Genomic DNA, 119,989 nt, shown 5'->3' with positions numbered 1-119,989 from the left:
TTAGCTTTAACAATTGATCGCCAGGCCCTGTAGCTCTTTGAAAAGTTGACTATAAAGAGGAACTGCAGTCGGCTCACATGATTTGTAATAAAAATATCTTTGCCATTCTAAAGCTTCCCTCCAACCATTTTGCATATTATTTTATATATATATTGAGATTCTGTGCTTGGAAAATATGCTGCAGATATCTCTCTCCACTGAGTCTGGCTGTATCCATGTAAGCTGCTGTCTGTTGACTTCTTGGATTTACACAGAGGCACACCTCCAGCTCTCATTGTCCCTCTTATGACTCACCCCCCCCCTTTCCTTCCTGGGGGAGAGAGAGAGAGCGCTGTGCATGATGTCATAATCCTAGGCTTTTTTACCAGACAAGAAAGAGAAAGTGGGCTGTATAAGGTATTTACTGTGAGAATTTTTTTTTTTTTTTTACTATCCAAAGGTAAAACAAGTACAGAATATTTAAAAGATGAAAAAAATACTGAAGTTCTGTTTAATGAGCTCACGACGACAAATCATATATCTGGGTAAGTTAGCAGATCTTTAACTGCTTGCCAACTAGCCGCCACAGTTATACGGCGGCGCGAGATCACGTAGCTATACGTCATCTCGCGAATCAGCCACTAGGGGTGCTTGCCCCTGGTCCCGATGCGCGTGGCCAGCGGGCGCGATCACCGCCGGGCACCCGCGATCGCTCGTTACAGAGCGAGAACCAGGAGCTGTGTGTATAAACACACAGCTCCCGGTCCTGTTAGGGGAAGAAATTCCTGATCGTCTGTTCGTGCAATGTATGAACAGCGATCAGTCATTTCCCCAAGTCAGTCCCACCCCCCCTTTAGTTAGAACACGCACAGGGAACATAATTAACCACTTCCTCGCCCCCTAGTGTTAACCCCCTTCCCTGCCAGTGGCATTTTTACAGTAATCAATGTATTTTTATAGCACTGATCGCTATAAAAATGCCAATGGTCCCAAAAATGCCATAAAACTATGCCTTATTTTGTAGACGCTATAACTTTTGCGCAAACCAATCAATAAACGCCTATTGCGATTTTTTTCTTTTACGAAAAATATGTAGAATACGTATCGGCCTAAACTGAGGGAAAAAATGGCTTTTTTTTATATATTTTTGGGGATATTTATTACAGCAAAAAGTAAAAAATTGTCGCCCTATTCTGGTTTAGCGCAAAAAATAAAAACCGCAAAGGTGATCAAATATCATCAAAAGAAAGCTCTATTTGTGGGGAAAAAAGGACGCCAATCTTGTTTTTGAGCCACGTCGCACGACAATTGTCAGTTAAAGCGAAGCAGTGCCAAATCGCAAAAAGTGTCCGGGTCATTGACCAGCAATATGGTCTGGGGCTGAAGTGGTTAATCTGGGGTTTAGCCTCTGGCTTCTGTGGGCTGTAGCTTGAAATGCTTGTTGCTGGTGTGGCAATAGATTATTCTCGTGGTAGAATCGTTTCCAATATGTTGCGCTAGTCCAAACTATATTTTGGGGCATAGCAGCCCACTTTTATTAAATAAAACGGAAAGTTCACATAGACATCAGTTGCCCACACATTGGGTTCTTCCATATCCAAATGAACAAACTAAAATACTGAGCCACCTGGCTCCCTTGTTGGCAGCGCTATTGCTCTTCTTACCAGTCCCTCTGACTGTGTTGTCCAGCTCTACTGGTTCACTTGGCTCTCATAGCCTTTAGTCATAGCGCCCTGCTGCATGGCCCAATCCTGCCCTCAGGTTAGGGGGTTCTTTTGGCACCCTGATAGGAGCTGACCTGACTCTTGGAACAAGACCTCCTGGCTGATTACTCTGCGCCCCCCGCCCTCGTTTACTGGGGTGCTGGGCTGTGGAGGAGGTGGGAGCGGCTGGCTTTTGGTGGTGGAACAAGCTCCAGCACTGAACCCTGTCCTGTAGGCTCACCCAGTGCATGCGCCGTGAAGTAAATGTAATGTTCCCGACCATGCCTGCTGGACCATGGGTCAGCACTAATGCGAACCTTGTAGCTGACCACCCTGTCCAACGAGGCTATCAGTGCCAGCCACCTGTTAGTGCCCATCAGCTCCAGCTACCAGTCAGTGCCAATAAATGCCGCCTATCAGTGCCAGCCACCAGTACTAGCCACCAGTCAGTGCCCATAAGTGCTGCCTATCATTGCGTGCCACCTATCAGTCCCCATCTGTCAAACTGTCACATGACATTGAAAAAAAGTATCAGTAATCGGTATCAGCGAGTACTTGGGAAAAAAAAGTATCGTTAATTGTACTTGGTCTTAAAAAAGTGGTTTCGGAACAACCTTACAGCATACCATAAATAACTAACTAGTAAAACAACACAGACTATATACATAAATGCAATTACATTCCCATATACTGTAACTGCTGGAGGCTGCACATTGTACCTTGTTGAACATCCAAACCAAATAATTTCTGAACATTTTCAGGTGTGTAGAAGGTAGTTCACAATTATTTTAGATTTCCTAATTACGAGCACGTTCTGAGTTCTGACTACTTTCTAAATACTTGTATAGTAAGAGGTTGAAGAAACCATCTGTGAGAACCAAGCCTCAAATTATAACCATGATGTGTTACCAGATCTGGTCTCTTGACAGTAGCGATTACTAGTGATCTGTGTTTTACCCATGCAGGGCAAAGCAGAAGGTTTACATTAACACAAAGCACAGCTTTGATGTAAGGACAAGTTCTGGTCTACTTAAAGTGGAGTTCCGGCCACAATTTCACTTTTTAAATATAAATACCCCTGTAATACACAAGCTTAATGTATTCTAGTAAAGTTAGTCTGTAAACTAAGGTCCGTTTTGTTAGGTTGTTACAGCATTTAGACACTTTATAAAATAGAAATTGACTGGGGCCATCTTAAGTGTGTGCATCATGAAGCCAAACTGTATGACTTCCTGGATTTCAGCCTTGCAAATCTCGCACGTGCTCAGTGCTGCACAAGCAGTGTCAGATCAGGTTTCAGCACCTGTGCTGTCCAAGTCACATGATTCTTTGAGACTGGGGAATGCACAGACTCCAGGAAAGTTACACCCACTAAATTCCCAGGAGTCTGTGCGGTGTAGGTTAGGAAGCATTAAGCACCTAGGTACAGGAAGTGGGAAGATTAACTATTCTGCCTAGCAACAACACTTTGAAGGCATCTAAAAAAAAAAAATTTCTTCGTAAAGTACTAATGACATTTTTTTAAAACTACTGATGTAATGTTATATTTATGGGTGGAACTCCACTTTAAGCCAATGCTAATGCATCCCCAGCTTTCCTAATCTAAACTCAAAAGTCATTATCTCCATTACAAAGTCCAATGTTTACACTTTTGGTGATGAAATTGCCTTCATTGCTGGTCCTGTCTAGAGTTGAATGGGTCTGCCAAGTCAGCGGGCAGCCAGAGAATTTCATCACTGATCATGCAAACATCAGGCCACAGCTGTGTAATAGTTAGGCAAGAGTCTGGTGTGAGTGTCTGGGATTTAGTCTAGTTTCAATTAGAAGGGCTGGGATGTGGGTAGCATCATCTTGGGTAAACCAGGTCTTTTCCTTTAACCACTTCAGCCCCGGAAGAATTTACCCACTTCCTGACCAGGCCATTTTTTGCGATACGACACTGCAACGCTTTTACGGACAATTGCGCAGTCGTGCAATGCTGTACCTAAACAAAGTCAATGTCTGTTTTCCCCCCACAAATAGAGCTTTCTTTTGGTGGTATTTGATCACCTCTGCAGTTTCAAATTTTTGTGCTATAAACAAAAAAAAGCGTGAATTTTTTAATTTTTTTTTTACTTTACCATTCCCCCCCCCCCCCAAATGTAAAAAAACAAATGTATTCATCAGTTTAGGCCAATATGTATTCTGCTACATATTTTTGGTAGAAAAAAATAAATCGCAATAAGCGTTTATTGGTTGGTTTGCGTAAAAGTTATAGGGCCAGATTTAGGTACATTTACGTTACGCCGCGGCGGCGTAACATATCCCATTTACGTTACACCGCCGCAAGTTTACAGCGTAAGTGCCTGATTCACAAAGCTCTTACCTGTAAACTTGCGGCGGTGTAACGTAAATCGGCTCGGCGCAAGCCCGCCTAATTCAAATGGGGCGGGCAACATTTAAATTAGGCGCGTTCCCACGCCGAACGTTCTGCGCATGCTCCGTTAGGAAATTTCCCGACGTGCTTTGCGCAAAATTACGGCGCCCCAACGTTTTTTTGAACGGCAACGTGCGTTACGTCGTTTCGTATTCCCGGACGTCTTACGCAAAAAAATTTGAAATTCGACGCGGGAACGACGGCCATACTTTAACACAGCTGTTCTAAAGATAAGCCATGAAAAAGCAGGCCGAAGTTTGCGACGGGAAAAACAGACTAGCGACGACGTAAGAGATTGCGACGAACGCGCGTATCTTCGTGGATCGCCATAACTAGTCATTTGCATATTCTACGCAGACCACAATGGAATCGCCACCTAGCGGCCGGCCTAGAATTGCATCCTAAGATCCGACGGTGTAAGTCAATTACACCTGTCGGATCTTAGGGCTATCTATGCGTAACTGATTCTATGAATCAGCCGCATAGTTAGGACGGGCGGATCACAGAGATACAACGGCGTATTAGGAGATACGGCGTCATATCTCTTTTGTGAATCTGGCCCATAGTGTCTACAAAATAGGGAATAGATTTAAGGCATTTTCATTATTTATACATTTTTTTTTTTTTTTTTACTAGTAATGGTGGCGATTAGTGATTTTTAGCGGGATTGCGGCAGACAGATCGGACACCTAACTAACATTTTTTACACTTTTTTGGGAACCAGGGACATTATTACAATCAGTGCTAAAAATATGCACTGACATTGTACTAATGACACTGACAGGGAAGGGGTTAACATCAGGGGCGATCAAGGGGTTAAATGTGTTTTCTAACTGTATGGGGGACTATGTGCATAGCAGAAAGATGGGATCTGTGTGATCTCCCCTGTCATAACGGAGATTTGCCTTGTTTACACAGGCAGATCTCCATTCTGTCACTGCGGGGAACGATCATAGGTGGCCGGCGGACATCGAGTCTGCCGGACCAGCTCATTGGCTCCCCCATTGGTCAATGGGCACACGTGCCCACAAATCGATGTATATGAGCCGACGTATACCTTCGACAATTTGTAGGATCTAGCCACATTGCCGCAGTATAATGACGGCGGCTTTTTCCTTAAGTAGTTAAAGTGTATCTAAACCTAAAAGCAAAAATGTTATTTAATACAGCGTACCAATCCTTAAATGTGGTGTCAGGATTCGTTTATTTTTTTAGACATTTTTTTCCTTTATTTTCACCTGTCCCTTTAAGACTCCAGCCAACTTCATAAAAAAGCACTCAATAGTGTATTACCTTTAAAACCACATTTCACCATCATCTTGATTTCATTTGTTTAATTGCTTGATCGATCACATATCTACAAGTCCAGTATATGTATACACATTATTGGTGGCTGAAGATGCATAAGAAGCACTGATGAAGACACAGTGGGTATTTCTTTGATAGAGACGTTTATTAATTTTTTTTTTTATTTTGATTTTCTGTTTGATCGCTTACAAATATTTGTAATTTCATTTTTATTAATTTTCCTATGTATTTATTTATATATAATTAATGAAATATTGATTTGATAGTAAGTGAAGGCTTTTACACTAGAGGACTAATAGCGCCACATCGTGGGGTTTATTTACCAAAATTGGAGCTTGCAAAATCTGGTGCAGCATTGCATGGTAGCCAATCAGCTTCTAATGCTGGCCATACACTATACGAAAAATCGCCCAAAATTCGGTCATTTAGACAGTTTGGGCCAGATCCTCAAAAGGGATACGCCGGCGTATCTACTGATACGCTGTCGTATCCCTGTTTCTATCTCTGGAACTGATCCACAGAATCAGTTTCACATAGATAGGGAGAAGATCCGACATGTGTAAGGGACTTACACTGTCGGATCTTAGGATGCAGTACCACAGCCGCCGCTGGGGGCATTTCTCGTCGAAATGCTGCTTCGGGTATGCAAATTAGCACTTACGGAGATCCACAAAGCTTTTACGCTTCGTTTTTTCTCCATAAGTATTAGTTTGCCGTCGCAATATTAGGGCTGCTTTTACAAGGCCTAAACTGTTTAGGCCTTGTAAAAGTAGACCCTTCTATCCCGCGTCGCCGTCTTTTTTTTTTCAAATTTTTTTTTTCCCGCCGCAACTCGTATTTTTTTTTTACGCCCGTCGCGATTCACAAAACCCGGCGCAACGTAAAACCGCGCAAAGCACGTCAGGAAAATGACGTCGTGAGCATGCGCAGTACGGCCGGCGCGGGAGCGCGCCTAATTTAAATGGGACTCGCCCCATTAAATTAGGAACGCCTTGCGCCGGCCGGATTTAAGTTACACAGCCGAAAATTTCTAGGTAAGTGCTTTGTGGATCGGGCACTTAGGTAGAAATTTTCCGGCGGTGTAACTTAAATCCGAATATTTAAGTTACACCGGCTGGCTGTGGATCTGGCCCTTTGTTCTTTTCTCGGACAGTTAATGAGCACAAAATAGCCAGAAAAACGAAGGAGTTTGAAAATTTTCTGCCGCACGAATGATATATTGATAGGTTAATGTATTTCCAGTCCGTACTGTCTGCACTAGGTATATGTAAAAAAACAAACAAAAAAATTGATTCATTTATGTCCACGGGACGATTTATCGGTCATTAAATGATGGCACTATCATTTGGGTTCGGCAGATTTTTCATATATAGTGTATGGCCAGCATAAGAAATTTTCAGATCTTAGGAAGTTTATAATTATTCTTTACATGTGGCTAATGTCACTGTAACTTTGTATCTGAATGACATAAAGAACGAAGACTTATACTTATAGCACAGCTAAACCTAAAATCAAAAATGTCAAGTCTTGTGTAACCAGCTACCTGCTCATGAACTGACAACATGACTAGGAACTTTGATCAAACCTGATTTACTTGTTTGCTGTATTTTCCCAGGTAGCTTTTATAGGTTATGAAAGTACAAGAAAGATGTACAGTTTAGATACTTTTTATTGTAACTCTATATCAGTGTTTTTCAACCTTTTTCCAGTCAATGCACCTTTCAGAATTGCGCACAATCCCGCTGCACTCCAGTCTGAAGGCTCGCTCAAACAAGGAGGTGCATCCGAGCATGAGCTTTTTTTTGTGTGCGTGTTCCTGCATGTTGCATTTTTAATTAGGCTTCTCTATGCTAGTAAAATATGTAAAAAATGTGCTGGCATAATTTTTATATTGAGCCCCAAAAAAATACATTGTACTTTGGTACCATGCGTTTTAGTGGGCAAAAACATGCATGCAATTGGTGGATGTGTGAGGGTGCCATTAAGAATTATTAACACACAATTACCGCGTTACTGCACTGCATCTGGTGTAAAAAAGCCCTTAGTTTTAAAGCAGAGTTAAGCTGTCAATAGGTTGTAAGTCCCCCCCCCCCCCCCATACCTCAGCTAGCCCAAATCCCCCCTCCTACCACAAATCCCTGCTAAAAAATTCTGCCTCTAGCACAAATCCTGCCTTGATCCTAACCCCCCTCCCTCCACCCCTTTGCCTTTATCACAGAAATCTTATAGAAAGCCCTGATACAGTCCGATGACTAAAGGTTTCCTGTGTCAACTTCTGTTTATATGGTGCAGGGAGAGCACATCTTGTTCACATCTCAGGGCTCTCTCCCTCTCCCTGCTGCTATCTATTCTACTGCTGGCAAGACTGAAAGCCGTGTGCACTGCCTGACTATTCCTTAGCAACATTGGTTGGTAGGACACAGGCGGCTGGCTTGTACAGTTTTCAGTTTTGCCGGTGTTCTATCCATCTGTCGAAAAAGGCCTCTGATAGGTCTGCGCATGCGTAGTATGTAATGTCGCGCCAGCTGATATGTTGATCAGCTGGTGTGAACGCGGCACAGGCACAGATCGTTGAAGGCAGTAGCTGATGATCTGCTAAGCGCCGATGCAGAATGTAATTGTCAGATTCTGCCTTGCTTTTGCGGGACGGGTTGTGGGTGTGTTAAAGGGCGGGTTTTGTGTGTGTTTAACCCACCCTTAGACACAGACAAAACCAGCAATTTAACACACTTAAGCCGCCGTGCAACAGACAGAAAACACACCTTTCAAAACAGAAAACGCTGTTCAATACAGCCAAAACTCGCTCTGCAACAGTGAGGCAGAATCTGACAATTTCATTCTCTCTGCGCTTAGCAGATCATCAGATACTAAGTCCGACGATCTGCGCATGCGCCGTGTTGACATCACAACAGCTGATCAGCATATCAGCTGGAGTGATGTTGCGTACTGCGCATGTGCAGACCCATCAAAGGTATTTTTCAACGGAGGGTATTTCTCAATAGAACAACAGCAGTAGTATAAATAGCACCAGGGAGGGGGAAGAGAGCCCAGAGGAGGAGTGGGATGTGCTCACTCTGCTCCATATACACACAGGCCCGGATTTCCCACAAGGCCACCGAGGCCAGGCCTCGGGGCGGCAGGGCACAGAGGGGTGGCAGCGGCATGGAGACCCCCGACGGCCGGAACATACAGTTAAGGGCGGTAAGTTGCTTTCTAGCAGGGCTAAATGTAGTGTGGGCAAATCCACTCGTTCGTTAACAAGTGATTGTGGCGATGTCGCCGAAATCACTTGTAAAATGTGTGCTGTCGGACGTCCTCCCCTCCCCCCCCCCCCCCCACATACCTCTCTCTGCTGGCTCTGTCTTCGGGACTCCGTTCTCCCCCTAGCCGCCGAGTCCATCTCCTGTCCCTCCCCGATGTACACAGTGAGAGGTGCTCCTCCCATCTCAGCTGTGACAGGAGTTCTAGCACAGTGCTAGGACTCCTGTTTTGGAGGTGACAGGGTCAATAAAGAGAACCTGTCACCTCCAATTGCTATCACACAGGGAATTGTTTTCTCCTGTGTGATAGCAATAAAGTTAGGTGGAAAAAAAATAAGAAATAATAATTCAATTAATAAAATAAAAAAGTAATTAAAAAGTAAAGAATAAGAAAAATAATATATATATATATATATATATATATATATAAAAAAAAAAAAAAAAAGTATACAAAAAAAAGTAAACAACAAGATACAAATAAAAAAAAACAAAAAAAGTAATAAAAAAGTTAAAAAAAAAGAAACAAAAAATATTTGAACTGCCATCGGGTTACCATTCTCCGTGGATTTTGGGGGGGGGGGGTGTACATTGCGGAACCTGGCCTTGGGGCGGCAGGGAGAGCAAATCCGGCCCTGTATACACAGAAATTAACACAGGAACCTTTAATTATTGAACTGTATCTGGGTTTTCTGTAATTTTGCCATGGCACCCCAGGGTGCCGCAGCACTCAGGTTGAAAATCCCTGCTCTATATAATAGCTTAAATGATCATGACACAGTTTATATTGTAATAAATAGATGCTTCACAAAAATAACATACATTTTTTGTTTAATGAACCCTGACAAATCTGATGCCTTCTCTAAAGGTCCCACATGTTTGATTGTTCAATATATTTTGGGATAACTGTGAGGGTTCTGAACCTCAAAGGGGATTTCTGCTGCCGTTCCGAATTGTAAAGTGTAGATATGCGTGCACGCTGGGAGTAACACACTGACACGTCTGTGCAGTCCGACTACTTTCTTATCTATGATTTATTACAGACAGTGCCAAGCTCTCTTACACACAGCACGATAAAGCATACGTCACTATTATTTTATTGCGAGTCTAAAAAGGCATATCTGATTGGCTGAAATACAAGAAGAGTACAAAAACTTGATGGTCAAAGCTTGGTTGTCATCTGGTCCCTCTTGGTCTTCAGCATGCATGGGTAGTAGGGGGCAGACGCCATATTTTTCTACAGCCATCCGTGACTCGGTGGGAGGGGGTGTTCCTAGAGGCCATTTTTGAGTAAGGACTTTTAAAGCAGTTGTGTACATGCAAAAACAATATAGACTTTATAGTATAGAAAATATGCATAGAGAATAGGCATTTTTTGGTCATCATTATGCTCATCACATTCCTTCACATGGGGAGCTACACAGCAGCCACTGCAGACTCTACTAGCCAGACACTCACCCCTTTCATTTCTACTGAGAGGCTACCTATTGTAGTGGCACAAAATAGACAGCCTTTGCGTTTAATTTTTTGTGCAGCTTCAAAAGAAACAAGGGCCCCATTAGGAGAGTGCTAAAGGGCTATGCAGCTTCTTGTCTGTTAGGAGCATAGACAGGTGAATATACGAATTTGAGAGGTTGTGGGTAGTAAGGGGCAGTAGGGGCTGTAAGCGCCTAACTTAAACAATAAATATATAATGAATGAATGAATAATGAATATATTAATGAAGATACAACATTTAGCAACATATTGCTACACTTAGAGGCGCCTCTCTTCTCTTTTATACTCTGTAGCTCCTGCTGGATTTTGCTTCTAATCCCCTTGTGGATAGACATTTTACATCACATTGCTATAATCTTTTTATATGGACTATAAAACTGAAGGACCTATGAATAAATGGTTGTGGAACAAATCATTTGAGTTTCCAGTATTTCTTATGGGGAAATTGCTTTGATATACAAGTGCTTTGGATTACAAGCATGTTTCTGGAACTAATTATACTCGTAATTCAAGGTTTTACTGTGTATTTATCTTTGTTTAATCTTTTATTAAATTGAAATGAAATTGCAGTGCCATGTGTAGATTCACGTCTGTTACAGAAGATTCAAAACAATTTAAAGGGGAGGTTCACCCTAAAAACGACTTTCTCTTATTACATTTGCCCCCCACATTACAATACGATTATGCCTATTAGTTTTTTTTTGATGCTGTACATACCTTGATACAGCATATTCACCCGTGGCTTCCGGGTTGCCAGTCCCGCGGGAGTGGGCGTTCCTAACATGCTGGTGATTGACGTTTTGACAAAAAACGAGCTCCCCCCCCCGTCGCGTAAGCCGCGTCACGATTGCCGAAAGGAGCCGATGCGCAGGCGCAGTATAGCGCCGACTCGCCGTTCGGCTCCTTTCGCCCATCGTGACGAAATTTTTTCTGGATTGTTGGTTGCTATTCTGTCTCTATCATTTAAAGCGGTGGTTCACCCCGCAGAACAACTTTTTAGCATAAAATTAGGCATAGTAGCGCGAGCTACAGTATGCCTGTCTTAATTTTTTTATCCCCGTACTCACTGTGTAATCGTACATAGAAGATTCCGACTGCCCGTGGGGAATGGGCGTTTCTTTCAAGAGGGAGGGTGATTGATGGCCGGCTCTGGCACGTCACGCTCCCCGAAGACAGCCGGAGTAGGTCTCGGCTCTTCACGGCGCCTGCGCACAGACTATGCGCAGGCGCCGTGAAGAGCCAAGCCTATTTCGGCTATTTCCGGAGAAGCGTGACGCGCCAGAGCCGGCCGTCAATCACCTTCCGTCTGGATTGGAACGCCCATTCCCCGTGGGCAGTCGGAATCTTCTATGTACGATTACACAGTGAGTACGGGGATAAAAAAATGAAGACAGGCATACTGTAGCTTGCGCTACTATGCCTAATTTTATGCTAGAAGAATTTTTTTTTTTTTTTTTTTTTATAGGGTGAACCCCCGCTTTAAAATACCCCTATGATAAAAAAAAAGACCCTTAATTTCTTTGTAAGTGGGCTTCTCTTGTGAGCTACATAAGTGAGCAGTCTTTGGCCCTAGTTCTTCAGCTAGCTAGCGTGGGGGCCAGTCTTTACAGTGGTGCACATGAGTACAGCCCAAGTAAAGTCTGCATATAGAAAATAATGCTGCTTGTTAGATGGCCAGTGTCCTCTTACTGGCCCCACAATACAGCAACAGGGGTCATAATTTTCAGATGTCAGCTCATCTCCTGTCCCTCCCCGATGTACACAGTGAGAGGTGCTCCTCCCATCTCAGCTGTGACAGGAGTTCTAGCACAGTGCTAGGACTCCTGTTTTGGAGGTGACAGGGTCAATAAAGAGAACCTGTCACCTCCAATTGCTATCACACAGGGAATTGTTTTCTCCTGTGTGATAGCAATAAAGTTAGGTGGAAAAAAAATAAGAAATAATAATTCAATTAATAAAATAAAAAAGTAATTAAAAAGTAAAGAATAAGAAAAATAATATATATATATATATATATATATATATATATATATATATATAAAAAAAAAAAAAAAAAGTATACAAAAAAAAGTAAACAACAAGATACAAATAAAAAAAAACAAAAAAAGTAATAAAAAAGTTAAAAAAAAAGAAACAAAAAATATTTGAACTGCCATCGGGTTACCATTCTCCGTGGATTTTGGGGGGGGGGTGTACATTGCGGAACCTGGCCTTGGGGCGGCAGGGAGAGCAAATCCGGCCCTGTATACACAGAAATTAACACAGGAACCTTTAATTATTGAACTGTATCTGGGTTTTCTGTAATTTTGCCATGGCACCCCAGGGTGCCGCAGCACTCAGGTTGAAAATCCCTGCTCTATATAATAGCTTAAATGATCATGACACAGTTTATATTGTAATAAATAGATGCTTCACAAAAATAACATACATTTTTTGTTTAATGAACCCTGACAAATCTGATGCCTTCTCTAAAGGTCCCACATGTTTGATTGTTCAATATATTTTGGGATAACTGTGAGGGTTCTGAACCTCAAAGGGGATTTCTGCTGCCGTTCCGAATTGTAAAGTGTAGATATGCGTGCACGCTGGGAGTAACACACTGACACGTCTGTGCAGTCCGACTACTTTCTTATCTATGATTTATTACAGACAGTGCCAAGCTCTCTTACACACAGCACGATAAAGCATACGTCACTATTATTTTATTGCGAGTCTAAAAAGGCATATCTGATTGGCTGAAATACAAGAAGAGTACAAAAACTTGATGGTCAAAGCTTGGTTGTCATCTGGTCCCTCTTGGTCTTCAGCATGCATGGGTAGTAGGGGGCAGACGCCATATTTTTCTACAGCCATCCGTGACTCGGTGGGAGGGGGTGTTCCTAGAGGCCATTTTTGAGTAAGGACTTTTAAAGCAGTTGTGTACATGCAAAAACAATATAGACTTTATAGTATAGAAAATATGCATAGAGAATAGGCATTTTTTGGTCATCATTATGCTCATCACATTCCTTCACATGGGGAGCTACACAGCAGCCACTGCAGACTCTACTAGCCAGACACTCACCCCTTTCATTTCTACTGAGAGGCTACCTATTGTAGTGGCACAAAATAGACAGCCTTTGCGTTTAATTTTTTGTGCAGCTTCAAAAGAAACAAGGGCCCCATTAGGAGAGTGCTAAAGGGCTATGCAGCTTCTTGTCTGTTAGGAGCATAGACAGGTGAATATACGAATTTGAGAGGTTGTGGGTAGTAAGGGGCAGTAGGGGCTGTAAGCGCCTAACTTAAACAATAAATATATAATGAATGAATGAATAATGAATATATTAATGAAGATACAACATTTAGCAACATATTGCTACACTTAGAGGCGCCTCTCTTCTCTTTTATACTCTGTAGCTCCTGCTGGATTTTGCTTCTAATCCCCTTGTGGATAGACATTTTACATCACATTGCTATAATCTTTTTATATGGACTATAAAACTGAAGGACCTATGAATAAATGGTTGTGGAACAAATCATTTGAGTTTCCAGTATTTCTTATGGGGAAATTGCTTTGATATACAAGTGCTTTGGATTACAAGCATGTTTCTGGAACTAATTATACTCGTAATTCAAGGTTTTACTGTGTATTTATCTTTGTTTAATCTTTTATTAAATTGAAATGAAATTGCAGTGCCATGTGTAGATTCACGTCTGTTACAGAAGATTCAAAACAATTTAAAGGGGAGGTTCACCCTAAAAACGACTTTCTCTTATTACATTTGCCCCCCACATTACAATACGATTATGCCTATTAGTTTTTTTTTGATGCTGTACATACCTTGATACAGCATATTCACCCGTGGCTTCCGGGTTGCCAGTCCCGCGGGAGTGGGCGTTCCTAACATGCTGGTGATTGACGTTTTGACAAAAAACGAGCTCCCCCCCCCGTCGCGTAAGCCGCGTCACGATTGCCGAAAGGAGCCGATGCGCAGGCGCAGTATAGCGCCGACTCGCCGTTCGGCTCCTTTCGCCCATCGTGACGTGGCTTACGCGACGGAGGGAGCTCGTTTTTGGCAAAACGTCAATCACCAGCATGTTAGGAACGCCCACTCCCGCGGGACTCGCAACCCGGAAGCCACGGGTGAATATGCTGTATCAAGGTATGTACAGCATCAAAAAAAAACTAATAGGCATAATCGTATTGTAATGTGGGGGGCCAGTGTAATAAGAGAAAGTTGTTTTTAGGGTGAACCTCCCCTTTAATTTAAAGGGATATTATAGGCTCACCTTTTTTAAAATAAATAAACATATACTTACCTGCTCTCTGATTTTGCACAGAGCAGCCGATGTCCCTGGCCCCTCCCCCTTGCTAAGCGCCCCCATAGCAAGTTGTTTGCTATGGGGGCACTTGTACGTGCTCTTTTCAGAGCTGCTTCTGTGTGTCCATAAGACACAGAGCACAGCTCACCGCCGCTCCCTCTTCACTGCCTGTGATTGACAGGAGCAGGAGCCATTGCTGTGTCTCAGTCAATGAGGTTTGAGAGACCCGGGAGAACCACTGCTCTCCTGCACATCACTAAATCAAGATGGGGCTTGGGTAAATATTGGGGGTGGGGTGGCTGGGCGGTATACGGAAGGTTTTTTACCTTGATGTGTAAAATTCATCAATGTTTTTTTTTTACGAAACAGTGAGGGTGCAATATACAAACTGCATAGATTGTAATGATATACAGAATCTCTTGAAAGTTCTAAACAATCTGTTTTTTTCGATCAGCTCCCTCTGCCTTGCTTATTATGAAGAAGCATGATCTTTCTCCTTGATATATGAATCTGAGTCAATATGAAGAAGCATGATCTCTCTCCTCGACCCTTAAATCCCAGTCAATGTGAAGAAGCATGATCTTTCACCTTGATCCTTGAATCGCAGTCATTATCAACGTAGCGCTACCCCTGTAGGAGCTGCTTGGTAGATTGGGTTCTCTGTTCTTCTGCCTCGACTCTAAGAGCAACCTCAGTCCCATTGACACACAAGGTTAACCGATTCAGCCTGGACCATTTCGCTGGCCAAAGACCGTCCACTTTTTGCGATTCGGCACTGCATTGCTTTAACTGACAATTACGCGGTCATGTGATGTGGCTCCCAAACAAATTTGACGTCCTTTTTTCCCACAAATAGAGCTTTCTTTTGGTGGTATTTGATCACCTCTGCGGTTTTTATTTTTTACGCTTTAAACAAAAATAGAGCGACAATTTTGAAAAAAAAATAATATTTTTTACTTTTTGCTTTAATAAATATCCCCCAAAAATATTTTTGATAAATTGTAATAAGCGTTTTTTAAATGGTTTGCGCAAAAGTTATAGCATCTACAAATTAGGGGGTAGTTTTATGGCATTTTTATAAATATTTTTTTTTACTAGCAATGGCGGCGATCTGCGATTTTTATTGTGACTGCGACTTTATGGCGGACACATCGGACACTTTTGACACATTTTTGACACATTGTTGGGACCATTGTCATTTTTTCAGCGATCAGTGCTATAAAAATGCACTGATACTGTAAAAATGAACTGGCAGTGAAGGGGTTAACCACTAGGTGGCGATGAAGAGGTTAAGTCAGTACCAGGGAGTGATTCTTACTGTTAGGGGGCATGGCTACACGTGACACATCACTGATGACCGTTCCCAATCATGGGGAACAGTCATCAGTGACAGTGTCACTAGGCAGAATAGGGGAATGCCTTGTTTACAAAGTCATCCCCCTGTTCTGCCTTTGCTGACCGCAATCGCGGGCCGCCCGGGAACATCGAGTTCCCGGGGACCCACGGGCGCACTCACAAGGCACACGACAAGCAAATTTTAAGGGACGTACAGGTACGCCCAGTTGCCTGCCCATGCAATTCTGTCGACGTATATCATCTTGCGGCAGTCAGCAAGTGGTTAAGCAAATGAATACTGCACTGCTACTGGGAGTACAAATACAGATACCTTGCTCATAACTAAGGTTCAGTATCAAAAAGCAAACATCAGATTGGTGGTACAGTGGGTAAACAAATTTTTTGATCCCGTGCAGATTTTGTATGTTTGCCCACTTACAAAGAAATGAAGAGTCTATAATTTGTATCACAGGTTTATTTTAAATGATAGGGACAGAATATCAACCAATAATCCAGAAAAAACACGATGCAAAAGTTATAAACTGAGTTGCAGTTCAGTGATAAAAATAAGTATTTGATCTCCATGCAAAACATGACTTGGTACTTGGTGGAGAAACCCTTGTTGGCAAGCACAGAAGTGAAATGTTTCTTGTAGTTGGTTACCAGGTTTGCACACTCCATGACCTTAAAGTGGAGGTTCCACCTGAAATTTTTTTTTTCACCAAAAATCTTAAAAAAAAAAAAAAAAAAAAAAAAATTGACTTACCCTAAAAAACTGTTGCTATGCGGAAGTGCCGAATCTGCCTCTTCATCCTCAGCGGCGGATTCTCTTCCTCCTCCTACACTCGGTGTCTTCTTGTGAATGGGGCGCGCTGCATTCTGGGAACTGTGTGCGTCCCAGAAAGCAGCCGGCCCATTCACAAAGCGCCGCGCTGCTCGCGCATGCGCAGTAGGGAACGTGCAGTGAAGCCGTACGGCTTCACTGCCTGTTTCCCTTACTGTGGATGGCGGCGCTTGGAGCTGCCAGGATCGAGTATCGGCCTCGGCGGGGGCCGACATCGCTGGCGGCTAGGACAGGTAAGTGTCCTTATTAAAAGTCTTATTTTAATGGAACCTCCGCTTTAATGTGCTTCTTCTTGAGCTACTCCTTTGTTATCTTGGCGGTATGTTTTGGGCCATTGTCATGCTGGAAAACCCATCTTCAATGTTCTGGCTGAGAGAAGAAGGTTCTCATCGAATATTTTACAATACATGGCCCGTTCATTGGCTACTCAATGCGGCAAAGTCAGCTTGTACCTTTAGCAGAGAAACAGACCCAAAACATCAGGTTTTCACCTCAGTGCTTGACTGTAGGGATGCTGTTCTTAGGGCCATATAGCTGGATTCAGGTAGGCGGGCGCATAGTTGCGGCAGGGTAGCGTATGGCATTTACACTACGCCGCGGTAAGTTTGCAAGGCAAGTACTGTATTCACAAAGTACTTGCCTGCTAAGTTACGGCGGCGTAGCGTAAATGCGGCGGGCGTAAGCGCGCCTAATTCAAAATAGGCTGAGGGGGCGTGTTTTATGTTAATATGTGTTGACCTGACGTGATTGACGTATTTTACGAACAGCGCATGCGCCGTCCGTGTACATATCCCAGTGTGCATTGCGGCAAAGTACGCCGCACGGTCCTATTGGTTTCGACGTGGACGTAAATTACGTAAATCCCTATTCACGGACGACTTACGCAAACGACGTAAAATTTTCAAATTTCGACGCGGGAACGACGGCCATACTTAACATTACTATCTCAGCTATTTGATGGAATAACTTTAGGCCTGAAAGTGCGTTACGTAAACGGCGTATCTTTACTGCGTCGGGCAAGTGTACGTTCGTGAATCGGCGTATCTACTCATTTACATATTCTAGGCCGACCGCAATGGAAGCGCCACCTAGCGGTCAGCCTAAAAATTACACTTTAGGATACGACAGTGTAAGACACTTACGCCGCTCGTATCTGAGCCTAATTTAAGCGTATCTGGTTTCCAGAATACGCTTAAATTAGCGTCGGCGTAGATTCCGAGTTAGGTCGGCGTATCTACTGATACGCCGGCCTAACTCTCTGTGAATCACCCTCATAGTCAGCATTTTTCTTTCCTTACTTTACTCGTGATCATTCTTACCCCATGAGGTGAAATCTTGCATGGAGCTCCAGACCGAGGGGGATTGATGGCTATTTTGTATTTCTTCCATTTGCGAATTATCGCTCCAACGGTTGTCTCCTTCTCACCAAGCATCTTGCTGATGGTCTTGTAGCCCATTTCAGCCTTGTGCAGGTCTACAATCTTGTCCCTGATGTCCTTTGACAGCTCTTTGGTCTTGCCCATGATGGTGGGTTTTAATGTAAGAAAGAGATTCTGTGGACGGGTCTCTTTTATACACATAAAAAATTGTCGTTAGGAGCACCATCTTACATTGACACTACTAATCTGTGTATCACATGAGCACATACTATAGCCAGTCTGTGGGAGCCAGAAATATTGTTGGTCGGTGGGGGATAAAAAATACCTATTTTACTCACTGAACTGCAACTCAATTTATAACATTTATATTGTGTTTTTTTCTGGATTGTTGGTTGCTATTCTGTCTCTATCATTTAAAGCGGTGGTTCACCCCGCAGAACAACTTTTTAGCATAAAATTAGGCATAGTAGCGCGAGCTACAGTATGCCTGTCTTAATTTTTTTATCCCCGTACTCACTGTGTAATCGTACATAGAAGATTCCGACTGCCCGTGGGGAATGGGCGTTTCTTTCAAGAGGGAGGGTGATTGATGGCCGGCTCTGGCACGTCACGCTCCCCGAAGACAGCCGGAGTAGGTCTCGGCTCTTCACGGCGCCTGCGCACAGACTATGCGCAGGCGCCGTGAAGAGCCAAGCCTATTTCGGCTATTTCCGGAGAAGCGTGACGCGCCAGAGCCGGCCGTCAATCACCTTCCGTCTGGATTGGAACGCCCATTCCCCGTGGGCAGTCGGAATCTTCTATGTACGATTACACAGTGAGTACGGGGATAAAAAAATGAAGACAGGCATACTGTAGCTTGCGCTACTATGCCTAATTTTATGCTAGAAGAATTTTTTTTTTTTTTTTTTTTATAGGGTGAACCCCCGCTTTAAAATACCCCTATGATAAAAAAAAAGACCCTTAATTTCTTTGTAAGTGGGCTTCTCTTGTGAGCTACATAAGTGAGCAGTCTTTGGCCCTAGTTCTTCAGCTAGCTAGCGTGGGGGCCAGTCTTTACAGTGGTGCACATGAGTACAGCCCAAGTAAAGTCTGCATATAGAAAATAATGCTGCTTGTTAGATGGCCAGTGTCCTCTTACTGGCCCCACAATACAGCAACAGGGGTCATAATTTTCAGATGTCAGCTCATTTCTGAATTTTCCTGGAGTGACTGCGGTCTCCAGCACATGACCGCAGGCTTGTGGTAGGTTAATGTGCACAAAGGAGCAGCGATGTGCACTCCTCACAGCAAAAAAAGCATATTCTGACCCAAATTAGATAGAGGGTCACATTAACTCTGGTGAGTTGTTATCTAGGGGGAATAGGGCACAGCACGTGTTTGGAGCACTTTTGTTTGGAAAAATCAAGCACATGCACAGTGAAGAGCTCCCTATTGAGATTGGGACTGTCTCTCTCTATATATATATATATATATATATATATATATATATATATATATATATATATATATATATATATATATATATATAGCGCTACCCCCTCAGGAGCCGCTGGTTGTTTTTGGGATCTACTCTTTCTGGCTTGGCTCACCCCTATTCAACTAGCTCCAACCCTCCCTTGACACATCAGAACGTCTGGTGGGTAAAGTATTGTGACCTCTGCTTGGCTGAAGTCACAATAGCAGGCACACAAAATGCAGTGGTAATGTAACAATAGTATTTCCTGCTTTATGGATGATCCCTCCAGACAAGAAAATACACTTCACACAGTATATATATTTAAATCAGGATAGATAAGTTTACTTTATGTGAACTTAAAGAAATGAACATGGGTTTTAATCACAACAAACAACTGTTAGATAATGACTCACTATGATTCTGCAAGGGCCCTTGCAGGAATCAGCAGGTAATATCAGTAGATAAAGACCTGAACTAAAGAATGGTACCATTCACTTGAGCTAAGGTTGGAAGTCTATGCTCGCGAGCTCCCCCTAGTGGGAAATCCTGTAGAACAGTTAATGTCCACATTGCGGCCGGTTGGTGCACGTTAAATTTGTAATCCACAAGTGGCAATCAGTGAAAGAAGTTACACAACAAAGTATCTGGAACAACAAACGTTGGTGAACTGATCGCTCGTCAGCGTCAGTCACTTCTTTAAGGCACTAAACAGTTAATGGGGCCTCTAAATTTTGGTTAAGGCCCAAGCATGCGTCTCCGGCTTCTAGGGTGGCACTAAGTTGTTTGTCTAAGGGGAGAATTAAAGGTTGAGCATGTGCTCTCTCACCCGACAGGCCCGCTCCGCCTGAGTTCCTCTCAGAAAGCAAGTAGGGAAACACTGCTCCACAGCACAAGGATCCTGGGCGAGGGTTCTCCACTGTTTCAGTTGTCAGCTGGGTCGCCTCTCCGATCTTCCGGGAACAGGAGCTGGATACTGGAGTCTTGCTTCCTTCTGGATGGCTGGTCTCTCGGTGACTTTGGGCCCAGGCTTCTGGCCTAGCAACACGTTGTGCTGTCTTCAGCAGCTCCGCAGAGGAGAAGAATGCTGGTCCCGAGAGAGCGAGATCAGCCGCGCCCTTTCCTTAAATAACCTCCCACATAAGTCTGTGCGGAGGTATCACATGCTCCGATGCTGCAGGGCATTGTGGGATGTGTAGTCTGTTTCTCCTAAGAGTCAATGGAGTCCATATGTCCAGCTACTTGCAATCCCACAATGCATAACTCTTTAAAGGTAACTTACATATTTACAAACGTGAATAAAGTTCCAGCGAGGATGGCCTGTCATTAGACTCTGACAGGATGACCCCGCTACACATATATATATATATATATATATATCAGGGCCGATCCGCCCTATAGGCTCACTATGCAAGTCGCTTAGGGCCCAGCAAAGCTGCGGAGGGCCCCCCAAATTACTAGAGGCCCCGCCTGGTGAGAAGTAATTTTCGGCCCCTCACCCCGCTTCTCAACTCGCTGGCTGCATGGGAGAAGAGGTAAGAAGTCATCACCCCCAGCTTCTCACATTAAAGTAATATGTCATTTCTGACAGCAAAACACCCCCTCCCCCCGCTTCTCAACTTTAATGTGACATGTCACTGTCGGCAGCGCCCTCCCCCCCCAACTTTAATGTGACATGTCATTTTGCTTAGGGCCCCAGGGAGGTCAGGATCGGCACTGATATATATATATATATATATATATATATATATATATATATATATATATTCATATTTTTCTGTGTTTACAGCATATGCTTTGAGTGAATGGTCGACGGATGGAATTATGTGGATAAAAATAAGGCATATTACACAGAGGTTAAAGGATCACTAAAGGAAGTTTTTTTTTTAGCTAAATAGCTTCCTTTACCTTACTGCAGTACTGGTTTAATGTCCTTATTGTTCGTTTTTGCTTTGAAGTTGCTGTAATTCTGCTGTGATCTCCACACTTCCTGGTTGCCTGTTTCCTTATAACCATCGTACTGGGAGCTTTTCACGGTGGTCTAAGCTGTCAATAATGTATTTATTATTGTTGGCAGGTAAATCCCACCTGCAATGTTTTTTGAATAGAGTATGTACAATATGTTCTCCAAATGGTAATGTGAGTTTCCTCCCAAAAAACAAAAAAACTTGCTGACAGGTTACTTGGCTTTCTAAAATCGGGCACTACTGTGCAAATAAGAACAGCGGTAGGACATGAAAAAAAATAAGCTGCATTAAAAACCAAAAATGTTAGTGATAGTGTTAAAAGTAATAAATACATATGTTCCACAATCAGTCTTTCCTTCAGAAACTGGTAAATGTCTTATAAAAAGACATTCTTGTGTTTCTATTAACTATGGCAATGTTCTGGGAGTCACACTGGGACCAGCGACAGACTTTAGACAAGATTAAAGTATAAAACTTTCACTGGAGATGGAAAATTCGAATTGTGCATAGAATAAGTATTGTTATCTTATTTATTTATGATGCCATAAACCTTCCATGTGAGTAAGAAAAATAACTAACACATGTATAATGTCCTGAGGGGAATGTATTACAACTGGCTGAATTGAAGTACAGACATCCCAACCTGCAAAAACTAATTTATTGAAAAGCATATATAGTATAATAACAGTACTGAAAAATTAAAAATCATATAAAATGATGGTTTGTACAGTGAGCCCTTGTGCATCTACGCGTTTCCCCTGTGAGGCTTCTTCAGGATGATCACGTTTTAGAAAGATAACAAGTAAGGAGAACGATTCTCACTGTCTGGAATGAGATATATTTAAATTATAAATCAAACCAAGAGATATAACAAATATACATTACATTCTAATAGTTAAAAAGCATATGCTCAACTGTCTTAAGGGGTAACCAGCAGACCTCAAGGTATCAGCTGGTGATTCCCATAGGACGTGCTGACGTCACACTGACGCGTTTCAACAGCCAATGAGCGCTGTTTTCCTCAGAGGCTCTGTTGTGTGTGGTGACTGGGCAATGCATGTGTGATGCGCAGCTGCGATTCCCCTGATTTTTAATCTACTTGACAACGTTATCTTTTTTAATTGTGTAACCACTCTATTTATCTGCCATTTCTTTTTCAAGCTTTTTGCTGCATGTTGTTTTTCTGTTCAATAAAATTCATTGTTCCTTTCAGAGTGTTCTTGTTTTGGTCTTCTTTGAGAGAACTTTATTAGTGTCATTGGTGATGTCAGTGGCAGTTGGTGTCACCATTACAGTTCACTAGAAGTCACTGATGGCCGCTATTACTAATATATAAAAACAAATTATGCCAGTATACCGCATCATTTAGTAGATGCTATAGCTCTCACACAAACCAATTAATATACACTTATTTTTTTTTTAACAAAGACATGTAGCAGAATGCATTTTGGTCAAAATTTATGAAGTATTCTATTTTTTTAATTAATATTTTATTGAATATGTTTTATAGCAGAAAGTAAAAACCTAATTAAACCTAATTTGATTTGTCTTGTTTTAGTTATTTTCTTGTTCTGAAATGACACTGACTCTTTCTTTGCACCCGGGGGTGGGGGGCACAGTCAGCCCACTGCGCTCTGGGCACCGGACGACCTTGTCCCGACACTGCAGGTAGTTTTGTAATCATATAGTTCATATAGTTCATTTAATCTAGTACAGATGTTGAAAGAATCGTCGGGTTGGAAGTGATCCTGTGTATGAACTTTGGCATGACTTTATATCAGTAATTGCTACTGACAGGTGATCGTGAGGCCACAATGGAGAAACACATCACCACATGAAGATAAGGAAAGCTGTTATAGAACCCATTCCTCATTGCGCAATGTATGGCGATATATATATATAAATATATAACGTTCAGCATTACCTATTTCTTCCAGTCCAAGGTTTCCAGTCTATTTCCTAACTGCAATATCCGGAACAAAGTTAATCTGTGCAACATTTTGTTCCCTTGTCTTATGAGTGTAGTATTTTGCTTTTCATTCATTTTAACTTAGAGTCTTATAATAAAATTAAATCTGATTTATTGAACATCTAGCACCTCTATCTATACATGGTACAGTTAACAGTGACAGGACATCAGATTTCCATAGTTCATAGCACAGCATACACATTAAAGAACCATATATGAACTGAACAAGGTTTAGGAAATTTGTGAGGTGGTGTGTTACATGCTGTGATGTTGGGGGTTATTTAGCGTTTGTGTAGAGAGCATAGGTGTGCGCAGCCTATTGCATTAGGGTGTGCACCCCAAAGCCCAAACACACACTACCTATCGCTCACTGTGTTCATTTAGAAAGGGAAGGTGGTTGGTAAATTACATATTTATTGGCCCCTTCCCCACTCCTAAAACATCCCAGGAGCAACAGCCAATAGAAGAGGAGGGAAGCTGTCAACGCTGCAGGGGGAAAGATGGGAGCCAGGGCAGTAGGGGAAATCTGTGCTGCATAGGGTGATTAGGGTGTGCCTGGGCACACCTGGCACACCCTGTGCGCACGCCTATGGTAGAGAGCATACTAGTGAGCAGAGTCCACGCCAGTTGTGCTTTTGAAGGGCTTGTTGACCCACTTTTATTAAAAGAAAGAAAAACGTCCATCCAGAATTCCCACGCAGGGGGTTTCAAGTTGCTACAGCAATAAAGTAATCAACCGAAAATGCAGAGCCACCTGGCTCTCTTTAGAAATACAGGCGCTTAAGCTTTACACTTCAACCCTCTTGGCCATGTACCAAAGTTACTGTACAATCACTGTACCTTCTCTCAGCTTCTGTGCTGCTCAGCCCACAGCTTTGGGCCCTCTGTCTATACAATGCAGACATGCATGCTTCTCCCTTGCTTGCCTGGACTCCTCGGGAGGGTGGAGCCCAGAACACTGGTCCTGACTCTACTATAAGCCCAGGAACCACCTGTTAAATCAACCAGCCAGACTCCTGGCTGTTTCCAAAACCCAGTCCCAGGATTGGAGATTCCATCCCACCCATATCACTATGGAATCTCCGGGCTCCAGGTCCCCAAGTGGATTTTACAAACTTTGGAGGAGACTGATCAAACAGATTCCTCCACATTAAATAACCCTGGAGCCCCTCAACCTGCCTATTTGAGAATCCTGGGCGACCATTACCAGGACAGGGAACTGTACTATCACAGTGCATTAACTGATTTCTTTGCCATTCATTTTGAATGCCACTCCAATGCACCAAGGCAATACACACGTTAATGTGTAACACAATGCGTAATAACACACATGTTAAAGTGGATGTAAACCCGATTTTTTGTTTGTTTTTGATGTCACAATGTACAGTATAATATTTCCTATCATCTGTGCCCAGTCTTGCCACACATAGTTAATCCAGCTCTGAGCAATCCTCTTTTATTGTGTAGTGAAATAAAACAGACTTACAGAAAAAAAACCTTAGTCCGTTCCGCCCCCTTGCTGTGAGTGACAGGTTATTTACATATCTCATGCAATAGCCTGGAGACAGGCATTATTTTTTAATTCCCACCTCCACTCATTTTCTGAAGTGATGTGGTTACTTTTCTGGATTTTGACTGGATGTTAGTGATCATAGCAGAATTTAGTGTAAGGAATACACAGGAGAAAATGCATGTTGACAAGGGGAGTGTAGAGGAGGGTGGGGAGTCTACTGACATCACGACTCCACCCACAGAGCTCCAGACAACAGATCCACCCACAGAATCTGCAGTTTTTCAGTTCTCATAACAGACAGAGGGGACACATTTGACAGGTAAGGATACATGCAGGAGGCATGTATATCCTTATAGATCAGCACTATGGCAGTAGTTCAGAAATGATGAGAGTGGGTTTACATCCACTTTAATGCCACCTTCAAAAATGGACAGGTCTGAATGGGACTGTCACTAACATTGAAAAAAATCTGCTGTCAGAAATAAATTAAAGGCACGTAGAGGTTTCTGCACTTATGCCCAACCTCTGGGATGTTCTGATGGTCAAGGTTTTGTAACTTCATGTTAGTGTTCAGGCTTGTCTGTTCAGCAAATTCTACCCTCCCACAGGTTTCTATTGGCCCATTAGTATGATGGACTGTCTCACTGGCCAATGGGAATGGGTAGAAGAAGGAAAGGAGCAGGCAAGCTTCAAAACAAAATGGCTGGCACTCAAGTACAACAGTGGGGACTTGGAGGCACATCTATGTGTCTTCCCTTTTTAGTTATCAACAGTTGTTATCTTATTTTACTCACAGCTTTATATGTGGATGTTTAACATATTTCATGATTATATCCTGTACACGTGCAGTGAGTTTCTTAAAGACAAGCTATGTTTTTAGGTGATTTTTTTATTTTTATGTTTTATTAGCTTTTGACCTGATGTTTCATATATTTACTTTGTGCTATTAATACACTGAGCAAAATTATAAACACAACACTTTTGTGTTTGCCCCTATTTATCATGAGCTGAACTTAAAGAACCACAACTTTTTCTATGTAAACAAAAGGCCTATTTCTCTCAAACATTGTTCACAAATCTGTCTAAATCTGTGTTAGTGAGCACTTCTCCTTTGCCGATATAATCCATCCACCTCCCAGGTGTGGCATATCAAGATGCTGATTAGACAGCATGATTATTGCACAGGTGTGCCTTAGGCTGGTCACAATAAAAGGCCACTCTAAAATCTTGTGTGACCACCATTTGCCTCACGCAGTGCAGCACATCTCCATCAAATAGAGTCGATCAGGTTGTTGATTGTGGCCTGTGGAATTTTGGTCCATGCCTCTGCAATGGCTGTGCGAAGCTGCTAGATATTGACAGGAACTGGAACATGCTGTCGTATACGCTGATCCAAAGAATCCCAAACATGCTCAATGGGTGACATGTCCAGTGAGTATGCTGGCCATGCAAGAACTCGGATGTTTTCAACTTCCAGAAATTGTGTACAGATCCTTGCAACATGAGGCCGGTGCATTATCATGCTGCAACATGAGATGATGTTTGTGGATGAATGGCACAACAATGGGCCTCAGGATCTCGTTGCGGTATCTCTGTGCATTCAAAATGCCATCAATAAAATGCACCTGTGTTAATTGTCCATAGCATATGCCTGCCCATACCATAACCCCACCGCCAACATGGGCCACTCAATCCACAGCGCTGACATCAGCAAACCACTCACCCTCACTACACCATAGATACTGTCTGCTATCTGCCCTGTACAGTGAAAACTGGGATTCATCCTTGAAGAGAACACCTCTACACAGGGATGGACTGGTCATTGGGACTACAGGGACTTTCCCGGTGGGTCGATGGCTCAGTGGGCCGGCTTCAGTGACAGCAGACCGCCGCCCCCCTCCACTCCTCTGTCTCTCCCTCCCCGCAGAGCTCACCTCCTCTCCCTCCCTGCAGCGCTCACCTGGGGGGAACAGAGAATCAGAGGGAGGACCAGAGGAGCAGGGGGGATGACAGAGGAGCATGGGGGAGGGGACAGACAGCTGACTCAACAGCTATGGCCTGGGAGTTTCTCACTTCTGCCTAAACTTGTCCCGGGAGCACCAAACTGATTCTTTGCCCCGGGTGAAATAATGTCTAGCTTCCCCACTGGTACTGCCTATAAGAGTACCAGTACCAACTGTTCTATTCTAATAAAGTAGAACGGCTAGTGAAGGGGAAGAGGGGTCTTGGGTGGCCAGGGGGGGGGGGTGCGGGAGTTGTCCGGCCGCCATAGGAGAGACATGTCAAAGTGGGCCAGTCTGGATGAAGTCCAGGGCCAAATTTTTGCCCCAGTCCAGCCCTGCCTCTACAAAGTGACAGACACCATCGAATGTGAGCATTTTCCCTCTCAAGTCGGTTTACGATGACGAACTGTAATCAGGTCGAGACCCCAATGAGGACAATGAGCATGCAGATGTGCTTCCCTGAGAAGGTTTCTGACAGTTTGTGCAGAAATTCTTTGATTATGCAAACCGATTGTTGCAGCAGCTGAGGTGAAGATGCTGGATGTGGAGGTCATGGGCTAGTGTCGTTACACGTGAACTGCAGTTGTGAGGCCAGTACATTCAGTACTGCCAAATTCTCTGAAACGCCTTTGGAGGCGGCTTATGGTAGAGAAATGAACATTCAGTTCAAGGGACATTCCTGCAGTCAGCATTGATGGATTCCCCAACTACTGGGACTGAAGTAGAGAAATTCAAAGCATGTATTGCCAGCTTTACAGCAAATTATCACTTTTTTTAGAGAGACAAAACACAGCACAGACTTCAAGCTCCTCCACTCTGAAACATTGTAGAGAGCTGTCTGGAGAATAAATGAAGGAGAAGGAAAGGCGGAGATTAGTAAAACATGTGAAAAGGAGTCTGAGGCTCCACCTGCTGGCTACAAATCAAAATATAAAATATTCACATGCAATGTTTCTGTATAAAAAAAAAGAATCTGTTTCTTATCGCTGGCCATAAAACATATGATAAAACACATACTTTCTTTTTTACAGTCAAATCATATTTTAGGTTCAGATAGTGTTGAATAGTTAATAACAGCCTAATATAAGTTCTGTTGTTTCCCTGTTGGGGAAATGTCTTGGTGGCAAGGGACAGGGAGTAAGGAAAACCTCTAAAATGAAGACATGGACCATGATGAAAATGCTTTAAATCTACCAATATGTTTTTGCATTGTGGGAAGATATCTGATGTCCCCATGCAGACATGGGGGACATGTACAAGCTCCATGCAGAGTGTTCTGTGTCGGGATTAAACCCAGTACTTCTGTTTTATTGAAGTGTCAAGAAACAGGTTTTACATAACTTTGGTTAGCTAACAGGTCTGAGTGCTGAGGACATATGTATGGCGAAACACAAAGGCACTCAACCTCCTCTGCCTAATGCAAAATGAAGGCTCCTGTCAGCCCTCAATGGAAGTCCTTCAATAAGTAGAATTGGCCTAAGGTCATAGATTCATGGAAAAAAGTATGATTGAAATGCAGCCTGTGGCAATAAATGTCTTTTATGGATCCATGACTGTGCCAATTATACTTATCACTGGAGACGTGTTCTAAAATGATCATAGTAATGAAGGTTGATCTGTATACTTTCACATTAGGGGGATTTTTATAGTGTTTATGAGAAATTTGTTACCCCCATTCTGAACAGAATTAGTGTAATCAGCATACAATATTTTTCCCTTTCGACTTATCCATGTGGGAACAATACATGTGGCAGTTACAGTTCTTACTATGGACTTTTTACTACTGTTGTATCAGTGCGCGTGAGCTTCCAGACATGAGATTAGATATGCGATGGAAGTTTATCTGTGTAATTCTGCAGCTAATCTAGAGCCCCATTACATAGGTGGATAGTTGTACATATACTGTATTGATGACCTATTCCTTACAATAGAGATAATAAAAGAAGAGGGATTTGATCAAATTGGTAAGGTTAGGCCAGAATAAAAGTATTGAGTACTGGAGTTTGAACTGGAACAATTGTATGCAAATAACATCATTTATAATGCTGGTATTTAACCACTAGCCGACCAGCCGCCGTCATTCTACGGCAGCAGGTTGGCTCTCCTGGGCGAGACCACGTCATTCTACGTCGGCTCTACGTCGGCTCTACGTCGCCCCCGACTCCCGTGCGTGTGCCCGGCGGGCGCGATCGCCGCCGGGCACACGCGATCGCTCGTTACAGAGCGGGGACCGGGAGCTGTGTGTAAACACACAGCTCTCGGTCCTGTCAGCGGGGGAAACGCTGATCTTCTGTTCATACAATGTATGAACAGAGGATCAGTGTTTCCCCTAGTGAGGCCACCCCCCCCCCCACAGTAAGAACACACAAGGGACATACTTAACCCCTTCCCCACCCCCTAGTGTTAACCCCTTCACTGCCAGTGGCATTTTTATAGTAATCCAATGCATTTTTATAGCACTGATCGCTATAAAAATGCCAATGGTCCCAAAAATGTGTCAAAAGTGTCCGAAGTGTCTGCCATAACGTCGCAGTACCGAAAAAAAAACGCTGATCACCGCCATTACTAGTAAAAAAAATATATTAATAAAAATGACATAAAAATACCCCCTATTTTGTAAACGCTATAACTTTTGCGCAAACCAATCAATAAACGCTTATTGCGATTTTTTTTTACGAAAAATAGGTAGAAGAATACGTATCGGCCTAAACTGAGGAAAAAAAATGTTTTTTTATATATTTTTGGGGGATATTTATTATGGCAAAAAGTAAAAAATATTCATTTTTTTCAAAATTTTCGCTCTTTTTTTGTTTATAGCGCAAAAAATAAAAACCGCAGAGGTGATCAAATACCACCAAAAGAAAGCTCTATTTGTGGGAAAAAAAGGACGGAAAATTTTGTTTGGGAGCCACGTCGCACGACCGCGCAATTGTCTGTTAAAGCGACGCAGTCCCGAATCGCAAAAAGTACTCTGGTCTTTGGGCAGCAATATGGTCCGGGGGGTAAGTGGTTAATTAATGCCTAACTGAGCTAAATTGAATTTATATATCTGAATAAAGTAAAAAATAATATAAAGTTCAGTGAGTCCATGGGTCAATAATGTGACACTCTAACAATATAAAAATGTACAGTGTCTTGAACATTGCAGCCACCAACAAAGTCCTCCACCTTGTGAATACCACCACCAATCAATGAATGTGCTCTTACCAGAGAGCGTTGACCACCTATTATGGGGGGGGGGGGGGTTAAAAAAAGGCTCATGTATCTCAAATACTTGACGAAGGAGATCACTCCAAATACCCAATAGGTAAATCGACAATCCTCTTGTGTCACACCATGTTACCAGATGGTCTACCCCAACAAAGAGATACGATGCCAAACAGTGTAAAATCCTTACAATTGATCTTTACTAAAAGTAATGCACTTACATGTCAGCAGAATAAAAGGGAATAGGTGGGAACCCAGATGAATATCCTCCGTTGCAGACAACTCAGGTGCAGGCAATGCACTTAGCAAAGCAGGAACAAAGATCTGGACAGCCGCACTCTGAACAAATTGTAGCCTTTTATTAAAAGGACAGCACTACAAGTCACAGCAAAATAAAACCTGACTTCTGACACGTTTCACACTGAAACTAGTGCTTAGTCATAGTGTCTCAGTAGCCCACACAGTACACAGCTCCTTCTCACAAGCTGTGTCCTGCTCCACACCACACCACATCTCATGGACACCTGCTGACTTCTTCCTGCCATTTTTAGCTCTCTTTTACAGGCAACTTAACCCTTTCAGGATCACAGTACCCGTAGTCAGGGTTGGAGGCTCTTCAATACCCAAAATCTCTCTGAGTTTCTGAATTCTGGGACCCAGATGAGTACTTAACAATCCTGGGCAAACTGTAAATCAGGTTTCCCTCTACCAAATCACCCCAAAACCAGTGGCGGTTGGTGCTCAAAATTTTTGGGGGGACGCAAACAAACAAAAAAAACTCCCCATCAATTGCAGCCTCATGCCGCGTACACGCGATCGGTTAAACCGATGAGAATGGTCTGATGGACCGTTTTCATCGGTCCAAACCGATCGTGTGTGGGCGCCATCGGTTATTTAACCATCGGTTAAAAAAAGCCAACTTGTTTTAAAATGAACCGATGGATTCCTAACCGATAGTTAAAAAACGATCGTTAGTAGCCACAACCATCGGTTAAAAATCCATGCATGCTCAGAATCAAGTCGACGCATTCTTGGAAGCATTGGGCCAGATCCACAAAGAGCCGGCGTAACGTAAATTTTTCCATTTAAGTTACACTGCCTTAAAATTTCTACCTAAGTGCCCGATCCACAAAGCACTTACCTAGAAATTTTCGGCTGTGTAACTTAAATTTCGCCGGCGCAAGGCGTTCCTCTTCAAATGGGGGCGATTCCCATTTAAATTAGGCGCGCTCCTGCGCCGGCCGTACTGCGCATGCTCATGACGTCATTTTCCCGACGTGCATAGCGCGAAATTACGTTACGCCAAGCTTTGTGGATCGCGTCGGGTCAATAAAGTTGCGTCGGGAAAAAAAAAAGATACGGCGAAAAAAAAAAAATTTAAAACAAAAAAAAAAAAAACGCGTCAATGGACAGAAGGGTCTACTTTTACAAGGTGTAATCAGTTTACACTTTGTAAAAGCAGCCCTAATTTTACACATGCAACTTAATACTTATGGAGAAAAAACGAAGCGTAAAAGCTTCGTGGATCTCCGTAAGTGCTAATTTGCATACCCGAAGCGGCATTTCAACGCGAAATGCCCCCAGCGGCGGATGCGGTACTGCATCCTAAGATCCGGCAGTGTAAGTCTCTTACACATGCCGGATCTTCTGTCTATCTCTTGGAAACTGATTCTGTGGATCAGTTCCAAAGATAGAAACAGGGATACGACGGCGTATCAGTAGATACGCCGGCGTATCCCTTTTGAGGATCTGGCCCATTGAACTTAGTTTTTTTCAGCACGTCGTTGTGTTTTACGTCACCACATTCTGACACGTTCGTTTTTTTTACCGATGGTGTGTAGGCGCGACGGACCATCAGTCAGCTTCATCGGTTAACCGATGAAAACGGTCCATCGGTCCGTTCTCATCGGATGGACAGATCGTGTGTATGCGGCATCATTGTGCCCATCAATTGCCACCAATGTGCCCATCAATTGCCACCACTGTGCCCATCAATTGCTGCCAATTGCTGACATATTAGGTAACTATTTACTTGGGGTAACATCATCTTTCACATGATACAAACAAATTGATGTCATATGACGTCCTGGACTTTCAGTGGGGATATCTGAATGATGGGTGCAGCTACAGGCAGCATTCAAATATCACTATTTTCAGCAGGCAATTCTGTGCACCATAAGAATGATCATAGCGGCAGTTCCACCACTTGATCATTTTTATAGGCGATAGGACAGTAGAGCAACAAATTATACAGAAGTGGACCTATCCAGTATAATGTGGGAGGTCTTGCTATGGAGCATAGTTTATAATGTTGTGGCTAATCGGCGTATATAGTCACATATAGTCATATACACAGTCATGTGACACATTAGGTACACCCCGTGGTGGATAAAGTTGACATTTTCAACATATTCAACCAGTGCTTACAGATAAAGTTGATGTACTTGAATAAGAACACAAGAACAAATTGCTTTTTCAATCATTTATTCAACAAAAATATCAATAGATGTAATGATTTACTGCGGAGAAAACCTTTGGCAACAAAAGCTGGTATCAGCTTCATCGGATATCTGACAAAAAAATCCATCGGATTTTATTCCATCAGAAATCCAATCATGTGTACAGGGCTTAACTGTGACCAAACAATTGATATTTCTACCGGAATTACCTGAAAACTTTTTAATGAAAAGAAAAAAGAAAGAAACAACTGCGCTAATGTATAATATATCGTGAAATTATCCCTGAAAGCAGCAACTCCTCACGCTAACATAATACTACAAGGGTAGAAAGATATTTGATTGAATATCATCGGCATCCACCACCGATGATAAAGAATCCTCTTGTGACATCACCACCACCAAATGCAAAAAATGCCTACTTACCAGCTACTACTGACCCTGTATTACCAGAGGTCAATCCCTCTTTGGATTAATACCCAGCCGGGGCCTTTACACGCCAATTGATGCTCCTAGGTGCAAGTCTTGTACAGTGGTTTATTTAGGTTTTGTGCTGCCCTAGACCTGACTAAACTTGTGCACCCCCTAATTTAAATATGACCCACCCACTTCCTGTCATGGCCACACCCCTTTCTGTTTAAGACCCACCCTGACATTTTCGAGTGGGGACACTAGTTCTCAATGCCTGGGTGGGGGAATGGATTCCCTTAATTTGCATAGATTTCCTATCACTTCCTGTGCAGCTATGGGACAGAAAGTAAAGGGAAATCTCTGCAATGGGACAGGGATGGTCAAAAAAAAATAAAATAAATAAACTGACAGGGGCTATAACCCCCCCCCCCCCCCCCTTACTCTATCCAAAATTAAAGAAAAAGTGTTGCCTATAGTTCTACTTCAAGCACAAATTTCTTATAATTTTATTTAGAGGACTAGAAAGATATAACCACGCCAATGGTACAGCAGAAAACATATAGCACAGTGAGGAAGGTTTGTGGTCCAGGATGATAGGACAGTCAAAATTAGAAACAGCGTGCGTTACACCTACATTGTAGCACAAGCCAGCGGGGACACTTTCCGTGCTGCCCCCCTGCAAAGTGCTGCCCTAGGCCTGGGCCTTGTTGGCCTAGGCCAGAATACAGCATTGGAGGTCAGGCATTGATGTTGGACAAGAAGACCTGGCTTGCAATCTCTACTCTAGGTCATTCCAAAGGTGTTCTATCGGGTTGAGGTCAGGACTCTGTACATGCCAGTCAAGTTCCTCCACCCCAAGCTCACTCATCCATGTCTCTATGGACTTTTCTTTGTGCACTGGTGTGCAGTCATGTTGGAACAGGAAGGGGCCAACCAGGGGCGGACTGACCATTGAGTCAATCGGGCACTGCCCGAGGGCCCCATGCCACTAGGGGGCCCCATCCGGGTTGCCAGGCTCAGTAAAACCAGGGACAGTATGTAAAAATCTGTGTTTTTTTAAGATCTGTCCCTGATATGTCCGAAAATGACATGCTTTTAATGTGAATATCCCAAGATTTTAGCTGCCCGCCTCTGCACTACCTCCTGGCGTGGTGGCCATCTGTAAGCCAGAGGGGCCCCATAATCTTCTATTGCCCGGGGGCCCCATGAGTTGTCAGTCCGCCCCTGGGGCCAACCTCAAACTGTTCCCACAAAGTTGGGAGCATGAAATTGTCTAAAATGTCTTGGTATGGTGACCCCTTAAGGCCTTGTACAGACGAGCGAACATGTCCGATGAAAACGGTCCGCAGACCGTTTTCATCGTACATGTCCGCTCTGAGATTTTGGTCTGATGGTTGTACACACCATCAAACCAAAATCCCCGCGGACAGACAGCGCGGTGACGTGGCGGTGATGTTGATGCCGCCAAGTCCGCAAACCAGGAAGTAAAATGCTTCCACGCATGCGTCTAATCCATTCAGCGCATGCAGGAGATTTCGGTCCGCTAGTTAAGCGTAGTAACCAGCGGACATGTCGGACGGAAGGGTTTCCAGCAGATAAGTTTTAAAGCATGCTTTAAAACTTTTGTCTGGAAACCTGTCTGCTAGGCTGTACACACGGTCGCATCTGTCCGCTGAAACTGGTCTGCGGACCAGTTTCAGCAGACATGTTCGATCGTGTGTACAGGGCCTCAGACTTTCTGTTCACTGGAACTAAGGGGCAAAGCCCAACCGCTTAAAAAAACAACCCCACAACACAATCCCCCCCTCCGCCAAATGATTTGGACCAGTGCACAAAGCAAGGTTAAGACATGGATGAGCGAGTTTTGAGTGGAGGAACTTGACTGACCTCAACCTGATAGAACACCTTTGGGATGAATTAGAGCGGAGACTGCGAGCCAGGCCTTCTCATCCACATCAGAGCCTCACCCCACAAATGGGCTTCTGGAATAATGGTCAAACATTCCCATAGACACACTCCTAAACCTAACCTCCTACCATAGCTGCAATGGGTGGGCCAACTCAATATTGAACCCTACGGACTAATAGCTGGATTCACATAGCCCGCCCTAACTTTGCGGCGGCGTAGTGTATCGTGTTTACACTACGCCGCCGTAAGTTAGCGAGGCAAGTACATGATTCACAAAGTACTTGCCTGCTAAGTTACGGCGGCGTAGCCTAAAGCGGGCGGGCGTAAGGGCGCCTAATTCAAAATAGGCTGAGGGGGCGTGTTTAATGTTAATTTGGGTTGACCTGACGTGATTGACGTTTTTTTTGGAACGGCGCATGCGTCGTCCGCCTACATATCCCAGTGTGCATTGCGGCAAAGTAAGCTGCACAGGCCTATTGGTTTTGACGTGGACGTAAATGACGTAAATCCCTATTCACGGACGACTTACGCAAACGTCGTAAAATTTACGAATTTCGACGCGGGAACGACGGCCATACTTAACATTACTATTCCAGCTATTTGATGGAATAACTTTAGGCCTGATAATGCGTTACGTAAACGGCGTATCTGTACTGCGTCGGCCGGGCGTACGTTCGTGAATAGGCGTATCTAGTGATTTACATATTCTACGCCGACCGCAATGGAAGCGCCACCTAGCGGCCAGCCTAAATATTGCACCCATCTTAGATAGGTTTAAGTGTATCTCAGTTTGAGAATACACTTAAATTTAGGTCGGCGCAGATTCAGAGTTAGGTCGGCGTATCTACCGATACGCCGGCCTAACTCTTACTGAATCTAGCTATAAGACTGGGATGCCATTAAAGTTCATGTGCGTGTAAAGGCAGGTGTCCCAGTACTTTTGACAATATAGCGTATATACTGTACACTGCAGTATATATATATTTATATGAAACACATTTAAATGTATTTTAAAGATAGGAAGGTCGCATAACTAGACATTCATTTTATTGTCCCTGAAATAACTATGAAAACAAGTGCTGTCCACAGGATATATAAAAAGTGGATTTTATTGAGGGTTATTATTCCTCTTGCATGGGAGATGTCTCATTGAACTGAATGACCTGCACACTTCCTCTACAGATCAAAGTTTATTCATGGGTTGGGTAACTGCATGGTTCTTAGAAACTATCACAGCCTGAAATGTGCAGGCTGCTCCGATATGGAAAGAATGTGACATGTACAGCAGCTATCAATCTGTGTGAAATGCTAAATAGTTGCAAATAGCAACTATTGATATTCTTCTACGCTGACTGTTGTAGCCAGGAAGCTTCTGTCTCTACAACATACCTAATAGAGTGTTTTTTTAAAATTTGTTCCCATAGTAACTACAAAAAGGTGAAACATGTCTTGAAGCAGGAGAACAAGTGCATACTCATAGACAAAGTTCTCTTGGAATCCCCTGAGGGCAAAATGGCAGCACCGTGATCACTGCACCATTATTTGTGCCGCGGTAAACATCTAAACAAAGCACTTTACATACAAAGAGCCATGAATTACAGGGCTGCAGTTTAGTTTAAACAACAAAAGAACTAATAAAAACCTATTTATTGACAAGCACATTTGTGTGTATGTGTTGGGGTTTGTTATTAATGTAACTGCTCATCCCAGCTATCATAAATTAGGACTGTTGTTTAACCACTTAAGACCCGGACCATTATGCAGGTTAAGGACATTGCCCCTTTTTGCGATTCGGCGCTGCGTCGCTTTAACTGACAATTGCGCGGGCGTGCGACGTGGCTCCCAAACAAAATTGGCGTCTTTTTTTCCCAAATAGAGCTTTCTTTTGGTGGTATTTGATCACCTCTGCGGTTTTTATTTTATTGCGCTATAAACAAAAATAGAGCGACAATTTTGAAATAAATGCAATATTTTTTACTTTTTGCTATAATATCCCTAAAAAATATATAAAAAACATTTTTTTCCTCAGTTTAGGCCAATACGCATTCTTCTACCTATTTTTGCAAAAACATTTTTTTATAGCGTTTACAAAATAGGGGATAGTTTTATGGCATTTATATTAATCATTTTTTTTGAATGAATGAATGAATGAATGACTTGTATAGCGCAACGCATGCGAACTGAATCGCCTCTGGGCGCTTTTTCCAGCCAGTATCTTCTTGGCTGGTGCGGTCATTTTAACCCCGTAGGATCATGACACGCTTTCTACTGCTAAGGCTGGCGATCAGTGATTTTTTTTTGTTACTGCGACACATCGGACACTTTTGACACATTTTTGGGACCATTATCAGTTTCCCAGTGAAAAGTGCTATAAAAATGCACTCATTACTGTGAAAATGACAATTGCAGTGAAGGTGTTAACCACTAGGGGGCGCTGTAGGGGTTAAGTGTGACCTCATGTGTGTTTATAACTGTAGGGGGGTGGGGAGGGGCTGGATGTGTGACGTCAGTGATCGTCGTTTTCAATATCAGGGACGATCACTGACAGGTTTGTTTACACTCACCTCTCCCCGTTCTGCAGCTCCGGTGACCCAATCGCGGGACATCCCGCGGGCATGGTCACAGAGCTTCGGACCGGGTGGCGAGCGGGCTCTTAAAGGGGACGCATATATACGCCCATGTGCCCAGCCATGCCATTCTACCGACGTATATAGTCGTGCGGCGGTCCTTAAGTGGTTAAAGCGGAGTCCTGCCTTGCGGCTTCATTTCCTGGTTGCCCACTGCTCATGTGCGAGTCGCGCTGCGGAATCCCACTGGGCCCTGCTGTTGTTTGGGACCTGTGTGTCTCCCAGAAGACAGCGGTGAGGGGGGGGGGGGTGTAGGAGGGTGCCGGACATGGCGTAGATCGCTGCAGATACTGCGGCGAGCTATGGCCAGAAGTGGGAGCAAATACTTGGATTACACAGGTATCTGCTCCTCCCCTCCCCTGAAAGGTGCCAAATGTGACACCGGAGGGGGAGGGAATCCGAAAAGCGGAAGTCCATATTTAGGTGGAACTCCGCTTTAAGGCACTCACATGGTACTCACTTGTTCTACTTCCATTTGCTGAAATCTTGCAGCTTCAGTGGCTGCGATTATAAAAGAGGTGCAGGGACCTTTGCCTTGCATCTTTCATAGGTACAGCAGCCCTTTCCAATGAATGAAACGATGTGTTCGTGCAAAAGCAGCCACAAGGAAACCACAACAGTGTGAGCCTAGCCTTACTCAGTCCTCCTTGTAACATACTTTTGTCACTTGTTATTCCTGCCAGTATATCCAGTCATCTCTTTATTTACCAGGGTGAAAACACTGTTTGTTTTGCAGTAAAATGACTGCAGCATTGTCACACTATGGGCAGGGTACGTTTAGATTGACTTTAAAGCGGAGTTCCGCCCCAAATACTGCAGCTACTGACCTAAGATCTCCACTTTAAGCCTTGCAACTTCACAGTTTGGTTCCCCACTCTGCATGTGTGAGTCGCGCTGCACGTCCTCACTGGTCCCTGCTGTCTTCTGGGACCTGTGTGTCTCCCAAAAGACAGCGGTGGGGACAGAGGAGGGGCCGAATACGGCGTAGATCGCAGTGAAATCTATTGCCAGAAGTGGGAGCAAATACCTGTATTAGACGTTATGACGTCACACCCGGGTACCCAGGAGTAAACAAAGCTGCAATCGCGGCTGTCAGCATGAGATTGGTGAATTTTTTTTCCCGATCTCATGCTTTCCAGCCTGGAGGAGAGATGTCGGGTCTTATTGACCCCGCATCTCTCCATAAAGAGGACCTGTCACTAACAATTCCTATTACAAGAGATGTTTGCATTCCTTGTAATAGAAATAAAAGTGATCATTTTTTTTTTTTGAATAAAGTGTAAAAATAAAAAAATGAAGTAAAAACAAATAAAAAATTAAAACGCCCCTGTCCCCGGTAGCTCGCGCTCAGAAGCAAACACACATGTAAGTCCCGCCCACATATGTAAACGGTGTTCAAACCACACATGTGAGGTATCGCACTAGACATCCTCTGTAACTCTAAACTGGTAACCTGCAAAAAAAATTAAAGTGTTCGCATATAGAGATTTTTAAGTACCGAAGTTTGGCGCCATTCCATAAGTGTGCATACTTTTAAAGCGTGACAAGATAGGTACTCGGCGTAACATCTTCTTTTACATTATACAAACAAATTGGGCTAACTTTGCTGTTTTGATATTTTTTAATTCATGAAACCGTTTTTTCCCCCCAAAAAATGGCGTTTGAAAAATGATTGCGCACATAGCGTGCAAAATAAAAAGTTGCAATGACTGCCAATTTATTCCCTAGGGTTTCTGCTAAAAAATATATATAATGTTTGGGGGTTCTGAGTAATTTTCTAGCAAAAAAAAATATGATTTTTACATGAAGGAGCGAAGTGCCAGAATTGGCCTGGTAGGGAAGGGGTAGGTTTGAAGAATATGAAAAAAAGATGATCAGGATAAGCACCCTGGGCCAGATTCAGGTAGATTTGCGGCGGCGTAACGTATCGCATTTACGTTACGCCACCGCAAGTTTTACGGGCAAGTGCTTGATTGCACTTGCCTGTAAAGTTGCGGCAGCGTAGCGTAAATCCCCCCGGTGCAAGCCCGCCTAATTCAAATGATCCAGGTAGGGGGCGTGGATCATTTAAATTAGGCGCGTTCCCACGCCGAAGGTACAGCGCATGCGCCGTCCCTAAAGGACGTCATTGGTTTCGACGTGAACGTAAATGGCGTCCAGCCCCATTCACGGACGACTTACGCAAACGACGTCAAATTTTCAAATTGCGAAGCGGGAGCGACGGCCATACTTAACATTGGATACGCCACCTAGGGGGCAGCTTTATCTTTACGCCGCGTATCTCTTACGGAAACGGCGTAAATTTACTGCGACGGGCAATCGTACGTTCGTGAATCGGCGTAACGACTCATTTGCATATTCTGCGCCGACCGCAATGGAAGCGCCACCTAGCAGCCAGCGTAAATATTGCACCCTAAGATACGACGGCACAGGCCGTCGTATCTTAGGCATGTTTAAGTGTATCTCAGTTTGAGAATACACTTAAACCATACGACGGGCTTAGATTCTGAGTTACGTCGGCGTATCTGCTGATTCGCCGGCGTAATTCTTTGAGAATCTGGCCCCCTGTCCGTATATTCATTTTTTCCAAACCTATGTACCAGCTTAAAACCTAGTGAAAAATATATATAAAAGCATGTGAAATTAAAAAGGCAGGAAAACACAGGTTTTAACCACGTACAGTTACTTGATTAAAAATAAATTGATCATAGTGTAATATAACATAATGCAGATAGCCTAAAAAAATGGACATATCAGTACAATGCATGTTGAACATTTAAAAAATTACGCCTTTGCAAATTTTATTTCTATTTTCTAAGATGCCCAACAGAATATGGATGCCAACATTTTCTTAAACAAAACAAATATGGTCTACTAACTCAGCATTGAAATAAACCGATATGCTATGCAGTCAGAATATGTAAAGGTATTTATTATTGGAATTCTCTATTCCAAGCAACAGCATTTAAAAATGTTACTAGCAGTTAGTTTGATCGACCAAGAAAAACTGCAGAAAAATCCAATTTTTATTTTAGGCTATTTTATTTTAGAACTGTGAACTCGCACAGGAATCGGATCTCATGGTTGAGAACACCCATGCGATCCGATTCCAGTGCGGGGAAAAAAAAGTCCCTGCACTATTTTCCTGCGAACCCAATGCGACTTCAGCCATACAACTGTAGACATGATATATTAACTGTAAATAGTAGTCCTCTTCAGCGTATTTAAATGTTCAATGTGTCCACTTTTTTTTAAATGTATTAAAATGTTTGCATCCGACTCCATAATGTAACCTTTTATATAAATATCTAATTCTCAGATAGGATTTGAATGTGTGTTGCAGATTGGTAACACAGCTTATCTCTTTAAAGGCTGCACACCTGACATATGTCATAGGCAGGTGTAGGCTGTAGTGTATAAGGGCGGGGTGTCAGGACTGTATTACCGGTTTAGCTGGCTTTTCTTTTACTGGTCCTCTCTCATTCAACAGACAGCACAGCAGGAGAACAGGCTCAGATGCACACAGGAAAATGGAGGAGCGCAACCTCTCAGTGGTTCTGCTACAGGAATATGATTTCGAGAAGCAATTTGATGACCAAGAAGCCATCCAATGGATGCAAGAGAACTGGTGAGTTCTAAAAACCAGGGTAGGAACATACATGTTTAATTAAATTAAAAGACACCGGTAAAAAACTTTTATATCATCAAGTCTTTACAATTATGTACTCTTTGATAAAGCGCTCGGAGCAGCATTTACAGGCAAAAAATAGCTTTTATTCTGTGTCATTTTTGGATAAATATTATCATAGTGAACAGTCATCTCTATTTGTATATTTTACTGATTTTGCTATAGATGTGCTAGACCTGAACCTGTGGTCTGTCTGACTCATGTGCGTGCCAACATGGAGCAATGTTTGCTTATTTGTTATCAAGTCTATAATCTTTGCAGCTGTTGTCTCCCAAATCAATTGTGTAAAGTGTTCATTTTAAAGAGTTAAAGAGGTTGTAAACCTTGGGGGGAAAGAACCCCCTGCAAGACAAATGCATACTGAGCTAGCTAGCTCATTATGAAATACTTACCTTAGAACGATGCCCTGGATCGGAGTCAGCCCTCCGAGTACAGTGCGGACATCTTCTTCCGGAGTTACTTCTGTCTGGGTTCGCGGCTCCGGCGCTGTGATTGGCCGGAGCCGCAATGACATCACTCCTGCACATGCACTTGGGAGCCTCCGGTCACAGCACGACTCTTGAAGAAACGGCACCAGCGGCCCGTTTCTTCAATGCGCATGCGCAGATGACATCGACAGCAGCGCATATACTGAATAGCTCCTAAACTGTGCAGGTTTAGGAGATATTCAAGGTATCTACAGGTAAAGCCTTGTACACATGACCGAGTTTCTCTGCAAAAACCAGCAAGAAACTTGCTGTTTTTTTTTTTTTTTTTGCCGAGGAAACTGGTCATGTGCACACTTTTCGATGAGGAAACTGTCGAGGATCTCGTCGAGCCAAAAAGAGAGCATGTCTTCTTTTTCCTTGAAGGGAATGGGGAAATTTGGCTCGCCGAGATCCTCGACAGCCTAACAAGGAACTCGACGAGCAAAACGATGTGTTTCACCGTCGAGTTTCTCGGTCGTGTGTACAAGGCTTTAGCCTTGTTATAGGCTTACCTGTAGGTTAAACTGGTGTAACAGGGTTTACAACCACTTGGAGACAAGCTATCCTTTCAGTACTAGGACCAACATAGGTACAAATTCTCCTAGAATATTTACAGGTATATCTAATAATTATCCTATGAATTGACAAGTAGTTATCATACCCTTATGCTGTGCACAATATTACTAGGAAAATCAGTAGAAGTACTTACCTAGTAGAAGGTATGTTCACACTGAAATTTTGGAAGTGTTTATCCACTGCATGCTTGTGGTGGTTGCATACCTTCTGATCTGCCTGAGAAATACTAGATTCTCTATTACATCACATTACAGTGACATTGAATGTGTGTCATCTTGATATGGCCATTGTTAAACAGCCATAAGATGATGTCATATATTGCTGTCATGTGCTCACTGGCATATGGACAGCCACAAGCATCAACGGTTCCTTTATCGCCTGCATTTGGTTCAGGAGTTGAACTCCTGTTCATTGGGGTTGATTTACTAAAACTGGAGAGTGCAAAATCTGGTGCAGCTGTGCATGGTAGCCAATCAGATTCTAACTTCAAGTTGCTCAATTAAAGTGGAGGTTCACCCTAAAAACAAGTATTTACCATTCAATCCAGCATACTGCCGACATGTACAGTATGCTGTTTTTTTTTCTCGCTTTACATACCGTAGTATAGGTATTTCTTCCCCCGGCTTCCGGGTAGTGAATCCTGCGGGACTGGGCGTTCCTATTCGAGACTAAGTGATTGACGTATGACAAAAGCTTGCCCCCCGGCACAAAAGGCGCGTCACCAGTTTCCGAAAAAAGCCGAACGTCGGTGCGCAGGCGCCGTATAGCGCCGACTCGCATTTCGGCTTCTTTCGGCAACTCGTGACGCGCATTATGCGCCGTGGGAAAGCTTTTGTCATACGTCAATCACTTAGTCTCGAATAGGAATGCCCAGTCCCGCGGGATTTACTACCTGGAAGCCGGGGGAAGAAATACCTTTACTACAGTATGTAAAGCGAAAAAAAACAAAAAAACAGCATACTGTACATGTCGGCAGTATGCTGGATTGAATGGTAAATACTTGTTCTTAGGGTGGACCTCCACTTTAAGCTTTGACAAAAAAAAAACCTGGAAGCTGATTGGTTTCTCTGCAGAGCTGCGCCAGGTTTTGCACTCTCCAGGTTTAGTAAATCAACCCCATTGTGTTGGAAAGATAATGTGATGTGCCCTTGGCAACCAATCAGGCATTTCATTTATTTTCAGACAAATTCTGGCAAACAAGGCAACCTAAAGCTAACAGATTTTACATCTAGAATTAGATGGTATGTCTATAAAGTCCTACACATGTGCAAAAAGGACAATATAACTCATTTGTGAAAATCAAAGCTTTTCCAGTCTGGTGCTTCTGAAAAAAAAAAAAAAACGGAAACACTTGCAGAAGTTGTAGTGAGGATACCTATAGGGTACACTCTGGTATTTACAATAAAGGAACCAGAGGATTACCTGCTTTCTTGTAAAAACACACTACTCCTCAGTTTACAATGCATGAACTAGACCAGTCAGTCTCAACCTAGGATTCCTCCAAAAGTTGCTAGGGGTTCCTTGAGCTGTGGCTGATTAACATTCTAGTTGATTATACTTGCATAATTTTGGGTCCAATGCTTTTTGACAGACTCAGTATCATTCCACCAATGATCTTTTTGCTGTCCGTAATCTGGAACGGACTGGCCACAGGGCAAACCGGGCATTTGCCTGGTTGACCACCGGTCCTCATGTCCTATCAAAATCAAATCCGATGTTGAAACTATGCCTTCACCCCTCTCCCTTCGGTCATCATCTTCCAACTCTGGGGTGCGAGGCCCCGCCGAGCGAGCCCCAATCTGCATTGGCTGTGGTTGCTCTGTGACAGCTCTCTCCCCCCTCTCTGTCACCCCCCCTCTCTATCGCCCCCTCTATCACCCCATCTCTTTCCCACCCCCTCTCTGTCCCTCTCTATCTCACCCCTTCCCCACTTTCCTCCTCCATCTCTCTCCTTCTATTTCTATCTCTCTTCCCCCACCCCCCTTCTTCCTTTATCCCTCCACACCATCTTGCCCTTCTTAGTTTCTAATAGGAGTTTCTGTCATACCTCAGGTTTTTAGTAAAAAATGCATTCTGTCAAAAACATTTTCCATGTTTCATAAAAAGTTGTGAGGGATTGGCAACCCTGTCAGGAACCAGCTGAGTTGGAGCAGAACGGCCACACAAGGCAAACCCTCAATCATCGGTCATCTATGTAACATACTATGTAACCAGCAGGCACTACCTACAGCCCCCAAAAACCACACTCAATAATTGCTGCAATTGCTTCTTTCTCTAGCTTTAGAGCCCAACTTACGATCTTGCACACAAGCCCACTGCTTTCATAAAACTCCCCTGGTTGTATCATAAAGATGGCTGCTTCTTTAACTACTTGCCGCCCGCCAATGACATATTGACGTCGGCAAAGTGGTTGTAGAATCCTGACTGGACGTCATATGACTTCCTCAGGATTCTGAGCCGCTGCGCGCCCCCGGGGGCGCGCATCGCGGCGATCGTTGTTGCAGGGTGTCATTCTGACACCCCGCAACACCGATCAAGGTAAAGAGGTGTCTCTCACGGAGACTCTTTACCACGTGATCAGCCGTGTCCAATCACGCGAGTAGAGGAGAGCCGATCGGCTGCTCCTGTGACAGGGGGGTTTGTGCTGATCGATCATCAGCACAGCCCCCCGAGGATGCCCACACTGGACCACCAGGGATGCCCACTGGACCACCAGGGATGGGCATATAGACCACCAGTAAAAAAAAAAAAGGATGTCACCCTAGACCACCAGGGATGAGGAGGACACACAAAATGGATGCCAATCAGTGCCGTAATGGATGCCAATCAGTGCCTACAATGGGCATCACTGATTGGCAGGCATTGTTTGGCACTGATTGGCATCCATTAGTACAACACGTACAATAGTGCCCATCCGTGCCACCTATCAGTGCCCATCCATGCCGCCTATCAGTGCCCATCCATGCCGCCTATCCGTGTCCGTCTGTGCCGCCTATCCGTGCCCGTCCGTGCCGCCTTTCCGTGCTTATCCGTGCCGCCTATCTGTGCCCATCCATGCCGCCTATCCAAGCCCATCCATGCCGCCTATCCATGCCGCCTATCAGTGTCCATCCGTGCCGCCCATCAGTGCCGCATATTAGTGCCCATCAATGCCACCACATCAGTGCCACCTCCTCGGTGCCCATCAGTGCCGCCTTATCAGTGCCCGTCAGTGCCCATCAGTGAAGGAGAAAACGTACTTATTTACAATGTTTTATAACAGAAACATAAACATTTTTTTTTTCCTAAATTTTCGGTAATTTTTTTTTTTTTTGCAGAAAATAAATATCCCAGAGGTGATCAAATACCACCAAAAGAAAGCTCTATTTGTGGGTACAAAATGATAAAAAATTTAGTTTGGGTACAGTGTAGCATGACCGCGCAATTGTCATTTAAAGTGCAACAGCGCTGAAAGCTAAAAATTGGTCTGGGCGGGAAGGTGTATACGTGCCCTGTATGGAAGTGGTTAAACCTGAAAGTGCCCAGCAGCTTCTACGGAAAAAAAGCCAGGAACTTCCAGCAGGCTATGCTGCAGTTGATATTTAAATACCCCCTTTATGCAGCTTAGCTGCAATATGTAGGTTGGGTTTTGTGTGGGTGTGGCTTGAGTGTGGGTGGGGACAGGGGGCTTCCATGATCTCCTATTGCCCGGGAGCCCCATGAGTTCAGGTTTATTAAAATATATGCATGTTTTACATTACCTAAAGAAACTGTGGATGTTGGGAGTAGGGTGTGAAAACATTTTAAATAGATGGATAGATTAATTTTAGACTGCAAACTAACCAAACCCACATACAAATGATGTAAGCAATTGTTTACTAATGATTGAATGAATTACTAATGGTCGGATGAATTACTAATGATTGTTGTCTCTGGACATGATTTCATAAACCCACATCTTGTGGTTGACCTGTGTTAATTGGCAGGGTCAATCAGACCGATTGGATTTTCTAGGAATGTCTGGAGAGTACTCAGGCCCCGTACACACGATAGAATCCATCCTCAGATAAATCCCAGCAAATGGGTTTCAGCGGATAGATCCTATGGTGTGTACACGCCAGCGGATCTTTTTCCGCGGATATATCTCCCCTGGGATGGATTCCAGCAGATCGGATATTTGCTGACATGCAGAACATATCCATCTGCTGGAGTCCATCCCAACAGATGGATCCGCTGGTCTGTACAGACTCACCGGATCCATCCGTCCGAAGGGATCCCCCGCATGCGTCGTAATGATTCGACGCATGCGTGGAATTCCTTATATGACAGCGTCGCGCACGTCGCCGCGTCATAATCGTGGCGACGGCGCGACACGTCATCGCCAGAGGATTTCGGCGCGGATTTCAATGCAATGGTGAGTACACTCCATCGCATTAAAATCTGCTGAAATCCTCGAGAGGATTTATCCGCGGAAACGGTCCGCTGGACCGTATTTGCGGATAAATTCTATCGTGTGTATGGGGCCTTACCCTCCATGGTGACAAAGAGGTACGTCCTCCCAATGTCTAAGCATAAACAAGAGATGACAACTGTCTGATCTAGCTGTTTTTCAGCCAGCCCCCCGATCCCCCACCTGTCATATTGTGATTACACTCCTAAGTCTATGGTGCCATTAGAACTACTGCATCTTAGAGCTGCGGTGGCTCAACGCGATTGGCACTGCGCTGACAAGCCATTCACCTCTGCAGCTAGGGGTTCGGATCCCGGTCTCGGCTACATGTGAATTGAGATTGGTGGTCTCAGCCCGGCTCCCGGTGGGTGTGCTATGCGAGGTAAGCCTGCGCTTAGTACACCCACCCCCCTCCCACAAAAACCACCACACTTACACGCACTCGAAATTGGGTTAACATGCACGCACTTTGACCACGCGGTCTCTAAAAAGAGAGGCGAAGGACTAACGGGGCTGGTTGAGCGGGCAAATCCTCTCACTTCCTTATAGGGAGTCCCTCTGCCCCGTTGGGCTTCAAAGCGGAGCAGGTAGGGTGGGCTGTGTGGGAGGACCCCCTCACACCCGCCGTTGCCACCCGAGGCATGGAGAAAGGTGGCAGATTGCCTCTGGGGGAGGTCTGCCTACTCCCAACTCCTGCAGTCCGGCTCCTCTCTCGAGTACACGCACAAAATACACTTTAAAAAAAAAAAGAACTACTGCATCTTGATTTTATGATTTGATCTTGTAAACTAACACATGGTTGGCATTTTTTGTCTGCATTGAAATATGACTTTATAAATTCACAATTATGCATTCCATACACACCCATAAAGAAGAGAAAGTCCTATAGTATTCTAAAGAGAATGTATGAGGAAGCTTCCTGGAACAAAGGTCAGGATTATTTCTTACTTTGCACGAAGGTACGTCTGATTTTAGCAGTTTGACAATGAGGTGTATATTGAAATGGCTATGTTTGCACTTACATTTACTAGCAGTGACTAAGCAAAACACTTGGGCGAGGTACAGACAACTTTTGAAAAAAAAATGGCATGTTCAATACAAGTTCAAGTAGTTGTAAACCCTATTTTTTTTGTATAAAAATAACATACATGCCTATACTTATCCATTCTGTGCAATGCTTTTGCACAGAGCCGCCCCGTTCCTCTTCTTCTGGGGTGCCCCGCCGGCCATCCAGACCCTTTCTCTTCATTAGGTGCCCCCACGCAAAGCTGATTTCCCTGGGGGCACCTATGCGTTCTCACTTCTGAGTCCCGCTGCTGCGCTCATTGGCACAAACAGAGGGTCTCGGCCCCACCCCCTGCTCCTGTGTCACAGGATTTGATTGTCAGCAGCTCCTGCTGCTATCAATTGGTCTAATGAGGAGAGAGAGACAGTGGCTGGAGCCGCTGTGCTCATGCACATCGCTGGATTGGATCGGGCTCAGGAAAGAAAAAGGGGGGGGTCTGGGGGGAGCTACAGCATGGAAGGTTTTTTCACCTTAATGCATAGAACCCATTAAAGAGAAAATCCTCATGGCTTTACAACCACTTTAAAGATCTGTACTTATATTAACATTTATTATTACAGCTATTAGAATAAATTATACATGAACCTTCACGTTGTAAAACAACCCATTCAGTTTAAAATTGAAATGCAAGGCAAAAACATTTGTGCATGTACAGCAGTGGCGGACCGTCCACTAGGGGGGCACGGGCGTGCCCCCCCTATCTATGTGTCCGGCCCCCTGAAGCATAGATTCCCATGGGAGGTGTTTTTTTCTTTGAAGCACGTGATTAGAGCCAGAGTTTATAATAGGCTTCAAAAAAGGGTGCAGAGCACTGTGCTCCGAGCCCACCCAGTTGTCTTATAATAGCGAATGAATATTCGCTATTGTAACACTGAAGCCCTTCCCTGCCAATCAGGAAATGGGTCAGATGACCCGTCATCCAATTGGCCAAAAGGAAATATGATCGGATTGGCCAAAAGGAGACACACGGAGGAGAGGAGGGAGAAGAAGCACGCAGGGGAGTCGAGCACCAAGCACACAGCCCGTAGAGAAGCCGACCACATTGCCTGTGAGAACAGGTAAGTGACTCACTGACCAGGGGGGGGGTCCACATACATCAGTGTCCACAGAATCCCCCCTCCTTTCATCAGTGTCCCCAGAGTCACCCTTCCTTTACATCAGGGTCCCAAGAGTCCCCTCTCCTTAAACTAGGGTCCCCAGAGTTCCCCCTCCTTAAATCAGGGTCTCCAGAGATACCCCTTTTTAAATCAGAGTCCCCTGCGTTCCCCTCTCCTTAAATCATGGTCCCCCACGTTCCCCCTCCTTAAATCAGGGTCTGCAGTGTTTGCCCTTACATCAGAGACCCCACTTTGATTAGGGTCCCCAAAGTTCCCCCTTACATTAGGATCCCAAAGCCACCAGGCCCCCCCAGAACCCCCTCCTAATATCAGGGACCCAAGTTTACCTCCTTACATTAGAGTCCCCCTTTCATTAGGATGCCCAAAGTCAACCCCCCTACCATTAGGGTCCCCATAGCCCCCCTTACATCAAGGTCTCCAGAGTCCCCCCTACATCAGGGTCCCTAAAGCTCTCTTACAACAGGGTCCCTAAAGCGACCTTATATCAGAGTCTCTAAAGCCCTTTTATATCAGGATCTCTAAAGCAACCTTACATCCGAAGGGCAACAAAGCTAATTAAGGGTCTGAAGGATATTAGTTATGAAGAAAGGTTGCGAGCACATTCCCTTTTAATATGGTCCCCAAAGTTAAAGGAAAGAGAAGAGTGGGGTAAGGAGAGTGGAGTGGTTTAAGAGAATAGTTGGGGTAGTGGAAGAGGAGGAGGGAGTATTGTGAAGACCCCAGCTTACATCAGGATCCGTTTCTTCTCATTGCAGCAGTTGACTACAGGACAGGTGGAAGCTGAAAGGCTGGAATTTGGAATTGGATAAGTTGGAAGAGGGTACTTCCTCCTCCTCCTCTGAATGCCAGGGAGGGGTAAGCATGTGATTGGTTGCTAGGACATGGCAGTCCTAGCAACAAAGCCCTAGTGCTGAGGACAGCAGGTGAGCAGCAGCGGTGGATGCTGTCAGCCGCCATACATTCAGGCACGGTTCTGATTGCTGCACTGCCTGCACTGTTGCTAAATGTCATGGCTGTGGCAGCAGGGACACTAACTGCATATTTGGGCAGGACAATCTGGGGGAGGGGTTTGAACCCAGCATGTGTTCCCCCTGATGGCAGCGCTGTTGCCTGCTGTTGGTATATACAGATATACCAATTACAGCTGCACGATTCTGGATAAAATGAGGATCACAATTTCTTTTGCTTAGAATAAAGATCACGATTCTGAAGAACTTATTTATTTTAAAGATTTGCAACCCCTGAACTTTAGGTTATCAAACAAGATGGCAATAAAATAAGACACAATACTCCTTGCTTCAATCAAATTCAAAGAAATGTAATGTAAAATAATGTAATGTGTAAAGAAATAAAAAAATTACCATTAAGTTATATTAGGGTCTTTTTTTAGTACTGGCCAATACCAATTACCGATACCTACCGCAACTTTTTTGTTTACACTTCAGCTATCAGCAATTGTACAAAGCATTAACCACTTGCTGACCAGCCGCCATCATGATACGGTGGCAGGTCGGTATGATCCCGCAAACCTTCGTAGATGTACGTCAGTCCCTTTAGGCGGGATAGCAGGCGCGAGGCAGAACAGGGACTGTGTGTAAACACGCAAATCCCGGTTCTGTGAGGAGAGACAGATTGTGAGTTCCTAATAGCTAGGAACCATGATCTGTCATTTCCTCTAGTCAGTCCCCTCCCCCCACAGCTAGAACACACAGTCAGGGAACACAATTAACCCCTTGATTGCCCCCTAGTGTTAACCCCTACCCTGCCAGTGAAATTTTTACAGTAATCAGCGCATTTTTGTCAATTTTGTTTGGGTGCAGCGTCGCCCGGTCATTGAGCAGACAATTCTTCTGGGGCTGAAGTGGTTCAAAAATCATGATCAGAGTACTATTTACAATTTGGCACTGCGTCGCTTTAACAGACAATTGCACGGTCGTGCGATGCTGTACCCAAACATAATTTGCGTCCTTTTTTCACACAAATAGAGCTTTCTTTTGATGGTATTTGATCACCTATGTGGGTTTTATTTTTTTGCGCTATAAACAAAAGAACAGCGATGATTTTGAAAAAAAACACAATGGCCCGGATTCACATACATCGGCGCATATTTATGCCGCCGTAGTGTATCTCTTTTACGCTACCCTGGCACAGCGCACAGAGGCAAGCACTGGATTCACAAAGCACTTGCTCCCACTCGCTGTTAAAGATACGCTGGGTTTCCTCAGCGTAAGCCATCGTAGGTGGAAGTGGGCGTGAGCCATGCTAATTAGGCGTGACCCCATGCAAATGATGGGCCAAGCGCCATAGAAGTACTTAAAATGAACGGCGCATGCGCCGTCCCGTGGGCGCATCCCAGTGCGCATGCTCAGAATCAACTCAAAGTCGAAACAACTGCCTAAGTGGATAGCCTATTGTATGATATTTTTTATTTATTTTTATGGTTTAATTAGATGAATTTTAGTTTCAACCTGACTAAATATGTAACTATGTAATGACGGCGGCTGCTCGGCAAGCGGTTAAAGAGAATAATACATGCAGTGTTTTTGGAAGTTGATCATTTTATGTGACGAAAGAGAGAGATCCATGTTGTGTTATCTCACTGTCAGAAGGATCACGTTGGCAAGTACAAAATAGACTTAGAACAACAAAATAGCCGAGAACAAATACCTACTTTGCATCACATGCGTGAATGTCTGACCACTGTGTGTGAGAGTGCTGGCACTGTTTTCATATTGGCACAAACAGAAGACAAATTCATTTACATCAATATAACACACCTGCTTCCACCTGGTCATGTTTCATCTAGTATAATCAACCCACGTAAACAGGTTAATGTCTGCAAATCCTATTCTTAGAATCTGTGCCACGGTCCTATAATTGGGCAATTACACCCAAACATGATCCAAATGAAGAACAATCCCAGATAATAAATCAAGATTTAAATCTCTGCTTTAACAATTACCATACATATTTGTTTTGCAAAGAATCTGGTTTGAGATACAGTTGAACCTCGGATTACGAGCATAGTCCATTTCAGGAGTATGCTCGTAATCCAAAGTACTCACATATCAAAGCGAGTTTTCCCATTGAAGTCAATGGAAACAAAAATAATTTGTTCCGCATTGACTTCAATGGAATGCCATACCGAATGCGGCCATAGGTGGGGGGCGCCAGAGAGCGCCGAAAACGTCCGAAAAGGCCCGAGGACACTTAGGCTCGTTTCCTGCGCCCCGTACATCAGGCCAAATGAGGTACTGCAGGCCAATGTTCGGCTTTTCTCGGCTCCTGCGCCCTGTACCTCAGGCCAAATGAGGTACTGCAGGCCTATTTTCGGCTCTGCTCGGCTTCTGCGCCCCCGTACCTCAGGCCAAATGAGGTACTGCAGGCCTATTTAGCTTGAATTCTGCTCGTCTTGCGAGTAAACACTCGCAAACCGAGTCAGAATTTAAGAAAAAAAGTTGCTTGCAAATCAAGACGCTCTCAAATCAAGTTACTCTTAAACTAAGGTGACCAGATTTTTAAAATGAAATCTGGGGACATATTTTTTTTTAACTAGTAATGGCGGCAATCAGCGACTCTCTGCCCGTCGCCGCCCACCTCACAGTCTGTCAAGTCTTACTCTCCGGGCCCTGGCTACTACTGGGTGGGGAGCGAAGGACTTGAGCCAAAGGAATTGAGCCAAAGCAGAAGAACATGCGAGTGGAGCGGAATGGTCATGCACCCGAAACTAAAGAAATATTCCCTCTGCTCCGACCAGCACATGATCATCAGAAAGAGGCACAGATAATGGAAAAAAATACCCCCCCCCCCCCCTAAGCTAGTAGGAGCGGCGGGGGGTGTAAGTCTGATTTTTTTTTTTTTATTCTGCACTGACTGTCCATGAAATTGCCCCAGCCCCTGTTTAAATCCAATCCGGGGACAAAGCCAGGGATAGACTTGGTCCAGGGACAGTGTCCTCAATCCGGGGACTGTCCCCTGAAACCGGGGATGTCTGATCACCCTATCTTAAACTGAGGTTCCACTGTATATGTCTTTGAATTCCAATAACAATATTATGACAAAGATCAAAAGTATGAAATCTATATCATATAATCATATTTGGAGGCAATTCATGGACTTGTATCAAATGTCTGTATAATCAGATCTATCTTTTTGAAAAACATATCCATAGGTACAGCAGATTTTAGAGCTCATGTCGTGACTACAATGTGCACCTTCTAAAAAACAGAATCAGCCTATATGTGTGGAGTTTTTTCAACTAGAAAACAAATCAGGAAAAGGAGGATAAAATATCTGAATACATGTTTACTATAGGGTCTGTTTACTAATGTTTTCACCCTACATTTTTCAAATAAATCTTATGTGAAAAATGTGTGGATCTTGGGTGAACGTTGTGTTGATCTTGGCTCCAAACATTGATAAATAGGCCCCTGTATCTGAACAAAGCTTTAAAAATGTCAAACCAAGTCTTGCCTGAATTTCAGTAATATATTATTTTTCTCTTGCACAGGAGCAAGTCCTTCTTTTTCTCTGTTCTATATGCTACAATAATATTTTGGGCCCAGCGAGTTATGAAAGAAAGGAAAAAATTTGAACTGCGAAGACCTCTAGTCCTGTGGTCATTGGCCCTTGCTGTCTTCAGGTGAGTAGCCAATCTTGTGTATGTACAATCTCTACAACAATTGTGCTATGGAATGTTTTAAATCACTAGGCTAGACAAAAATAGAGGGCCAGATTCAGTAAGAGTTAGGCCGGCGTATCAGTAGATACGCCGACCTAACTCGGAATTTGCGCTGTCATAAGTTTAAGTGTATTCTCAAACAGAGATACACTTAAACCTATCTAAGATACGACGGCTTGCGCCGTCCTATCTTAGGGTGCAATATTTAGGCTGACCGCTAGGTGGCGCTTCCATTGCGGTCGGCGTAGAATATGTAAATCACTAGATACGCCTATTCACGAATGTACGCCTATTCACGAATGTAGATGAAATAGTAATGTTAAGTATGGCCGCCGTTCCCGCGTCGAAATTCGAAAATTTTACGTCGTTTGCGTAAGTCGTCCGAGAATAGGGGCTTACATTGTTTACGTCCACGTTGAAATCAATAGGCCCGTGCGGCGGACTTAGCCGCAATGCACACTGGGAAATGTAGGCGCACGGCACATGCGCAGTTCCAAAAAACCGTCAATCACGTCGGGTCAAGCCTAATTATCATAAAACATGCCCCCTCAGCCTAATTTGAATTAGGCGCCCTTACGCCCGCCCGCTTTAGGCTACGCCACCGTAACTTAGCAGGCAAGTACATTGTGAATCATGTACTTGCCTCGCTAACTTACGGCGGCGTAGCCTAAATGCCATAAGCTACGCCGCCGCAAGTATGCGCTCGCCATCCTGAATCTAGCTAAGACACTGTAATACGTGTAGGTAGTACTTAGGAGTAGCTACAACAGTAGCAGAGGAGACTACTACTACAAGGCCCAGCGACAGAGCAGTGTTCAGTACTGTTTGGCTTTATCATGAGTCACACATGGAGAAACTGCCCTTGTGAAGTCATTTAGGATAATTTAAATGTGTTTTCTTTTCAATGACTTCCACCCAATTATTACGAAAGCAATTATAGTATCAGAGTTGAAAGTGGAACTATGGGCAAACCCAAAAATAGCATATATAATGCAGTCTGTCAGTAGAATTACCGTAACACTGCAGTCTTTGCCTTTCGGAGTTCCCCTGTAACATAGTTGTATTTCCAGTTGGTCCTGTTGGTCAGTCTGTTATTTTTCAACTTCCTCTAACCTTTATGCTGCCACCCACATAATAGTTATGCTGGTAAAAAGCATCAGCAGCCTCTACAGCAGCTTTGTCCCGAGTGCCAGCTTCCTGCCAGAAGCGATAGACACCCCCGCCTTATGCCCTGTACACACGATCGGTTCATCCGATGAAAACGGTCTGATGGATTTTTTCATCAGATATCCGATGAAGCTGACTTTCATCAGTCTTGCCTACACACCATCAGTTAAAAAAAACGATTGTGTCAGAACGCGGTGATGTAAAAAACACAACGACGTGCTGAGAAAAATGGAGTTCAGTGCAAATTCCGAGCATGCGTCGACTTGATTCTGAGCATGCGTTGATTTTTAACCGATGGGTTTACCCACAGACGATCAGTTTTTTTCTATCGTTTTTTTAACCATCAGATAATTTTAAAACAGGTTCCTAGTTTTTTCACCGATGGGAAAAAAACGATGGGGCTTACACACGATCGGTCCATCAAACCATTTTCATCAGACGAACCAATCATATGTACAGGGCATTAGACTCCGTCCCCCCGCCATGTTCCCAAGCTTACTGGTCCCTTCTTGAAACCTCCATGGCAGGTGTCAAGATACAGACCTGCAGGAGATCAGCAAATAATTGTTCACATTTTTCAGCTTGCAGAGTTGACTTTACAGGTCTAATAGAGCCCTGATGTTTCCCTTAGGAGAACCTGTCATCAGGTTCAGTAGCCTCCTTAGTTACAATATCTCACAAAAGTGAGTACACCCTCATATTTTTGTAAATATTTTATCATATCTTTTCATGTGACAACACTGAAGAAATTAAACTTTGCTACAATGTAAAGTAGTAAGGGCCAGATTCACAGAAGAAGTACGCTGGCGTATCTACTGATACACCGGCGTACTTTTCCCGGCGTATAGTTAGAGCTGCTATTTTGTGGCCTATATTTAGACCTGCCATGTTAAAGTATGGCCGTCGTTCCCGCATCGAATTTTGAATTTTTTTTTTTTGCGTAACTCGTCCATGAATAGGAAAGGACGTAACTGACGTCGACGTTCAAAAAATGACGTCGGTGCGACGTCATTTCGCGCAAAGCACGGCGGGAAATTTAAAAACGGAGCATGCGCATTTCAAAAAGGCGCGCGGGGACGTGCTTCATTTAAATGAATCACGCCCCCTACCCGCCCAATTAGAAATACGCGCCGAGAAATACACTACGCCGCCGTAACTTACGGCGCAAAATCTTCCTGGATTAAAAATTCCGCCAGGTAAGATACGGCGGCGTAGCGTATCTCTGATACACTGCGCCAGTGCAAATGTCTCTGAATCTGGCCCTGAGTGTACAGCTTGTATAACAGTGTACATTTGCTGTCCCCTCAAAATAACTCAACACACAGCCATTATTGTTTAACCACTTCCTTACTGGGCACATATACCCCTTCCTGACCAGGTGAAATTTCAGCTTGTGGCACTGCGTCACTTTAACTGACAATTGCGCGGTCGTGCGACGTGGCTCCCAAACAAAATTGACGTCCTTTTTTCCCCACAAATAGAGCTTTCTTTTGGTGGTATTTGATCGCCTCTGCGTTTTTTTTTTTTGCGCTATAAACAAAAATAGAGCGACAATTTTGAAAAAAAAAACAATATTTTTTACTTGTTGCTATAATAAATATCCCAATTTTTTTTAAAAAACATTTTTTTTTCTCAGTCTAGGCGATACGTATTCTTCTACATATTTTTGGAAAAGAAAAAAAAAATCGCAAGAAGCGTCTGGTTTGCGCAAAAGTTATTGCGCTTACAAAATAGGGGACAGAATTATTATTATTTTTTATTAATTTTTTTTACTACTTATGACGGCGATCAGCATTTTTTTCGTGACTGCGACGTTATGGCGGACACATCGGACACTTTTGACACATTTTTGGCGCCATTCACATTTATACAGCGATCAGTGCTATAAATATGCACTAATTACTGTATAAATGTGACTGGCATTGAAGGGGTTAACACTAGGGGGTGAGGAAGGGGTTAAATGTGTACCCTAAATTGTGTTCTAACTGTAGGTGGAGGGGGGGTGACTGGGGGAGGTGACCGATCTGTGTCCCTATGTACAAGGGACACAGATCGGTCTCCTCTCTCCCCTGACAGCTCCACGTCTTGTCCCTGTAGCCGCCGATTGCGAGTCCCTGGCGGACATCACGGCCGCCAGGCACTCGCATCGGCATCTCAGCAATGCGGCGAGCACGCGCGCGCCGCAGGATGCGCGCGCAGGCCGTCTTTATACGGCCTGTTAGAGATTGACAACCACCCCGGGGCCGTATAAAGTCGTACGGCCGTCGGGTAGTGGTTAAACCGCTGGCAAAAAAGTAAGTACAACCCAAAGTGAAAATGTCCAAATTGGGCCCGATTATCAATTTTACCTCCCCGGTTTCATGTGACTCGTTGGTGTCACAAGGTCTCAGGTGTGAATGGGGGCAGGTGTGTTAAATTTGGTGCTATCGCTCTCACTCTCTCATACTGGTCACTGAGAGTTCAACATGGCACCTCATGGCAAAGAACTCTCTGAGGATCTGGAAAAAAGAATTGTTAGGTAGGCCATGTAGACAGCCGCAAGGTGCTGACTGTCAGAATACAATAGCCAGCAGGGGAGATTTGTCCATCCAGGCTGACTGGGGGAATCGAGTGATAAGAGAAAAGAGAAATCTTACAGTGTATGGCTAAGTTAACACTACCCTTGCTGTAGGTTGACAATGTTGCTGTTCAAGGCTGTCTACATTGCTCCCCCATAGATATAGTGGAGGAGTGAGCATAGCCACCCAATCAGAGGAAGTGTGTTACGGATCAGATCACTATTTGAAAACTTAAAGTGAGAATAAACTACAGTATATCCTTATTCTCCACAAATAATCTATACACATCCACTATTTTTCATGCAATTGTTTCTAATGTCCCATACACACGATCGAAAATTCAGACAGCAAAAGTCCGATGTGAGCTTTTGAACGGAAATTCTGACCGTGTGTATGCTCCATCGGACTTTTGCTGTCGGAATTCCCACCAACAAAAGATTGAGAGCTGGTTCTTAAATTTTCAGATGGAAAAAATTCCTATCGGAAAATCAGATCGCCTGTAGCAATTCCGACACGCAAAATTCCGACTCATGCTCAGAAACAATTCAACGCATGCTCGGAAGCATTGAACTTAATTTTCTTGGCTCGTTGTAGTGTTGTACGTCACCGCGTTCTTGAGGGACGAAAGTTCAGTGTGTATGCAAGCAAAGCTTGAGCAGAATTCGGTCAGAAAAAACATCCAAGGTTTTTCCAATGGAAAATCTGATCGTGTGTACGCGGCATTACTGTATTTTTCTGCCTCCCTGTCATGTTCTCAATGAGCTCCTGTCCCTCTCATTTTCCTCCTCACTTCTGTTAGTGTGGAATGAGCAGTACTTATTAGTTGCAATCTTGTGCACTGCTCCCTAGCCCATAGTCCAGCTCAGAAGCAAGTACAGAAGGTAGAAATGTTCCTACATGCAGTGGGCCAATGAACAATGACCATAGCTAATATACCAATAAAAAGTACTTTTTTTGAGTTATGAATGGCCATTGTTGACCACACATTAAAAAAAAAAAAATGCCTAAAAAATTAAAACTAATGCAGCCACCACATCTAAGAAATGATAGGCTGCAATATATTGCATTTTTGTTCTTGGATGTAGATACATTTGTTTGTTCTTGAATATTTATATTGGCATTGCCTTCAAAACAAATAGCCAGGAGCCTTGTAATAGTCTACTAAATGTGGTTTTGCCTGCACTCATTTTTTTTGTGTTAATTTTAAGACAGGGCTCTGCGGATGGTTCTGCATATAAAGTAGGTTTAAGTCCAAGCACTAAGATTTTACAAAAAGCTTTAGTATGTTTATATGATTCAGTGATCCTGCCATGAAGGTTCTCGCTTAATCACTTCCTGTTATGGGTTCTCTGCAAAGACACAATATTTTTAGTGTGCAATGTTCACACTACAATCCTGCAGTGATTGTAAGAAAAATGCAACACATCTTTTTTTTTTTATGTGAAGATGATTACACTCATTATTGACAAAAGGGATCCCTAAGCTCTATAAAGTAATTGTGGTGGAACTATTGTGTGCCGCATGGTTTCACCTTTTAGTGGTCATTAGGGATGAGCCGAACACCCCCCTGTTCGGTTCGCACCAGAACCTTTGAACGGACCGACCGTTCGCGTGAACATTTAGAACCCCATTGACGTCTGGAGCAGTGATTTTAATGATGCTTAAATAAAAAAAATTAAAAATTAAAAATTCCTTTAAATATCGTACCTGCTGGGTGTCTATAGTATGCCTGTAAAGTGGCACATGTTTAGAACTGTCCCTGCACAAAATTAGATTACTATAAGGAAAAAGTAATTTAAAAATGCTTGCGGCTTTAATGTAATGTCTGGTCCCTGCAATATGGATGAAAATCATTGAGAACAATAGCACAGACACAGACAGTACACACACCACGTAGCTTTAGGTGCACACTGCAGAGGACACGGGCAGTACACACGAAGTAGCTTTAGGTGCAAACTGCAGAGGACAAAGGCAGTACACACACTATGTAGCTTTAGGTGCAATCTGCAGAGGACACGGGCAGTACACACCAAGTAGCTTTAGGTGCAAACTGCAGAGGACAAAGGCAGTACACACACTGTGTAGCTTTAGGTGCAAACTGCAGAGGACACAGGCAGTACACACCAAGTAGCTTTAGGTGCAAACTGCAGAGGACACGGGCAGTACACACACTATGTAGCTTTAGGTGTAATCTGCAGAGGACACGGGCAGTACACACCAAGTAGCTTTAGGTGCAAACTGCAGAGGACAAAGGCAGTACACACACTATGTAGCTTTAGGTGCAAACTGCAGAGGACACAGGCAGTACACACCAAGTAGCTTTAGGTGCAAACTGCAGAGGACAAAGGCAGTACACACACTATGTAGCTTTATGGTGCACACTGCAGGCAATACACCACGTGAGAATACTGCAGCTAGCACAATCACCTGCCTGCCAGTAAATTAGGAAGAGCTGATCTAGCTAAACTATACAGTGTATAAATATATATACACAACACATTGGATGCATATATATCCTCTACACACTAACTTTAACTGACTAGCCTGCCTGCCTGCTCTATCTACCTGCAAAAAATGACACTCTCCCTGTCTCTCTCTGTTCTCTCTTAACCACTGCAACGCACTACACAAGGCCGACCTGCAGGCGTCCTTTTATAGTGTGGGGCGTGTACTAAACCCCCTGAGCCATAATTGGCCAAAGCCACCCTGGCTTTGGCCAATTATGGCTCTCCGCTTTTTGCAAGCTGTGATTGGCCAAGCATGCGGGTCATAGTGCATGCTTGGCCAATCACCAGCCATCAATGCACTGCGATGCCGCAGTGAATTATGGTGTGTAGGCTCCAGAGCATTTTTCTCGACGTGAAAAATGTCCGTTAGAAATTTAGAACCTGCTCTATTTTTTGTGTCGTGTGTACGCTTTAACGAGGGGGGAAAAAACGTGCATGCTCAGAAGCAAGTTATGAGATGGGGAAATTAGCATAAGCAGCCCAAAGGGTGGAGCCATTCGAATGGAACTTCCCCTTTATAGTGCCATTGAACGTGTTGTTCGTCACCGCACTTTGCTCGAGCATTTTTTTTTTCACGATCGTGTGTATGCAAGGCAGGCTTGAGAGGAATCACGTCGAGAAATACATTGTTTTTTTCAATGACATGAATAACGGTCGTGTGTACACGGCATATGTTTGTAAAGATTGTACATTATTCCACCTCCTGAGAAAATTGGAAACCTGTCCCCAACAGGTTGCAAAGAGGAGGAAGGTAAAGAGAAGGATGGACTATCGCAGTACCAACTTGAACAGAGTATATTTTATTAATACCAATTATTTAAGAAAAAAAAAAAAGATACTTATCCCGAAATAACAGAAAACTTAATACATTACATGTTCTATCTAAGGTCACTGGAGAATATCGGCATTACATTTTTGTCACTATTACTGTCACTATTACTGAATGTGCTCCATGGAGGTGAACAGAGGTATAAATCATGCATTACTCTTGCTCAACATATTTCGTGGGATTTTGCTGCTTCATCAGGAGAGTATTGTCAATGGATCTGCATCAAAACAACACCCAAAATTCCCTTACAGCGGATGTGAGGGGCACAATGAGCATGGATGACAATTAGAACTGAAATGACCGATAATAATCTTGGATATCCAGGGGGAATAAGACAATTGCAGAGAAGAAAATTGAGGGTTACCATATAAATCCAAGCAGATTTCTCTGCGGGTGATTTAGTGCAGCTGTGGACTTCGGATAGGAGCCACACACCATCCGCCTCTCCTCTGAGAGATCTATATTCCCTCCCTGTCCTATTCCCCCTGGATATCCAAAATTATTATCGGTCATTTCAATTCTAATTGTTGTCCATGCTCAATGTGCCCCCCACATCCGCCGTAGGGAAATTTTGGGTGTTGTTTTGCTGCAGATCCATTGACAATACTCTCCTGATGAAGCGCCAAAGTCCCATGAAACATGTTGAGCAAGAGTAATAACTGATTTGTGAGGATCCACAATACCTCTGTTCTCCTCTATAGAACATTCAGTAATAGTGACACACATGTAATGCCAATTTTTTTCAGTGAATTTAGAATGTGTAATATATTACTTTTTTTGTTATTTTCGGGTATGTATCCTAAAAAAAATGCAATCATTTTGTATTTGTAGTGGTGTGTTGCTCCGAGTTACTAACATCCACCAATATTCATCCTGCTGCCAGAAATCCATATATCACACTTGTAGACAATGAAAAGTCTTTTGCTTTGTTTTGTTGTTTTATTTAGGGGATTGGACTTGGTTGGGGGAAGGGATATGGGATGCCCATATGATAAATTGGTATTTGCAATGTTATAGCTGCGCCAGCTTTACATTGAAAATTTCATTGAGATTTACTCATTACCTTTGCAAATGTTATAGCAGTTATGCTTTACATTTACTTGGATAGAACAAAAATGGTGGACTCTAATCTTGACAGCATTACTTCAAACCATTCTCCTCCACTGCAGACTTCTACCTCCAAGACACTTCTCTTCCTGCGCATCACTTTTCTATCACAGCATTAGAAATCCTGTCCCACTATTTTGAGCTGAATAGGCATCACTCTGAATAAGTCCTAGGAGTAGTTTCACTTGGTGATTAATAGGCCCAGGGCCTTCAGTATCCCCTCTTGATGGCCCTGAACATGTCATTAGAAAGAATATTTGACGATGGACTACTGTTCCAAACAAGCCCGACTTGCAAATCCTGCACCCTCAGGCTGCAACAATTTGGCACATAACCCCACAGTCTCTCCTCTGGCTCTGCACCCAGCTTCCCTGGCATGCCGCTTCCAGATCTCCACTGTGCCTCACTCACGACTCCTGCCCTTCCTGAAGGATTTACCCGGATCGTGCAGACCAACTGCTTCTCCAGCTCCTGTTCCAGGACACCTCTACATGACCGTGTAAGGAGAGGCTCCTGAACTCATCCGCCGGATCCACACCCCCCACAGATGGGGGTGTTTCTCCTGCACGCATTCTAGCACTCCATCCTTCAGTTCACCCAGCCGACCACTCCCCCCCAGCAGGCTGACGTGAGTATATGTAGGAGGCCTGCCCCCTGCCAATCCTAGTTGGGGATTGGTCAGGGTTCCTCACATGTACTCCATACCACTCCAACTCTCAGCCCTGCCTCTCTTCCATAACATTCTCACTGGAAGCAGGGGAGGCGCCCAAAAGCTGAAGTACATGTCAGTCACACCCACTGCTACACTGCCACTCCCTGCCCCAGATCAAAAACAAACAGGCCTAGCTCGCAGCATAGGCCTGCTTAAATTTACCTGTACTGACAGAACCTACAAACACTACACCTCTAGCACCTACCTATGGTAGAGGGTGCTACATATTAATAAAATATACTTTTTTATAACCTAATGTGTACTCTGTTCAAGTTGGTACCATGATAGTCCATCCTTCTCTTTCCCTTCCCCTTCTTGGTGACCTGTTGGGGACAGGTTTCCTTGACTCAATTTTCTCAATAATTTTGGATGATGGTACCTTTCATTCTTCAGATCCATAATATTTATGAGGCTTAGGCTTTAATTATTCCACCTCCTGAGTATCTATTATTATAACACATGGTACATGTTGTTGCTTGCTTAAACGTGCATGTGTAATTTGTAGTTTGTATGTGCTGTGTTTCATGTTATTGCTTAACAAGCCAAAACTAGTTTTCCGTGTTACCTGAGAGCCTTGTATTATTTATATGTAACATGTTCTGTTTGCTGTCGTTGAGGGAAGCCCAGATATTGCTGCTACTACAGATAAAGGTTGCTAGTAAATAATTGAATGAATCAGTCTGCCCTCGAGTGCTTTAGATGTTATTTACAGTGAAAGAGGTAGTTGTTAGTATCCTAGTAAAAGGACACTACTATGTCCTATCAAGATAACTCTATATAAATATATAGATGATACATACATAACGATGTGGGAACTTCGGGGCAAATCCACAAAAGAGATACTCCGGCGTAAGCCGTCGTATCTCTGGTTCTAACTTTGGAACTGATCCTCAGAAGCAGTTTTCCTAAGTTAGGCAGAAGATCCGACATCTGTAAGGGACTTACACTGCCGGATCTTAAGATGCAGTACCGCATCCGCCACTGGGGGCATTTCGAGTCGAAATGCCTCTTTTAGTATGCAAATTAGCACTTAGGGCGATCCTCAAAGCTTTTGTGCCTAGTTTTTTCGCCGTAAGTGTTAGTTTGCCTGGTGTAAAACTAGGGCTGCTTTTACAAAGTGTAAAGTTAGTCACACCTTGTAAAGGCCCATTCAAGCGACGGCATTTGGTATGCATTCCCGAGGGAGAACTCCACGGCAATTTGTAAATTCCAAACCGGCATGGGTTCCCCCCCAGGGGCATACCAGGCCCTTAGGTCTGTTATGGGTTGTAAGGAGACCCCCCCTCCGCCGAAAAATTGACGTAGGGGGTCCCCCTACAATCCATACCAGACCCGTATCCAAAGCACGCTACCCGGCCGGACAGGAATGGGAGTGGGGACGAGCGAGCGTCCCCCCCCCTCCTGAGCCGTGCCAGGCCGCATGCCCTCAACATGGGGGGGTTGGGTGCTCTGGGGCAGGGGGGCGCACTGCGGGCCCCCCCACCCCAGAGCACCCTGTCCCCATGTTGATGAGGACAGGACCTCTTCCCGACAACCCTTGCCGTTGGTTGTCGGGGTATGCGGGCGGGGGCTTATCGGAATCTGGGAGTCCCCTTTAATAAGGGGGCCCCCAGATACCGGCCCCCCACCCTAAGTGAATGGATATGGGGTACATCGTACCCCTATCCATTCACCTGTAGGCAAAAAGTAAAAGTTAATAAACACACAACACAAGGCTTTTTAAAATAATTTATTATTCTGCTCCGGAGGCCCCCCCTGTCTTCGTTATTAGCTCAATTACCAGGGGGGGCTTCTTCTTCCGCTCTCCGGGGGTCTTCTCCGCTCTCCGGGGGGGGGCTTCTCCGGACTCCGGGGGTCTTCTTCCATCTTCTCCCCTCTTCCGCTGTTGACTCGGCGAACCCCGGTTCTTGTGCAGCTCTCCGGTGCCTTCTTCTTCAGCGCTGGCTGCCTGCTATGTTTGTGTGTTAGCTCGATTAGTAACAGGCAGCCAGCGCGGTCTTCTGTGGCGTCAGGGTCTTCTCTTCCTTTCTTCCGATGTTGCCTCGTCGCCTGTTGTCGCTGTAATGATGGAAGCGCGCCTTGCATCACATTTATATAGGCATCACCGTCCCATCATGCTCCGGCAGGTACCCACGTGGTGGGTGCCTACCCACGTGCACCCACCACGTGGGTACCTACCGGAGCATGATGGGACGGTGATGCCTATATAAATGTGATGCAAGGCGCGCTTCCATCATTACAGCGACAACAGGCGACGAGGCAACATCGGAAGAGGGGAGAAGAACAGAAGAGAAGATGACGTCACAGAAGACCGCGCCGGCTGCCTGTTACTAATCGAGCTAACACACAAACATAGCAGGCAGCCAGCGCTGAAGAAGAAGGCACCGGAGAGCTGAACAAAACCGGGGTTCGCCGAGTCAACAGCGGAAGAGGGGAGAAGATGGAAGAAGACCCCCGGAGTCCGGAGAAGCCCCCCCCCGGAGAGCGGAAGAAGAAACCCCCCCCGGAGAGCGGAGAAGACCCCCGGAGAGCGGAAGAAGAAGCCCCCCCTGGTATTTGAGCTAATAACGAAGACAGGGGGGGCCTCCGGAGCAGAATAATAAATTATTTTAAAAAGCCTTGTGTTGTGTGTTTATTAACTTTTACTTTTTGCCTACAGGTGAATGGATAGGGGTACGATGTACCCCATATCCATTCACTTAGGGTGGGGGGCCGGTATCTGGGGGCCCCCTTATTAAAGGGGACTCCCAGATTCCGATAAGCCCCCGCCCACATACCCCGACAACCAACGGCAAGGGTTGTCGGGAAGAGGTCCTGTCCTCATCAACATGGGGACAGGGTGCTCTGGGGTGGGGGGGCCCGCAGTGCGCCCCCCTGCCCCAGAGCACCCAACCCCCCCATGTTGAGGGCATGCGGCCTGGCACGGCTCAGGAGGGGGGGGGACGCTCGCTCGTCCCCACTCCCATTCCTGTCCGGCCGGGTAGCGTGCTTAGGATACGGGTCTGGTATGGATTGTAGGGGGACCCCCTACGTCGATTTTTCGGCGGAGGGGGGGTCTCCTTACAACCCATAACAGACCTAAGGGCCTGGTATGCTCCTGGGGGGGGAACCCATGCCGTTTTTTTCTTTGAAAATTGGCATGGAGTTCTCCCTCTCAGGAATTCATGCTGAGCGACGCTGTCATTTTTTTTTTTAATTATTTGTTTTCCCGGCGCGTCTTTTTTTCACCCGTCGCAACTTTAGTGTCCCGTCGCAATCCACAAAGCCGCCCGGCGTCAATTACGTTCGCGCGATGCACGTCGGGAAAATGACGTCACACGCATGCGCAGTACGGCCGGCGCGGGAGCGCGCCTCATTTAAATTGTAAACGCCCCCCGGAGAGGAGGAACGCCTTACGACGGCGGCACTTAACTTACACGGCTTGAAATTTTTACGTAAGTGCTTTGTGGATCAGGCACTTAGGTAAAAACTTTAAGTCAGTGTAACTTAACTGCTGCAAGTTAAGTTACGCCGCCTGGCTGAGGATTTGGCCCTTCTTGTATAACATGGAGAACATAGGGCCAAATCCTCAGCCAGGCGGCGTAACTTAACTTGCAGCAGTTAAGTTACACTGACTTAAAGTTTTTACCTAAGTGCCTGATCCACAAAGCACTTACGTAAAAATTTCAAGCCGTGTAAGTTAAGTGCCGCCGTCGTAAGGCGTTCCTCCTCTCCGGGGGGCGTTTACAATTTAAATGAGGCGCGCTCCCGCGCCGGCCGTACTGCGCATGCGTGTGACGTCATTTTCCCGACGTGCATCGCGCGAACGTAATTGACGCCGGGCGGCTTTGTGGATTGCGACGGGACACTAAAGTTGCGACGGGTGAAAAAAAGACGCGCCGGGAAAACAAATAATTATAAAAAAAAATGACAGCGTCGCTCGGCATGCATTCCTGAGGGAGAACTCCATGCCAATTTTCAATGAAAAAAACGGCATGGGTTCCCCCCCCAGGAGCATACCAGGCCCTTAGGTCTGTTATGGGTTGTAAGGAGACCCCCCTCCGCCGCAAAATCGACGTAGGGGGTCCCCCTACAATCCATACCAGACCCGTATCCAAAGCACGCTACCCGGCCGGTCAGGAATGGGAGTGGGGACGAGCGAGCGTCCCCCCCCCTCCTGAGCCGTGCCAGGCCGCATGCCCTCAACATGGGGGGTTGGGTGCTCTGGGGCAGGGGGGCGCACTGCGGGCCCCCCCACCCCAGAGCACCCTGTCCCCATGTTGATGAGGCCAGGACCTCTTCCCGACAACCCTTGCCATTGGTTGTCGGGGTCTGCGGGCGGAGGCTTATCGGAATCTGGGAGTCCCCTTTAATAAGGGGGCCCCCAGATACCGGCCCCCCACCCTAAGTGAATGGATATGGGGTACATCGTACCCCTATCCATTCACCTGTAGGCAAAAAGTAAAAGTTAATAAACACACAACACAAGGCTTTTTAAAATAATTTATTATTCTGCTCCGGAGGCCCCCCCTGTCTTCGTTATTAGCTCAATTAGCAGGGGGGGCTTCTTCCGCTCTCCGGGGGTCTTCTTCCACTCTCCGGGGGTCTTCCGCTCTCCGGGGGGGGCTTCTCCGGACTCCGGGGGGCTTCTTCCATCTTCTCCCCTCTTCCGCTCTTGACTCGGCGAACCCCGGTTCTTCTGCAGCTCTCCGGTGCCTTCTTCTTCAGCGCTGGCTGCCTGCTATCTGTGTGTTAGCTCGATTTCAAACAGGCAGCCGGCGCGGTCTTCTGTGGCGTCAGGGTCTTCTCTTCCTTTCTTCCGATGTTGCCTCGTCGCCTGTTGTCGCTGTAATGATGGAAGCGCGCCTTGCATCACATTTATATAGGCATCACCGTCCCATCATGCTCCGGTAGGTACCCACGTGGTGGGTGCACGTGGGTAGGCACCCACCACGTGGGTACCTGCCGGAGCATGATGAGACGGTGATGCCTATATAAATGTGATGCAAGGCGCGCTTCCATCATTACAGCGACAACAGGCGACGAGGCAACATCGGAAGAAAGGAAGAGAAGACCCTGACGCCACAGAAGACCGCGCCGGCTGCCTGTTTGAAATCGAGCTAACACACAGATAGCAGGCAGCCAGCGCTGAAGAAGAAGGCACCGGAGAGCTGCAGAAGAACCGGGGTTCGCCGAGTCAAGAGCGGAAGAGGGGAGAAGATGGAAGAAGACCCCCGGAGAGCGGAGAAGCCCCCCCCGGAGAGCGGAAGACCCCCGGAGAGTGGAAGAAGACCCCCGGAGAGCGGAAGAAGAAGCCCCCCCTGGTAATTGAGCTAATAACGAAGACAGGGGGGGCCTCCGGAGCAGAATAATAAATTATTTTAAAAAGCCTTGTGTTGTGTGTTTATTAACTTTTACTTTTTGCCTACAGGTGAATGGATAGGGGTACGATGTACCCCATATCCATTCACTTAGGGTGGGGGGGCCGGTATCTGGGGGCCCCCTTATTAAAGGGGACTCCCAGATTCCGATAAGCCTCCGCCCGCAGACCCCGACAACCAATGGCAAGGGTTGTCGGGAAGAGGTCCTGTCCTCATCAACATGGGGACAGGGTGCTCTGGGGTGGGGGGGCCCGCAGTGCGCCCCCCTGCCCCAGAGCACCCAACCCCCCCATGTTGAGGGCATGCGGCCTGGCACGGCTCAGGAGGGGGGGGGCGCTCGCTCGTCCCCACTCCCTTCCTGGCTGGCCGGGTAGCGTGCTTTGGATACGGGTCTGGTATGGATTGTAGGGGGACCCCCTACGTCAATTTTTCGGCGGAGGGGGGGTCTCCTTACAACCCATAACAGACCTACGGGCCTGGTATGCTCCTTGGGGGGAACCCATGCCGGTTTGGAATTTACAAATTGCCGTGGAGTTCTCCCTCGGGAATGCATACCAAATGCCGTCGCTTGAATGGGCCTTTACAAGGTGTGACTAACTTTACACTTTGTAAAAGCAGCCCTAGTTTTACACCAGGCAAACTAACACTTACGGCGAAAAAACTAGGCACAAAAGCTTTGAGGATCGCCCTAAGTGCTAATTTGCATACTAACAGAGGCATTTCGACTCGAAATGCCCCCAGTGGCGGATGCGGTACTGCATCTTAAGATCCGGCAGTGTAAGTCCCTTACAGATGTCGGATCTTCTGCCTAACTTAGGAAAACTGCTTCTGAGGATCAGTTCCAAAGTTAGAACCAGAGATACGACGGCTTACGCCGGAGTATCTCTTTTGTGGATTTGCCCCATAGTGCAGACTTACTCGAGCTATGGTTTCCGATGTGGCATTGCAAAGCTGATCCTTGGCACATTTATGGAGTGACAGACTCAATATTCTCTGTATGGCCAGCCTATCAGTTCAGCCCAACATTGACTGTTGGGCTTTAGTCAGTTCCCATAACTGCAGATTATACTTGTGTTTAATTTCCAATACCATCTTATTTGCTTATGAGCTTGGTCTCCCGTTTGCTTCACTCTTATAATAAAAAATACAACAAATGCATCTTTAGAAATGTTTAGTAATGGCAATCTACAAACAGGTACATATAGATAATTTTATGCTTTGCATACCTTATTTTTATTTTCCTCCCCTTTCTCCTTAACCCATGTCCCTTTATTTTCTGGAACTCTTGGTCTGCCACCTGAAACATGTGATAGTGGACATCATCTGATGGGAGGGCACTGGCGATGTAGCCTTTCCTGGATGCATCTGTGAGGCCCTAGTTACATTACCAGTGCCTCACTCAACAACAAAGTAAACAAAACAGTAAATGTTTAACTGATGAATGTAAGGTGATTTTATATGAGCATGCATACTGATGTGATTTAAAGTGAAAGGGGAAAGAAGGACCAATTTAAAGACATACATCAGGCATCACTAAATGGCGGACCGCGGTCCGGCCCCAGTAGCCATACTACCCGGACCGCAGCCTCGCCAAATAGTTTGCCTGCGTGTTCCACTCCTCTCCCCACAGCTGGCTCGTCCACCTGCTGCTATGTTCACAGCATGGCAGGCGTGCCACGCATGGGTTTGTCTTTCCCTCGTCGATACTCTGAACAAAGGGTGGGACTTTTTAAGTTAAGAAGCGCGTGATTGGTGGCTACGCAGCGGGGCGGTCCTAGCAATCAATAACTCACCTTTAACTTGTCCCACCCATTGTCCAGAGCGGCCGTGTTGCACATCTTGTGTAAATAATGTAGGGTTCTGTGGGGAGGGGGAAATACTGTGCTGTGCTGCTATGAGGACAGGAGTCTGCTATCTAGGGGGGTCTGTGAGGGGGGCAAGTCTGTAAGGGGGGGCCAGTCTGTGATGGGAGGGGACCAGTCTGTGATGGGAGGGGAGCCAGTCTGTAAGGGGGGGACCATTCAGTAAGGGGGACCAGTCTGTAAGGGGGGGACCCTGGCTGTAAGGGGGGACCAGTCTGTAAGGGGGGACCAGTCTGTAAGGGGGGGACCAGTCTGTGATGGGAGGGGACCAGTCTGTAAGGGAAACCCAGTCTGTAAGGGGAACCCAGTCTGAGCCAGCTGTACTGCTGAGCACTGAAGATACTTACAAGAGAAGAGAGCACATTGACAGAGAGATAAGGTCATCAGCCTGCTGCTTCTCCTTAACCACTAGCCGACCAGCCGGCGGCAGGTCGGCTCGGCTGTGCGAAATCACGTATTATTACGTCATTTCACATTTCAGCCAATAACAGCGATCTGTCATTTCCCCTAGTCAGTCCCACCCCCCCTTCAGTTCAAACACACCTAGGGAACATAATTAACCCCTTCCTCGCCCCCTAATGTTAACCCCTTCCCTGCCAGTGAAATTTTTACAGTAATCAATGCATTTTTATAGCACTGATCGCTATAAAAATGCGAATGGTCCCAAACATTTGTCAAAAGTGTCCGAAGTGTCCGCCATAAGGTCGTAGTACCGATAAAATTCACAGATCGCAGCCATTGCTAGTAAAAATAAAAATATTAATAAAAATGCCATAAAACTACCCCCTATTTTGTAGACGCTATAACTTTTGCTCAAACCAATCAATAAACGCTTATTGCGATTTTTTTAACTAAAAATATGTAGAAGAATACTTTTATCGGCCTAAACTGAGGGGGGAAAAAACGTTTTTTTATATATTTTCAAAATTTACTCTGTATTTTTGTTTATAGCGCAAAAAATAAAAACCGCAGAGGTGATTAAATACCACCAAAAGAAAGCTTTATTTGTGGGAGCCACGTCGCACGTGCAATTGTCAGTTAAAGCGATGCAGTGCCGAATCACAAAAAGTGGCCTGGTTATTGACCAGCAAAATAGTCCGGGGATGAAGTGGTTAAAGATAAAGTGGGTGTAGAAAGATAAAGTGGGTATAGAAAAGAATCACCCCCATTAAAAATAATAACATTTTGTTGCTTTGCAGTGTGCAATGAAGACACACACAGTTTTGGTTTTATCCAGCTGTATTTACTAGTGCAACTTATAACATCCAAGTGAAGGATATAACACCAACATGTCAGAAAAAAATAAAATAAAATAAACAACAGAATCACTGAGTTGGGAAAAGGATCACCCCCCTTATGTCATTGTTTTGTTGGACCACATTTTGCTTTAATTACATCCTTTAATCTGATGGAATATTTCTCTACTAACTTTGCACATCTTTGCACATTTTTCCTTCTATCCTGACAAGTGCTCCAGTCCCTGCTGCAGAGAAGCATCCACATAACAGGATATTACCACCTCCGTGCTTTACTATAGGAATGGTGTGATTTCTGTCAGACATATCGTTTGGCGTTGAGTCCAAGTTCGATTTTAGTCTCATCTGACCACCTTAAATGCACCTTCAAGATTCTGAGGCCACATAGATAAAGGTGTTATGGTCAGATGAGACTAAAATTGTATTATTCGGATTCAACACTAAACAATATGTCTGGCGGAAATCCAATACAACTCACCATCCAAATAACACCATTCCTACAGTAAAGCATGGAGGTGGTAATTGTCAGGCTAGGAGCAGAGAACAGTTCAGGTGTGCTAACTATGTAAACAGTTCAAGAACAAGAGCACATACCATGAGCAGGTCTGAGATGAGCAGGTCAGCTGGGACTTGTAGTTCACCGCTGCAGATAAGGGTAAAGGTTGGCTGGACCTTGTAGTTCACCGCTGCAGATGAAGGTGGACGTTAGCTGGTGCTTGTAGTTCACCGCTATAGATGGATGTTGGCTGGTGCTTGTAGTTCACCGCTGCAGATGGATGTACTACAGTAGAATCAGGCAAAGCGTAGTCTAGGCAAGCTGGGTCATACACAGGTAGATCAGAGTTCAAACGGTACCAAATCAGAAGTGAACAAACAGGGTCAAACGAGCCGGGTCATACACGAAATACACAGAGCAGAATGTCAGGCTGATTCAAACACAAAGGTAACTCTATCACGAGCACTGATTGGATGATGATACAGGTGATTTAAAGGTGAGCTGGCCAATCACTGTTGTTTCCCAGGCAAAGGCTGTGTCAGGTGAGTTGTGCTGGGTCCTAAAGGGATCCTAGTACTGACAGTAATATCCTGTTATGGTGTGTTTCTCTGCAGCAGGGACTGGAACACTGGTCAGGATAGAAGTAAAATGGATAGACCAAGAGAAAATGGGGGGGTACTACTTCCAGACCCCCAAAAATATTATGAAGCAGCAGTAATAAAAAGAGTTATAGACTGGGTTCATAGTACATCACATAAGAAATGGGTATCCCTAGAAGAGAACATGAGTAAAATGGAGCTAGGTCAGATTATTTGGATCCCGAAAAAATACAGAGATCTTCCTAAGGTATCTGCTCCAATTACAATAGAAACATTAAAGATATGGGATAAAGTAATTAAAGAGATGAAAGGACAATATAACAGCCCATTGATGCCCTTAATGGGAAATGATTATTTCCCACCGGGGAAAAATAATAAACACTACCTAAAGTGGACTCACTCGGATAGACTGAGGCTAGGGGATGTCTTAAAGGGGAATAGGCTATGCCAATTAGAAGAACTACGAGAGAAATATGGAATATCACAATGGGATAGCTGGAGATATATGCAGCTCCAACATTTCACTGAATCCCTTCCAAAGCCGTTGCGAGGTGTTGAAAGATTAAATCCCTGGGAGAGACTGATAGATCAAGGAGGGGTGAATGGAAAAGGGATGATCTCTAAAATATACAGGTTGCTGATATCCTCTAATGAGGAGGGGCCAACACATCCTCTGGAAAAATGGGAGACTGAACTAAAACAAAAAGTTCCAGAGAGGTTGAAGATGAGGGTTATGGACTATGTACACTCCACCTCAAAGGATGCAAAGGTGAAAGAAATGAACTATACATTATTGACCAAATGGTACTATGTGCCCACTAAAATGCATAAAATAAATTGTGATACATCGTCCCTGTGTTGGAGGGAATGTGGGGAAGAAGGAAATCATGCTCATATCTGGTGGCAATGCAGATTTATTCAAACATATTGGGTGGAGGTACTAGGCCTAATAAAACAGATAGAAGGGAAGGAGATAAGACTGGATCCCTGGAAATGTTTATTTTATGCTATGGAAGGTCAGAGGAAAGAATATAGAGCATCCCTCACCCCATATCTCTTAAATGCAGCAAAAACATTAATCCCGAGAAAATAGATAAAAGACTGGCTTGGAGAGGTAGACAAAATGAGAGTAACGGAGAAGTTAATAAGCTATCAAGAAGAGGCAGAAATAAAATTCCAAGAAATCTGGGGGAAATGGACAGACTTTAAGCAGTCCCAGATTTATATGAAGATCATGGGGAGAGAAGAAAGTTTGCAGGATGGTACCTAGAAAGGGATCTTTTTTCTTTCTCCACCCCCCCCTTTTTTTCCCCCCCTTTCACATAATATGAAGTGATAGATGTCTACCACCTCACTTCCTTAAAAATAATGACACATTTATGGACACGACAAGAAGTAAAATGGATGGGGCAAAATGCCGTAACATTCTTGAGGAAAATCTGCTGTCCTCTGCCAGAAAGTTGTCAAAGGAAATAAGATTTACCTTGCAACATGACAATGACCCAAAGCACACAGCAAAAATTACTGCACAGTGGTTAAAGGAGAAAAAGGTGAATGTCCTTGTCAGTGCTGGGATAAGGTCATTTGGTGCCCAGGGCGAAGGAGGCAAACTGCGCCCCCCCCCCCCCCAATTTTACATGGGGGGTGCTCTTTTTCTTACACTACTTTGAAACAAAGTACCCTAGAAGCCAGTCCTCCTTGCTTCACAGGGGCTTTTCCTATGACTTTTATGAGAATGTTCTCCTTATTCCCCCTTTCCTGCCCCAAAGACATGTCAACCTCTTTCTATGTGTCTTATGGATGGGGTTGGAAATGTCATGAATGACTACCTGCCATGTATTATCTTGTTTGACTCCTCTGTCAAAGCCACTGGTCACTGATTCATTAGTAATTGACCAGTAGCAGTAAATTAACCCATTTGTGCTGCATTAGTTGCACCAATGTCAGGGTTAATTATTGCACTAATGCAGCACAAAGGGGTAAATTAACTGCCACTGGTCAGCCACTGCCATTGGTCAGGAATGTGTACTGTGCAGTGGTGAGAAGTGCATATCACACAAAGCACACACAAAAAATCAGCAAAAGGGACAGTACTTACATTCAATGCAAAGCATCCCTTGTGCTCAGGTATATGCAGCATATAGCCCTGTGTACAGAGTGCAGGGGTCAGGAAAATGCAACAGAGGGTATCACACAGCATGCAGTGGTAAAGAATATGTAATGTGCAGATCAGCATACAGAATGCAGGGCCCAGGAGTATGGAACGCAAAACCCTTTGTACAGAATACAGCATGCAGTAGTACCATCCCAAGGCCTTAAATATGTAACATACAGCCATGCATTACATACTCTTGCTCATTGAAATCTGTATGCTTTACTGTCCCCCATCCCTGGTCTTCCCCAAGCAAAAATCCCCCTTCCCTCAAGTATTCTACCTCTGTGTCCCCTCTTCCACAGCTCACCTTTGCCCCTCCCCATCAACATATCACTTCTACCCCCCATCAGTCCACAACTTACCTCTGCACCCCCATCCACATTATCTCTGCACCTCAATCTAAAGCTCACCCTAATCCACAGCTCTCACCTTTGCCACCCCCCATGTTTCACTTTTGCACCCCCAGCTTCCCCCATGGCTCTCGCCTCTGCACAACCTTCCCCACCCTCCACAGCTCTCACTTTGCACAACCTGCCTTCTGCAGCTCTCCCCTCTGCACAGGGCTCCCCCTTCCCAGTTCTCCTCTCCCTCTCTGCACAAATCCACCCCCTCCACCCTTTCCCAGTTCTCCTCTCTGCATATATCCCCCCCAGCTCTCCCTCATGTGCAAATCCACCCCCAGATCCCCCACTCTGCACACATCCCCCAGCTCCCCATGTACAAATCCCCCCCAGATCCCCTCCATGAACAATCCCCCCCAGATCCCCTCCATGAACAATCCACCCCAGGTCCCCTCTCTGCACACATTCACCCCAGGTCCCCTCTCTGCAACCATCCACCCCAGATCCCCTCTCTGCACACATCCACCCCAGGTCCCCTCTCTGCAACCATCCACCCCAGATCCCCTCTCTGCACACATCCACCCCAGGTCCCCTCTCTGCAACCATCCACCCAAGATCCCCTCTCTGCACACATCCACCCCAGATCCCCTCTCTGCAACCATCCACCCCAGATCCCCTCTCTGCACACATCCACCCCAGGTCCCCTCTCTGCAACCATCCACCCCAGATCCCCTCTCTGCACACATCCACCCCAGGTCCCCTCTCTGCACACATCCACCCCAGATCCCCTCTCTGCAACCATCCACCCCAGATCCCCTCTCTGCACACATCCACCCCAGATCCCCTCTCTGCAACCATCCACCCCAGATCCCCTCTCTGCACACATCCACCCCAGGTCCCCTCTCTGCAACCATCCACCCCAGATCCCCTCTCTGCACACATCCACCCCAGGTCCCCTCTCTGCACACATCCACCCCAGATCCCCTCTCTGCACACATCCACCCCAGGTCCCCTCTCTGCAACCATCCACCCCAGATCCCCTCTCTGCACACATCCACCCCAGATCCCCTCTCTGCACACATCCACCCCAGGTGCCCTCTCTGCACACATCCACCCCAGGTCCCCTCTCTGCACACATCCACCCCAGATCCCCTCTCTGCACACATCCACCCCAGGTCCCCTCTCTGCACACATCCACCCCAGGTCCCCTCTCTGCAACCATCCACCCCAGATCCCCTCTCTGCACACATCCACCCCAGATCCCCTCTCTGCACACATCCACCCCAGGTCCCCTCTCTGCAACCATCCCCCCTAGATCCCCTCTCTGCACACATCCACCCCAGGTCCCCTCTCTGCAACCATCCACCCCAGATCCCCTCTCTGCACACATCCACCCCAGATCTCCTCCATGTACAATCCACCCCAGATTCCCCTCTCTGCATGCATCCCCCTCCAGATCTCCTCCATGTACAATCCACCCCAGATCCCCTCTCTGCAACCATCCACCCAAGATCTCCTCCATGCTCCACCCCCCCCCCTTTCACTGTTCCCTCTTTCAGCACATATTCCCCCCTCCCCCACACCTTTACAGTGCACTCCTCTCTGCACCTCAGGCTTTGGCAATCCCTCATCTCTTCTGACGGGCACAAGTCTCATTGGTATGCACAGGCTTTTTTTTTATTATTCAGCAGAGTACAGAGAGCTCTGCCTGCTGTAGTACAGAACCGAGGAGGAGTTTCAGAGCTCCTCGGCTCAGTGCTGCAATGTACCAGTAGTAACAGCAAGCAGGGACAATCTGCCTCTGCAATCAATTTCTGTAGCTTACAGTACTGGGAGCAGAATTGGGCTCGAGGGCAGCAGCAGTGAGTGCCCAGAGCTAACCCAGAAAAGCCAGGAGAGGAAGTGAGCTGTTCAGAAAACTTCCTCTACTGGCCATGTGACAGGTCAGAGAGGAGAGGGCTGCCAGAGGTGAGAAAAGTCCAGGCAATACACACACTTTGTTGCTGAACTTCTTCTGGTCCCTCCTCGGCGGCTCCTCTCACAGCTTCAGCAGCAGCTCTCTTCTCTCCTCCTATCCAGCCTCCGGCTGTGAGTGATGTCACGCTGCCGGGACGGGACTACAAAGTCCCTTCATAGGGGGAGAGAAGGAGCAGCGCTGACATGTATGGCTGGTGTGGACGGTGTAGGCGGGTGCAGGAACGCACATTACAGTAGAAGGTACAGATGACTATAGCACAGCAAGTGCCGCTGGCTAATGTGGTACAGTGAAGCACACTGCTGGCACTTCACCTGCGCCTCCCTCCTGTCCGCAAATGGTAGCGCCCAGGGCATCCGCTCCTTCGGCCCCTGCCTTGTACCGGCCCTGGTCCTTGTATGGCCTAGTCAGAGTCCAGACCTAAACCCTATTGAAAATCTGTAGAATTACTTGAAGACTGCAGTCTACAAACGGTCACCATCAAATTGAACTGAACTTCAGCAGTTCAGCAATGAAGAGTGGGCAAATATTGCAAAGCCTACACGTGCAAAGTTATTAGGGACATATCTCAACAAACTGAAGGCTGTATTTAAAGCAAAAGGGGCTTCGACCAAATACTGACATAAGATGGGTGATCCTTTTTCCAACTCAGTGATTCTGTTTTTTTTCCCTGACATGTTGGTGTTTATAGCTTTCACTTGGATGTCATAAGTTGCACTAGTAAATACAGCTGGATAAAACAAAAACTGTGTCTGTCTTGATTTCAAGCTGAAAAGCAACAGAATTTGATTATTTTAAAAGGGAGTGTTTATTTTCTATACCCATTGTATGTAGGGCTACTTGTATATGGGTGCCTGAAAAGCAAACAGCAGTGGCTCCCTCTTCAGAGGCAACCAAGTGGCAGTTTGTAAGAATGACAGAGATGATACTGCCTCCTCTTGAATGCCTTTTTTTTTGTTAATTGCAAAGAGAATTATATATTAAAATACCATGCAGCAACTTCCTTTTAAGTGCTTGACATTTAGTTTTGGTGTAGTCCCATTGACCTCAATGGATGCGTTTGGTAACCAGAGTTCCTGCCAAATACAACATGGCAAGCTTAATTTGCGACAACATGAAATGAAGGATTGTGCCCATGACAATGTGATCAGACCTGAGTGTCTGCCATATCTGCTTGTCGATAGGTGGTAAAAATGCAGATCAACCATTTGTAATATGTTGACTCCTGGTATTTCTTTTTGGCTTGCAGTATCATCGGAGCAGTCCGCACTGGCTATTACATGAGTAGCTTGCTTCTGTCTAGTGGCTTCAAGCAATCAATATGTGACCGCGGATTTTATAACGGGCCTGTTAGCAAGTTCTGGGCATATGCCTTTGTCTTGAGCAAGGTCCCAGAGCTTGGTAAGTAAAATTCCTTTACTTTCTGGTATTCAAATCTCGACTTGTGAACCTCTAAATCATATTTTTCTCATTTCAAAGATAAACACAGTCACAAAGAAATTATCTGAAGTATGTCTAAGGTAAAGAGGATGACTTCTAGAGCCCCATCACTTTGAACTCTTTCAACCTACAACCCTAGAGCGAAGTTATTTATGCTGGTGATGATACAATCTCTCCACAGTTACACAGATGACAAAAAAAATTGAGTAAATATGATATAAAGGTATTACCATGATGCAGCTGGCCCCTTTTGTAAATGTCTTTCAAGTATGATACTATGGATGGGTGCCATCTAGCACACACATAAATAAAATTATAGTTATTTTAATAGCCCCCTGGATGTGTTCTTTTACAATAAATTTTTAGGTATTCCCATGCATGTCCTTTACGTTTAGTAGCCTCTTAAAAATAACCAACTTGTCTGGAATGCAGACAAACTGGCTATTATATATCTCTACTATCAAACAGTGACAGCCCGTCCATCAGGGGTGCCCGAGCGCCGCCCCCTCTAGACACTGCCGCTACCCTTTGCACCTTCTAGCGATGCAATGCTCTATCCATCGCCGCCACCACCCCCTATTTATGCGTCCGGCCCCTTTCATGATGCCAGGTGCCTGAATTACAGCGGCGGGGGTGGAGATGCATGGTAGAAGTAAGGAGGAGGGAGGAGGAGAAGACACAAGAGCCGCTACCTGATCCCCATCGTTACTTGATGCCCACCGCTGCCTGCCGCCTAGGGTAAGTAGGGGTAAGTGGACTGACTGGCAGACAGCAAGCGAGGGTGGGGGGCTTTGAGGTGCTGCGGGGGGGGGTTGTTTGCTGCCCCCCAAACAAAAAAACACAAACCACCACTGCTATTAAAACTGCAATTTTTCCAGTCTTACAAGACCAAAAGTAATTTCCTTTTAAGTCAACTTCAGCTCCAATTATTGAATTACTTTTTTTTATACTTTCAGCCTAATTGGACATCTTTGGAAATTTATACAGTGCATTACTAACGAACTTCATTATAAAGTTGGCTTTCCCCAAAAGTCAACCTAACAGGTTTACATTTGGAAAACTAAATAAGAGTAGTCAATTCACACTATATTTGCTTTGGTTAAGCCCATGGGTGGAACAAGAGAAAATCTGTAGGTTCCCCCATCCACGCCGAACAGTATGCAAAACAGAGGCATTTGCACTGCTGGCTAATGTAATCAGACTGCCACTGCACCCATGACTGTCTGAATAACTGAACATTGATGCCATCTTGTTAAATCAATTTTGACTCCCGCTGAGTCAGCCAAAATTTGAGTTGTTTATGGCTAGCTTTAGACCATGTGCACCTTATATGTATCAGACAAGTTAGGCTTCATCTGTGGCAATGGAGTGGACACACCATAGCTCAATCGCAAGGCACATTTAAGTGAAGCTAAGACATGTTGAATGCATTGCATTTTGTCATCTGCTTTAAGGATGGAACTTCTGAAATGTATTGCAGCCACTGCCATCAAGTCATCAATTATGTCTGACTCTGAGATGCAATAACTAACTGTACATTACATCCAGTGTGTTCATGATCTAAAGCTAACTTAGCCAATAAAACACACTAGTATAGACTAGGGGTGTCCTGTTAGAACCCTCAAGAAAAGACTAATCTTTATTCCAGCTTGCACATTTTGGTAGATGGTTCTTACAACTTTAAACACATGTCTATAGTCATGTTAGGAGCTTTTTTGCAATGAGCTGCATCACATCAGTGTTCCATATTATTACAGAATGTTAAAGCAGTCTCTATACCACACAAATGCTATGTGAGTGCATCTTTGAGAATCTTTTGTAAAACTATTAAATCCATAGTATTTATAAAGTGTTAGATACAGGCTGTATTTGTATGTGCTGAAACAATGTAAAAGTCTCTGAAACATATTCCAGTTATATACAGTGGGGATCGAAAGTTTGGGCAAATAAAGTTAGATTTTATTTCCATCATTTACACTTTCAAAATTACAGAAAACAAAAAAATGGCGTCTGCAAAAGTTTGGGCACCCTGCAGAATTTATAGCATGCACTGCCCCCTTTGCAAAGCTGAGACCTGCCAGTGTCATGGATTGTTCTCAATCATCATCTGGGAAGACCAGGTGATGTAAATCTCAAAGGTTTTAAATGCCCAGACTCATCTGACCTTGCCCCAACAATCAGCACCATGGGTTCTTCTAAGCAGTTGTCTAGAAAACTGAAACTGAAAATAGTTGACGCTCACAAAGCTGGAGAAGGCTATAAGAAGATAGCAAAGTGTTTTCAGATGTCAATATCCTCTGTTCGGAATGTAATTAAGAAATGGCAGTCATCAGGAACAGTGGAAGTTAAAGCACGATCTGGAAGACCAAGAAAAATATCAGACAGAACAGCTCGCAGGATTGTGAGAAAATAAATTCAAAACCCAAGTGTGACTGCACGATCCCTCCAGAAAGATCTGGCAGACACTGGAGTTGTGGTACACTATTCCACTATAAAGAGATACTTGTACAAATATGGTCTTCATGGAAGAGTCATCAGAAGAAAACCTCTTCTACGTCCTCACCACAAAAATCAGCGTTTGAACTTTGCAAATGAACATATAGACAAGCCTGATGCATTTTGGAAACAAGTTCTGTGGAACGATGAGGTTAAAATAGAACTTTTTGGCCGGAATGAGCAAAGGTACGTTTGGAGAAGAAAGGGCACAGAATTTAATGAAAAGAACCTCTGTCCAACTGTTAAGCATGGGGGTGGATCAATCATGCTTTGGGGTTGTATTGCAGCCAGTGGCACAGGGAACATTTCACGAGTAGAAGGAAAAATGGATTCAATAACATTTCAGCAAATTTTGGATGGTAACTTGATGCCATCTGTGAAAAAGCTGAAGTTAAAGAGAGGATGGCTTCTACAAATGGAAAATGATTCTAAACACACCTCAAAATCCACGGAGGATTACATCAAGAGGCGTAAACTGAAGGTTTTGCCATGGCCTTCACAATCTCCTGACCTCAACATAATTGAAAATCTATGAATAGATCTTAAAAGATCAGTGCGTGACAGACATTCCAGAAATCTCAAAGAACTGGAAGACTTTTGCAGGGAAGAATGGGCAAAGATACCTCAAACAAGAATTGAAAGACTCTTGGCTGGCTACAAAAAGCGTTTACAAGCTGTGATACTTGCCAAAGGGGGCAGTACAAGATATTAACTCTGCAGGGTGCCCAAACTTTTGCAGACGCCATTTTTTTGTTTTCTGTAATTTTAAAAGTGTAAATGATGGAAATAAAATCTAACTTTTTTTTTTTTACATATTATAAGAATGTCTAATCTGTAATTTGATGCCTTTTGGAGATTTTTATATTTTTCCTTGGCTTCGTTATGCACATTAATACAAATTTTTACCTGGGGTGCCCAAACTTTTCCATCCCCACTGTATCTTAAAGAGCCTTTATCATCTAAAAAGATGCTGCATGTGCCTGCAACAGCTTCAAAAGCTTACCCACCTCTTAATTTCCTCCCACACCTTTCTATTGGGCATTGAGACGCTTATTATAGTAATAGGCCATAGAAACTTTGAAAAGTGATGGCAGTAAAAGACTGAGTAGTCCATTGAGTCTGCCCATGGAGGTGTTGGAGCTTTGCATGTCAGAACCAGCCAACATTGGGCCATGTGAGAAGGGATTGAGTTTTCACTGTATGTACAGATGGTTCTGTACATGTAGAGACATGATAGACCTGTAGCAATCGTATTGTAGCTGATATAGTCTTGTCAATGAAGCCTGCACTGTTTGAACAAAATACTTATGTCATTGGCAGAATTACTATAATTGTTTACATTTTTTGCTCATGTGGATAATCGATTTTTGTGTAAAGGAATGAGTTGTGAGTCAGATGACTAATGGATAATACTGTATACTATTCTGGGGAAAAAACATATAGATGTGTGAATAAAAACTACTATACTGACAGTTTCTCTTTAAGATAAATAATTGGGTGTGGAGTTAAGTCACTCAATCTGATGGACCAAACATATAATTACAATCTGATGGTTGCAGCTTTCCATGAAAAAATCTTTAGTCACCTAATGCACAACCGATGAATAAAGACCAAGATGGTGGCGCCCTCTTGTTCTCTATCCAAAACCAACTATACCTGAAATAAATAATTTATGTAATTTGAAATTAAACTTTCTTAACCTTTTACCTCTTACGATCCCTTAAAATAATGTTCAGGTCTCTGGGATCCCCAATAACAATTCTATCTACACCTCGTGGTACATCTTTACAATCAGTGGGTTATAGAGAGTTCTAAATAGAAGAAAAAAGAATGGTATATACTTAAGCCCCATCCCCTCGCTATATATATAAAACACAATTATCTTTAGTAATAATTGAGAAATTAAACAAATAATAAGTGGATATTGTAGTAGCCTCTTAATTTGGTGGCCAGTGTAGGCAAGACAATAATCTGCCAATGCTCTCTCTACAAGGACTCCTAGCAACCATTGCAATCATGTTTATGCTATGGATCAAGGGGGGCATCGTTGGCCTCAGTTTATCTTAAGGGAACAATAACAATCAGACAACATTTTTGCTGCGATCTCTCAACCAGCGCCATCCTAAGCGCCAATAGACATGAGGGGCCAGATTCAGAAAGATCAGCGGATCTTTCTGCTGGCGTAACGTATCCCCGATACGTTACGCCGCTGTAACTTTGGGCGCAAGTTCTGTATTCAGAAAGAACTTGCGCCCTTATTGACGGCGACGTAACGTATGTGTTGCGCCGCAAGGCCGCGTAATTCAAATGGGGATGTTGGGGGCGTGTTTTATTTAAATTTGACTTGACCCCGCGTTTTTTAAGTTTTTTTTTAACGGCGCATGCGTCGTCCGTAAAATATCCCAGTGGGCATTGCTCCAAATTACGTCGCAAGGACATATTGGATTTGACGTGAACGTAAATGACGTACAGCCGTATTCGCGAACGACTTACGCAAACGACGTAAAAAATTCTAAATTTGACGCTGGAACAACGGCCATACTTAACATTGAGTACGCCTCATAATAGCAGGGGTAACTATACCCCGGAAAAAGCCGAACGCAAACGACGTAAAAAAATGCGCCGGCCAGACGTACGTTCGTGGATCGCCGTAACTAGCTAATTTGCATACTCAACGCGGAATTCGACGGAAACGCCACCTAGCGGCCGGCGGAAAAAATGCATCTACGATCCGACGGCGTACTAAGACGTACGCCTGTCGGATCGATCCCAGATGCAGTCGTATCTTGTTTTGTAGATACAAAACAAAGATACGATGCGGGAAATTTAAAATTACGCAGCGTATCAACAGATACGCCGGCGTAATTCTTTTGTGAATCTGGCCCGAGATCTATGTTCGATTATGTAATCTTTTTTGTGTCCTCTTTTGTTCAGTACTAAGAGCGTTTGGTTTCACAAATACTTGTCTTCTGAAATGCTGTATAACATCTGTGCTTGTCATACCTTATGCCTGGTACACACAATGAGATTATCGAATGAATGATCGTCTGCTTTTTTTTTCATGGTAATCCCACCTATGAGTGCCGCCTACCAGTGCCCATCAGTGCCACCTATTTGTGCCCAGCAGTGCCGCCTATCAGTGCGGCATATCAGTGTAGTCTCATCAGTGCCCACCAGTGCCACCTCATCAGTGCAGCCTATCAGTGCCTTTAAATGCCCATCAGTGTCGCCTCATCAGTGCCCACCAGTGCCGCCTAATCAGTGCTTATCTGTGCAGGCTATTAGTGGCCATCAATGCCCATCAGTGCAGCCTCATCAGCGCACATCAGTGAAGGAAAAAATTACCCGCTTATAAAATTTTATAACAAACTATCAGTTTCTTTTTTTCAAAATGTTCAGTCTTTATTCATTTTTAGCAAAAAATAAAATACCCAGTGGTGATTAAATACCACCAAAAGAAAGCTCTATTTGTGCGTTTTTTTAAATAAAAAAGTATTTTGGGTACAGTGTTGCTTGACCGCGCAATTGTAATTCAAAGTGCGCCAGCCCTGAAATCTAAAAATTGGCCTGGGCAGGAAGGGGATAGTGGTTAAATAAAAATCGTACGATCTGGTAAAAATTTTCATGCTTGTCCTATCGGATAATATCGGATGGCTCTCGAAAGTTGTGTACTCACGATCAGATTACTATACAATATCTTTCAAATCTGTATTTTTTGTACAATTTTCTGATTGTGTGTACGGGCCAGAAGACTTTGTGTTAGGATTTAAATAGCATTAAACCACTACTGTAAATATATAAAATAAATAAATAAATATATATCCTTAGCAAATGAAACAAGAGCAATTACTTTTATCATTCATTTATATAGCATCCTAATTATACCTTTTACAGTGGTGTACATATTAAAGTACCAAAAAAAATTGCAGGAAATTGCAGTAAGGTATGACGGTTATGCTGACCAGGGAGAATATACTTTTCATACTGACCTGTCTGACAGATTTGGGTTTACTACTGAATAAGCAAAATGTTCACACTACTAGACAGAGACAGGCACCAATGCTAATATACTGTATAGAGAGACTGCACTAACTCTTTTTCTGTTGCTCTACAGGAGACACGTTGTTCATTGTTCTTCGCAAACAAAAGCTGATCTTCCTACACTGGTATCATCACATTACTGTACTGCTCTACACCTGGTACACATATAAGGACACCGTGGCTGGAGGAGGATGGTTCATGACAATGAATTATACTGTTCATGCTTTCATGTACTCTTATTACACACTGAGAGCAGCAGGGATCCACGTGCCACGATTATGTGCCATGTTCATCACAATGACCCAGATCCTGCAAATGGTAATGGGCACCTTTGTCAATGTCTTGGTGTATCGGTGGATGCAGGACGGGACATGTTCAAGCACACCGGAGAACATATTCTGGTCGACTGTGATGTACTCAAGCTATCTGGTGCTTTTCTGCAGCTTCTTTTATAACGCTTATATGAAAACTTCAGCCAAGAGTAAGGCAGAATAACCTGTATTTAGGTATAGACTGTGAACTTGCCATCATACATTTCCAACTGTTACCAGGTACTATATTTTATAAATATGCTTGAAAGAATATTTTTTTTTTTTTCTAAAAATGTTGTATAACCAATATTGGAATTAGATTTGAAATGCTACAAACATCTGAAAATTAAATGTGTTCTGATTTTGCCATAATCCGAACCTACAACTACATTTTGACAATTCCCCCGTAAAATGTCCTACAAATGGGATTTTCTGAAGCTCCAGACCCAAGGATGATTATCAGGTATACTATTCACACACACATATATGTTACCTGTGCAATACTGCACAATATTGACGATCCAGATATGTAAAGGACATTTTTAATGGGCCATGTATTCTAAGTTCCAAATTATAAGTACTAATAAACCCTGCTTTAATTATTTAAGTTTGAGGACACAAAACAACTTTTATTAATTTAAAAGAATGTTTTAAGAAATACCTTACTTTAAAGGGGTTGTAAAGGCACAATAACTTCCTTTACCTTAGTGCAGTCCTCCTTCACTTACCTCATTCTTCGATTTTGCTTTTAAATGTCCTTATTTCTTCTGAGAAATCCTGTACTTCTGTCTGTAACTCCACACAGTAATGCGAGGCTTTCTGCCTGGTGTGACTACAGGAGATTCAGAACACCCACTATGGCCGCATACACACGATAGGATCGCCAGAGGAGAACGGATTGAAGGACCGTTTATATCAGTCCAAACCGATCGTGTGTAGGCCCCATAGGTTCTTTAAACTTCAGTCAAAAAAATGAGAACTTGCTTTAAAATTTAACCGATGGACGCCTAACCGATAGGTCAAAACCGATCGTTAGTATGCAAAAGCATTGGTTAAAAACCCGCGCATGCTCAAAATCAAGCCGACGCATGCTTGGAAGCATTGAACTTCGTTTTTTTCAGCACGTTGTTGTGTTTTACGTCACCGCGTTCTGACATGATCGTTTTTTTAACCGATGGTGTGTAGGCGCGACTGATTTTTTTTTTTTTACCTTTACAACCCCTTTAAACCAAGGAGTCTTTAATGTTATTTGGTACTTAATTGTGTATAGTCAGTGTAATAACATAATGGCAAGTCTAAAAGGCATTATGGACTATGGTGTTTACTTTGTTTGTTTTTACCTTTTGTTGACATGCATATACGAAGATAATTGGCTATATATTTATTATTACAATACTGCATTACTGCAATACTAGTTTTATAGCCAATCTATTATTTTTCAACATCCAGAGCCCAAAATCTATCCATTACAGCAGGGATCTTCAAACTACGGCCCTCCAGATGTTGTGGAACTACACATCCCACAAGGCATTGCAAGACTCTGACATTCACTGACATGACTAGGCATGATGGGAATTGTAGTTCTTGAACAACTGGAGGGCCGTAGTTTGAGGACCCCTGCATTACAGCAACACATGGCTTAAAGCCAAACTCCAGGCAAACAACAAAATACACAGTTGAAAAACATATATCAGATTGATCTTATCTGGCAAAGTATTTGTATTACTGTCCATATACTCCTGTGATATACAAAACATAGACAGCACAGCCAGCCTGGTGGCCTGACATTTCTCTGCTGCAGTTCAGCAACACATTTGGGTCACCTTCCCACCCCTAACAATTGATTGGACAATGATGGAGTAGAAAAAAACTTTTGAGGTAATCTCTCTCCTCCTGTAAACATGTTCTAAGTCAGTTGATTTGTGTCCAGCACTCCCAATTGGCTCAGAGTGCTGCCATTCACTTTCTCAGGCCCCGTACACACGTCCGAGAAACTCGACGGGCAAAACACATCGTTTTGCTCGTCGAGTTCCTTGTAAAGCCGCCGAGGATCTCGGCGAGCCAACTTTTCCCATTGACTAACGAGGAAATAGAGAACATGTTCTCTTTTTGGCCCGACGAGATCCTCATCGGTTTCCTCGGCGAAAAGTGTACACGCGACCGGTTTTCTCGGCAGAATACGTCTCCCATCGAGTTTCTGGCTGAATTCTGCCGAGAAACTCGGTCGTGTGTACGGGGCCTCAGAATGCTATACAGGGGATTACAAGAGGCTGAAATCAAGTCAAAATCAGATATTTATACATTTTAAATTTAAAATACATTTAATAATTTTGTATTAAACACGTAGTTTCATTCATTTGTATTTTAATATATTGGCTGAACTTTAAAGTAAACCTACCATGAAGAAACACAGATAATTCAATTGCTGACCTGTCCTTTTTAAAATGTTGATTACCTGGCTATCCTGTTATCTTTCTGTCTATAACACACAGTCAATGACCTGGAAAAAGTGTTTAAACACTGACTTATTTTCCTGGGTTTCAAGATTTTTGAATAAGAAAGTATTGTAACCAGAGGGTCAGCAAGGTAGATGGCTCCAGTAATTGAGATAGTTAAAGGCCAAAGCAGGAGCTCGTCTCTTAGCTTCCTTCAACACAGGTTACTGTTACTAGGTAGTACTAATCTCTTGGCATTCGAATACCAAAGGTATTTACTATTAAAAGTATTTTTTGCAGTGTTAGACCTGGTCCACTTTGATGTCAAGATCCATGGTCAAGAGTTTAAGTCAATGTATATTGTATGTGTCTATGAATGCGTGAGAAAAATAATGCGCTATAAATCAACGGATTAGGAATTATCTGGATCTCTGTATGTATAGATGTGATTTACAAAGGGATCTTTTCAGTGAACCTTCCAACAACCAATTGTGCAGAAGAATTAAAAAACGAAAACTCCCCATCCTTTTGATGCCTGAAGCACACATAGAATCACTAAGATAAACTACTTATTTAGTATATCCTTTACTAAAGTCTACTTTGGTCTTTTAGGCTTCATGCACACTAGCATTTTTTAAGTTCCTAGAAGCTAATTAGTGTTATTCTGTGTCCATGCACACTACATTAACCATCTTAATACAGGGCACTTTCACCCCCTTCCTGCCCAAGCCATTTTTCAGCTTTCAGCGCTGTCACACTTTGAATGACAATTGCACGGTCATGCAACACTGTACCCAAATTAAATTTTTATATTTTTTTCCCCACGAATAGAGCTTTCTTTTGGTGGTACTTGATCACCTCTGTGGTTTTTATTTTTTTGCGCTATAAACAAAAGAAAAGCAACAATTTTGAAAAAAACAACAATATTTTGTACTTTTTGCTATAATAAATATGCTCAAAAATATATATATAAAAAAAAAATTCCTGAGTTTTGGCCAATATGTATTCTTTTACATATTTCTGGTAAAAAAATCACAATAAGCGTATATTGTTTGGTTTGCACAAAAGTTATAGCGGCTACAAAATAGGGGATAGATTTATAGCATTTTAATTATTATTATTATTTTTTACTAGTAATGGCGTCGAGCTGCGATTTTTATCATGATTGTGATATTGCGGCGGACACATCGGACACTTATGACACATTTTTGGGATCATTCACTTTTATACAATGATCTATGCTATAAAAATGCATTGATTACTGTATAAATATGACTGGCAGGGAAGGGGTTAACACTAGGGGGCGATCAAAGAAAGAAAGTTACTGCTCCAGGTGGATTGTGTTAGGATGATCAGTATGGTCTCAGAAGATCAAGGGTGCTGGCAATGCACAAGGCAACAAATGGAAAAAAAAAAATGGACAGCCGCACTCCAAAAAACCTTGATGGTTGTCTTTATTTAAAAAAGGAAAAATGCACTACAAGTCACAGCACACAACACGGAGTGAAACAGCTGACGCGTTTCGCACTATAAATTAGTGCTTAATCATATCTAGGGGGAGATCAAGGGGTTAAATGTGTTCCCTAGGGAGTGATTGTGGGGGGAGGGGACTGACTGGGGAGGTGACCGACAGGACGTCGATCTGTGTGTTTACACACACAGATCCACGGTCCTGCTCAGTTACTGGGCAATCGCGGGTGTCCGTTGGCCATCGTGGCCACCGGGCACGCGCATAGTGCCCCCTAGTGGCTCGGGAGGGCGAAGACATCATATGACGTCTGGCCAGAACGAGAGCCTCATCGTCCCGCCGCCATATGATGGCGGACGGTAGGCTACTGGTTAAGCTATCAGCGTTTTTTGAGCTTCAGCGTCCAGGAGCAGAAATAAAAAATGTTTTGGTAGAGTTTTTTGGAGCAACTAGACACTTCTAAAATGCTCCTAACAGCTTTTTTTTTACTTTTTTACTTTTTTCTTAATGTATTGTAAAAGCGCCAATAAAATGCTAATGCTCCTAAAAGCTTCTAAAATCTACTAAAACGCTACTAGAAGCTGGCACAAAAATGCTATTATCAGTGTTTTTTCTCTAGGATTTTTTGAGCTTTATGAAAAACTTTAAGCTTTAAGAAAAACGCTAGTGTGCATGGAGCCTAAGTGAAGTCTACAAGCTGGGCCTAAAGAAAATAAGAATATATCAGACATCAGCCAGATTAGCTTCCATCAAGAGAACCTTCACTTTTTTTTATGAAAAAGCACTGTTGAATCTGGAAATAAGTACTGCTTGTATATTATCTTTTTATTTCTAATTTAATTACCTTTTACAAAGCAAAGCTGCTGGATATTTCACTATTGATCAAATATTGATTACAATGAGCAGTAATGATGTATGAAGTGCAGTTTCATTACAACCAATCAAAAGACTTTTACATAAAGTCAGATTAGATAAAGATCATTTATGATTGGTTGCCATTTGTAACATTGTTTTTTTTTTTTCATTACTTCTTCACTTATTAGAGAAGTCAGAATGTGTCCTTTAATTAATAATCGCATTATATCAGTTTATAATCTCGAGCTTTAAATGTGAAATGGTGCTATAGATTAACTATTATCTTGTATTATCAAGTAGAACATTTAGCTACACTTTAGTCATGTTGCTGTTTTGCAAAAAAAAATAATAACAGCGGCTTGAAGGCTACAAGCTTAAAAAAGCAATATATAGCTGCAATAGAAGAGCTTGATGTCTTTGTGTATGGTGACTCCTAGATGAAGAAAGGGGATACTCTCATGATCAGCTTGTTTGCTTATACTTTATGCTGTGAAAATTTCCCATGATCTGATAATGGAGAGATAAGATATGCAATGGGTAACGGAGTTAGTTCCTTAGTTAAAGTTTGTTCCTTAAACTGTCATTTGTACTTTCATGTATATTATATACACTTACAGAAATATATTTTTCACTAGAAATCAATGCTCAAATATTTGCACATTTGTCCTATGGAAGGTATAAGGTGATGTTTATATTTGTGGCATTAAATAAAAGTATTTTGTAATTTAAACCTTTGCATCAGAGTGAGATATCATGTCTTTTGTCTCTGATTTATATCATTGTATCTGTCAGTGCCTACCTCGCCTCATTTGCACAGCACACAAATCCATCCTACGCTAATAGCTGCCACACCTCTCTGCCAGTTTCAACTCATGTCACCTCATTGCCAAACAGGTTTTTCTTGCTTGTCTGTGGAAGGTTGTACCAAGATTGACAAGGATGCAAACGTAAAAAAAGGTACAGTATGTGGTATTCTCAAAGTCAAGCATACTGGCTTGAAATGTATAGTTGTGGCAGCGAGACATCTGGCAGAGGGATTTATAAAAAAAAATTCTCTGCTTTTTATAAAGCTAGCCTGTGATTTGGCTAAAATTGCTCTCCTTCATATTATAGTATAACATTAAAAATAAAATTGCAGCTTATTGTTTGGGTAGTTTTGCTCTGGAAATTTCGTAATTGTGAAATCCTACTAGTTTCTCTTTGTGTGAAGCCTAGACTGTGTTTTGTCATCATTAAAATCGGGTACACACTACAGTATTTTTTCATGGAATGCAGCGGGTTGCACGGAAAAAAAACCTGACAGCTCCAGTTGGGAGCCACTGGACTAACCATGCCAGGTTAGTCCAGCAATCTCCCCCGCTGAGCTGTTGTGTTTTGACAGAGGGACAGCCACCTCGCCAGAACACTCCGATCAGCGCTTTCTGCAATTGACTAAGAGCGCTGATCGGGGGTCAGTCGACTGATGGTTCTCCAGCATGCTTGTCCGACAGAAGTTCGACAGACCAACATACACACGGGCAGAATGAAAGATTTCCAATGACTACCATTCATATTAGTACGACTTCAAGTCGTGGCGACTTCAAAGTAGTTCCTGCACTACTTTGGTCCGACTTTGATCCTAATACAGCCCATTGAATATCACTGAAGTCGGATCAATGTCAGATCGCAGTATTAACTGATTCAACTTTGTCATGTGCTCTGATGATCTTGAAGGGGAACTCCACACTAAATGAAAAAAAAAAAACAGCATGAATTTTTATTACATTTTTTTACAAATAAATATGTGAGAAGTGTGGCGTGCATTTGTATTAAGCCCCCCTTAATACTTTGTAGAACCACCTTTCACGGCAACTACAGCTGCAAGTCTTTTTAGGTATTTCTCTAGCAGCTTTGCAGATCTAGAGTGGACAGATTCTCCCACCTGAGCGGATCTCTGTAGCTCCTCCAGAGTTACCATGGACCTCTTGGCTGCTTCTCCAATTAATGCTCTCCTTGTATCAGAGTAAAGGGGGCTGAATAAAAATGCATGCCACACTTTTCAGATATTTATTTGTAAAAAATTTGGAAGACCATTTATCATTTTCCTTCTACTTTCTTCCTTCCTTCAACTTCACAATTATCTGTCATGTTGTGTTGGTCTATCACATAAAATCCATTTACGTTTTTGGTTGTTACATGACAAAATGTGGAAAATCTCAAGGGGTATGAATACTTTTTCAAGGCACTATATACTGTAGCTGGCAGACATCACTGCTGTGCAATAGGGCCAATAGGGCCGCCCTGCAACAGTATAAATGCAGTGAGTGGTCCTTAAGTGGTTAATCTCAGTATAAATACAGCTGTTCTGTGAAGCCCTCAGAAGTTTGTTAGAGAACCTTTTTTTTAGGGCTGTTACCAATTAAAATGTTTGTGTTCGATTATTCAATTTTTTTTAAATTGATTAATCGACTAATTTCAATTAATTATAACGTACATACATTTTTCAGATCACCACCATATATAGTCCCCACTGTAATATCCACAGACATCTCCCCACTGTAATATCCACAGACATCTCCCCACTGTAATATCCAAAGACATCTCCCCCACTGCAATATCCACAGACATCTCCCCCACTGTAATATCCACAGACATATCCCCCAGTGTAATATCCACAGACATCTCACCCACTGTAATATCCACAGACATCTCCCCACTGTAATATCCACAGACATCTCCCCCACTGTTATATCCACAGACATCTCCCCCACTGTTATATCCACAGACATCTCCCCACTGTAATATCCACAGACATCTCCCCCACTGTAATCCACAGACATCCCCCCACTGTAATATCAACAGACATTTCCCCACTGTAATATGGTCCACATCTTCCCCACTGTATAGGAAGATTAGTGCTTGCTTAGTCTTACCAGAGAAGCCGGCCGAACACGAGTAGTTGAGGCCGGGTGATGACATCAGCACGCCGCTCTAGGCTCACCTAGTGGACCAAGGGCGGACCAAGATGGGCGCCGTTCCAGGAGCTAGGCCGAAGCAGCGGTCTTTTTCTATGGCCGAGGCAGCAGCGGAGCTCCGCGGATCATGTGATGTGACGATCCACATATGGTGACCCGTTCGGATCACAGATCATTTGATTGATCAACAAAAATTAACGATTAATCAAGAATTAATCTTTAATTTCCACAGCCCTATTTTTTTAAAGTATCTATTTATTGGAAAACAATTTTAAAAGGCACATCTCAAAGTAACATTGAATACACATTGTATGTATATAGCAGACGGCCAATGTTTGGCCAAAATAATAGTGAAACAGCAACACGTCCCATACATTTCCTAATGGAGGGAAATACCATAAAATAACATCTCAAAGTTGCTTCAGGTGGGCTACATAGGGCCCAAAATATTACACTAACACACAAACACTTATACTCCACTCATACCCACCTCACCTCCTCCCACACCTTTAGACAGTAGAACCAAGATGTCCACAACTTAACATATAGCAAACTACATACATAGTGTTATGGGGTTGTGTCAGCCTTCTAGGACTGTTGAGACAGCGGAGTATCTGTCCAAAAGGAGTCCGCTATATCAAGCCAGCGCTTGATATACCTTTTTGGGCAAGAACCTTTTTGGGCAAGCCCTTCTGTTATTTATTTACTTCACAATAGGTAAAACGTTATTAACCATGTGGTAAAAGGTTTGCATATCCAGAGCAGAGAGATTTTTCCATCGTAGCAGAAACAATTTCCTTGTATAGAATAGCAATACACATACAAGTGTTCGAGCATGAGTACAATGTATAAAGTCATTCAGCACTGCGAGCAGTCCAACCTCTGGAGTATGAAGTACAGGTAAAGTGTTATCAAAGAAGGAAAATATGGCTTTCCAATACGTTGACAAAGCAGGGCAGGACCAAAACATATACAAATTATCTGATTCCTTTGAACCACAACGGGAACAGGACAAAGACAAAACCCATATGGGCTAACTTAGCAGGAGTAATGTGCAGCTGGTGTATAAACCTAAACTGTGTAAATTGATCATTTGAACCAATGAGGTCCTGAAAACAGGCCTCTGAGGTCTCCTCCCATCCCTCCTCAGAACAGATCAGGAATCAACACCTCCGACTTCTGCTGAGCAAGTTGAAATGGGTTGCATCCAGCCGACTGAAAACGTGTGTAAACAGTCATAACCAATTTACTGATATCAGGATATGAGAATAGCACCTCTAGTGGGGATTCTAAAAGCTCCTGTGTCAAACCTCCAAACTGTGCCCGAATGGCATGACTTAATAAAGTTAAATGCTGCAATATAAAAAGTTAATAAATATCAACTAAATAACCTATAGAATTGTTATCCCAAAAGGTGTTTACGGATTCCCTCTATCTATTGCATAAATGGATTCATTTGTCTACGCCTATAATTAGCTAGTCTATTAAGATTATAAGCACAATAATTTAAAGTTAGTTATGAAAACACACACACTGCTGCTAGTAAAAACAATATCTTTCATTTATTTCCCAAGAAAATAGGAATATTTTAACATCACACATTAAACAGCAGAGTATATATACAAAAGAACATCAAAGATACTTATTACACATGGTTTCCTCAGCTGGGTTCTGGATGGTGAAAGGCTCACATGAGCAGGCCAGGAACAAAAAGGGGACAAGAGGACTTCTACTCTTCGGTATGTGCTTTCAACATTCATTTCCCTCAACAATAACCACCCCCACTTGCCTACTGTCCAATCAGATATTGCCAAGGTATTCCTTCTCCTCTCTTTGAAGCTTGTATCACACCAGGTGGGCTGGAGACAAGCCCTTTTGCTATGCAGATTCTAATATGCTACAAAGCTTTAAATGTAAATTCCAGAACTATGATCTTAAACCATGTTGCTTTCCAACACGTAACAATAAATATTTGAAAAATAATTTGTTGCTCACTCTGCTCCGAGCCTTTAAATCCTCATAGGAAACAAAAATGCTATTAACAAAAATGTGAGAGGCATGGGTGACCCCAAGTCCAGTCCACCACAAAGGGTCTGGGTAACCCAAGAGCTTTGAGAAGTTGGTATTGTGCCACAGTGGGGCATTAGGAGACACCCCACTGGTTGTGTTAACAGTTTATTCCCTCTTGCCAAGCCAGCCAGCTAATATCCATCATAGACCTGTGTAATGCGTCCACAACAGAGGTTTGTGAACCATAAAATGTAGAAATAAAATTGGTAGAGAAGTTCGAGGAGGGCTCCTGGAACCAGTCATAAACAAAAGTAAGTTGTGACACCAAAAAATAGTTCCAAAGATTTGGACAGGCCAACCCGCCATTATATATTGAGGCTTGGAGAGAGTTTTTGCAATATGTGGGTGTGCCCCCCCGCCAGAGGAAGGAGATCAGAATAGAGTCTAGTTTTTAAAAAAGTTTCTTAGGCAAGAAAACTGGGGATGCCCAAAAAACATATAGACATTTTGGTAGATATATAATTTTAAAAATATTTACATGGTCAATCAAATTTAGAGGCAAGAAAGTCCAGGTACATAGCCTAGTTCCCATGTGTGATACAATTTATGTTATATTAAGAGACTCAAAAGTGGATAGATCAGCATTAATGTGGATCCCTTAACCACTTGACCACTGGGCACTTAAACCCCCTTCCTAACCAGATCAATTTTCAGCTTTCGGTGCGCTCACAATTTGAATGACAATTACTCAGTCATACAACATTGTACCCATATGAAATTGTTGTCCTTTTTTCACACAAATAGAGCTTTCTTTTGGTGGTATTTGATCACCTCTGGGTTCTTTATTTTTTGCGCTATAAAAGAAAAAAGACTGAAAATTCTGTAAAAATAAAATAAAATTCTCGTTTCTGTCATATTAGCAGGTTATTTCTCACACACAGCATATGCATACCACAAATTACACCCCAAAACACATTCTTCTATTCCTCTTGAGTATGGCGATACCACATGTGTGAGACCTTTACACAGCGTGGCCACATAGAGAGGCCCAACACGCAGGGAGCACCATCAGGCGTTCTGGAGCACCCAGGCCAATTCTGACATTTCTCTCTTACATGTAAAAATCATAATCTATTTGCTAGAAAATTACATAGAACCCCAAAACATTATATATGCTTTTTTAGCAAAGTCCTTAGAGAATAAAATGGCGGTCATTAAAACTTTTTATCCCGCTCGGTATTTGCGCAGCAATTTTTCGAACACGTTTTTAAAAAAAAAGTTTTGTGCTAAAAAAAACACAAAACAGTAAAGATAGCCCAAAGTTTTTGCATAATATGAAAGATGAAGATACGCCAAGTAAATAGATACCTAACATGTCACCCTTCAAAATTGCACACGCTCATGGAATGGCGCCAAACTTTGCTACTTAAAAATCCCCATAGGCGACGCTTTAAATATTTTTACTGGTTACATGTTTTGAGTTACGGAGGAGGTCTAGGGCCAAAATTATTGTTCTCGCTCTAACGTTCGCAGCGATACCTCACATATGTAGCTTGAACACCGTTTTCATATGTGGGCAGGACTTACAGGGGCGCTTTAAAAAAAATAAAACATTTTATTGTTAATTTTACTTTATTTATTTTATATTGACACTTTTTTCCCCAAAAATAAATTTTTTAATCACTTTTATTCCTATTATAAGAAATGTAAACATCCCTTGTAATAGGAATATAGCATGACAGGTCCTCTTTACAGTGAGATATGGGGTCAATAAGACCCCACATCTCACCTCTAGGCTGGGAAGCCTGAAATAATAAAAAAAAAGAAATGATCCTGGCTTTGATCGTAGTGGTGAGTCGGTAGAAGCACAGGAGGGTGGCGGGAGGGGGGGGGACGTATTGCGGGGTATTGCAGGGTATTGCGGAGTATTGTCACAGATCCAGCCCACAGCACTGCTGCTACCTCCGCTCTCTCCCCTCTCCTCTCACACCGGTTTGTTTACAAGTGTTCGCTCCGTCATTGGACGGAGCGATCACGTGGTAAACGGCCGCTATCAGTGGCAATTTACAGCGATCCGGCGCGCGGGAGCAAGATTCTGGGAGGACGTTCATAGACGTCCTCCCAGAATCACTCGACCGCGCTGTAGCCATCTTTCGGCTATGACTCGGTCGTTCAAGAGGTTAATACTTAAAAGTTGGCTAAATTTCACGTTTGGACCGAAGTAGATATCATAATTGAGTTTGGGGCCAATTGGAAAAATCACAGATTTTTCCCATCCAACACGTAGCCCGGAGACTTTCCCAAACTCATCCACAACCCACATCAGATACACAAAGGACTGCTCCGAACCATCTAGATAGATTAATGCATCATCCACATAAAGAGAGATCTTTTCAGATGATTCGCCATAGCAGATGCCCATCGCCGTCTGCCACACTGCTAGAGCAAGAGGCTCAATTTCCAGCGCAAACAGAAGCGGCAGCCCCATCTAGTGCCCCTTTGTAAAGAGAATACATCTGAAGTATCTTTATTGGTACATACCCTAGCCCTAGGGTTAGTAAAGAGCAGCCAGACCCAGTTGATGTACTGAAGGCTTTCTTTTCTAGTCAATGGCCTCTTTGTAAGTATGCAAATAAAGACAACGAATATTGTCATAAGTACTCTTCCCAGGCATGAACCCTGTTTGATCTGGGTGTACAAGGAGAAAAATTACCTTTTTCAGTCTTATAGCTAGACATTTCAACAGCACTTTCACGTCACTATTTAACAGTGAGATGGGACGATAAGACCCACATTTCAATTTGTCTTTCTCAGGTTTGGGCAATACTACGATCAGTGCCTCGCACATAGAAGCGGGAAGCTCACACTCTTTAAATGTCACTTCAAACAATGTATGTCTCTGTGCTAAGTTTTCCACAAAGGTCTTGGACCATTCTGCAGGTAAGCCATCTAACCCGGGAGTCTTATTTGATGGAAGGGAGTGTATAGCTCCCGTAATTTCCTCGATAATCAGGAGTTTATCTAAAACCTCCAGTTCTGGGAAGTAAACAGATTCCAAAAACCCCTCAAACTCAATTTAAGCTGGGGGCCCTGGGTCCGAGTAGAGGTTTTCATAAAAGGACCTAAATGTCTGGTTAATGATCAACTATGTTCATGCAACCTAAATAAACGATAAATAAAGCTGTTGTTTCTGGGTTATATCTACCATATAGAGTTAAAGAGCTTTGTGCTCCCCAACCATGACACCATTGGAGTCCAGAGTGGGTTGTGCAGTATAATGGGCCCTAGCTGCTTCCAAGGAGGTCTCTTAGGCCCAAAGGGTTAGTTTTCCGATGTTTAGCAATGTTAGAGATATATGAGCCCCGTATAGTTGTCTTGAAGGCATCCCATGTGGGGCCTGTAGGGGAGGAACGGGCATTCACCTCCCAGTATTGAGACATATCCTGACGAATGGGTTCCTGAAAACCAGAAGTGGATATCCAGAGGGGACTGAATCTCCACAACCGAAAAGAAGGTCTATGCCCCAATATCAAATCTACACGAAGGGCAGAATGGACAGATATAGTTTGAGCTAAATATAAATATGCATGAATACATGGAACTAAGTCTGGCTTACCAAGATCATAGTCCAGCCTGGAAAGAGCATGATATGACTGACTCTATCCGTGGGGTATTTCTGTTGCCATAGATCTACATACCCAAAGGAGGCACACAATTGAAGAGGATTCAATTGGTCCAGATCTAGGTTAAGTAACATATGTTTGGTATGTTTGACAAATGAACATTTAATTACATAAAGATTGCAGCCGTGACCGGGGAGGAACATAACATACACAGTACATAGAAGAAAAACGTATCTCCTTTTAGGATCAGAAATAACCCTATCACATGCAAAGGGGAGACCCTTACGTATTAAAACTGACACTCCCCAGGTATAATTAGAATGGGTGGAGTGATATCTGTGCATTACCCACAAATGCAGGGAATATGGACAATACAGCCAAAGTGGTAGAACAAACTCGCTTGAGGAGATCATATTCCTCTTGTCAGGGCAAGACTGCATTTACCTGCCCCATTAGAGTGTTTCCTTGATCTGAGATTGAAAATGTAGAACAGTCTAGCAGAGAAAGTGCCCAGATCAGGTCTCAAGAGTGCGTTCAGATGAACAACCAGGCAGGGATTCAAACCAGGAGAGAACATTAACAGGGGTTTGAAAGAAATAAGCCTGGCTTTAATAGACAACTCTGAGGGTGGCAGGAAACATAGAGTATTGGATGGCTTTCTCACTCAATTACTGCTTACATGTTGGTACTTAGCCCCCAGGGTATGGACAGCAGGGAGTAATCCGGCAAGAGGGACACCGCTGCGTTGTTTATCTCAAGGCACCATTTCAAGTGGGCAGAACGTAGGATGGAATCCCTGTCCCGGTAGTGGGGTAATCACGAATCACCATGGTACGGAAAGTGTTGGTCACAGGGAGTGGGACTTTGTGGGCCGTTCAATCACAAAGTAGGGAGACAGGCAGTCCTGGGTGAACAAACTCTCAAGGAAGGACACCGGATCAGAACCCTCCACCTGCTTAAGCAGGCCAACCAATCAGAGGTTATTTCTGCGCAGACAATTTTCTAAGTCGTCAACCTTATCTTCCAGGGATTTGATTTAGTACCATAGGTTTTAACAGCAGGAAGGACAGGGTTAACAGTTTCCTCCAGATAACTGATGTGCTGCTCAGTGGCAGAGACCCGGTCCAGCATCTTATGCTTATCCTGGCACATTATAGTTATGTCCAGTTTAAGCTCCTCCGCCTTCCCCATAAAATCAGAATGATTTACCTTAATGATTTTAAGGACATCCAACAGGGTAGGCTCAGGCTCTGGGTCATCTTCCAGTCCATCCTTGCTCGAAGAGGTCTGGAATAGCAGCCCCGGGGGAGCAGATTCCCCTGGGGATGGTGGTGGAGAGGGCTCCAGCACTTTCCCAAATAATTCTGGCGAGGATTCCAGGGAGGAATGAGGAGCCGTGGAGTGGTGGCCATCTTGACCGGAGCGCATGGAGATACTTATCTTGGCCAGGGGCTGTCCCCAGTCTTCCCATCAACCTAAATGCTCAGTAAATGCTCTGTATCCCACTTCAAGGAGCCAGGAGAGAAATCAGCTGCTTTGGAGAAGCAGGTATGAAGAGTTACACAGGATTGTACAGAGGGGATCTCTGAGCTGCAAAGAAAGACGTCCTCTCACATGCTGCATTAGACCACGCCCCCTTGTTAGAGAACCTTAGTAAACAAACAGCATCATGAAGACCAAGGAACACACCAGACAGGTCAGGGATAAAGTTGTGGTAAAGTTTAAAGCAGGGTCAGGTTATAAAAAAATATCCTAAGCTTTAAACAGCTCATCGAGCACTGTTCAATCCATCATTCAAAAATAGAAAGTATATGGCACAACTGCAAACCTACCACGACATGGTCGTCCACCTAAACTGACAGGCCAGACAAGGAGAGCATTATCAGAGAAGCAGCCAAGAGGCCCATGGTAACTCTGGAGGAGCAGCAGAGATCCACAGTTTAGGTGGGAGAATCTGTCCACAGGACAACTATTAGTCTGCACTCCACAAATCTGGACTTTATGGAAGAGTGGCAAGAAGAAAGCCATAAGAAGTCCTGTTTGCAGTTAGCGAGAAGCCATGTGGGGGGGCACAGAAAACATGTGGAAGAAAGTACTCTGGTCAGATGAGACCAAAATTTTACTATTTTGGCCTAAAAGCAAAATGCTATGTGTGGCGGAAAACTAACACTGCACATCACTCTGAACAGACCATCCCCATCGTGAAACATGGTGGGGACAGCATCATGTTGTGGGATGTTTTTTTTCAGCAGGGACGGGGATGCTGGTTAGAGTTGATGGGAAGATAGATGGAGCCAAATACAGGGCAATCTTAGAAGAAAACCTGTTAGAGTCTGCAAAAAACTAGGGTGGAGGCTTCCCCTTCCAGCAGGACAACGACCTTAAACATACAGCCAAAGCTAAAATGGTATTGTTTGGATCAAAGCATATTCATGTGTTAGAATGGTCCAGTCAAAGTACAGACCTAAATCCAATTGAGAATCTGTGTCAAGACTTGAAAAATTCTGTTCACAGACGCTCTCCATCCAATCTGACAGAGCTTGAGCTATTTTGCAAAGAAGAATGGGCAAAAATGTCACTCTCTAGATGTGCAAAGCTGGTAGAGACATACCCAAAAAGACTTGCAGATGTAGTTGCAGTGAAAGATGGTTCTACAAAGTATTAACTCAGGAGGCTGAATACAAATGCACGCCACACTTTTCAGATATTTATTTGTAAAAAAAAAAAATTAAAACCATTTATCATTTTCCTTCTACTTCACAATTATGTGCCACTTTGTGTCGGTCTATCATATAAAATCCCATTAATATACATTCCTGTTTTTGGTTGTAACATGAGAACATTTAGAAAATATCGAGGGGTATGAATACTTTATAAAGGCACTGTATTTCAAACAACTAATTATGACTAAAGGGCCAATAATAATGTACTGAATATTGATATCAAAATTGTGTATATATATACATATATATATATATATATATATATATATATATATATATATATATATATATCACCATAATGTTATCCCACATATCTGAGAGTGTATGTTGCTGTTCCTAGCTAGTCATACAATACAGTAACAATAACTTAAAAAAAAAATGGTTCCTTTTACATGAAAAACACAGTGCTTACGTTCCATTAACCTCCCTGGCGGTATGATTCTGTCTGGAATTACGTACCAAAAGCGGTACAATTATTTTGCAAGGAAATTTGGTGTTTTATACTGTAGGCCTGTAATTTTTAGAAATAACTCACTTAAATCTGACCAAGCAAGAGTCTTGTAGGCATCCCGGGTATGATTTTTTTTTAAAACAAAATTATAAATTATAATATAATAAATAATTATAAATAATTATAACAAATAATAATATAATTATAATAAAAATTATTCAATAATGTAATCAACTCAAAATCACTGAAATTTGCTCAGTTGCAGAATTGTCGCTGTCATTATTTTTTTTTTTCTATGACGAATTTCCCCACAAATCGCTATCGCACATTTCTGCAAGTGATTATAATTTATTATCGCTGTTTTCTAGCTGATCTAAAACCATTTTTGACATAAAGGGACACTTTTGGACAATCTACAGTTTTTAGGCAGAAATTACATTTTTTATTTTTATAAAAGTACATGTAGGGCACTGGGCAGACCACTAGGGACAAGGGGGGTGTGTATTTTTTACATACAGTACTGTAATCTATAAGATTACAGTATACTGTATGTAAAATGTTTGTTTACTTTTTTGAATTTGGCGCCGTTCTCCGTCCCCGTGCGTCGTAACGTCGCAGGGAACGGAGATCGGCGGCACACGGGGACTGTGAATCGAGCGAGGAGGTCCCGCTCGCTCACACAGCGGGGTGGCATCGCTGGATCCAGGGACAAGGTGAGTAATTTGCCTGTGGATCCAGCGAAAGGTAAGCCGCGCCGCTGCACGTCCACCCCGAGCGTGACTCGGGGATACCGATTTTAGCATTGAAAACCAACCCCGAGTCACGCTCGGGTTTACCGCCAGGGAGGTTAACTCAAGGCCTTCATGTGAGCAGTATCTAATAGAATATCATTTGAATCTGCAGCAGGCAAGAAAATGTATGTCTTCAATATTTGCTCTCCCAGAGGTCACCCCTTAATGGTTAGCACTTCACCTAGCAGCAAAAAGGGTTGCTGGTTAAAATCCCAACCACGACACCAACTCCTTGGAGTTTGCATGTTCTCCCTGGGCCTGCGTGGGTTTCCTCCGGGTCCTCTGGTTTCCTGCCACACTCTAAAGACATGCTGGTAGGTTAATTGCATTGTGTCTAAATTGGCCCTAGTATATGTATGAATGTGCATTAGGAACAGGGCCGCCATCAGGAATTATGGGGCCCCTTACACAGCTTAAGGCATGGGCCCCCTGCAGCAGAGAACGGGGGGGGGGGTGCTGCCGCCTGAAATTGAGAAACGGGGGAGGGGGGAGTGGCTGCCACGAATTTAAAAAGAAGAAATAAAGAAAAATATAAAAAAAGGGGGACCTCTGGTGCTCTTTAATGAAAAGAAATAAAAAAAATATATATATATTTTTTAAGAGGGGGGTTGCCATCTGGGGCCCTGGGGACCTCTGAGCTCTATATATATATATATATATATATATATATACAAATTATTATTATTTTTTATAAAAAGAAATTGCAAAAAAGGGGGGTTGCCATCCGGGAGGGGGACCTCTGGGCCCTTTAATGAAAAGAAATAAAAAATATATATATATTTTTTTTAAGAGGGGGGGTTGCCATCTGGGGCCCTGGGGACCTCTGAGCTCTATATATATATATATATATATATATATATATATATATATATATATATATATATACAAATTATTATTATTTTTTATAAAAAGAAATTACAAAAAAAGGGGGGTTGCCATCCGGGACCTCTGGGCCCTTTAATAAAAAAATAAATAAACCTCTGGGCCCTTTAATAAAAAATAAATAAAAAACGAATATTTAAAAAAAATAGACATTTATAAAAAAAAGGGGGAGTATACATCCTGGGCCCTTTAATAATAATATATTTTATATATATATGTGTGTGTATATATATATATATATATATATATATATATATAAAATAAAATAAATAAAAAAATATATATAAAAAAAAAAAATTTTTATTAAAAAAAGGGGGTTGTCATCCGGGGTCCTGGGGATCTCCGGGCCCCTGGGGACCTCCTGACCCCTAAAAAAAAAAAAATGTCCCTTTAATAAAAAATAAAATAAAAATATATTACTTTTTTTTTTTTATAAAAATAAATAAGAAAAAGGGGGGGTTGCCATCCTGGGCCATGGGGGCCTCCGGGGCCCTGGGAACCTCTAAAAAAAATTGGGCCTTTAATAAAAAATAAAATAAAAATATATAATTTTTTTTTCAAAAAAAAAGGGGGGGGGGTTTCCATCTGGGGCCCTGTGGCCCCAGATGGGGGATGAAGGGGGATGCTCTAAAAAAAAGGGGGGATGCCATCCGGGGCCCTGGGGACCTCCGGGCCCCTTACAGGTGTACTGCCTGTAACCTTAGGTTGTAAGCTCCTTGAGGGTAGGGGCTGAAGTGAATGTACAATATATATGTAAGCGCTTCGTAAATTGACGGTGCTATATGAGTACCTGAAATAAATAAATTAATAACTGCAACCATAGGTCAATATTTTGGAAATGCAATCACATAGCAAGCTTTGGTGATAGCTGAATAAAGATGGTTCCAACCTCTTGCTTCCAAAGGAAGATGAATGTATTATTTGTTTGTGTCCTATATGTTATATATATATGGCAGTAGCTAATTTACCAATATATATATATATATATATATATATATATATATATATAGTGAATTTAAAGCATAAAGCTAATTATTTCTCTTTATTTATCTATCGTAATAGAACAATGGGGAAGAGATTATACATATCAAATTAACAATTTTTTAAGTGTTTGTGTGGAAGCTGAGGCTTCAACCTAATCTTTTTACAGCTTCAAAAGATTACACATGTAAATATTGGGCAACTCCTTTATATTACGTATTTAGATCCTAACAACTGATGAGCGTGACAAGAGAAATCGATATGTCTTTTCCTTGAATGGAAAGATGTGGGTGTGCACTCAGGTGTGCCATAACTTCTGGCATATTGCCTGGAGAAAACCTGAGCAAAGTCCTTGTGTCCCTTATGTCAGAAGGAAACTCAGGAAATGCCAAAGGAATTAAAATACACATTGCACAAACTCCTGTTGCTTAGGACTGCTTAGATTTCTGTTGGATATTAATAAAAGCTGTGAATATTTGTCCCTTAGGACATTCCTCCCATCTTGGGAGTGATAGAAATGAGGCTCTTACCTCAACTGTCGCTCTTCGCCAACATTTACATCCTCCTCCAGGTGTGCAGGTGATGGACCATTTGAGTGACCAGCACTCTCAGTGATATAAAGTGGTCAGGGCAACTGACACAAAAGAAAAGAGAAATAACCCTTCTCTTATTCTATGCAGTATTTGTGCACAAGAGTAATACTTCAGTCAAGTGGGAAAGATGTTTATTACACTTCTATTATAGAGGAAAATTATTAGTTTGGGATGCAGGTACATGCTATACTATTTTTCACCCTAAGAAAGACCAGCTACTTGGACCCCCCCCCCCAAAAAAATAAAATAAATAAAGGCAAATGCAGCCTGTGCATGGATGCTTTCTCACCTCCTTGCCAATGTTAGCTCCATGTGGAGACTTACTGGGGAGCTGGTAGTAAGTGATATTGCCTGTAGCATGGCTTGCGTGGCACCTCATTGGCTGGATACCTCTTCTTCACGGATTGGCTGAAGTTGGCAGGAGACAGCATAGTCTCCAGCTAACATCATCCAATCCTGTCGAGGTATGCCGAATGTCAGCGCAGTGTGTGGGGAACAGGGCAGCCATCAGAAATTTTGTGGCCCCATCTACAGCTTTAGGCCTGGGCCCCCGAAAGTTCTCCCACTTACATGAGGGTCCTCAGAGTCCCCCCTTCTTTCATCAGTGTCCCCAGAGTCATCCCTTCTTATATCAGGATCCCAAGAGTCCCCTTTCCTTAAATTCATGTGCCCAGAGTTCCCTCTTCTTAAATCAGGGTCCCCAGAGTTTGCCCTTACATCAGAGACTCCACTTTCATTAGGGTCACCAAAGTCTCCCCTTACATTAGGATCCCAAAGTCCCCCCCTACATCAGGGTCCCCATAGCTCCTCCTTACACCAGGGTCCCCAGAGTCCTCCCTTCTTAAATTATTCTAGACTTTTTTGTCGTAGTATCATGTTCTTTTTCTTATTAGACCAAATCGTTGATACTTGAGTTCCCCTTCTTCTGGCGTGAACCTTAGCAGGTCCTGTTGCCTTCTCATGGGGTATAATATATTACTGGGCCACCTTCTTCCCTGGCAATGAGATGGATAACACTGATTGTCTTTTAATTTCTTTGGCTGATGTGTAAAAGTTCTATTTTCTGACAACATGTGAGTGTTCATCTATTTCTCCAAACAAAAAGAAATATTTTCCGTATGATGAGATATGATGTTTATAATTCTTTTGCTTCATTTGTAGAAGTGGTCTGTTCTACTATTGTACATACCCCTGAGGAAAGAATGAACTTCTGAAACGCATTGGGTGTTTTTTCCCATGTATGCTCTGCCACGGTGCCCTCATTGTGATATTTTTGGAATGTGTAGAACTGTATACATCTATGTCACTCGCACTATGTTGGCTTTATTCTGCACCAGCCATAACCTGTTTTTAATTAATACAATTTATACTTGAGATTTTTTAAATATTCTTTTGTTAATTCATACTCTACCAAGGATTGACACTATTTTGTAGGCCTTTAAATTCCCACTAGGGGGTTGACTTTTTTTCTACCTATTTGGGATGTTGAATTACCTTGTCGACTATACACTAATCTTTCGAAAAAACCCTTCTTAAATCAGGGACCCCAAAATTGCCTCATTAGGATCCCCAATGTCACCCCTCCTACATCAGGGTCCCCAGAGCCATCCTTACATCAGAGTCCCCAGAGCCCCCTTACATCAGGTTCCTTAAAGCGACCTTACATAAAGATCCCTAAAGCCCCCTTACATCATGGTCTCTAAAACCCCCTTACATCATGGTCCCTAGAGCCCATTCCCTTTCAAAAGGGTCCCCAAAGTTATAAGGGAAGAGAAGAGAGGGGTAAGGAGAGTGGAGCAGTTTAAGAGATAGTAGGGGTTGTGGAAGGGGAGGAGGGAGAATTGTAATGACCCCAGCTTACATCAGGATCTGTTCTTTCTCATTGAACCAGGACAGGTGGTAGCTGGAAGGCTGGGCATTGAGATTGGATAGATTTGCAGGAAGAACTTCCTGCCCTTTCTCTGAATGCCAGGGCCTGGGGGAGGGGCAAGCAGTGATTGGTTGCTAGGACACCCAGGCCCCCTACATGTGTATGAACTGTCCCCCCCTGTTGGCGGCCCTGGTGGCCTAGCGGTAGCACTGGCCCTGCTATTATAATTTCAAGACATGAACATCATGTTTTTGGTGGCAACATTGCTTAATTTTTCTCTTCAGTGTTGCACCTTTATATGCCAACGCACTACTCAGAATAAAGTTTAAAGCTAATCTCTTTCAATCAAAGTGAACTAGTTTAATGCTTATGCTGCTGGCATTAGTAAATACATAGGAAAGTATACTATATTCACTTTTTTTTTTTTGCTCCTAGCAAATTTAAATCTTCCATCACCTCACCACCCATGTCGGTACTTATACCACTGGTGGGCATGTAGCAATGTTGTAGGGCACTGTGCAAAACATATAAATTCGTAAAACATGGTTTTGCACAAAAAGGTAAAACATACTATCTAAAATAATTCTACAACTGCTCATCCGATTTTGTGGTTTACGGTCTCATATGCCCCTGTGGCCTGATCTATGTGGGCTGAACCATTCGACCTTTAAACCAGAGGTTTGGCGAGCATAGACATTTAATTGAAGGAGGTGAGGACCGCGACAATTTGCAGAGGTTCACCATGGATCCACCAAGGGACTTTGAGTATGGGTCATTGAGCAGATTCCCAGATCCCTTCCTGCAGCTGAACATTTTACTAAATTGTGTCCGAGAGAAACATACTGGATCTACAGTCTAATGTTCTCTCACAAGGAGGTATAAATTAAGGGATTGAGATTGCCACCGTCCTTTAATATAGGTATCGTCTGATATCACACCTGGATGAATGCATATCGGCATATGTAAATATGCTCATATGTGTGATTGATAGTACGTATATATTAGTATACATAATTTTTTTGACAGTAAAGTATACATAATTTAAAGTGGTTGTATAGTCCATTTTTGGAATTTTACCTACAGGTAAGCCTATAATAAGGCTTACCTGTAGGTAAAAAAAAATCTCCTAAACCTTTACAAATATTCCCCTCGAATTGAGCCGCTGACTGCAGTGGCGCATGTGCACAGGAGATTCTCAGCTTAAGGCTCGGCAGACGCCGGACCTTGCCAAAAATAAGTCTCCAGTGTGCATGCCCGGGAGTGACGACATTGCGGCTCCAGCCACTCACAGCGCTGGAGCCGCGATACCCAGAAGACACGGCAAGGCAAGATGTCATCTCCCTCGGCGTGAACCTGGTAAGTTACCGATGCCTCGTTCTAAGGTAAGTATTTCATAATGAGCTAGTATGCTCATTATGCCTTTTGCCTTACAGGTGACTAAAAAAACAAAAACGTTTGGGGACTATACAACCGCTTTAAGTTCAATACATCTAACCATTTATATCTACACTCCACCAAGGTTTGGTCTTCCTTTGGCCTTCCAATTGATTTTATAATTAATAACTTTTCATAATTCACTTAAAATAAATGTGTTCATCATGTAGAGTATAATTTCTATCATGGTAGCTATGCATAAATTATTGTTGTTAATTTCCCTTTCCCTATATATATTTCTTTCTCCTCTCCTCACAACCCCCCACCCCTTTTTATCCCCCTTCTTGTTCCTCCCCTTGAGTATAATACTTATATCTGATGCCCAATATGTTTTTTTAAATAATAGATTTAACAATGATGATTAGTCCAATTATGATTATTGCCTGACAATCATGTGGTCTTTTTATATGTGTATACATCATGTTTTATAGCCTATATCTGCTCTATTAATGTTATTAATTTTTGTCCACTACTAATCCATAAGACTTATGCCGTGTACACACAATCGGATTTCTGATGGCATACAATCCGATGGATTTTTTTGTCGGAAATCCGATGAAGCTGAATTTCATCAGTCTTGCATACACATTATCAAAAACTAAATTCCGACCGTGCCAAAACGCAGTGACGTAAAACACTACGAGGAGCTGAAAAAATTAGGTTCAATGCTTCCGAGCATGCGTCGACTTGATTCTGAGCATACGTGGATTTTTCTCAAATGGAGTTCCACACAGACAATCGGAATTTACTATCGTTTTTTTTTTGTCGTCGAAAAAATTTAAAACATGTGCTATTTTTTTACACCGATGGAAAAAAGACCAATGGGGCCCACACACGATCGGTTTGTCTGATGAAAAAAGTCCATCGGACTGTTTTCATTGGATAAATCGATCGTGTGTACACGGCATTAGAGACATTCTAATGATTCCATTGTGCTAGTAATGAATGTGTGTCCTCCCCGATGTATACTTTATACAGCAGCTCTTGTAGTCCCATTAGTCAACTTTAAAAAGGAGCGTGGCTGCCATGTCACCCGCAGCACGCATTCTCAGGAAATGCGTTGCATGCCAGTGACGTCATCCATCCTTGCCTCCTGTATCATAAGCGTTCCAGGCCATGTTCTTAGCTCTTCCCTACCGTGGCCGGCTCTACACATCAGCGTTGAATGAGTAAGCACTGAACGAGTGAGCACTGCGCTTCTCATCCAGGATTGGACCGTCTATTGATGACACCCCCCCACCCCCAACTTTGCTGGGACTTACTACATGCCTGTTTTAACTTCAAAAATGTGAGTCGCCATTTTCCATGTGTTAATTAAACCTGTTTTAAATCTACACCCAGAGGTGTAGAAGAGAGGCTTTACATTCTGTCTGTCACAATTCAGCACAAGAAAATGATAAAATACAGGATAGGCACAATAACAATCCTACAAGACATATAACTGCTTCTACTTTCCCTGTATGCTGGCGGAGACTGATTAAGAGTTAAAGTACCGAGGTGTTTCCCATGTATTTACATGCATTAGAAAGCACACAGCACAATAATACAATCACAATTTACCCCCCATGCAATAATTATTACCTAAAATGTAATCAAATTTCGCATTCATTTTTTTAAATGAATGTTAATGTATCCACAGCAGGATCAGCTTGATATAGGTCTTTGAAGAAGGCAGATTCCTGTGTGCTCCCAGGTTGTGGAGACCCCAAAGAGCTGCCCGTAATGACCCGCTTACAATAGATTGTCAAAAAGAGGGTAGCTCAGGTTTATGGCTTATACTAGTTCATAAAGCAATTTGAGAACTAACTGGGAGTGCCAAAGTCATACTTTGAGAAAGAACCCTGACCAAGTTAGAAGGCACAACTATTCTAAATTACGGTAAGTTGTCAAGAGCAGACCTGGGCACAGTGCATTGCATCACCACAGTGGACTAGGAAGGCAATTCAAAATCCAAAATACTATTGGTGACTGAGAGCTGAGAGTGTACCTGCTGCATGGGACATTCCTACTATCTGGGGTGTTATTTTGTTGCTGACAATGTTGGGATATGTTCTGAAGTGGGAAAGTTCAAGAGAAGGCTCTTAGTTACCATAATGTGTGTTTGAGGGGAATGAATTTGTTTCCAAGTGTAGCGCTACCCCCGAAGGAGCCGCTAAATGATTTGGGACCGTCCTACTAAGTTACCCTGGCAGTGTCTAAGGGTGTAACGGTGAGAATAGCAACAGTGAGTGGAGGTCCAGACATCCAATAAAGAGTTTTCAATGCTTTATTGTCCAGGCCAAACACGGCCAACATCAACATACATTAGGAAGGTCAAGATTGATGAAGGAAGAAATAGAACCATGCGGTATCAGGCCTGGATATAGAACTGAGCAATACCCTGCTCTGCATTAAACTGAATATATACACGTCGCCACTCTGCTCGGAGTGGGTAAAGTGCCCCCGGACAGACCCCTATAACAGGCCCGGCAGCCGGAGCACCACTCTGAATATTACTGGGAGGAACAGGTCTCTCACACAGACCTGTCTCTAGGGCCCCCACCACAGGCCAATTTCAATAGAGGACTTAAGTAAATAAGGACAGAGAATCCTCCCAGTAGACTTCTTTTGCAAATGGTCCCCGGATGACAGCAAGCATACCTGTCAGTGGTCCGGACACCTGATCCCAAACTAGGATCCTTTAAATAGGCCTCGGAACCCAGTGGAGCACTGGGGTCCCTTCTCTCATCAGGAAGAGGCTCGCTGCAAAGTTCAGCTCTGGCCAGGTGGGCCACGCCGGCATGGATGCGCGTGGATGCGGAAAGTTTTGGACACATGACCTCTCTCACAGATATACCCTCCCCCAGCATACCCCGTGAGGGAAAACATCCTCTAATTGGCTGCTGGGAGAAGATCTGTTCTTCCAGAACCCCTCTAGCGCCAGCTCCCGGCCAGGGGTGGCACTGCACTCCCTGACCACAGTCTGACCCAGAATGACAGAGATCATCAAATTTAGGCAAACATTGAATGGGAGCAAGGTAACTCTCCCGTTCCCCACTAAATTAAAGCGTAGTGCCCATGCTGAAAGCAAGGGGGCGCTACACAAGGACTGAGACACTTATATTCCATTTGTGCATAGATAGTTGTAGATGGTTAGGATGTGTTCCTTCCTCAGAAATAAACTTTGTGGGCAAGCCACTGATTTCTTTGGATACACTACTACAACAAGAATTTGCAATACTGCATAAAGGACTATACTTTTCTGCCACTAGGTGTTGGTCTCATGTAAGTAAATTAGGACTTTCTAAAGTGCATCTAGTATTTTACAAAGTCAATACCTTGAAATTGTATAGGATGTCATTCTCACAGGAATGAGAGTTTCGCTGTTTTTTTTTTGCTGTAGATATTTGTTGTCTCTCTTTGGCAGGTGGATCATTGGAGGATATCTGGCAAAGTTACATTTGTATATGCACCTTTAATTGGTTAGTTAATGATAGGAAGTATTGAAGCAACAAGTATGTATTCTGCATATCTTGTTTGGGCCTGTCCTTCGCTTGAAATAAAATGCTAAATTATGTAGGTCTGTGTTGTGTAAATTAACACTGTATTTGTAACTTGTATTAGCTTCCCCCACTAAACTCTTCTCTGTCCCCTTTTTTTTGCACTGGATACTCTCACTCTCAGGAGTAAGGGATTTCTTTTCGAATTTCAGACTTCTGGATGAAGTCTGTTTTGTTGATTGATTTCTGTTGAGAAATAGTGTCCCTTTTCTGAAATAAGAAGTAGTATTCATATTCTGATAAGCCTAATCAGCTTTCGCCTGAGTTGATAGTCCTGTTTTTTTTACAGGTTTTTCCTTTAGATTATTGTATCCGCCTGTCTGCTGCTGGGGAGTGTCCCTGACAATAGCATGGAAAGATGAAGTAGCCTGGGTTATGAGTATTTATATCTCCCTGGCAAACTATTGGGATGCTAATGTGTAGGCAGGTGCTTACAAGGGCTTAATGTGTCTGCCTATGTAAGCACCTTTTTCCCTGGCTGAGCTAATTTCCTCTTGTTAGTTGGGCTAGCTAGGTGCCAAATCTTACAAAGTTTGTATGTCTCCTGTGTCCTTGGCATGACCTGAGAGCTGGGGGTAACCAGGCTGTAAGGGTTAATGTTTTTCCTGCCATTTTCAACTGGGTTACTGCCCCCTACAGGTCAACTAACATATAAGGGGCAGCCTCCAAACCCCTAGGTCCTGCCTGAGAACATTTTGGGGGGTTGGGGAGGGATTGAAGCCTAATAAGTATTCCCTTGGGGGGGGGGGAGTGATTGAAGCCTAATCGGTATTCCCTTTAGGGGGGGGGAGTGATTGAAGCCTAATCGGTATTCCTGGAGAGGGTCTCAAGCCTGGGGACCTTATAGACTTTTAGCTGTTACTCATGGACTTGCTACCTTTGTGGATTATTGCCCTAATGGACTATTGATCTAAAAGGGATTGTTTTATGGAGTTGCCTTCGGCATAAGGTATGCACTCTCTATGGACGTTAGAAGAGCTCTGTACAGGAACCATGTTCAAACAGCTTTGAAAACTCTACTGTTATCAGCGACTACCTCAGTAAAGGATTTGTTTGTTTAATTGCTTTTCATCATCTGAGGTCTGTTAAAGGGGTGCATGCACCAAGTATCTAACAGACAGGGCTTACAACACAAGATGCAGACTGAGCTAGAGGATGAAAGAGGGAGCTAGAGCTAGAGGAAGATAAATAGATACATGGGTCTAAGGCCGCGTACACACGGCTGAGAAACTCGGCGGGCAAAACACATCGTTTTCCCTCGTCGAGTTCCTTGTTCAGCTGTCAAAAAACTTGTTGAGCCAAATGTTCCCATTGCCCAACGAGGAAATAGAGAACATGCTCTCTTTTTGGCTCAACGAGTTTCCCGACGGGTTTATCGGCGAAAAGTGTACACACGACCGGTTTTCTCGGCAGAATACGTCTCCCATCGAGTTTCTTGCTGAATTCTGCCGAGAAAACCGGTTGTGTGTACGCGGCCTAACATACAGAGTACAGTCCAGAGAAAGGTAATGTGTTGTTGCTAAGGACTACAGTGTTTATTTCCCAAGCAAGCCAATCAGCCAGGAGACTGTGATGGGCAAGCTTGATGGTTCCTCTGGTAGTGGAGGGGATTAAGTGCTTGGCACCTCCACTAGCAGCCAGTTCCCTACTTTCTAGTGCTTATTATGTTAAAGCTTTCACTCTGGTCAAAAGAACTCTTAATTTAACCATATATCATATATGTGAGATATTAAATCTTAAATATAGAATTATCTGTAACACTAGGACTGGACCTGCAGCACAGGGTGCCTATGGACCCAGCTGGAAAGAGTATGTAGAGGGACCCAGGAAGAAGAGAGCTGAAGGAGGTTGGAGAAAGAGAGCATTTCCTGTATCCCATAGCAATGATCAGATGTGCTACTGGGAGAGAGGGGACATGCACTGCTTTATTGGTGGAGCCCAGTACAGGCTCAGTGGTACTGGCCTCAAAATGCTGCACACCTGGGAGTAGTGTCCTCTATGCATAAGAGTGTTTGAAGTGTACAAGTGTCATTGGTGTAATGGATTCAGCACAGAGAGTAAGGAGTTAGTGTCTAAGGGCCAGATCCTCAAAAGGGATACGCCGTCGTATCCCTGTTTCTATCTTTGGAACTGATCCACAGAATCAGTTTCCAAGAGATAGACAGAAGATCCGACATGTGTAAGGGACTTACACTGCCGGATCTTAGGATGCAGTACCGCATCCGCCGCTGGGGGCATTTTGCCTCGAAATGCCGCTTCGGGTATGCAAATTAGCACTTACGGAGATCCACGAAGCTTTTACGCTTCGTTTTTTCTCCGTAAGTATTAAGTTGCATGTGTAAAATTAGGGCTGCTTTTACAAAGTGTAAACTGTTTACACCTTGTAAAAGTAGACCCTTCTGTCCAGCGACGCGTTTTTTTTTTTTGTTTTAATTTTTTTTTTTTTCGCCGTATCTTTTTTTTTCCCGACGCAACTTTATTGACCCGACGCAATCCACAAAGCTCGGCGTAACGTAATTTCGCGCTATGCACGTCGGGAAAATGACATCACAAGCATGCGCAGTACGGCCGGCGTGGGAGCGCGCCTAATTTAAATGGGAATCGCCCCCATTTGAAGAGGAACGCCTTGCGCCGGCGGAATTTAAGTTACACAGCCGAAAATTTCTAGGTAAGTGCTTTGTGGATCGGGCACTTAGGTAGAAATTTTAAGGCAGTGTAACTTAAATGGGAATTTTTACGTTACGCCGGCTCTTTGTGGATCTGGCCCTAAGTGCCATAATGCTGACTGTCACATGACCGCATGACCACATGACCGCAGCATTAGTGAGTGCAATTCCACTTGTCCCCCACACGGGCACCTAAGCCCTGCCCACAAGTGCATGTAGAGGAATGTATAAATATCTTAGGGAACCTTCTAAAAGCTCTCACGCCTCCCAAGTTTGCCTGGGGGGACATGTGTACTTTTGTTCCTGACTTTGTAGGCCTGCTACATGAGAAGAACAAATGTTACTAGGAAAGGTAGGTCCAAGGTGGTTCCAATCGTCTTCCATTTACATATGATGTAGGCCACTGTGCTCATTGGGACCTTCAATACTGCAGACATTTTTCTGTACCTTTCCCCAGATCTTCGATACATTCAGGTCTCGGAGGTCTACAGACAATTCCTTGGACTTCATGGCTTGATTTGTGCTCCGACATGCACTATTAACTGTGGGATCCTATATAGACAGGTGTGTGCCTTTCCAAATCATGTCCAATCAACTGGATTTACCACAGGTGGACTCCAATCAAGTTGTAGAAACATCTCAAGGATGATCAGTGGAAAGAGAATGCACCTGAGCTCAATTTTGAGTGTCATGGCAAAGGCTGTGAATACTTATGTACATGGGATTTTTTTTTATTTTTAATACATTTTCAAAGAATTCAAACAAACCTTTTTCTACATTGTCATTATAGGGTATTGATTGATGAATTTTGAGGAAATTAATGAATGTAATCCATTTATAATAGAATAAGGCTGTAACATAACAAAATGTGGAAAAAGTGAAGCTCTGTGAATACTTTCCAGATGCACCGTATTTTAATTTGACTACAGATAGTTTCCAAAATAAATGATATTCTTTATTTATGCTGTACTGCACTTTAATAATGAGAGTAGAGCTTGATTGTTCCATGCATTTTTGTGTACTGTATATACCAGGGGTCTCCAAACTGCGGCCCGAGGGCCAGATGTGGCCCTTTGCTAGACTTCATCTGGCCCTTGGGGCACTATTCCTCCCACTGATATGAGGCAATATTTCTTCCACTGACACCAACAATGGGGCACTATATATTCCCCCGATACCAATGATGGGATGCTACTCCTCTTCCTATTGACCTCCAGCCCTGGGGCCATATTTATTTTCACTGATGCTGGGCAATTGACATCTATTGCCCCTGCTGGCCACAATCCGGCCCTTTTAAAGTATGGAAGACAATAAACTAGCTCTTTGTTTGAAAAGTTTGGAGACCCCTGGTATATACTTTTTGTTATACCTATTTTTCTATAGGAAATGTACTCCCTCCAAAATACACCTGAAGAAGCGGATGTACCACGAAACGTGTTTTGAAGAGCTGGCTATATACTCTCTTTTATGCTGTACTAACTATTCTATGGTGCTGTAGATTATGGTATTGGAAACTACTGTATAGAATAGCTGTAAGGGAGTATTTTTTTGTAACAATGCTTTTAAGTCACTTTTTAGCGATGAACTTTGTAACAAATATTAATTTTTAATTATCTACTTGTTGTAACGTCCTGTGTTTGTACCAGAAAAGTCCATTTGCCTCAAAAAAATATTTCTATTATTCCCTATTCTGGAGTTCAGCTTTGGTGCATACATATATGGGATTTATAAGGTTCTCTCTACAGAATCTTGAAAGTTTATGTTTGCATAATATGTGTAATAACTGAAATGTTTGCTTTCTAATATGAGACATGAAAGAGTATGCATGTGAAAATTAAATTAAAATTGAAATAATCCTGAGTAAGGTGATTGTACTGTCAGGCCGCGTACACACGGTCGAACATGTCCGCTCAAACTGGTCCACGGACCAGTTTCCGCGGACATGTCCGACCGTGTGTACGGGCTAGCGGACAGGTTTCCAGCGGACAAAAGTTTCTTAGCAAGCTAAGAAACTTGTCCGCTGGAAACATGTCCGTCGGACATGTCCGATGGTTAGTACACCTTATCGGTGTTGATAAGTACACCTTATCGGTTATGACGTGTAACCAGCGTCCCGAAATCCCGCGCATGCTTCGAATCGATTCAACGCATTCGTGGAAGCATTGCACTTCCGTGTTTGAGAACGTCGGTGTCTTATACGTCACTGCGTTCTCTGTCCGCGGGGATTTTGGTCTGATGGTGTGTACACACATCAGACCAAAAGCTCCCAGGAGACATGTCCGATGAAAACGGTCCGCGGACCGTTTTCATCGGATATGTCTCCTCGTGTGTACGGGGCCTAAGTGATCATTTTTTTAATGCACTTAGCCCTGGTTCACATCATTGCGGCTTTGAAATTGTGCTACTTTAGCACAATTTCAAAGCCGCAGATCAGTGTGAATTGGGTTAGCGTTTTCATTGCGGCTTGCAACTTAATTTAACCACTTCCCGACCACCCACCGCAGATATATTTTTGTCACAGGGCGGCCGCTCAGTGCCAGATCACGTACCTGGTTTGTGATCTGATACTTCCAGGTCTGGGTCACACATGCGGCGCTGGTGACCTGCTCCCGCTGTGATCACATAAAGCGAGAGCCCAGTGGCGGGTACCACAGACTCGATGTCTGCCAGCACCTACCGATTCTACAGTATATAGGCAGAACAAGGCAGATTGCCGTTCTATCAGTAGGGAAGTTACTGATCTGGTACTGTATTTCTGCAAAGCAGGAACATGGATCAATGCCTTCGCATAGTAAAAGCACCTCCCCCACAGTGAGAAAGCACATGCTCGGCACACCTTTGATCGCCCCTGATGTTAACCCCTTTTCAGCCAGTACAGTGACAGTGCATATTTTTAGCACTGATCACTGTATTAGTGTCACTGGACCCCAAAACGTGTCAAAAGTGTAATTTCTGTGTCCGATTTGCCTGCTGCAATATCGCAGCCCAGCTATAAGTCGCTGACTGCCACCACTACTAGATTTTTTCAATTTTGTTTATTAAATAGATGAATATCCCATAGTTTGGTTTGCACAAAAGTTATAGCATCTACAATCAATGTATGCTTATTGAGATTTTTTTAAACAAAAATTTGATTATTTGATATATTTTATAGCAGAGAGTAAAAAATATATATATATATTTTTTTTTCAAAATTGACAGTCTTTTTTTGTTTATAGCACAAAATATAAAGACTGCAGAGGTGATCAAATACCACTGAGGCTGGGTTCACACATATGTGAATTGGATGCGGTTTACGCCACATCCAATTCGCAGAACATTTGAAAATATGTTTTTTTCAATGGGTCTTCACTCGACATTGCACAAAATACATGTGCGTTTTCTAGGCAGTGCGGTGCGAATTGCAGGCACACAATCTGCAATGGGAACGCATCTGATTCGCAGATTGTGTTCCGTTGTGAACAGCAATGCTCTCCGACTCCTCACCACACCTCCCCCCTCTCCCAGGTCAGCTGATCAGCAGCTACAACGGAGAGGAAATGCTGAATGAATCATTTTTATCTTTGCTTGGAAATTGGAGCTGCAATTCGCATTGCACATGTGTGAACCCAGCCTAAAAGAAAACTCTATTTGTGGGGAAAAAAGGAAATACATTTTATTTGGGTACAGTGTCAGTTAAAGTAACGTAGTGCTGTATAGCAAAAAAAAAATGGCCTGGTCATGGCCAGGTAAAAACAGGGGGGGGGGGGGGGTAAATCTTCCAGAGGTCAAGTGGTTAACAGAAGTCAATGCAATTCACAATGAAATTGCAGAAAAGTAGTACAGGAACCTTTTTTAAAGTCGCTGCAACTTGCGTTGCAACGATTTGAACGTTTCGATTGCCAAAAATAGGGTGCGACTTTTGTTATGTGATTTTAAACTGTCAAATTGCATGACAAATCGCATCAGTGTGAATGAGGGGGTTACAGTTCATTTTTCTGGACAAGACTTCCCCCTTTTCCTGGTCCAAGCAGTGATCAAAAAATCCTGCCACTAGTACATTGTCATCATTGAAATGTATCACAAGGAGGCGCTAATACACCACATTGTAAATAATGATGCTAAACTTGGAATTGTAAATTCCCCATTCCTTTCACACTAGTAGTAGTGTATGTCCATGATAAACTGCTCAAATGATAACAAATTGTGTCCTAGCTTTCAAGAGACAAATTGCTTCTTTTTATTGTACTTTCTTTATAATTGATTTCGTTTTCTGTGCCATTTTATGTGTAACTATGAATCCTGTATATATTTTTGTATGCAAACAGTGTGGACACAAGTTTGCACCTCATTTATTTTATGCCATTTGTCTTATGTTTCAAATAATGTGCAAAGATGATTTCAACAATTCAAGATGGTTTGATTGCACACAAAAAATGTATTACGATGTCTTCGGCAGAATAAAGAGTATAAACTCAACTCCAGCATTTGTTTAGGGTCAGCATTCAGAGTTGACAACAATGTAGAATAAGAGTGATTTCTTATTTTAGTGACCCGACTGGACAATAAATTTACAACAAGATCTTCATCAACTGAATGAAAATCACATTTGAATTTCAAAACAGATCTGACAATCTAGGCTTATCATATACAATATGACCATTTATGTGCATCATGTGATTTTCAGCCATGTGTCTGATCTAAGCAGTGCGATCCAAGACATACAGGTGTTCTTAAAGCATATCTAAACCCAACATGAGCCCTGGTTCACACTGGGTACGATTTGGAACGATTTGAGATGCGATTTGACATGTCAAATCGCATCTCAAATCGGCGGCAATTGTCGGCAATGGCACTGTCCTTATCAGTGCGACGCCGCATCTACGATTTCAAAAAGTAGTTCCTGTACTACTTTTTGCGATTTCGGGCCGCGATTTACATTAAATTGCGGCCAAAATCGCGGCAAATCGCGGCAAAATCGCGGCAAAATCGCGCCCGCGAAATCGCGGTAAAATCGCGCATTTTACCGCGATTTTGAATTCGCAGCAGTGTGAACCTAGGCTGAATCATATCAGTCCTCATATGGAATGGCTGCCTTATTTTATTTTTTTGTACACCTAACCAGCGGAAAGTTATCTCCCGCATGTGTCGAATGGATTCGACGCATGCGTGGAAGTATTTTACTTCCTGGTTTGGTGACGTGGCGCCGTCAACGTCACCGCCACATCACTGCGCTGTCTGTCCGCGGGGATTTCGGTTCAATGGTGTGTACAGCCATCAGACCGAAATCTCCGATCGGACATGTTCGATGGTCTGTACGAGGCCTTAAAGGTAGCTACGAATTTTTTGTTATATTTTCTGTAGGGCTTCTTAAGCCCTGTACACACGATCGAATATCTGATGGAATCTAATCTGATGGATTTTTTTGTCGCATATCTGATGAAGCTGACTTTCATCAGTCTACACACCATTGGTCAAATATCCGACCGTGTCCAACGCGGTGACGTAAAACACCACGACGTGCTGAGAAAAATGAAGTTCAATGCTTCCGAGCATGCGTCGATTTGAGCATGTGTGGATTTTTGACCGATGGAGTTCCACACAGAAGATCGTTTTTTTCTATCGGTTTTTTATCCATAGGATAATTTTAAAACATGTTCCGATGGGGCCCACACACGATCGGTTTGTGCGATGAAAACGGTCCGTTTTCATCAGACAAACCGATCGTGTGTACAGGGCTTTAGGGACCTATTTATAGGAAGGTGAAGTTAAAACCAAATAGTGTTCTTACAATAGCTGACAATTTACTTCAATGGCTTCTGCTTCTCTATATTATAAATTTCACAAAGAAACTAGGTCAAAGTAAAGTGACATTTCATTGATCTATTAAAAGGGATTAGGGATCGGGACATGATAGGAAGAGGAAAATATTATCTGCGAAGGCCACCAATTTATAAGTGGTGC

General features: G+C 43.5%; 1 protein-coding gene across 1 annotated transcript; it reads left to right on the top strand.

The window, feature by feature from the left end:
- The first annotated feature begins 40,991 nt into the window (after nucleotides 1-40,991).
- On the top strand, nucleotides 40,992-85,375 carry ELOVL3 (ELOVL fatty acid elongase 3). Its single transcript, XM_040362376.1, has 4 exons — nucleotides 40,992-41,162; nucleotides 53,389-53,520; nucleotides 77,733-77,884; nucleotides 84,534-85,375. Exons 1-4 carry the CDS (start codon nucleotides 41,065-41,067, stop codon nucleotides 84,953-84,955), a joined length of 804 nt encoding a protein of 267 aa, XP_040218310.1. The 5' UTR covers nucleotides 40,992-41,064; the 3' UTR covers nucleotides 84,956-85,375.
- Nucleotides 85,376-119,989: the final 34,614 nt, after the last annotated feature.

The sequence above is a fragment of the Rana temporaria genome, chromosome 8, assembly GCF_905171775.1.
Source record: "Rana temporaria chromosome 8, aRanTem1.1, whole genome shotgun sequence".
Taxonomy (NCBI): domain Eukaryota; kingdom Metazoa; phylum Chordata; class Amphibia; order Anura; family Ranidae; genus Rana; species Rana temporaria.
The sequence above is the reverse complement of the archived record's forward strand: the minus strand, read 5'-3'. Positions and strand labels throughout refer to the sequence as shown.

Bases quoted from the DNA above. Each gene is read 5' to 3' on its own strand.
- ELOVL3 (XM_040362376.1), top strand. From the start codon at position 41,065: ATGGAGGAGCGCAACCTCTCAGTGGTTCTGCTACAGGAATATGATTTC. The intron at 53,521-77,732 runs GTGAGTAGCCAA...TTTGGCTTGCAG, and splicing joins TTGGCCCTTGCTGTCTTCAG to TATCATCGGAGCAGTCCGCA. The intron at 77,885-84,533 runs GTAAGTAAAATT...GTTGCTCTACAG, and splicing joins GAGCAAGGTCCCAGAGCTTG to GAGACACGTTGTTCATTGTT.